The sequence below is a fragment of the Phyllobates terribilis genome, unplaced genomic scaffold (assembly GCF_046119375.1).
Source record: "Phyllobates terribilis strain yellow unplaced genomic scaffold, ASM4611937v1 Scaffold_5__5_contigs__length_657084704, whole genome shotgun sequence".
Taxonomy (NCBI): Eukaryota; Metazoa; Chordata; class Amphibia; order Anura; family Dendrobatidae; genus Phyllobates; species Phyllobates terribilis.
The window spans coordinates 297,340,314-297,475,778 of record NW_027362765.1 but is presented as its reverse complement, the minus strand read 5'-3'; the positions used below and the strand labels follow the sequence as shown (position 1 = coordinate 297,475,778).

Here is a 135,465-nt window from a genome sequence, read left to right as displayed (position 1 = left end):
AAATTAGGTTACTTGCATATTTTTTACTGCGTTTTTTTACATGCGTTTTTATCACGCTTTGGATCCTGTGGTTCTTGCCTCTTTTTGGAAGGTCATGTTTTAAATATTGCTGCTTTCTTTTTGATTACTGGTATTTGACTTTGACAAAAGTTTGATAGTCATGTGTTGATCTGGTTTTCGTGTACTTCTGCAGCAGAAACGCACTAAAAGCGCATATGCATTTTTTACCTGTGGATTTTCTGCATCTAATGCAATTCTAAAATCTGCATATAGAACTCAGCGCACTTGCAATAGAAATTGAGAGTTTGTGGAATTGAAACACGTACCGTAGATTAGTTTACACTGAGTAAAAAAAAAAAAGTACAGTGGGCATGAGATTTCTATAAATCCCAGCCACTTTACTGAGACTGTGCGCACATGAAGTATTTGCTGCAGAAATTTCTGCGCCATCTCTACATCTCTTGGCAGGAAAAATGCAGCATAAACTACGTTAGTTTTTGCTGCAGATTTTCCCCACTCATTATATGGGTGAAACCCGCAGCAAAAATGCTGAAAGAATTGATATGCTGCAAATCTTCAAGTAAAAACTAAGCAATGTGTGCATGAGACTTCAGGAATCTCAATGACTTTGCTGGTACTAGAAAATCCTTCTGGTTTTGTGACAAAACTGCGTAGAAAAAAATGAGACAAAACGACAACGTGTGCACAGACCATAAGACAAAAATATGCAGCGTCAAAACTCATAGTGAGAACCTAGCCTGAAAAACTAGGGAGGTCTGACTACCTGAAAAAGACATCATGTGCATATACTCTAAGGACTCATTCAGACATCAGTGATTTTGCACACATGCAAAAACTGGTCCGAGTTTCATCAGTGTTTGGTTCTTGTGGTTTCATGTATGAAGAAATTAATTAATTACAAAGCTTCTCCTATACTTTTCAATATTAATAGTAGACAGCACATACACACATGGTCAAAATTGTTTAATGAAAGAAAAACCCACAATGGTCACAGAAATAACTTGAATCTGACAAAAGTAATAATAAATTAAAAATCTATGAAAATGAACAAATGAAAAAATGATGGTACCCCTGAAAATAATGTGACAAAAGGGACATGTTAAATCAAGTGGTGTCCACTAATTAGCATCACAGGTGTCTACAATCTTGTAATCAGTCTGTGGGCCTGTGACATGGTGTGTACCACACTCAACAAGGACCAGAGGAAGCAAAGGAAAGAGTTGTCTCAGGAGATTAGAAAGAAAATTTATAGACAAGCATGTTAAAGGTAAAGGTTATAAGACCATCTCCAAGCAGCTTGACGTTCCTGTGACTACAGTTGAACATATTATTCAGAAATGTAAGATCCATGGGACTGTAGCCAACCTCCCTGGGCGTGGCCGCAGGAGGAAAATTGATGACAAATCAAAGAGATGGATAATACGAATGGTAACAAAAGAGCCCAGGATAACTTCTAAAGAGATTAAAAGTGAGCTTCAAGCTCAGGGAACATCAGTGTCAGATCGCACCATCCGTCGTTGTTTGATCCAAAGTGGACTTCATGGGAGTCGACCAAGGAGAACACCATTGTTGAAAAAAAATCACAAAAAAGCCATACTGGAATTTGCCATACTACATGTTGACAAGCCACAAAGCTTCTGGGAGAATGTACTATGGACAGATGAGCCAAAAATGGAAGTTTTTGGCAAGGCACATCAGCTCTATGTTCACAGATGGAAAAATGAAGCATATCAAGAAAAGAACACTGTCCCTACCGTGAAACATGGTGGAGGCTCTGTTATGTTTTGGGGCTGCTTTGCTACATCTGGCACATGGTGTCTTGAATCTGTGAAGGGTACAATGAAATCTCAAGACTATCAAGGGATTCTAGAGAGAAATGTGCTGCCCAGTGTCAGAAAGCTTGGTCTCAGTCGCACATCATGCGTCTTGCAACAGGATAATGACCCAAAACACACAGCTAAAAACACCCAAGAATGGCTAAGAGGAAAACATTGGACTATTCTGAAGTGGCCTTCTATGAGCCCTGACCTAAATCCTATTCAGCATCTTTGGAAAGAGCTGAAACATGCCGTCTGGAAAAGGCAACCTTCAAACACGAGACAACTGGAGCAGTTTGCTCATGAGGAGTGGGCCAAAATACGTGTCGAGAGGTGGAGAAGTCTCATTAACAGTTACAGGAATCGTTTGATTGCAGTGATTGCCTCAAAAGGTTGTTCAACAAAATATTAAGTTAAGGGTGCAATTATTTCTGTCCAGGCCTATTTCATGAGTTTAATTTTTTTTAAAATTCTGTGGACGCAGGGTTGTAAAGCAATGTCTGCCTTTCATTTGTTCATTTTCAAAGATTTTTAATTTATTACTTTTGTCAGATTCAAGTTATTTCTGTGACCATTGTGGGTTTTTCTTTCATTAAAAGAGGGGTACCAACAATTTCGACCATGTGTGTAAGTTGTACAGTGATGTCAGCCGTGTGCTCGGTGTTATATCATTCATAGTGTCATCCCACGCGATCGCTATGAGGCGCAGTACAAAGCCACACCCCACCCTTCCCTCCTTCAGTTACTACATTTTGAGCAGTATCCACATCTCCAGGATGCGGATAACGTTTAATGGAAAGGTGGACCACGGAGCTGAAAGCTCCATAAACCACTATTCAGCCATTGATGGTGCATCTGAAATTCTGTGCACTGCAGGTGCGATGACGTCTCTACATCGTGCCTGTAGTGATGAACCTAGGTACTCGCACTCCACAGACCGAAGCAGCACACTTGAGCAACAAGGCAAGATGAGTAGAGTTTTTTCTTTTTTTTTTTAAAGGTTAATAATTGTGGGGGTCATCATATCGACTGGGGGACTGGTGGTGGCCCTCATAATAAGTGAGTCATTATACTGAGTGTGGGGCTTCTGTGGACTATCATAATGAATGAGGGGCTTGGGGGGACTTTGAGGGTTCCCATATCGAGTTCGGTCAGTGGGAGCTTCCATACTGAGTGAGGGCCCTCATACTGAGTGGTGTGCTGTGGGGGGGGGGGGTCCTCATTCTATGTAGAGGGCTGTGGTGGCACTCATACTGTGTGAAGGGCTGTCGTGACCCTCAAACTGTGTGAAGGGCTGTGATGGCCATCATACTGAGTGGGGAGTTATAGCGGTCATTATACTGTGTGAGGGTCTGTGGGGGGCCCTCATACTGAGTGGTGTGCTATGGGGTCCTCATTCTATGTAGAGGGCTGTGGTGGCACTCATACTGTGTGAAGGCCTGTTGTCCTGTTGTGGATATCATGCTGAGTGGGGAGTTATAGTGCCCTTTATACTGTGTGAGGGGCTGTGGGGATTATCATACTAAGTGTTTGGGCCCTCATAGTGATTAAAGAGCTGTGGGGGCCCTCATACTGAGTAGGGGCTATTATACTGAGTGGAGGCATCATACTGTGTGGAGACCATGATACCGTGTGTGTGGTAGGGACTATGGAGATATCATTCTTTGTGGGGACATCATACTGTACTTGTAGGGTGAAACTGTGGTGGGCAGTAAAAGGGGTATTGCTGGTGAGAACACTAAGGGTATGTGCACACGTTAAAGGGAACCTGTCACCAGAAAAAAGCGCTATTTACCTGCAGATATGGGATTAATCTAAAGGGTAATAGTGTTGTCACTAACCTGCCCTGGCACCTGCACGTAGCCAATTTACTGCAGGGAAAAAATGAACTTTATTCTCCCTGACACCATTTAGTTTCAGTCATGAGGGCGGCGCCGGTTAAGTCACCGCTCTGAGAATACAGAGTGGCCACTGTAACTGCACCCCCGGCTCTGATTGACACTGGCTCAGCATTGGGGACGACTGTCAGTCAGGGCCAGAGCTGCGGTTACAGCCGCCGCTCTGTATTCTCAGAGCAGTGACTTAACAGGCACCGCCCCATGACTGAAACAGAATGATGCTGGGGAGAATAAAGTTAATTTTCTCCCCGCAGTGTTCGGCCACGTGCAGGAATCAGGCAGGTTAGTGACAATATTAAAGGGAATCTGTCACCCCTGGCACTTATCTGACCTCTAATATGGGCATACAGGTGATAGAAATGTAAATCTATACATACCTGTATGGCCCATTGTAGAGGTATTGTTGCTGTGAAATGTTTTTTTATTCCTACAAGTTTCTGATGTGTTCCAGTCCCGGGGACTGGAAGAAATCCCCGCCTCCTGTGTGAATTACAATGCTTCCCCCTCCCCTGCATGTCACAGTGCCTGGATTTGGCTGCTGCAACTGCACATCACAGGGCACTGTGACATGAAGGGGAGGGGGGAAACATGGTAATAATTCACACAGGAGGTGGGGATTTCTTCCAGGCCCGGGCTCCACAGCATCAGAAACTTGACTTGAATAAAGGCATTTTACAGCAACCAGGCCTCTATTATGGGACATATAGTGAAGTATAGATTCACATTTCTATCACCTGTATGCCCATATTAGAGGACAGATAAGTGCCAGGGGGTGACAGATTCCCTTTAACCTGCAGATTAACCCCATAGCTGCAGGTTAATAGTGTTCTTCTATGGTGACAGGTTCCCTTGTGCAGAAATTTCTACACCATTTCTGCATCTTTTAGCAGGAAAAACACTGAGTAAAAAAGGCACAATTTTTACATGCATTTTGGTGCAGATTTTCCCCACTCATTAGTATGTGTGAAATATGCAGCAAAAACACTCAAACAATTGACATGCTGCAGATTTAAATCTGCAGGTCAAAAATAAGCAATGTGTTTTCACAATTCCACCTAACGGTGTGTCTGGGAGCAGTGAGTGACAGTTCAGCTGTCCAATCTAGGACAGGTGTGTGTTGAGCTATCAGTATGGTGGACAGCTCAGCCGGCCAATCAGAGGCTGTGGGGTATGCCGAGTTGTCTATGTTCAGTGATAGTTCAGCAGTCCAATCAGGGTCCGGGGAATGCTGGGGCATCCTCCATGTGTCTGCTATTCGAGTGCTTCCCTGGCTATTTAGCTGGCTCTCCAGTTAGTGCCAGTTGTAGCGATGCTCAAATAGTGGGTGTTTGCGTCACAAGCAGATAAAAATGTTATATCATTAAGCATGGATGGCCATCAAAACAGTCTAGCAATAGCTTTCTGCATAGCTGTGACCCTTTCTGCACCTTTAAGTGAATTAGGTTACTTGCAATTTTTTTGGTCTGTCATGCTTTAAATAAAGCTGCTTTGTGTTTGATACTACTTGGTATGTGGCTTTGACAAAACTTTATTGATACAGTCACGTGTAGATTACATGAATTTTTTGACGCGTTTCCGCTGCAGTAGCGCACTTAACGCATATGCTTTTTTTTATACCTGCGGATTTTCTTCATCTAATGCAAGTCTATGGGGAAAAGCCACACATAAAACTCAGCGGAAGAGAAATTGACATGTTGTGTACTTAAAGAAAGCACTGCAAGTCAATTTACGCATAGTAAACACAGTAGACAGAGGCCATGAGATTTCTAGAAATTCCATCCACTTTGCTGGGACTGTAAGATGCTACAGATAAGTATGTTTTTGACACTACATATGTGTCGTACAGTGTCTGGAACCAGCAAAGTGGTTGGGATTTTTTTTCCTTTTACACAGCATAAGCTGACCAGCGGTGTGTTTTTTTTTTTTTTTTAAAAAAATCCATGTCAATTTCTCGTCCGGGTACACTTTTACTTGCAAATTTTTCCCGTAGAATTGCTTAGGTGAGGAAAATCCGCAGGTAAAAAAAAAGCAAGTAGCCTAATTTACCTAATAGGTGCAGAGAATCTGCAACTTCAAAAACTCAAATACTCATCGTCGGAACGTAACCTTAAAGGGAACCTGTCACGAATCGATTCATACTGCCCACAACACCTCATTACAAACAGCTATTTCTTACTATGAAATGCTGTTACATTTGAAGAAAAAAAAAAACACTTTTGAAAACGGAAACGAGGTACCAGAGGTGTACCCACGGCTGCTTAGTTAGACTGACCAGTCTCTCCCTATGTGTGTGCCCTGTTTTGAACTATATCAATCTCTGAAACACCATTACGTTTCAGAGTACATCATACACACATGAACAAAATTGTTGGTACCCTTCTGATTAAGAAAAACTCACAATGGTCACTGAAATAAATTGAAAATTACTTTTGCCAGTATCAAGTTGAATTAATAAAATAAGACATTGCTTTTGAATTTTTGGTTCAACAGAAAAATTATTAAAAAAAATGAATGAACATGGCCTGGTCAAAAATTCAACTTTTTTAAAAGTTTTTTCTTTTTTTTAGTCCTCTTAAGGGACTTGGACCTGAAATTATCTGATCGCTTATACTATACACGGCGATTCCACAATATCAAAGGATATAGTGAAAATCCCAGTTTCCTGTGGCAGGAGTATTAACACTAGAACTACTGATGGAGTCATTTTGACTCCTTTCGTTTTTTATTTCTCTTCTGTGACTACATTTTTCAGAATTCCGGCTTGAAACTCGGTGACTTTTCCTCAAATATGATGTGAAAAAAGATTTTGTGAGAATAAATAATTTTGGTGAAAAATTTGCGCGTTTTTTTCAAAATTTACCAAGAACTACTGAAGGGAGTCATTTTGACTCCCTACTATATTTTGAGGTCCTTTTGTCACTAAATGTTGCTATAAAGTTTTGTGCATAATTTTTTCACTCTGTCTTATTTACCCTGATGTTCATATAGATGTAGTTCAATTTACATGTCAACTTTTCACATTTTCCTTGTGTTTTACCTGCTTGTATTACTGTGTAATGCTGAACAAAATAGCTTGTTTACTCTAGGCTCTTATCTTATGCTAATGAAGGGTGGTGTTTTTCTAAGGTCCTAGCAGGAGACAGTATTCTGGATAGTAACTTTACTTTCAGTTCAGCTGAAGAGACAAAGAGAACAGACGCAGACATACGAGCTCTGAAGACTCATACAGGTATGAATTGTTATGAAATAGTTTAGCTGTCTGTCAACTGATTCAGCCCACCTACTTTTGAAGGTGGCAGAACAGTTATTATTTCTTTTAGTTTTCATTTCATTTCTATTTTTCAGCAGGGAACTATATAGAATTATGGAATTTGTGAGGAATATGGAGAGAAGACGTTTGATAAAGCCTCAGGATATTCTGGCTACTTTGCAATCCATACCGGAGGATGAATCGGAATCCGAATTGCAGGAACATGTATTTGATTCTGACAGTGATGAAGATTTCATTCCTCAGAACATATCAAGTGAATCTGAAGACTCAGAAGGAACAAATCCAGAAGGTAAGTAGTTATGTGTATTTATTTGTTCTTCCACACACTGAGTTAGGGCCTGTGCACACTAGCAGAATTCTGGCTGAATAGCCATCTGGATATTCTTGCCGCAATACAGGCCGTACCTGCCCGCTCATGCCTGAAGCTCCGCTCCGAACCCCGGGCTGGAGCCGCTGTCAGGGACAGAGCAGCGCTTGCTTACGCGCGAGCACGGCTCCGTCCCAGACAGCGGCTCCAGCCCGGGGTTCGGAGCGGAGCTTCAGGTATGAAACTCCGCTCTGTACCTGAGCGGGCAGGTACGGGCCGGATTGTGGTGAGAATATCCGGTTGGATATTCCGCCGCTAATCCAGCCAGTGTGCACGGACCCTTACAAAACAAAAATTCTAAATATTCATCAACTTTTTTACAGATATTCCAAGCACATCAACTGGGGATCGGGCTCATGCAGTTATGTTGCCTCGTGACCATCCTCCTGGTCGTGGACAGAAAAAATCAGCAAAACGTCCCAGAAATGAAAGAACAACAGATAACGATGGCGGCGAAGGTAATGCAACAACAAACACCAGACAAGGCGAATCTGAAGGAATACTAGTTTCAGCGGATGGTATTCAATGGAAACCTGTTGAAATTGGAGAACACTTGCCTGGTAGGTGTGACAGCCAAAATATTCTTCGAGAAGCACCTGGCCCTACAGGATACGCCAGAAGAAATATCATTATCGATAGTCCTTTGAGCGCATGGCGTTTATTTTTTGATTCATATATATTGACCCATATAAAGAACTGTACGCTTGTAGAAGCATGCAGGAACAATAATTTACCGTTTACTCTATCTGATGAGGAGCTAGATGCATTCATTGCGATATTCTATGCTCGTGGAATATCTGGCACGAACCGTCACTCGATTAGCAGTATTTGGTGTAATGACTGGGGAATACCGTTTTGCAAAGCAACAATGTCTAGGGACCGCTTTGTTGAAATTATGAGGTTTCTCAGATTTGATGAGAAATCTACTCGATCGGAGAGACTGCAAACGGACAAGTTTGCTCTATTTTCTACTGTGTGGGACAGGTTTATTGAAAATTGTATTGCGTGTTACAAACCTGGCCCATACATAACGGTGGATGAGCAACTTTTCCCAAGCAAAACTAGGTGTCCATTCACGCAGTACATGCCTTCCAAACCAGATAAATATGGCCACAAATATTGGCTAACTGTTGATAAGAGGAGCAAATATCTGGCAAATGGCTTCCCTTATCTAGGCAAAGATGACACACGCCGTGCTGAGGACCGTTTAGCTGACCATGTGGTAATGAAGTTATTGGACCCGTTTTTGAAAAAAGGTCGCAATGTTACAACCGATAATTATTTTACAAAATATGGAGTAGATGTAGTGGATCAGATGGCACGAAAATATACCACACGAACATGCACAAGGAGATGGCCTGTTCATGCATTTGAAAATGCCTTAGACTTTGCGGGTATAAATGCATGGATAATATTCAAGATTACCCACCAAAAAATGTCACGCAAGGCATTTTTGCAAACGCTTGTGAGAGAGTTGAGTGGTCCTTATGTCACAGATAGGGAAAAGGGTTTCACGTCCCAAGTTTCTACATGCTCAGAAGTGATGGTTCAAACAAAATTTTGCCAGATCAAAGAAAAGTGCAAGAAAAATAGATCTGTCGGAAATTGTAAGACTTGTGGTAAGTCTTTGTGTGGGCAATGTACTGCCATAAATCAAAGGCAATGCCTAAAATGCGAAACACCAAATGTTTAGAAGGTGAATTCTGCGCCATATTTTCATTTTTATGCTCCTCCACCTACATTTTCTCTGCTTTTTGTTCTTCAGTTGTTGTTTATATGTGTGCACTTGAATAAAAAAAAATGTTTGAAAAACGTCTATTATAATTATTGTTATTTTCTGTAGAAAAATAAGAAAAGCAGAAAAAAACCAATCAAAAGCATTACTGTTGGATCTCACAATAATAATACATTACAAAAAATATAATTATTAATAAATAACCACAAATGAAACTCTAAAAATAAACGAAAACAAGCAAGGAGTCAAAATGACTCCTTTCAGTAGTTCTAGGCGGGGTCACGAGTCCAGTAGTCCTAGTGTTAAAATGGCAATGACTGAGGCATCCAGGGTAACCCATGGGTGCCACAGCATGCGGGTGCATTCAGAACCGTTCCATTTCAAGACTACTATTAGAGACTGACCACACCACTTAAATGGTTAACAGCAGCGATCAGAGATCAGCTTAGGCTGCGTTTTTTTTTTTTTTACGTAGCGGAAACTGACCTACGGTGCATTTTGTAAATTTGCAACATGTCAATTTCTCATGGGTATGCTGCGTTTTATGTGCAGATTTTCCCTGCAGAAATGCACTAAAAAGCATGTAATCCGCACATGACCATCAATAAAGTGGTCAAAGCCAAATACCACGAAGTATAAAAAACAAACCAGCTTCATTTACAACATAATCTACCAAAAAGGACGAAAAATGCAGTCAAAAACGCAATAAAAACTTGCAAGGAAAAAAAGAGTAACCTAATAGATGAAAAATCGCCATCACCAGACATTCATCATGGGAATGTAACTTTTCCAGGCGGGTCTGCCAGAAAAGGACTCTTGAAAAATTCTAGGAAGAATGAACATCTGTACGGTATTGCTAAAATTACTTGTTCATATGTTCAGTCTTTTTCAGCTTCTTTTAACCGCTTCAGGAATCAAAAGTTACCATCATTTTCTTCTCCAAAAAAGCAGCCGGTACACCAGCATCTAACAGAAGCAGTGTGCACATAGCCTTGGTGGGAATTCCCACACTGCAGGTTTTGTTGCTAAAATCTTACTGAAAATTGGTGCACTAAATGGGTAATTGCAAATACACGTGGCAGTGGCAGAACTTTCAGCAACAAAACATGCAGCTTTAGGACCTTTTCATGTGGCATCATTACAGGCAATTTTGGAGAGGAAAGCGGAAATAGCCGCTTCAAAAATGCTCAAAAGAATGAATGTATTAATTCTTAAGTAAAAATGACTTGCTGTTCATATGTTCACGGTTTAAGCTTAAGTTATTGTTAAAAACTTGGGCTTTCAAAAGACGCTAAGGGTTCAGTAGAAGTAACGTACACTTTTTAAGGTGTATTCCTGTAAAAAGACTTTCAATACTTCACAATAGCAGTAAATGGGAAAGCTAAAAAGATGTCCAGAAGACATCTGTGGGCTATTTTTTTTGAGCCCTTTGACAAAGAATTGTCCAGAAAACTGCCATAAAAAGACAGCCCCCCCCAAAAAAAAACCACTAAAACAAAAAAAAGAGGCTTATGGTTTTCCAAACTCCAGAGAAAAGCTGCGATTCCTGAAACGTCTTCTGGTTTAATAAAAAAATAAAAAAAAAACAATGAACATATACGTAGGGTGTACTCTCAATCGTACATTATAGTCTATGTTATGGCCGCAGTGTCCAGCCCAACTATGGGTCTCCTGACCTCAATTAACATTCATATATATGGCTATACAGCAATTAGCGGAAGATGATGGGATCTCTGTCAAACACCTTTACAATGTTTTATGGCAGAATTTATATCACAAATTTAAGCCAGCGTACAGCCAGACAGCAGCATTAAGAGGCATGTGCCTCTTAATAAATTAAATGTATCAAACTGCAGTGGTCTTACAGAAAATACTAGTGTTAATAAATTCCGCCCAATGTTTTTTAAAGGGAATTGTCACCAGGTTTTGCTACCCCATCTGAGAGCACCATGATGTAGAGATCGAGACTCCGATCCCAGCTATTCCCCTTACTGTGCACATCAATGATTGACAGCTTTTTGTCCATGTAGAGGCCAATCAGTGGTGAGGGTGGTTATACAGAGGTCATGAATATGGAGGATTACATGGCTTCAAAGTTTACTAGTCCTCTAGTTATAATCTGCTAATAAAACGGTGATTTTATCGAGACTACAATAAGCAGCCCAGTAAGTGACACATTGCTGGAAACAGGGTCTATGCCTCTACATTATTATAAAAACGTGGTAATAGAGTTTTAAGAATTTACAAAAGGAATTATACATATAACATGAAGCTAATCAGACAAGAGACACAGTAAATTTAGCTGGCCACGTATACTTCATGAACACTATGCTGTAACTAGGACTGGACTTTAAGAGTCACAGGAAATGTATAAAGCACTTTTATCAGAAAGTAAGAGGATCAATGTTTATTTTACTAAGATTTTTTTTTTTTAGTTTAAAATAGCAGAACTGAGAATCAAAAATTCTCTCATTCAAAACACCCTACGGCATACTGTATACTAGAGCACCAAGAATGGATTCTGATACATGTATGATAAAGAATAAAACAATGTACTCTAAATCAGTCTACTAGTCACAGATGCTACATGAGGAGGAAACAGTGAGTATTCTCAAGAGTGAAAGTTATCCCCTATTTATGGGTCCAGCTGCTAAGACCTTCACCGATCCTAAGAACCAGGGCTCTTCTGGAGCAGCGGCCGATGATGCGCACATTGCTCCATTCATTCTTATGGGAGTGCAAAACACCAACCCAATGCAACGCTCCGCTATCTTCAGCAGTCCAAATTAAAGGTAATGAAGAGGCAGAATCGACCACCGCTTCATTCACATAGGGCTAGATCCCTGGTTCTCAGGGTCTGTGGGGGTCCCAACGGTCAGATGCCCAGAGATCGGAAAGTTATCTCTCATCCTATGGGTAGGTGTTAACTTTCAAAATTGAATAATCATTTAAATTATAATTTCTCCACAGCAGGGCAAGAATATTGAAACCTCCTTCCAGGTCCTAAAGCGGTCAGCCAATAACAAAATCCCCAGGACCCGTCTTCCATTACAAGTTCTTTATTGGTGAGGAATTCCTACTAGGTAATTCTAAGCAGATGACCAGCAGCTCATTTTAAGTAGGTTCTCTGCCACTGTCCGTGTTAAAGACAGTAATACATTTAGTTTTGAAACCTGGAATCCTACTCCAACCAGTGTTAAGTTGTGTTCACATTACTACTGTGGCTTTCACTATAGGAATAACATGACAACAGATGCCATCGACTTATAATTGGGTCGGTCTGTCATGGTTTGTTGGGAAGAACAGCCGTGCATGCAGTGATTTCCATCAAATCTGCCAAGAATGCCAAAGGAGGCTTTAATGACAGCACTAAGAGCCCTAGAAGATTGTTTGGTAGTACTTAGATGAAAGAAGGGGAAGATGGAAACAGAAAAATCCTCTATTTGGAAGCATCCGTGGAGAGGAGATACCTCTGGCTGTGCGGAAAGCATTTTACCAAGTTGAATAGAATAGTATATACAGCGCCTAGTGCCAGCGTAATGGTTACTAGGGAAGTTACATGTCCGTCCGTGCTGGCAGAAGGCACGAATCAGGGGTGACTACTCTCCCTCAGGCTGTATGCACTGACTATAGAACAATAAGGCTATGTGCACAAGACGTGTTTCAGGACAGTTTTGGAGCTAACCATTGTAAATGAACACATGCACTGCAATGTCAGTGTTCACATGATCAGTCTCTTAGAGCTTCTTTTAACTGCTTCAAGCTCTAGAAGATGTGCAGCGGTTAAAAGAAGCGACCTAACCATTCTGCAGGCGGAATTCACTCACTATTGTATACATAATGAGTGGGTGAAAAACCCCACAGTCACAACAGAGGCTTCAGTAGGAGCACCGCCTGGGTCTGCCTTAAGGGTCTTCCGCTTGACGGGTTCGCCTGCGTCTAAAAGATGTCATGTGCACATACCCCAAGACTACATTAGGAGACATCCCCAAATAAAGGTGTGTTCGCACAGTCTTTTTACTGAGTTTTTGGAGTGGAAACTCCAACTGTTTGGGGAAGATTTTGGGAGCATTTCCTCTCCAATAACACCTGAAAAAATAAATCAGTGGGAACATATTCATAAAGCATTTTTTTGTCTTGGTAGCAGTAGCTCTTGTTTTGTGCCTCAGTGAAGTCGCTGAATCATTGATTATAGAGAAAGGCCCAGACTTTTCTATTTAATCAAGACAGAATCAGCATAGTTCTAGGGTATGTGCACGTGTTTTTTTATTTTTTTTTATTTAAAGGTAGTCAAAAACAAAGCGCTTCTGGCAGAAACTGCTTCTTCGATGTGGGGTTTTGTTTTTATCCAGATGCATTTTCTGTAAAACCTTTAGTTTTTTTTTTTTGTTTTTTTTTGGGGTGGATTTTCTCAAAAAAAAAAGTCCATTAAGCAAAGAATGCTCAAAACAGAAGACGCCCAGGTGTTTTGTTGCCTGCTCATTGACTCTGTTAAAGTATGGACCCTGAAGAGTGGTCAGGTCACTGCTTGGCGTTTGTGAAAACATGAAGCTCATTGAAGGGAATCGGTCAGCAGGTTTTTGCTATTCAGTCTGAGAGCAGCATGATGTAATAGCAGAGAGCCTGATTCCAGCGATATGTCACTTACTAGGCTGTGTGCTGTAGTTTATAATGTAGCGGCGGAGAGCCTGATTACAGGGATGGATGTGTGCTATAGTTCCAATATAATCAATGTTTTATCAGTAGGATATTATCACTGCAGGACTAGATATCACGTGCTGACCAGCCAGGCAAATCTGTGTAACCCCGCCCCCACCACTGGTTGGCAGCTTGCTGACAATTCATAGTGTAGACCGGAAGCTGCCAATCAGTGATGTGGACGGGGTTATACACAGCTCAGCATTATGACCACTGCCACATCTACAGCAGAATAAACAGGGATTCCATCGAAACTGCGCCAAGCATTAGCGTAAGTGATGCATTACTGCAATCAGGCTCTCAGCCCTTACATTATATGCCGCTCTTAGATTACATAACAAAAACCTGCTGATAGATTCCCTTTAAAGCGAACCAAAAAGACTAAACATATGAACTACATGTATTTTTTTCAATAGAAATTAATAGGAAGAATCTTTAAAGTGATCTTTAGATCGGACTGGCTCCAAAAGACTTTTTAAAAACTCTGCACACATAGCCTTAGAATAACTAGTCCAGAAAGTAGTTTTAGGTACTTGTAAGGCCACGGTCTACATAGACCAAATTTAGTTTCTATTATAAGAATAGATCTCAGTACAGTGACACATTGGTTCTCAATATGACATGCCCTCCCTTCTTGTTACAAAAATGCAACGGATGATCCGCAAAGTGCTGCGGTGTACATTCCTGGTGGTGTTTCTGTCCAACTGATAGCTTAATACAATTTTCTTCATCTAGAAACAGCCTCCTTTTTTTCTGTTCCTTTGGAAGGTGCACTCTTTTTCTGAGACAGCTTCTTCCCAGCTTTTGACATCATCAGCGTATCTCTCTTCTCTATGCTGCGCAATTGCTTCTTGCGGGCCCGTTTCAATTTAGCTGGATTTCGGATCTAATGGAAGAGAACATACATTTGGTTAGCAGTGAAGTGCACAATAGGAGACATTTCCATAAAAAGTGGAGACTGCAGTGAATATTCTATACGCTGGCAGATTAGAAGAATCGATTCTCAGCCATTTAGGGTCAATATTCATCATAAAGAAACAGTACATGCAGAAAATATACAAAAGTTTCACATAAAACTGCAACATAGAAGTAATTAACCCCCCCCCCCCCCCCCCACATCATTTTTCCAGGAAGGGTTAGCAGATTATTTTACTGGATGGGTTGTTAAAAGTTTGGAAATACATGTATAGTTCAGTTAAGTTCATTCAAAATGTACATTTTTACAGATACTTATGTAATGAATGTAACAGGCATTGACAGTATAAAACTGTTGTGAGACCAGGGCTGACTATAAGACAAAACCAGCCCCCTTTCTTAACATTGCAATCCACATGGACTTAGGGGGTTAAGTGGACAGAATTTGGCCCAGATTCATTAAAACTGGTGTTCAGCATGTCAGTCTTAATGAAGAGCATGCAGGAATAAGATGCACCTAATTCACCAAGAGGCACACTCCTTCCGCCTCATCAGAAAGGTTACTCCAGTAACTTCTGATGAATTTGTCAGGTTGGCATTGCGACTCCCTGCCCAGCTCCATCCACTTTGGTGGAACCGACTGAAAGTGGACTGAAAATGTCAAACAAGTCACATTTTTTTGCACAGCCATATGCTGCACAAAATTGTGCCACTTTTCAAAGTGTTTTACAGCATAAACACTTTGATAAATTGGGGCCTTAATGTTTTCTATAAACTTAGCTGTTTGGACACGACGACAGCTGCAGGTAGAAGTTATAAAAAAATTGATAGTTTTGGGAGCAATAATAAAGTAATAGACAATAAAGCAATACAGAACGCTGATCTCTATGGACAGAGGCCACTTACCACTTGTACCACCTCAGCTTTCCTCTCGTTTTCCAACCTACGTCTCAGGTTTTCTTCTCGACGTTTCCTTTTCGCCTGTAAAGAAAACAAAAAAAAAAATAAAGTTTTAATACATGAAAATTTTCTCTGCACCATATTGACAAGCTCCATCAAAGCAGCATAGGATATTAGGGTACTTTATAGCCGCATAGAGAAGAATGGGCTGGTCACTTCTAGCGCTACATGGCTTTCGAAGCCTGAAGCGTTTAAGAGACGCTCAAGAAGACAGAACATGTTGTTTTGACATAACTGGGCATGTGTGCCTTATTTTTTGATTAAGCGCTTTCTCAGGTGGGTCCCAAGTGTGCACATACCCTTACTGAACCCAGGTGTTTCAGATACAACCATTGCAAACAGATACATAAAACTGCACACAGTGAAGCAATCTCCAGATAGTACATGAGAATTTTTTTTCTCAAGTGTAGAGTGCATGAAACAATCAAAAAGCCCAAGCCCCATGAACATAAAGTATGCCGTTTCACTGCAGACTGCTATTTCCTGGTGGCCAGTGTCATACTGAAGAGCTGAGTGACAACTATTGTCATTCAATACCACTTTTTCCACCAGTTTGTGAAATTTCTGATCTGCTTTCATATCCCTTGGTTATCGGTGGGAAGGTGTTCTCTGGAGTGATGAATAGCAATTCATTTTTCGGTGTTCTGATAGACAGAACTGTTTGGGAGAACGCTTTCTGACCAAATTTTACTGCCTAAAGTAAAACTTGGGGGAGAAGTGACAATGGTGTGGGATGGCTTGTCAGGCTTTGAGCTAGGCCATTTCTCAGACAGTTGTGATGGTCAGGCACCTACATACATCTCAGTGTTCTCCTGATGCCTTCTGTTAGGGCAGAAAGGACACAATGAGTCCTGGCTCCTGCTACTGATCTAGTCCGATATTACACAGATGTTCTCACCTCTTTCTCTTGCTGCTTCTCATCCTTCAGTTGTTGGGCTAAACTTTTGAGTAACTTTTTCTCCTGCCTTTGTTTCATCTTCACCTCCCAGGAGGTGCACAATGGGCGATCTCTTACCATGTTGGAGAACCTAGTAGGGAAGAAAAACAAAGATTAACACAAACATTTTAGCGCAGAATAACCACATCTACAATGTATTATGTTGCACATCGGCTTATACTTATATTATCTCAAGGTCTGGATTCCCACAGCCATTCCCTTCCTAGACTTTTAAAAAAGTGTGAGTTGGCCATACATTACAAGCAGGCCTAAGCCACAGGAAGCGTGAATCAGACACTGGCTGTGTTACTGCAGCATCGGATTGCAGTGTTTCAGACTATACACACACCTTTAAAAAAAGATTCCAGGGGTCCATGTGTGTTGAATGACTAGGCCCCAGTGGCTTCTCCCAGCCCTCCTACCGATGACACACACACACAGGTAGAGACCTGTGAGTCAATGGGGGCAGGGAGAGGAGAAGCTGCTATGGTCCCCAAACAGCTTGTAAAAGTATGTTTTCTCTGGAACGCCATAGTTTTCTAGAGTAAAAAAAATACCTGTTTGCAATAACACAGTTGGTCACCAATTCATGGACACCATATATTTGCTGTCATGTTTAGGGATGAGCAGACTTGTGGAAATTCGGGTTCTGGCAGTGAAAACAATGGAGACCCGAACTTTGGATCTGGGAAAAAAAAAATCTCTCTCTCTCTCTCTCCATTGTAACGCACCTCCTAGATGTAGTGCTACTCACCCTCATTGATCCTTTGGAGCTCCCATTTTGAGGCTTACCCCGTCCTACTGGTCTGTGCTTCTTGGTCTCATCCTTGACCACCAGAAATGCCCACAGAGTTTGGCTGAGTGGGCATCTCCGGCACTATATTCATCAATGTAACCCACTGGGGAGACTGACACAACTATAATAGCCGAAAACATTTAGGCAAAAATAAAAATGCTGCACTTTACAGAACCAGCAAAGAAAATGATATTTAAAAAAATGTGTATTTTACACAGCTTTATTCATGCGGAAAAAATCTGCTGCAAATACTCGAATGTTGGCAGGAAAGCCGCTACAAATACACGGATTTTTGAATGGGTGAAAACAATACAAGACATCTGAAAGAATTGACATGCTGCGAATATGAAAAACGCTTTGATGGTTCAAACCTGTCAAGCAATAATAAAAGAAAAAAGCAAAGTGCATGAAACGTTAGAAATCTCAGTCACTTTGCTGGTACTGTAAAATGCTACGTTTTTCTGCAGAAAACCTCGGCAAAAATGCAGCGTGTGAACAAGCCCTAAGTGTATTCAATCTCCATCCACCCAGCCAGACTGACATCAGGTCAAAGATCCATTTAACTGGTTCCCGACCGCCCACTGTACATAGACGTCGGCGCTGCCTGGGCTCTGTGCAGCGCCGACGTTTAAAAACGGTGGGTGGTCCCGCAGCGCTCAGGACCCCCAGGGTCCTGCTACCGCTGCGGTACCGGTTCAGAGCGATAGTTCTGACATGTGGCATCATGGGGACCTGATTGGATCAGGTCCCCATGATGTTAACCTGTTCCTATCTTCTAGATGCCGCGATCCATAGCGATCGCGGCATTTAAAAGATAGTGACAGCCGGTGGTCGGCGATCGGGACCCCCCACATACCTGCCAGCGGCGGGGATCCCGGTGCTGTGACCTCTGACATCATCGAGACCTGATTGGCTCAGGTCTCGATGATGTCAGCGTCACACCAGCCAATCAGAGAGATCACCAGGGAAGTTTGTTTTAGCAACAAACTTTCCGGGCGATCTGCCTGATAAATACACTGTTTCTCCTCGGATCTCAGTGAGAGAGCAGAGGAGAAACAGTGTGACAAGAGCTGTCAGCCTTGCCACAGTAAAAGTGAAAAAAATAAAATAAAAAAGAAAGTAAGAGTTAGGGTCAGACAGTCCGATCAGACAGTCCAGTCCGATCGGTCAGTCCGTCCGGTCCGTCCGATCGGTCAGTCAGTCCGTCCGATCCGTCAGTCAGTCCGTCCGGTCCGTCCGATCGGTCAGTCAGTCCGATCGGACGGACTGACTGACGGACCGGACGGACTGACTGACGGACCGGACGGACTGACTGACGGACCGGACGGACTGACTGACGGACCGGACGGACTGACTGACGGACCGGACGGACTGACTGACGGACCGGACGGACTGACTGACGGACCGGACGGACTGACTGACGGACGGACCGGACGGACTGACGGACGGACCGGACGGACTGACTGACGGACCGGACGGACTGACTGACGGACCGGACGGACTGACTGACGGACCGGACGGACTGACTGACGGACCGGACGGACTGACTGACGGACCGGACGGACTGACTGACGGACCGGACGGACTGACTGACGGACCGGACGGACTGACTGACGGACCGGACGGACTGACTGACGGACCGGACGGACTGACTGACGGACCGGACGGACTGACTGACGGACCGGACGGTCAGTCAGTCCGTCCGGTCCGTCAGTCAGTCCGTCCGGTCCGACTGACTGACGGACCGGACTGACTGACTGACGGACCGGACTGACTGACGGACCGGACGGACTGACCGACGGACCTGACTGACTGACGGACCGGACTGACTGACTGACGGACCGGACGGACTGACTGACGGACCGGACGGACTGACTGACGGACCGGACGGACTGACTGACGGACCGGACGGACTGACTGACGGACCGGACGGACTGACTGACGGACCGGACGGACTGACGGACCGGACTGACTGACTGACGGACCGGACGGACTGACTGACCGTCCGGTCCGTCAGTCAGTCCGTCCGGTCCGTCAGTCAGTCCGTCCGGTCCGTCCGATCGGACTGACTGACGGACCGGACGGACTGACTGACGGACCGGACTGACTGACTGACGGACCGGACTGACTGACTGACGGACCGGACTGACTGACTGACGGACCGGACGGTCAGTCAGTCCGTCCGGTCCGTCAGTCAGTCCGTCCGGTCCGACTGACTGACGGACCGGACGGACTGACTGACGGACCGGACGGACTGACTGACGGACCGGACGGACTGACTGACGGACCGGACGGACTGACTGACGGACCGGACGGACTGACTGACGGACCGGACGGACTGACTGACGGACCGGACGGACTGACTGACGGACGGACTGACTGACGGACCGGACGGACTGACTGACGGACCGGACGGACTGACTGACGGACCGGACGGACTGACTGACGGACCGGACGGACTGACGGACCGGACGGACTGACTGACGGACCGGACGGACTGACTGACGGACCGGACTGACTGACTGACGGACCGGACTGACTGACTGACGGACCGGACGGACTGACTGACGGACCGGACTGACTGACGGACCGGACGGACTGACTGACGGACCGGACGGACTGACTGACGGACCGGACGGACTGACTGACGGACCGGACTGACTGACGGACCGGACTGACTGACGGACCGGACTGACTGACGGACCGGACGGACTGACTGACGGACCGGACGGACTGACTGACGGACCGGACGGACTGACTGACGGACCGGACGGACTGACTGACGGACCGGACTGACTGACTGACGGACCGGACGGACTGACTGACGGACCGGACTGACTGACTGACGGACCGGACGGACTGACTGACGGACCGGACGGACTGACTGACGGACCGGACTGACTGACGGACCGGACGGACTGACTGACGGACCGGACGGACTGACTGACGGACCGCACTGACTGACTGACTGACGGACCGGACTGACTGACTGACGGACCGGACTGACTGACTGACGGACCGGACTGACTGACTGACTGACGGACCGGACTGACTGACTGACGGACCGGACTGACTGACTGTCCGGTCCGTCAGTCAGTCCGTCCGGTCCGTCAGTCAGTCCGTCCGGTCCGTCCGATCGGACTGACTGACGGACCGGACGGACTGACTGACGGACCGGACTGACTGACTGACGGACCGGACTGACTGACTGACGGACCGGACGGACTGACTGACGGACCGGACGGACTGACTGACGGACCGGACGGACTGACTGACGGACCGGACGGACTGACTGACGGACCGGACTGACTGACTGACTGACCGGACTGACTGACTGACTGACCGTCCGGTCCGTCAGTCAGTCCGTCCGGTCCGTCAGTCAGTCCGTCCGGTCCGTCCGATCGGACTGACTGACGGACCGGACGGACTGACTGACGGACCGGACTGACTGACTGACGGACCGGACTGACTGACTGACGGACCGGACGGACTGACTGACGGACCGGACTGACTGACTGACTGACCGGTCCGTCAGTCAGTCCGTCCGGTCAGTCAGTCAGTCAGTCCGGTCCGTCAGTCAGTCCGTCCGGTCCGTCCGATCGGACTGACTGACGGACCGGACGGACTGACTGACGGACCGGACTGACTGACTGACTGACCGGACGGACTGACTGACGGACCGGACTGACTGACTGACGGACCGGACTGACTGACTGACGGACCGGACTGACTGACTGACGGACCGGACGGTCAGTCAGTCAGTCCGGTCCGTCAGTCAGTCAGTCCGGTCCGTCAGTCAGTCAGTCCGGTCCGTCAGTCAGTCCGTCCGGTCCGTCAGTCAGTCCGTCCGGTCCGTCAGTCAGTCCGTCCGGTCCGTCAGTCAGTCCGTCCGGTCCGTCCGATCGGACTGACTGACCGTCCGGTCCGTCAGTCAGTCGGACCGGACTGACTGACTGACGGACCGGACTGACTGACTGACGGACCGGACGGTCAGTCAGTCAGTCCGGTCCGTCAGTCAGTCGGACCGGACTGACTGACTGACGGACCGGACTGACTGACTGACGGACCGTCCGGTCCGTCAGTCAGTCAGTCCGGTCCGTCAGTCAGTCAGTCCGGTCCGACTGACTGACGGACCGGACTGACTGACTGACTGACGGACCGGACTGACTGACTGACAGTCAGTCAGTCCGGTCCGTCAGTCAGTCGGACCGGACTGACTGACTGACGGACCGGACTGACTGACTGACGGACCGGACTGACTGACTGACGGACCGGACTGACTGACTGACGGACCGGACTGACTGACTGACTGACTGACGGACCGGACTGACTGACTGACTGACGGACCGGACTGACTGACTGACGGACCGGACGGTCAGTCAGTCCGTCCGGTCCGTCCGTCCGATCCGTCCGTCCGTCCGGTCCGTCCGATCGGTCAGTCCGTCCGATCCGTCCGGTCCGATCCGTCCGGTCCGATCCGTCCGGTCCGTCCGGTCCGGTCCGTCCGGTCCGATCCGTCCGGTCCGTCCGTCCGTCCGGTCCGTCCGTCCGTCCGGTCCGTCCGTCCGATCGGTCCGTCCGTCCGGTCCGTCCGGTCCGTCCGGTCCGTCCGGTCCGTCCGATCGGTCAGTCCGTCCGGTCAGTCCGTCCGGTCCGTCCGTCCGGTCGGTCCGTCCGGTCCGTCCGGTCAGTCCGGTCCGTCCGTCCGGTCCGTCCGTCCGGTCCGTCCGTCCGGTCCGTCCGGTCAGTCCGTCCGTCCGTCCGTCCGATCGGTCCGTCCGTCCGGTCCGTCCGGTCGGTCCGTCCGTCCGTCCGTCCGTCCGTCCGTCCGGTCAGTCCGTCCGGTCCGTCCGTCCGGTCAGTCCGTCCGGTCCGTCCGTCCGGTCAGTCCGTCCGGTCCGTCCGGTCAGTCCGTCCGGTCCGTCCGTCCGGTCAGTCCGTCCGGTCCGTCAGTCCGTCCGGTCCGTCAGTCCGTCCGGTCCGTCAGTCCGTCCGGTCCGTCAGTCCGTCCGGTCCGTCAGTCCGTCCGGTCCGTCAGTCCGTCCGGTCCGTCAGTCCGTCCGGTCCGTCAGTCCGTCCGGTCCGTCAGTCCGTCCGTCCGGTCCGTCCGGTCCGTCAGTCCGTCCGTCCGGTCCGTCCGGTCGGTCCGTCCGTCCGGTCCGTCCGTCCGGTCCGTCCGTCCGGTCCGTCCGATCGGTCCGTCCGGTCCGTCCGATCGGTCCGTCCGGTCCGTCCGTCCGGTCCGTCCGATCGGTCCGTCCGGTCCGTCCGATCGGTCAGTCCGTCCGGTCCGTCCGTCCGGTCCGTCCGTCCGTCCGGTCAGTCCGTCCGGTCAGTCCGTCCGTCCGTCCGTCCGGTCAGTCCGTCCGGTCCGTCCGTCCGTCCGGTCCGTCCGGTCCGTCCGTCCGGTCCGTCCGTCCGGTCCGTCCGGTCCGTCCGATCGGTCAGTCCGTCCGGTCCGTCCGATCGGTCAGTCCGTCCGGTCCGTCCGATCGGTCAGTCCGTCCGGTCCGTCCGATCGGTCAGTCCGTCCGGTCCGTCCGATCGGTCAGTCCGTCCGGTCCGTCCGATCGGTCAGTCCGTCCGGTCCGTCCGATCGGTCAGTCCGTCCGGTCCGTCCGTCCGTCCGTCCGGTCAGTCCGTCCGGTCCGTCCGTCCGTCCGTCCGGTCCGTCCGTCCGGTCCGTCCGGTCAGTCCGTCCGGTCAGTCCGTCCGATCCGTCCGGTCCGGTCCGTCCGGTCCGATCCGTCCGGTCCGATCCGTCCGGTCCGTCCGATCGGTCAGTCCGTCCGGTCCGTCCGTCCGGTCCGTCCGTCCGGTCCGATCCGTCCGGTCCGTCCGATCGGTCCGTCCGTCCGGTCCGTCCGTCCGGTCCGTCCGTCCGGTCCGATCCGTCCGGTCCGATCGGTCAGTCCGATCGGTCAGTCCGTCCGGTCCGTCCGTCCGGTCCGTCCGTCCGGTCCGATCCGTCCGGTCCGTCCGATCGGTCAGTCCGTCCGGTCCGTCCGTCCGGTCGGTCAGTCCGTCCGGTCCGTCCGATCGGTCAGTCCGTCCGGTCCGTCAGTCAGTCCGTCCGGTCAGTCAGTCAGTCAGTCAGTCCGGTCCGTCAGTCAGTCCGTCCGGTCCGTCAGTCAGTCCGTCCGGTCCGTCAGTCAGTCCGATCGGACGGACCGGACGGACTGACTGACGGACCGGACTGACTGACTGACTGACCGGACTGACTGACTGACGGACCGGACGGACTGACTGACGGACCGGACGGTCAGTCAGTCAGTCCGGTCCGTCAGTCAGTCAGTCCGGTCCGTCAGTCAGTCAGTCCGGTCCGTCAGTCAGTCAGTCCGGTCCGTCAGTCAGTCAGTCCGGTCCGTCAGTCAGTCAGTCCGGTCCGTCAGTCAGTCAGTCCGGTCCGTCAGTCAGTCAGTCCGGTCCGTCAGTCAGTCAGTCCGTCCGGTCCGTCAGTCAGTCCGTCCGGTCCGTCCGATCGGACTGACTGACCGTCCGGTCCGTCAGTCAGTCGGACCGGACTGACTGACTGACGGACCGGACGGTCAGTCAGTCCGTCCGGTCCGTCCGTCCGATCCGTCCGTCCGTCCGGTCCGTCCGTCCGGTCCGTCCGATCGGTCAGTCCGTCCGATCCGTCCGGTCCGATCCGTCCGGTCCGATCCGTCCGGTCCGATCCGTCCGGTCCGATCCGTCCGGTCCGTCCGGTCCGTCCCGTCCGGTCCGTCCGTCCGGTCCGTCCGTCCGGTCCGTCCGTCCGTCCGGTCCGTCCGTCCGATCGGTCCGTCCGATCGGTCCGTCCGTCCGGTCCGTCCGATCGGTCAGTCCGTCCGGTCCGTCCGTCCGTCCGGTCGGTCCGTCCGTCCGTCCGTCCGTCCGGTCAGTCCGTCCGGTCCGGTCCGTCCGGTCAGTCCGTCCGGTCCGTCCGGTCAGTCCGTCCGGTCCGTCCGATCGGTCCGTCCGTCCGGTCAGTCCGTCCGGTCCGGTCCGTCCGGTCAGTCCGTCCGGTCCGTCCGGTCAGTCCGTCCGGTCCGTCCGATCGGTCCGTCCGTCCGGTCAGTCCGTCCGGTCAGTCCGTCCGATCCGTCCGTCCGTCCGGTCCGTCCGTCCGGTCCGTCCGATCGGTCAGTCCGTCCGATCCGTCCGGTCCGATCCGTCCGGTCCGATCCGTCCGGTCCGATCCGTCCGGTCCGATCCGTCCGGTCCGTCCGGTCCGTCCCGTCCGGTCCGTCCGTCCGGTCCGTCCGTCCGTCCGGTCCGTCCGTCCGATCGGTCCGTCCGGTCCGTCCGATCGGTCAGTCCGTCCGGTCCGTCCGTCCGTCCGGTCGGTCCGTCCGTCCGTCCGTCCGTCCGGTCAGTCCGTCCGGTCCGGTCCGTCCGGTCAGTCCGTCCGGTCCGTCCGGTCAGTCCGTCCGGTCCGTCCGATCGGTCCGTCCGTCCGGTCAGTCCGTCCGGTCCGTCCGATCGGTCAGTCCGTCCGGTCCGTCCGATCGGTCAGTCCGTCCGGTCCGTCCGATCGGTCAGTCCGTCCGGTCCGTCCGATCGGTCAGTCCGTCCGGTCCGTCCGTCCGGTCAGTCCGTCCGGTCCGTCCGTCCGGTCGGTCAGTCCGTCCGATCCGTCCGTCCGTCCGGTCCGTCCGTCCGGTCCGTCCGGTCAGTCCGTCCGATCCGTCCGTCCGGTCGGTCAGTCCGTCCGATCCGTCCGTCCGTCCGGTCCGTCCGTCCGGTCAGTCCGTCCGATCCGTCCGGTCCGATCCGTCCGGTCCGATCCGTCCGGTCCGTCCGGTCCGATCCGTCCGGTCCGATCCGTCCGGTCCGATCCGTCCGGTCCGTCCGATCGGTCAGTCCGACCGGACGGACGGACCGGTCGGTCAGTCCGTCCGGTCCGATCCGTCCGGTCCGTCCGATCGGTCAGTCCGTCCGGTCCGTCCGTCCGGTCCGTCCGGTCGGTCAGTCCGTCCGGTCCGTCCGATCGGTCAGTCCGTCCGGTCCGTCCGATCGGTCAGTCCGTCCGGTCCGTCCGTCCGGTCCGTCCGGTCGGTCCGTCCGTCCGGTCCGTCCGTCCGGTCCGTCCGTCCGGTCCGTCCGTCCGGTCGGTCCGTCCGTCCGGTCCGTCCGTCCGGTCCGTCCGTCCGGTCCGTCCGTCCGGTCCGTCCGTCCGGTCCGTCCGTCCGGTCCGTCCGTCCGGTCCGTCCGGTCCGTCCGATCGGTCAGTCCGTCCGTCCGGTCCGTCCGTCCGGTCCGATCCGTCCGGTCCGATCCGTCCGGTCCGATCCGTCCGGTCCGATCCGTCCGGTCCGATCCGTCCGGTCCGATCCGTCCGGTCCGTCCGTCCGGTCCGTCCGTCCGGTCCGTCCGTCCGTCCGGTCCGTCCGTCCGGTCCGTCCGTCCGGTCCGTCCGTCCGTCCGGTCCGTCCGTCCGATCGGTCCGTCCGTCCGGTCCGTCCGATCGGTCCGTCCGTCCGGTCCGTCCGATCGGTCAGTCCGTCCGGTCCGTCCGTCCGTCCGGTCGGTCCGTCCGGTCAGTCCGTCCGGTCCGTCCGTCCGTCCGGTCAGTCCGTCCGGTCCGTCCGGTCCGTCCGATCGGTCCGTCCGTCCGGTCAGTCCGTCCGGTCCGTCCGATCGGTCAGTCCGTCCGGTCCGTCCGATCGGTCAGTCCGTCCGGTCCGTCCGTCCGGTCGGTCAGTCCGTCCGATCCGTCCGTCCGGTCCGTCCGTCCGGTCCGTCCGGTCAGTCCGTCCGATCCGTCCGGTCCGATCCGTCCGGTCCGATCCGTCCGGTCCGATCCGTCCGGTCCGATCCGTCCGGTCCGTCCGATCGGTCAGTCCGTCCGGTCCGTCCGTCCGGTCCGTCCGATCGGTCAGTCCGTCCGGTCAGTCCGTCCGGTCCGTCCGTCCGGTCCGTCCGATCGGTCAGTCCGTCCGGTCCGTCCGATCGGTCAGTCCGTCCGGTCCGTCCGTCCGGTCCGTCCGTCCGTCCGGTCCGTCCGTCCGGTCCGTCCGTCCGGTCCGTCCGATCGGTCCGTCCGTCCGGTCCGTCCGTCCGGTCCGTCCGTCCGGTCCGTCCGATCGGTCCGTCCGTCCGGTCCGTCCGGTCCGTCCGATCGGTCAGTCCGTCCGGTCCGTCCGTCCGTCCGTCCGTCCGTCCGTCCGTCCGTCCGGTCAGTCCGTCCGGTCCGATCCGTCCGGTCAGTCCGTCCGGTCCGATCCGTCCGGTCCGATCCGTCCGGTCCGATCCGTCCGGTCCGATCCGTCCGGTCCGATCCGTCCGGTCCGATCCGTCCGGTCCGATCCGTCCGGTCCGTCCGTCCGGTCGGTCAGTCCGTCCGATCGGTCCGTCCGTCCGGTCCGTCCGTCCGGTCCGTCCGTCCGGTCCGTCCGATCCGTCCGGTCCGATCCGTCCGGTCCGATCCGTCCGGTCCGTCCGGTCCGATCCGTCCGGTCCGTCCGGTCCGATCCGTCCGGTCCGTCCCGTCCGGTCCGTCCGTCCGTCCGGTCCGTCCGTCCGATCGGTCCGTCCGTCCGGTCCGTCCGATCGGTCCGTCCGTCCGGTCCGTCCGATCGGTCCGTCCGTCCGGTCAGTCCGATCGGTCCGTCCGTCCGGTCAGTCCGTCCGGTCAGTCCGTCCGGTCCGTCCGTCCGGTCAGTCCGTCCGGTCCGTCCGATCGGTCAGTCCGTCCGGTCCGTCCGATCGGTCAGTCCGTCCGGTCCGTCCGATCGGTCAGTCCGTCCGGTCCGTCCGATCGGTCAGTCCGTCCGGTCCGTCCGGTCGGTCAGTCCGTCCGGTCCGTCCGGTCCGATCGGTCCGGTCCGATCGGTCCGTCCGTCCGGTCCGGTCCGATCGGTCCGTCCGGTCCGGTCCGATCGGTCCGTCCGGTCCGGTCCGATCGGTCCGTCCGGTCCGATCGGTCCGTCCGGTCCGTCCGGTCCGATCGGTCCGTCCGGTCCGTCCGGTCCGATCGGTCCGTCCGGTCCGATCGGTCCGTCCGGTCCGTCCGGTCCGATCGGTCCGTCCGGTCCGTCCGGTCCGTCCGGTCCGATCGGTCCGTCCCGTCCAGTCCCGTCCAGTCCCGTCCAGTCCCGTCCAGTCCAGTCCCGTCCCGTCCCGTCCCGTCCCGTCCAGTCCGTCCCGTCCAGTCCGTCCAGTCCGTCCCGTCCGTCCCGTCCGTCCCGTCCAGTCCCGTCCAGTCCCGTCCAGTCCCGTCCGTCCCGTCCCGTCCAGTCCCGTCCGTCCCGTCCAGTCCCGTCCAGTCCCGTCCAGTCCAGTCCCGTCCAGTCCGTCCCGTCCCGTCCAGTCCGTCCCGTCCGTCCCGTCCCGTCCAGTCCGTCCCGTCCGTCCCGTCCAGTCCAGTCCGTCCAGTCCGTCCCGTCCGTCCAGTCCAGTCCGTCCAGTCCAGTCAGTCCAGTCCAGTCAGTCCAGTCCAGTCAGTCCAGTCCAGTCCAGTCCAGTCAGTCCAAAAAATATAAAAATAAAATGGCCCGTCAGACTTATACCGCAGAAGAGGTGTATGCCCTGCTATGTTCTGACACTGATGACAGTGCAATCTCAGATGGAGATGTGGATTTTGAGGGCTTTAGTAGCGGCGACACAGAGCTCAGAAATGAGCAGTGATTCTGTTCCATCCTCAAGCCCAAGGACCAGTACAGCAATAGGGGCAAATAGCACTACTGGAGAAATGTCTCCAAATCAGGGAACACTGCCCAGTACAAGCGCTGTCCCTGCTACTAGTGAATTGGCGCAAGCCAGTGTACAAGGTGCGGTGCCACATGATCTAGCATTTCCCAGATGGGAGGCTTCGGATTCGGCTGCTCCATTCAGCCCTGATTTCAACGCCATTCCTGGTATAAATGTGGAGGTGGAAGATTTTGGACCAATTCATTTTTTTAATTTGTTTTTTACAGACAGCTTGCTAGAGCATATTGTCGTGCAAACAAATTTATATGCATCCCAATTCATAAGCCAGAATCCCCGATCTTACTATGCTAGGGCAAATTTATGGACACCAACTAATGTCCCGGAAATTAAAAAATTTTTAGGACTTACATTTGCCATGGGGCTTGTTAAAAAACCGAGCATTCGATCCTACTGGTCCAACCACCCTGTTCAAGCCACCCCTATGTTTTCAGTCGTTCTGCCTAGGACCCGTTATGAAATGCTCATGCGGTTTTGGCATTTTAACGACAATAGTCAATGCCTGCCCAGAAATGCCCCAGAACATGACAGGTTATATAAAATTAGACCCATTGAAAATTTGTCAGAAAAATTCTTAAGGCTCTACACCCCAACACAAAATATTTCTATAGATGAGTCCCTTGTAAAATTCAAAGGAAGACTGCACCTCAGTCAATCTATCCCATCTAAAAGGGCAAGGTTTGGAATAAAGATCTATAAAATGTGCGAAAGTTCAACCGGATACACATCCGCTTTCCGCATATATGACGGGAAAGATGGCCAACTAAACCCACCAAGATGCCCTACTTATCTGGGGACATCTGGAAAAATTGTTTGGGAGCTGATAAGTCCATTTTTTCAAAAAGGCTACAATCTATATGTGGACAATTATTACACCAGTATACCCCTATTTAAAAGTCTGGTTGAACACAACATCGGGGCTTGTGGGACCATCCGTAAAAACAGTCAGGGGTTTCCACAACCATTGGTCAACCAAAAGTTGCAAAAGGGGCAGTCAGGGGCTGTACGCAACGGAGAGCTGCTTGCCCTGAAATATAGGGATAAGAGGGATATTTTTGTCCTCAGCTCGATCCACACAGATGCCACAAGGGCCACTGTAGAACTAGGATCCACCACTCCGAAGCAAAAACCTGTGTCAGTCATTGACTACAACAAACACATGGGGGGTGTGGACCTTGCAGACCAGGTTCTACAGCCATACCAGGTATCAAGAAAGTCCTATACCTGGTATAAAAAGTTGGTTATTTATTTGTTTCAGGTGGCCACATACAATTCTTTTGTGTTGTACAAAAAGCAGGAAATTCAGATCCTTTTCTTAATTATCAAGAAAAGGTAATTGAAAATCTTGTTTTTCAAAGTGTTAGCCCCGCTCATCCATTAGAATCTGAGGATGTGAAAAGACTCACTGAGCGACATTTTGTTGCACTTATTCCAGCAACGGAAACAAGAAGGAACCCCCAGAAAAGATGTCGTGTATGTACTAAGAGAGGAATGAGGCGTGATACCCGCTACTATTGCCCACAATGCCCATCATTGCCAGCCTTATGCGTCACTGACTGCTTTAAAATCTTCCACACAGAACCACGTTTTTAAACTGTAAAAATGTATCCCAATTTGTCATTCAAACATTTGGTTCATTTAGTGAATGACACATTCGAGTCGAGCTCACTTAATTTCCAGGGGTGGGGGGGGGGGTTCTCCAGAATCTAAACCTTCCATTGCGTGCTTGTATCTGGAAATCATCCATTGAGTTAAAATGGTCACTAAACCCATAGATGAATTCCCAGAGGGGTGTCATTTCCAAAATGGGGTCACTTCAGGGGGGATTCTTTAGCTCTGGTACTCTGAAAAGTGCCAGAACAGCATAATCCCCCCTGAAGTGACCCCATTATGGAAGTGACACCTCTGTGGGAATTCATCTATGGGTTTAGTGACCATTTACCCATCTACTTATTTTCCCACCACTAGATTAATTTATACAGAGGAGTAGATTGTAAAATTCGGTCACTTGTTGTGGGTTTCCTCTGTTTACGCACCTCAGGGGCTCTCCAAATGCAACATGGCATCCGCTATCGATTCCAGCCAAATTTCCATTCCAAAAGTCAAATGGCGCTCCTTACCTTCCGAGCCATGCCGTGCGCCCAAACAGTGGCTTTGCACCACATATGGGGTATCAGCGTGCTCAGGAGAAATTGCACAACACATTTTGGGGTCCATTTTTTCTGCCTGCCCTTGTGAAAATTAAAAATTTGAGGCTAAAGTAGCAGTTTTGTGAAAAAAAGTTAAATGTTCATTGTTTTCTTCCACATTCCAAAAATTCCTGTGAAGCACCTGAAGGGTTAATAAACTTCTTGAATGTGGTTTTGAGCACCTTGAGGGGTGCAGTTTTTAGAATGGTATCACTTTTGGGTATTTTCTGTCATAAAGGCTCCTCAAAGTCACTTCAAATAAGATGTGGTCCCTAAAAAAATGTTTTTGTAAATTTTGTTGTAAAAATTTTCGCCAAATTTCAGATTTTTTCACAAATAAACGCAAGTGATAGCGAAGAAATTTTACCACTATCATGAAGTACAATATGTCACGAAAAAACAATCTCAGAATCAGGGGGATCCGTTGAAGCGTTCCAGAGTAATTACCTCATAAAGTGACAGTGGTCAGAATTGTAAAAATTGGCCCGGTCACGAAGGCAAAAACAGGCTCTGGTGCGAAGTGGTTAATAATGTACACAGTTTGTATTGTAAAATAAAAAAAATAAAAAAAAGTATGTGAGAAGTATATGAAAGTACGCAGAGCACCATTCTCCTACAGGTGGGTGACATCTGTAAGGGTATGTTCACATGAAGCTGTGAATTTTTCAGCATAAAAAAAAACAAAGTGCTGGCAGTAAAACCACTGAGTACAATACACAAGTTTTTGATGCTTTGTTGCGTGCTTTCTTCATTTGAATGGGTGAAAAATGCTGCATAAAACATTGAAAGAATTTACTTACTTGCCCAGCAGCTAAAAAAAATAATAAAAAAAAATAAATAAAAACGCTGCAAAAATGCCACATGTTAACATGCCCTAAGGCTATGTTCACATGTTACGTTTTTGCAGCTTTTTTTTCTACAGGCAAAACCTGCTTTCTTGGCAGTAAAAGCAGGTTTAGATGAGTTTTTGCTGCGTTTTTATCAGGGTACATTTGTCTCTTCAGCATGCTGATAAAGATCAGCGCATAAAAAAATAACCTGGATTCAACTGCCTCAGGTTTTTGCACCAAAGACGTTTTTTCTTTCAATGGGTGAAAAACATTGCAATAATGCTAAAACATGCTGCATTTTGCAGACACGCAGCTCTGACAAAACAGGGAAAAAAAAATGGTGTGCATGAGATTTCTGAAATCTCAGACTTTGCTAGTACTGTAAAACGCAGCTGAAATTTTGCATAGAAAAATGCATAACAAAAACGCAATGTGTGAACACATCTTGGCACAAGGAAATTGTGCTAGCTAGCCCATTTGAAATGTGACGTCAGCGCACCTCACTTGCATTTAACAGAAGCTCCTACATGAGCCTGCAAAGATTATAAGGCTACGTTCCCCCCATCCGGAGCCTGCTGCAGCCCCGACGCTGCGGAGAAGCCGGCGGCGGCTTCTGCTCAATATGCAAATGAGTGGCACCATTTTTTTTTCCCACATGCGGACTTGCCTTATAGAGGTTAGGTCTATGGGGAAAGCCCGCATGCAGACCTGCCGGAGAAATTGACATACTGCGGTCTGGAAAGACGCGCCGCATGTCAGTTTCCACGGGTGAGCCACAAACACATAATGGACATGGGATTTCTACAAATACCATCCACTATGCTGTAACATCTGGCCCCTGCGGTTTGCACACCGCACAAGTGCGCTGCGTCCAATCCACAGCAATTACTGATTATGTGCACATACCCTAAAAGAACCAAAAACCCTCAATAGGATAATTGTGGGTCTAGTGTGTCACACCTGGATAAAAGCCAGCAACTTCATTAAAAAGGTTATAGGGGATTTAAATATTGATGGTCTGCTGCCAAGTCAGAGATCGCTGATACATTCATAGCCATTTCTAAGAATAAGACTTCAATGAATAATCCTGGGGGGAAAAAAAAAGTTTTTAAAAAGGTTTATTCAGCCATTAAAACTGATGTCCTATCCTTAAGATTTGCCTTCAGTATTAAATCAGAGACAGTTTGACTCGGCACCCCTGCAAGCCCCGCAGCCCTTCTCAACGTCTATCAGATTGTAAACTGGCTAGTATTTTCCCAAGCGCCAGTGAAGAGACAACGCTGCAATACACTGCACCATAGTCCCAGGACACCGCAGACAGTGTGCAACCCAATGTGAACAGTGAAAAGACTTCAGCACATGTAGAAGTATTGCAGCCTCGAACAGCTGTCGGACCCCTGCGCGATTACTTATTTTAAACTGGTGGGTAACACCATCAGGCTTATTCACACAGGTTAGATAGTTTATGTGGACTTTATAAGAAGGTGGTGCTCACAGGATTCCCTGGGTGCGTTTTTAGGCTGCTCTCTATCAGCACCCTGCTCTACTAATATCAGCACTAAATAAAAGTGCCTGGATCTCTAGAACTGTATGGTGGAGAATAAATAATAATTAAACAACCCCCTCTTCCTCCCAATAGGTGGTATAAGATAAGAGCAGAGATCAGACACCTCACATGGTGCCAGGCCGTCCCATGTTCTCCACTGCTTCATCTGCTCACCTCTTCTTGTTCTCCTTCCAGACTCTTCCTGATTTTGGCCTCCCCTGTGGGATCTTAGGAGCCTCCCTTTTCGTCTTCAGATCTGGCTGCTCCTTTCCTCGCCCTCCCTTCTTCTCTTCCTGGAATCCATGACCCTCTTCTTCCATCATCACTGCCTCTTCCTCCCCTCCCCCCTGCAGCACGGGCTCTGTGGGCTCCTCCAGTGTATGTGCAGCCTCCTGAGAGCTCCTCAGCACTGGGGCTCCGGCAGGGCCTGACTTCTCCCCCCCTTCCATGATTTCCCTCAGTAATCACTACCTGTCGGCTCTCGCTGACACTGACGATTTCCGCCTACTCTAAGCTTCCAGCCTACACGTGCAGCGTTCTGGTGGACGCGTGGAGATGACGTCACCGGCGCTTCCGGAAGCCTGTTACCATGGAGACTGTCGAGCCCGCCCTATAGAAGATGGCGCCTGACGTCCTGGGATCGTCAGGTGTAACGTCTTCTACTGCAGTCAGCCGCTCATACGGCTGCTCTTGTAACGTTGGCTTGTTCCTTCTGATTACCGTCAGTGATCAGTGGGAGCCCCCCTTTATGAGAGAAAGACAACCGAGAGAGGCAGTAACAGGCAGTGACCCGTCAGGGCGCCCTTGGTCACAGACAGTAGCATAACTCCATACCAACTTTACCAAACTAAAGAGAGCTGTGCTGTGAGCGGAACGCGCCGGATTTCCACAACGCACCGTGTCGCTTACGTTTTTGTGATGTCGGAGGGGCGTTCAGCCCGAGACTGCAGGGCGCAATTTACATTTTTGACGCTGCGTTTTTTGTCTTTGTTTGGTGTCATGCTTTATAAATAAAGCTGCTTTGTTTTTGATACTTAGTTTTTTTTTGCTTTAACAAAACTTTATTGACATACTTGATTGCGGATTTCATGCATCTCGGAAACGCACTAAAAACGACTGTGCGGTTTTTTGCTGCATATTTTCTGCATCTAATGTAAATCATGGAGAAAATCCACACAGAAAACTCGGCGTACCCGCAAGAGAAATTGACATTCTGCGGATTTGAAAAACGCACCGCAGTTGAGTTTACGCAGCGTAAAGCTCAGTAGGCAGGAGATTTCTATAAATCCCATCCACTTTGCTGAAACTGAAAGATGCTGAGTTTTTGATGCATCAAAAAATAGATAAAAGCTAATCATAGGATCATCGTGGCATCGTAGGATCATAGTGGCATCGTAGCCTAAAAGGGAAAACAAAAAAACACAGCAAACACGCAATAGAGAACTTTGTTATTGTGTCGTGTGGTTCAAACACCGGCTGAAAACATGGAAGATAAAAAACACAACAGCTATGCTACTTGTGAACACGGCCTCAGCATTACATTTTTGTTACTTTTTTATTGGTTTAATGGATAATAAGAATCAATCATGACATTTTTTTTTATACCATTTACCAATCAGCGTAAATCTGATCACAAGTTGTTATGATTAGAGGGACGTCAAATATTTCCATTGTGAGACAGTGAGGGGAATCCTATGCGATGGACAGTATGTATCCCCCAGGATGCGAATAGAGGCTTATTGAATCCGCTGGAGTGCATTGAATGGGCCCCATATAATACTCTATACAAAATGGGCTCCATATAATACTCCATACAAAATGGGCCCCATATAATGCGCCATACAAAATGGGCCCCATATAACGCTCCATACAAAATGGGCCCAATATAATGCTCCATACAGAATGGTCCCCATATAATGCTCCATACAGAATGGTCCCCATATAACGCTCCATACAGAATGGTCCCCATATAGTGCTCCATACAGAATGGTCCCCATATAATGTACCATACAGAATAGTCCCCATATAATGCTCCATACAGAATGGTCCCCATATAACGCTCCATACAGAATGGTCCCCATATAACGCTCCATACAGAATGGTCCCCATATAGTGCTCCATACAGAATGGTCCCCATATAATGTAGCATACAGAATAGTCCCCATATAATGCTCCATACAGAATGGTCCCCATATAACGCTCCATACAGAATGGTCCCCATATCTTGCTCCATACAGAATGGGCCCCATATAATGCTCCATACGGAATGGGCCCCATATAATGCTCCATACAGAATGAGCCCAGTATAATGCTCCATACATAAAAAATAAATAATCAAATACTCACCTCTCCTCCTGTCCCGGTGGCCGGTGCAACAATCTCTTTAGTGTCTTCTGGCTCTCTCCACTGCTCAGCACAGAGGGCGCGCTGTAGTGACATCATCGCGCCCTCTGCCCAGAGAGTCAGAAGATGTGAAAGAGACTGGAGCAGCGTGGAATGGGGAGATTTAAGTATTTCAAACAGTTTAAAGTAATATGGGGGGGTCCAGTGCCAGCACCCGCACTGCCACCGGCTCCCCCAACTCACGGGTCCCATAGCGTGCTGGTGTCCCTGATGGCGAGTGGGCCCCTCGCTTGATCAGGGTCCCGGCCCTTGCCCGGGTGGTGACACCAACCCTGTCGAGAACATCTAGAATCCTATTCCAGTATACATTCAAATGTGGAAAATTCCAAATTAGCAGGTTCTATAAGACATTTTGGGTATTTGGAGTGGAGACCTATTTAGAATGACCGGTTTTATAAATGCTGTAGAATATAGTTGGCAAAGCATAGTATGCTCCTCTAGAAATACACCCTGGACCAATTCCAAAATTGCCATGGGGTTACTGCGACAGAGAGGTTCCAGAGAACTGCAGCGTTCTGGGCATAGTACACACACTGGGCCGAAGCTCCTCTACAGTTTATTAACTTACTGCTTTTTGCCAGCAGCGGGAGTCAATCTGGGTTGCTGGGTTTTCCTGAGATTCTGGTCTCTCAAGGCGGTTCTGGAGTGGGATCGTCCAGAGGACCTTAAGGCCTTACAGAGGTTTTTAGATTTTGCTATCTACTATCGTAAATTTATTAAAGACTTTTCTGTAGTAGCCAAACCTTTGACAGACATGACCAAGAGGGGTACGGACTTTGTATGGTCCACTGCGCCCTGCAAAGATTTTGAAACTTTGAAAAAATGTTTTGCCACAGCTCCCATACTAATTCATCCTGACATCACACAGCTATTTGTGGTAGAGGTGGATACCTTTTGAGATGGGGAACGGGGCTATTTTGTCACAGGGGACTTCTCCAAGTAAGTGGCGCCCATGTGCGTTCTACTCAAAGAAATTGTCTCCTACCGAAAGGAATTATGATATTGGTAACAGAGAGCTGTTAGCAATTAAATGGGCCTTTGAAGAGTGGCAAAATTTTTTGGAGGGGACACTTCACCCTGTCATGGTGATCACGGATCACAAGAACTTGTTAGAATCTACGAAGTGTCTTACACCTAGCCAGGCAAAGTGGTCTCTGTTTTTCGCCAGGTTCAATTTCTTCATAAAGTATAGGCCAGTACGCAAGAATGTCAAGGCTGATGCATTATCCCATTGTTTTCTAGGGGGTGGGAATAATTGTAAACCAGGTCCTATACTTCAGAAAGGAGTAGTTGTTGCTATGGTAACTTCTGACCTCGAGAAAGAGGTGGTGGAGGCACAGGGGAACGCCCCAACAGCCTTACCTTGGGGAAAACTTTTTGTTCCTTCGAATCTTTCGGCTCAGCGTCATCAATGAGCATCATGACTCGGTTTTGGCCGGAAACCCTAGAAGTAAGGTTACCGCGGACCTTCTCACTCGACATTTTTGGTGGTCTGGGGTACATCAGGATATACAGGAATATGTTGCTGTGTGTGTGCGCGTTCCAAGACCCCTCATACTCGCCCGTCGGGCTCTCTCCAAACTTTGGAGATTCCCAATAGACCTTGGACCCATTTGTCAATTGATTTCATCACTGATTTACCTGTTTTTGAGGGACACACCCCGGAAGAAGCGACATAGCGAAACGGCGTCCGTCGGGTGTGGGAGGAGGACACATCAGGTCCGCAGCACGTCAGGATCCACCTCTATACCAGGTATTAATTTTTTCCTCCTCAGGCAATACTCCTATTAGTGTATTTTGCTTTAGGCTTCAGTTTGCATCTATTATAGCTGCCCTTGCCTTGCTGCACTTCAGCTTTACTCTTATTTGGTATACATTCTGTGGATATTCTTCCCTTGTCGCATGTTTTCCACCGTTCCTTACTCAAAAGATTTGTGGCCTCTCTCAATCCATCACCTCCACCTCCCTCTCTGGTTCTTGTTGATGGGAATCTTGAGTTCCAGATTTCTAGGGTCATAGATTCTCGATTTGTTCATCGGTCCCTTCAGTATTTGGTAAACTGGAGAGGTTACGGTCCTGAGGAGAGGATGTGGGTACCAGCGGCCAACGTCCATGCTGTCAGGTTGGTGCGAACCTTTCATGCGGCCCATCCTGAGAAACCTGGCCCTGAGGTTCTGGAGGTCCCTTGTAGAAGGGGGGGGTACTGTCACGGGGTTACTGCGACAGGTTCCAGAGAAATGCAGCGTTCTGGGCATAGTTCACACACACACACATTGGGCCAAAGCTCCTCTCCAGTTTATTAACTTACTGTTTTTGCCAGTAGTGCGGGAGTTGATCGGGGTTGCTGGGTTTTCCTGAGATTCTGGTCTCTCCGCTGATTTGGGTTAACTACTCTTCCCTTCTATATAGACTCAGCTCTTACTTCCAGGAGTGTCAGTGATCAGTTCTTCTGCCTGACTTGGAGAGTGAAGGAGGAGCGTTGTGTATAGGAGCTTGGAGGTTTACTTAGCTATCGTGGTTGCCGTTTCCTTTTTGGTTTCCCCTCCTTAACGCCCTTGTGTTTCCTCTGTGGCTGAGTGAGCATTTCATGTGACTATTTCTGTTTACCTTGTCTGTATTTCCCTGTTTTGCCACAGTGTCATTATTTTGTACTGTCTTCCTTCCTGGGGGGAGAGGGGGTCACTGTCAGGGCCTGCGCAGGAGATAAGGAGACGCTGGTGGCTCAGGCCTCCTCACCATCAGAGGTACCCATAAGGGAAAGTCAGGGTCCCCCTAGTGTGGCAGGGACAGGTGCGGGTCCCATTTCCCGGTTTCGCTGTTTACGGCGTGACAAAAATACTCTCCCATTGCTCATTTGTCATGTTTCCAACATTTCTTTCCCATTAGAAAAAATGATCAAATGCTCACAGGTCCAAGTCTCTAAAGGGAATAAAAAATGTCAATTTCACTTGCGGATATGCTGAGTTTTCTGTGCAGAATTTCTCCATAGACTTGCATTAGATGCCGAAAATCTGCAGGTAAAAAATGCATATGCGGTTTTAGTGCATATCCACTGCAGAAATGCATCAAAACCGCATTTAATACACACTTGACTATATCAATAGCATTTTGTTCAAGCCAAATGCCAGAAAATATCAAAAACAAAGCAGCTTTATTTAAAACATGACATCCCAACAAGAGATAAAAACGAGATGAAAACCCTTGTAAAAAATGCACCAAAAAACGGAATGAAAAACCGCAAGTAACCCAGTTTACTTAATAGGTGCAGAACTGGCGCAGAAAGTCTGCAACTTCAAAAAGTCATTGTTGGAACGTAGCCTAAGGCCAACAACTCTTTGGCGGCATGTGTGTCCATTTATGAAATTCTTGGTTCTATTGAAGCAGACTAAGGCACCACCTAAGTGTACTGAAATAAATATGGTCTCTGTGTGTAGCAGCTTTAGTCAGAAATATGTCAGAAATGTACCACAACTGTCTCCACCACTTTAGTTACCAACTAATACTTCAACCATTCTTACTTACAGTTATATGAAAAAGTTTGGGCACCCCTATTAATCTTAAGCTTAATGTTTTATAAAAATTGGCGTATTTGCAACAGCTATTTCAGTTTGATATATGTAATAACTGTTGGACACAGTAATGTTTCTGCCTTGAAATGAGGTTTATTGTACTAACAGAAAATGTGCAATCTGCATTCAAACAAAATTTGACAGGTGCATAAGTATGGGCACCCTTATCATTTTCTTGTTTTAAATACTCCTACCTACTTTTTACTGACTTACTAAAGCATTTTTTTGGTTTTGTAACCTCATTGAGCTTTGAACTTCATAGCCAGGTGTATGCAATCATGAGAAAAGCTACTTAAAGTGGCCACTTGCAAGTTGCTCTCCTGTTTGAATCTCTTCTGAAGAGTGGCATCATGGGCTCCTCAAAACAACTGTCAAATGATCTGAAAACAAAGATTATTCAACATAGTTGTTCAGGGGAAGGATACAAAAAGCTGTCTCAGAGATTTAACCTGTCAGTTTCCACTGTGAGGAACATAGTAAGGAAATGGAAGAACACAGGGACAGTTCTTGTTAAGGCCAGAAGTGGCAGGCCAAGAAAAACATCAGAAAGGCAGAGAAGAAGAATGGTGAGATCAGTCAAGGACAATCCTCAGACCACCTCCAGAGAGCTGCAGCATCAACTTGTCACTGTGCATCGGTCAACTATACAACGCACTTTGCACAAGGAGAAGCTGTATGGGATAGTGATGCGAAAGAAGCCGTTTCTGCTAGCACGCCACAAACAGAGTCGGCTGAGGTATGCAAAAGCACATTTGGAGAAACCAATTTCTTTTTGGAAGAAGGTCCTGTGGAGTTGTTTGGTCATACAAAAAGGCGTTATGCATGGCGGCAAAAAAACACAGCATTCCAAGAAAAACACTTGCTACCCACAGTAAAATTTGGTGGAGGTTCCATCATGCTTTGGGGCTGTGTGGCCATTGCCGGCACCGGGAATCTTGTTAAAGTTGAGGGACGCATGGATTCCACTCAGTATCAGCAGATTCTTGACAATAATGTTCAAGAATCAGTGATAAAGTTGAAGTTACGCAGGGGATGGATCTTTCAGCAAGACAATGATCCAAAACACTGCTCCAAATCTACTCAGGCATTCATGCAGAGGAACAATTACAATGTTCTGGAATGGCCATCCCAGTCCCCAGACCTGAATATCATTGAACATCTGTGGGATCATTTGAAGAGGGCTGTCCATGCTCGGCGACCATCAAACTTAACTGAACTGGAATTGTTTTGTAAAGAGGAATGGTCAAAAATACCTTCATCCAGGAACTCATTAAAAGCTACAGGAAGCGACTAGAGGCTGTTATTTTTGCAAAAGGAGGATCTACTAAATATTAATGTCACTTTTCTGGTGAGGTGCCCATACTTATGCACCTGTCAAATTTTGTTTGAATGCAGATTGCACATTTTCTGTTAGTACAATAAACCTCATTTCAAGGCAGAAACATTACTGTGTCCAACAGTTAATACATATATCAAACTGAAATAGCTGTTGCAAAAACACCAATTTTTATAAAACAATAAGCTTAAGATTAATAGGGGTGCCCAAACTTTTTCATATAACTGTATGTCCTAAAAGTTATTGCTCCACTAATCCGTAACCTCCTTCCTTAGCTATCCCCAAACTTGCTCACTCTCCAAACAAATATTTATCTCCCCGTCCCTCTTACCCTCCCACCTGACCTCATCTGCTGACTTGCTCCTCAATCTCACATCTCTTCTACATAAACACAAAACAAGCCGGCCACACTCCTTCTTCCATTTGCTTGCTCTCTCCTTGCTTCTCCTCACAGCTGGTGACATATCTCCACAACTAATAACCCGCATTATTTCTTGCTCATATCACTGCTCACACGCTAGAAACTACCGCAATCTCTCAAATATAAACCCATTCCCCTGACCCACACTTCCCTCTCTCCAGAGCGCTTTGGAATGCCCGTTCCATCTGCAATAAGCTCCGCGTCATTCATGATCTTGTCACCTCTGGTAACCTATCCTTCCTTGGCCTCACTAAAACATAGCCAACACCCTCCAACATGCCCTTCTCTGCTGCACTGTGCTACGGTGGCTTTCACTTCACCCATACTCCTCGCTCTGGCAACAGACATGGTGGAGGAGTGGGTCTTCTCCTTTCTAACACCTGCACCTTCAACCAATTCCCCACTCCACCCTTCCTTACTCTCCCATCTTTTGAAGTGCATTCTTTCTGTATTTACTATCCCTCCAAGTGGCTGTCATATACCGACCCCCGGGCCCAGCCACTACCTTTATTGACCATTTCTCCATTTGGCTTCTGTACTTTCTCTCTGACACTCCCACCATCATCACGGACGCCATGTTGCGTTTGGGGAGCCCCTGATGTGCCTAAACAGTGGAAACCCCCCACAAGTGACACCATTTTGGAAACTAAACCCCTCAGGGAACTTATCTAGGGGTGACTCCTGGTTGGGTCTCCTTCATGTGTGTTGAAGTAGGCCTTCCAGACCGGCAGGTCTCCACTTACTTTTCAGTCAACCCGTGTTACTCTCTTTAAATTTTGGTACCAATACTAATCTATGAAATTTGATTTTTCTGCCATCTGAGTGTGGCTGAGCATAAAAGCACGTTGAGCTGTTGCATGTGGTATCAGGGCTCTCAGTACAGCAGACCTACACCGATCCCTCACCCACCTCATCTTAATTTGAAGTTCAATTCAAAGCAGTAAATGCTGGCCCAGACCCTGATACCTCATGCATGGCCCATGGCTGATTGCTGCTGTGCCATTATAAAATTTAAGGCCACTTTCCTAGTGCCCCTAATTTGATCTGTTTTGGCAACTTTTGGGCCTTTTTGAAGGTGTTGTGTATGCGTTTGGTTTTGCCTCCCCTTGAATCCGATGGGGTTCGACGAATGTTCGACGAATTAATCTGCAATATTGCAAATTCGACAATCGTAAACCGAACCGAATATTTAAATGTTCTCTCTTCTCCAGTCTGGACCACACTATTAGCACAAAGGATTTAGATTTTGAAATGTGGACTGGTGTCTGGACCACACTATTGGATTGATATGCTGGAAGGTCGATTTCACACAGGATCCTATCTTTCCGAACTAGCTGACAATAAGTCGCCTAGATAACTATCCGACTACTTGCAACAGCAGGAGCATCCTCTCTGCGCTGTTAGACTGACAAAATGGCGCCAAAACAACATGTCCACTATTGATGAGTGAGCGTGCTTGGTACTCACCCAAGCATCTCACTGCTTGAGATGTTCGGCGAGTACTTCCGGGATGCTCGGGTCCCCGCCCCACATGTTTGGCGCTCTTTAGGCAGCCAATTAACATGCAGGGATTGCCTGCCACTCACTGTAATTCCATAGCCATGTTGGTTGTGGCATTACAGTGATTGGCTGGCTGCATAGCGTCATCGGGTCTATATAAAACCTGGTGACCCTATGCTCGTCACAGTCTACCCCGGAAACAGGCAGAGTAGGGAGAGGTGCTGCTGAGTGAGGGACCGAATTGGCGGTTTATTAATTAGGTATAAGTATTCCACAGCAAGATATACAGTATATCCATCTGAACTAACAGTCCTTCTAAGGACTAATCCAGCTGCATGAGTTTGTGGACAGTGTATACAGCAGAATGCACGTTCTGTCTGCTGCTGCTGTTACTCTGGAGTATAATATTTGGGCCGCTCCACAAAATGTCTATTACCGCAGTATTATTGGAATATCGGATCACGTCTGATGATGGACAAGTTTCCCTGCTTCCACAATACAGCAATCCGAATAAAATCAACCAAATCTGGCTGTATTCTGCGAACAAGCAAATGGAGCAGTTAAAATTGTGTATTATATTGCTTTTTAAGCAAATAATCAGGATTAAGAGCAAAAAAAAAATTAGCCCCAGTATCTAGAGCTATGGATATCTGTAACAGCAGTAGACAGAACATGCAATGGACTGCTCTATACACTGTCCACAAACTCCTGCCATCAATTCCTCAGTAATAATATATGCAGCTGGAGTAGTCCTTAGAAGCAGGGCTGTGGAGTCGGAGTCGGTGTTCATTTTGGTGGAGTCTGAATCAGAGTCGGTATAAAATGGATCAACTCCAACTCCTAAAATATATAATAAATTAGGTTCAGTAGTTCAGTGCAGTTTGTGGGGAATATTTTTTTTATAAGAATTTAGGAAAGTTATGAAATGTCCTATAAATGTCTGTCCTATTCCTGATCTAAGGGTCTGGACTTTTAGCTGAGATGAATCTGTGCTACAGTAAATTTATCACTTAAACATGAGCCGTGTATGATGTATGAGGGAGTCGTGGAGTCAGAGTTGGAGTCGGAGTTGGAGTCGGTGTTATAGAAATTGAGGAGTTGGAGGTTTGGCTTACCGACTCCACAGCCCTGCCGGTTATTAGGCAAGTATACAAAAAACTGAGACAGGACAAAGGGACATTTGTATATGGGAAAGATGGGGTGATGGCCACTAAATATATACCAAGGTTATAAAATTAAAGGGGTTGTCCAGGATTCCCAGGAACCTCCTTATCAGATGTAATTCTCAGATTTTTCTCTGTCGCTCTTAAAATGACTTTTCAGTGTTAATTTTTTAATCTGTCATACTGTGCTCAGGTCCAGTGAAATCGTTTCTCACAGGCTCATTTCTTATGGTGTGCCTGTGTAAATTCATCGTTTGTATTTTTTGTTTAGTTTCCCAATATAGGTTCCTCCAGGGCCACCTTGTACACTGTATCATGTATACCAAATTGGATGAGCAACTACCCCGCAGTAAATAAATAGAAATAGTGCATGAAAACAACATAGGGTACTTGGTTAACATTGTTTTGATCAAAAAATATAAACGTAGAACGTGTGCCTACACGCTGCATGCATACCAACTTATATTCCAGTTCATTTGTTTCGGTTTTTGCTTTAAATGGATTTTCCCACAACTAAAACATTTTTTTAATCAATAGACCTTGGAATAATAATAATTTCCACAATTTGGATGTGTTTAAATAAAATGTTCCTTGGTAGCACATTTAGGCCACTCAGCATGAGGAATATGCAGCTGTAACGTTGTGCGGGGCAGCAGTCATCGCCAAGGGGTGCATCATCCATGCCCCGCCACGCTACATGAAAAAAAGGGGTGCTGGCTCAGTGTATGCTGATGTTATCTTGGCGATATCCCTCTGCAGACCGCATACTGCTGTTTGACTTGGCAGGCCAGGACCAAATGAGGTAGTGATGAATGAGGGAGACTAACGTTCAAAAATAAACTTTTTACTGAACAACAACTTGATGAGAAGTATATTTGCTGTGGCACTGCATCTTCATCTTTCCGTAGCAGAACTCAAGTCCCATTATGGCGACACTCTGGCTTTCTCTCTAGTGTAGATAATTGTTTGCTTCAGTCCCATTTATCTGATTATCTAAGATAATGAATCCTTCCTTCAGCTTACTCCCTTTTAACTGGGCCTCCTGGCCTTCTGCTCCCCATGGGCAAAGTTCTGTACAGTTAAAGTAGGCCTCCTAGGCCCCAGCTAAGGACCTCATCCCGCTGTTCTCCTCAGCGATGTCTCTGTTCTATTAATTAGGCTCCCTGCCTAAGATCTGGTTATTTTGAAGGCAAAAGGTGGTCACATCAAATATTAACTTGATTTAATTTCTCTTCTGTTTACTGACATTTTGTTAATGATGAAAATAAATTATGAAAATTTCCATTTTTGAAAACATTCTTATTTTGCTAAGTTTTTTACACAATTGGCTAAAACATTTAAGCAGTACTATGTTTATATATAGTTTTTTTAATATTTTCAGATATTTTTTAACATTGTTTTTCTTAATCATGAGAACAAATGTGAAACTCATGGCACTCAATCCTGAATTATAATACCAGGTACTGAGTCGAATCCAAAGATATCCGAGGCACCATAGAGATCCTTGTAAAAATCCAATTATTATTCCAGAATATTTAAAACATCACAGCAGTGAGGAAATAAAAATAGAGCAACATTTCAGCCAAATAGCCTTTCTCAAGCCTAAAATACAGTGACATTACACAGGCATACAAACACAACTTTATATCCCACAGGATTAATGGGGTCCACCTCAGGGCCCATCCCAGTAGCCATAGTAACCATCTAGTGTATCAAATAAACAATTATGTTAAAATCACTTTAAAAATAAATATATATACGTATATAGAAACATTTTTACTTTATGGATAAAAAAAAGAATCCATAGGGGTATGACACACAGGAAACATCTCCATTTTAATATGAGAAAATGTAGCCACATTTCATCAAATCCATCAAAGACTCTCAAATGTCATTTCCATTTATTAGGGTCAGGTATGCATTGTTCCACATGATATTGAAAGGTGCCTGAGCGAGGTAGTTGTGGGCAAGTTGCTGCTCTTGTACGCTCTGGCACCCTACAGGAATATTGTGTCCCAGTCCTGGTATGCCGCTATGTGGGGGGGTGCATCACACTTACTTGAGGCCCATAGGCCTCCACTGATTTCAAGCTTCCATCTTCCAGAACCACAGCACACAATCCAAGGGATACCAAATGCTTTATAACAGTCAAACCTTTACTGAGCAGTTTACAGTCATTACAATGAAGCGTGTAGGATAGGTCACAACAGGTTACAGTCTTTCCCACATGTACCGGACATAACTTCAACCACCTGATGAAGGTGGCTGTGTCCTCCGAAACGCGTTGTGTGTATTAATAAATCAGTCCTTTTAATATTTTTGCCCTGTTATTGGCGCTCTGGTACCGCTATTCATATTCACTGATTATAACTTCAACCATAGCTCTCGATCTGGGTAGAACATCCTTTTTCCTGTAAACTCCACTAACACTGGTAATTCTTCTCCACTGAAGGCAGTGCACCCAGATTCCATTACCTTCCGCCTCAGCAAGTCTGTGTCCATCTTTTCTTGCAGTACCACAGACTTGATGTGCCCAAAAGCCCTGATGTCAGTCTTAAGGTTCCAAAACGGGTCCACACGCAATGTTGATATTGCAATCCACTGCCTCGAGTAATAGGCTCATGTTGTCCCTAGCAGCCTACGGCACTTGACCTCTGCAATCACTTCACAACTCTCTAACACTGAACTGAACTTCCTGTTCTTGACCCTAACTCTCAGCTCTCCTCCCCAATCTGGGCCAGCCATTACAGTTAAGCCTGTCTAGGCTATGCTGCAGCCCCAGGAGATTTGCATTCAGATAACATACATTACTATAATATACATTTCACCACTTGGGGTGTTAGAGAGCAGAACACTATCTCCACCACTCCCACAATATAACCGACAACAATATAGGCTTATTCAAGTACTTGGATCAAACTTACACTGTAATCAACCAGTGAGGAGATCGGAAACCTGGGTAGATAGTGATGTGTATAAGAAAAGCTAAGTGGAAAGTGCATTATTATTATTATTATACATTTATTCCATAACGCTTTACATGTGAAGAGGGGTATACATAATAAAAACAAGTACAATAATCTTAGACAATACAAGTCGCTGACTGGTACAGGAGGAGAGAGGACCATCACCATCTACCTAGCTTTCTCCATATTTATCGCTATCCACCCAGCTTTTCCCATACACATCACCGTCCTCCCAGCTTTACCCATACACATCACCGTCCTCTCAGCTTTTCCCATACACATCACCGTCCTCTCAGCTTTTCCCATACACAACACCGTCCTCTCAGCTTTTCCCATACACATCACCGTCCTCTCAGCTTTTCCCATACACAACACCGTCCTCTCAGCTTTTCCCATACACATCACCGTCCTCTCAGCTTTTCCCATACACATCACCGTCCTCTCAGCTTTTCCCATACACATCACCGTCCTCTCAGCTTTTCCCATACACATCACCGTCCTCTCAGCTTTTCCCATACACATCACCGTCCTCTCAGCTTTTCCCATACACATCACCGTCCTCTCAGCTTTTCCCATACACATCACCGTCCTCTCAGCTTTTCCCATACACATCACCGTCCTCTCAGCTTTTCCCATACACATCACCGTCCTCTCAGCTTTTCCCATACTCATCACCGAACTCTCAGCTTTTCCCATACACATCACCGTCCTCTCAGCTTTTCCCATACACATCACCGTCCTCTCAGCTTTTCCCATACACATCACCGTCCTCTCAGCTTTTCCCATACACATCACCGTCCTCTCAGCTTTTCCCATACACATCACCGTCCTCTCAGCTTTTCCCATACACATCACCGTCCTCTCAGCTTTTCCCATACACATCACCGTCCTCTCAGCTTTTCCCATACACATCACCGTCCTCTCAGCTTTTCCCATACACATCACCGTCCTCCCAGCTTTTCCCATACACATCACCGTCCTCCCAGCTTTTCCCATACACATCACCGTCCTCCCAGCTTTTCCCATACACATCACCGTCCTCTCAGCTTTTCCCATACACATCACCGTCCTCCCAGCTTTTCCCATACACATCACCGTCCTCCCAGCTTTTCCCATACACATCACCGTCCTCTCAGCTTTTCCCATACACATCACCGTCCTCTCAGCTTTTCCCATACACATCACCGTCCTCCCAGCTTTTCCCATACACATCACAGTCCTCCCAGCTTTTCCCATACACATCACCGTCCTCCCAGCTTTTCCCATACACATCACCGTCCTCCCAGCTTTTCCCATACACATCACTGTCCTCCCAGCTTTCCTATCTTCTTGCTGGTGGATTATAGTGTAAGTTTGATCCAAGTACGCGAACAGACCTATATTTTTGCCAGTTGTATCATGTGGAACAACCCTAATAAATGGAAATCACATTTGAGAGTCTTTGATGGATTTGATGAAATGTGACTACATTTTCTCATATTGAAATGGTGATGTTCCCTGTATGTTTTACCCCAATGTATTTTTTTTTTTATCTGCACAGTAAAAATGTTTGTATATATTTCTTATTAAATTGATTTTAACATTATTATTTATCTGATACACTAGATGTAGACATAGTAGACTATGGCTACTGGGATGGGCCCTGAGGAAATGGAAAAGATGGAGCCAGTTAGTCCTGTGGGAGATAAAGCTGTGTTTGTATGTCTGTGTACTGTGACTGTATTTTAGCTTTGAGAAAGACTATTTGGCTGAAAAGGTGCTCTATTTCTGTCTCCTCACTGCTGTGATGTTTTAAATATTTTGGAATAAAGATTGGATTTTTACAAGGATCTCTATGGTGCCTCGGCCGGAGATCTTCGGATTAGCTGCTGCTTTTGGACCTGGTGGGAGGCCCTGCCGAGTAGCACATACTCATCAATGGTGCATGGGAATTCTATAATGGACTGAGTAGGTACTGAGTCGAAATTACGATCAACAATTGAAAGATAGTCCTAAGACGGCTGAAACGTCCATTGCTGCCATCTACCTACAGGAAAGAATCCGGCTGCCAAACAGGCTGACTGACTCCTTGTGTTGTCAGCAGCTATATGACAGTAGATTGGGACTCCTCTTGAAGTCATTATAGCAATCACTCTTGTAACTATATCATGGAATACACCTTGTGCTCTGTAGGTGCCCTCAGTGTACCCCATACGAATTTCTGCAGACTGCTCAGTTAACACCCAGGCAATAGGTTGTTGTGTGCCCTCTTTTCTAGCACACAGATTTGGAAACATCTGAATACATCGTGTGATATAGTTCTTGCTCTTTTCATTACCGCCAAAGCCCCATTCTGCATTAACAAGGTAGGCCTCCTCCGGGTTTAGTTCACTGAAGTGCATGTTAATAGACCTGTATAATGGAGACAATACAAAGGTCTGTGACAAAGGGACAAGAATAGATGAGAAGAAGCACATTTAGGTTAAAGAATAATTGCAAGTGATCTAAAGATTTTTGACCTGGCACCAAATCAATACCTACATTTTGGAACTTTTGGGCCATGTTTGCTCTCTTCTATTTTGGCAGACACATAAAATACCCTCTGACTAAAGAATATATCTTTGACCAATGGTGCAGGTGACCCTTCTGCCTAAGGTACAGGACATCACAAATCTCACCCTAGCTTATCAACCAGAGAGCCTCCACAATGCGGTCATACAGGAGGATGCATCCAGAGTGCCATCTACTTACTCATTGTTTTTCTCATTTCTGCAGGAGCAGAATGTTATAAGTGGCTTGAACTTATTTGGGCATTGAAGCATGGCAGTGACAATGGAACTGTAGTGAGTACTCTTTGAGGAAACATAACTGGAACTCATGAGAAACATGAAGCTCCATTAAGAATTTGGAGCTCATGGGAAATACTGGAATACTATGTTTAGCCCATGCTGGAATGGGGTAGTAAGAAAAAGTAATCTGATATACCATTATTATGGGATACTTGCCACTGCACTGTTTAAAGGCTTTCTGTCACTAGGTTTTTGCCAGATAATCTGAGAGCAGCCCTTTTGTAGAGACAGAGACCCTGATTCCAGCAATGTGTCACTAAGGCCATGGCCCCACTATCAGTATTTGGTCAGTATTTTTTCTCAGGAGTGGGAGCCAAAACCAGGTGAGGAACAATCAGAGAAAAGGTGTAATAGAAACAAATGCACCAATTCAGCATTTATCACCCACTCCTGAGAAAAAATACTGACCAAATACTGATAGTGGGGTCGTGGCCTTACTGGAGTGTTTGCTGTAGGTTTATCTGCTGTTGATCTACCAGTTCTCTGATTATTGAGCTCTGTATAACTCCACCCATACCACTGATTGACAGCTTTCTGTATACACTGTGTATGAGCAGAAATCTGCCAATCAACAGCGTGGGCAGGGATTTACAGAGCATATGAATATGGAGGACTATGGCAGTAGGTTTACTAGTTCTCTAGTGATACTCTGTTGCCGATAAAACAGTGTTTTATGGAAACTAAATCAAGCAGCCCAGCAACTGACACATAACTGGAATCAGGGTCTCTTCCATAATACTGCTCTCAGTTAATTCACAGACATATACTTAAAATCTTAATCTTTATTAAAAAAAATATTAAAAACACCAAATGATGTTCACATAATACAAAAAACTAAAACCATAAGACCATGTGTCCCAAAAAGGATACACTAGCATAGATACTACATAGACAAACAATACCGGTGACCGGGTTACTCATTCAGTATCGCAGGACTCAGGCCAATATAAACATGCATGCATTAAAGGGACCTATTTATCTATGTTCCCCTATGTATGATTGGTCAACATAACTGCCCCTGCCTAGCTGCAGAGGTTGGCATCTTCTTGAACACAAATGGCTTCCCCGTGGCTGCCCCTAACCTCCTATGTTACACTATCAATAAATAGTAATAATATAATTGCAAATCTAGAATTGGTAGAACATCCGATGAATAGATATTACATTTATAGACCATACCCCAGATGTCAATAATTGTATATATATATATATATATATATATATATATATATATACAGTGGGTACGGAAAGTATTCAGACCCCTTTAAATTTTTCACTCTTCGTTTCATTGCAGCCATTTGGTAAATTCTAAAAAGTTCATTTTTTTCTCATTAAAGTACTCTCTGCACCCCATCTTGACTGAAAAAAACAGAAATGTAGAAATTTTTGCAAATTTATAAAAAAGAAAAACTAAAATATCACATGATCATAAGTATTCAGACCCTTTGCTCAGACACTCATATTTAAGTCACATGCTGTCCATTTCCTTGTGATCCTCCTTGAGATGGTTCTACTCCTTCATTGGAGTCCAGCTGTGTTTAATTAAACTGATAGGACTTGATTTGGAAAGGCCCATACCTGTCTATATAAGACCTCACAGCTTACAGTGCATGTCAGACCAAACGAGAATCATGAGCTCAAAGGACCTGCCCAAGTAGCTCAGAGACAGAATTGTGGCAAGGCACAGATCTGGCGAAGGTTACAAAAGAATTTCTGCATTACTTAAGGTTCCTAAGAGCACAGTGGCCTCCATAATCCTTAAATGGAAGAAGTTTGGGACCAGGGTCCAGCTAAACTGAGCAATCGTGGGAGAAGAGCCTTGGTGAGAGAGGTAAAGAAGAACCCCAAGATCACTATGGCTGAGCTCCAGAGATGCAGTAGGGAGATGGGAGAAAGTTCCACAAAGTTAACTATCACTGCAGCCCTCCACCAGTCGGGCCTTTATGGCAGAGTGGCTCGACGGAAGCCTCTCCTCAGTGCAAGACATATGAAAGCCTGCATAGAGTTTGCTCAAAAACACATGAAGGACTCCCAGACTATGAGAAATAGGATTCTCTGGTCTGCTGAGATAGAACTTTTTGGTGAGATTTCTAAGCGGTATGTGTGAAGAAAACTAGGCACTTCTCATCACGTGCCCAATACAATCCCAACAGTGAAACATGGTAGTGGCAGCATCATGCTATGGGGTGTTTTTCAGCTGCAGGGACAGGACGACTGGTTGCAATTGAAGGAAACATGAATGCGGCCAAGTACAGAGATATCCTGGATGAAAACCTCTTCCAGAGTGCTCTGGACCTCAGACTTGGCTGAAGGTTCACCTTCCAACAAGACAATGAACCTAAGCACACAGCTAAAATAACAAAGGAGTGGCTTCAGAACAACTCTGTGACCATTCTTGACTGGCCCAGCCAGAGCCCTGACCTAAACCCAATTGAGCATCTCTGGAGAGACCTGAAAATGGCTGTCCACCATCCAACCTGACGGAACTGGAGAGGATCTGCAAGGAACAATGGCAGAGGATCCCCAAATCCAGGTGTGAAAAACTTGTTGCATCATTCCCAAGAAGACTCATGGCTGTACTAGCTCAAAAGGGGGCTTCTACTCAATACTGAGCAAAGGGTCTGAATACTTATGACCATGTGATATTTCAGTTTTTCTTTTTTAATAAATTTGCAAAAATTTCTACATTTCTGGTTTTTTTCAGTCAAGATGGGGTGCAGAGTGTACTTTAATGAGAAGAAAATGAACTTTTTAGAATTTACCAAATGGCTGCAATGAAACAAAGAGTCAAAAATGTAAAGGGGTCTGAATATTTTCCGTACCCACTGTATATAGAATGGGTGTCCCTAAAATACATAGATATCTCTGGTTATTTCACTAAATTCACTTATCTTAGATTCGTGTATCCTAGTTCAACGCGATTTCCCCTCTTCAAGAAAGGTTCCTCAGGAGTTGTTTGTGGGTTCTTGCAAAAAGAAGGGGAGCCAGTGGGCACTTCAGACAGATATTACATGGTACATCAATTGTAATATCAGGTCAGCCCCATATACTGTACATTTGTATCGCACAAACCTACAACACCAAGTATGTTCTTAAAGGGAACCTGTCACCTGAAAAACGCTATTAACCTGCAGATATGGGATTAATCTGCAGGTTAATAGCATTGTGAACCTGCCAAGCCCCGGCACTGAGACCCAGGCTGCTGGGAAGAAATTAACTTTATTCCCCCCAGCAGCTTTCCAATTTCAGTCATGGGGGGCACCTCCGGCATGGGTTCAATCACCACTCTGTGTATAGAGAGCAGCAACTGTAACTGCACCCCCTAAACTGACTGACAGCCGGACCTAATGCTGAGCTGCTGTCAGTTAGTGTGGGGTGCGTGGTTATAGCCACCGCTCTCTATACACAGAGCGGTGACTGAACCCGCTCCGGTGCCGCACTCATAACTGAAACCGAAACGCCGTTGGGGGAAATAAAGTTAATTTCTTTCTGGGTCTAAGTGCCAGCGCTGTCTCCCTTAATACAAGTGAATTGAGCGAGGCCGTTACACGTCAAGTCAGAATGTAGCCAGAAGTATGCAAATCGCATAAGTACACTCACATGACTGTCCACTTTGCTGCCAGCATGGGAGAATCCTGACAATGTGCATTGCATGTGCTGTGAGAACTCAAAAGTCTGTAGTCACATAATGATTGCAGACATTCATCACAAACCTGGACAACCCCTTTAATTGTAACATTAAGCACAGCATCGTGCCAATCCTAACAGCGTGTAATATACTCACTGTCAGGATTCGGCTCGACATGCTGGTTCCAGTAATCATCATATGACCACTCATGCAATTTTCATACTTAGGGTCACATGACAATTGGCTTTTCTCCTTGCTTCTGTCAGTGAAACAGGGGCAGGAGTATTTCACTAAACATTGAAAAAATTAGTAAATGCAGCTCATTGGCACGTGACTGTAAGTAAGCAAGTCGCATATGAGCGGTCAAATGACAACTAATGAAACTGCCTCAGCGGTGGGGTGGGGGCCCAAACTGAATTCTTGCCCGAGTGCCAGAAAACCTAGATCCACCCATGTCTTATGGTTTTTGCATTATGTTCACATCATCCTGTGTTTTTTACATTTTCAATAAAGTTTAACCTTTTCGGTATATTTCTGGGAACTGATCATATTATATCTTTGCATTATCTGAAACACTGTGAATTACCATTCTCAGATTAGGTAGCAAAAACCTTTTGACAGATTCTCTTTAAAAATGGAATCTACCACGAGCCATTGTCTGAACTATCTGTAGGGTCATCTATAAATTCCTCTTGTTGTAAAGAAAAAAGGTAAAACAAAAATATGGTGAAGATAATATATAAAAGAGTTGAGCATCGTTGAATCACCTTCTACTGTTCCGGTTGTCCAATTCATTTGCATTTTTTATACCATGCCTCATGTATAATATATTACTGCTGGTCTGCATACAGCTTCCATGATTGGAACTTATCTTATGGAGCACATTCCCAAGTCCTGGCTGACATCCTGTATGCAAAACATAAAAATACTCAGAGAAAATATAGAAAACAATATAGTTGCCAACCATTTAAATTTTTTTCTAGGGCCACTTTAGCTTTGACAGGTCAGACCTCATAATTCACACTAACCCATAGTGCAGATCAAAGATCCAATATTTATACCACAGTCAAAATCCCATAATTCAAACTTCTTTTTAGTTCCCGCACATTACTCACTTGTCCTCAGTCCCTCCCATTTCTGTAGATATGGTATCTCTTTGGCTCCAGGCATTACCTGAGCCAAGATGTTCTGTGCCTTTAATGGGTTTTCTGGGCTTTTTTCCCATTCTGTGTGTGTACCTAGGCTGCAGAATGCTGATAGTTTGTAATATACTCACTGTCAGCATTCTGCATCATTAGCTAGATACCACATTTAGGCATGTGACCAGCTTCTCTCCAGATTCTGGAGAAGCTGTTCACACCCAATTTCTGTTCAGAGACTAGATGTAATGCCGCAAGTGAGGCCACGGCCAGTCTCAGCTAGACCCTCCTCTATTTCCTGTTTCAGCCTCCCCGTGCAACGCACACAGTGAAAGGAAGCAGTGGAATCACTCAACTGATTGGACTAACCAGATAACTAACCAGTCCAATCAACTGTTAGATATTGGATAGATTAGCTTTATTGCTCTACTATTTATGTATCTATCTATCAATCCCATATCTATCTACACTGACGAGCAAAAGGGTAACAATGTTTTGAACTTTTGACTTTCAGGCTCCATATCTCACCATCCATTATCTCACTATCCACTACGGCTTCAAACGTGAGACTACCATCATTTTATAGACAATTATCTATATCATACATAAATTTGACTTGCAACAATTTTGCATATGATTAGTTATGCAGATTCTTATCATGTCACCGCATTGTTACTGTTTTGCTCCTGGTGGTGGAAAAAATATTTTTTTTCCTGTACACTACAATTTACAACCTGTTTGCACATTCCCTAATAGTTCAGTGTGTTATTAGGTTGATTCCCAAGTGAAAGGTCACTGGTTTGAATCAAGGAGCAGCCATGGACAAGTTTTCCAAAGAAAAAAGAAACAGCAACATCCAGCTCATGGATAGAGGTCTCTTGGCCAAGAAAATTGCCAAACTGCATCATGTGAGTGCCATGATAGTTGAAATGAAGTCCGTCCATTCATTAAAAAGCCAAGAGTTGAACTCCAGGCAAAATATCGGAGTCAACAAGTTGGCTCATCACAAGGTCTATCAGTTCTGGTGTGACAAACACGGCAGTGAAGGTGGCTCATATGCTTTGTAATAGGGAGATCACAGAAATCTATGCAAGCACTGTTCAATGCACATTACACATGTTTGGAATGGTGGCCCGAAAAAAGGTGAAGAAGCCTCGACTTCAATATTGTCATAAGAAGCATCCAGTTTGCAAAAAAAGTACGAAAAGTGGACAGTAGAAAATTGGAAACAGGTGATTTGGAGAGATGAGACAAAAGTCAATAGACTAGGCTTTGATGGGTGCAAATGGGTCTGGAATTACCAAGGAGAAAAGGGGCTAACAAATTAAAAAATTGAAGAAACTGCCAAGTTTGGAGGAGGATCGATGGTGGTCTCAAAGAGCAATATGTGAGTATCCTACAAGATGAGTTACTTCATACACTCGAGTACTATGGGCATGAAAAGAACGACATAGTGTTCCTTCAGGACAACGACGAGATTGGTGAAGAAATGGTTCAATGACAATGAAGTAGTGCTGGATTGGTCCCCAGACCTCAACCCAACGAACATTTTTGGGTAGATTTCAAGAGACAGCTGTATACATACCCAAATGAGTCAACCAGGATGCACCCACTTTGGAAACGTGTAGAAGAGACCCGGGATCAGATTTAGATTGAGAGATGCTTGAATCTGATCAAGAGCATACCCAGAAGTATTCAGTCAGTGTTGAAAGCCAAAGGTGGATTTACAAAATACTAATAAAATAATTAAAATGTAGATTTTTAGGAGCAAAACAGTGAAAATGCAGTGACATGACTAGAATCTGCATTAATCTGCAACTAATAATATGCAGAACCGTGTCAATGTCAAATTTATGTATGACATAGCCAAAATGATTGTTTATAAAATGATGGTAGTCTCATTTTCGAAGCAGTAGAGGAAAGCTACTGTAAAATCGGACTATAAGACGCGCCACCATTTTATTTAAAAATATTTTTTTTTTCCTATTTTCCTCCCCAAAATTTGTGGTGTGTCTTCTGGTCCAGGTTCATGGAAATGAAATCCAGGAAAAGATTGCTGAGTTTTGGAGTAGTGTAACAGTAAGTGGGTCTCATCCTTCACAGCCTCCAAGACACAGCGTGGGCACAGTCTGTCTTCCTTGGGCTTATAGCTCTGTCTGTGTTAGCCGGATTAGATGGCCAGACTGTGGGCACAGGACTCTGGGGTCCGGGAGTTTCTCAAGTTATGGAGCTAGTCTGTAGTTTCTCTGTAGACTGTGGTACATGGTCAATTTCAGGTGATGATTTTGTTCCTCCGCAAAAAATAAAACAAAAAATTGGGCCCGCACACCTTTAGTATTAAATGAATGTACAGGTACACACATGCGCTATGTGGCAAATATACTAACATATACAGTACAGACCAAAAGTTTGGACACACCTTCTCATTTAAAGATTTTTCGGTATTTTCATGACTTTGAAAATTGTACATTCACACTGAAGGCATCAAAACTATGAATTAACACATGTGGAATTATATACTTAACAAAAAAGTGTGAAACAACTGAAAATATGTCTTATATTCTAGGTTCTTCAAAGTAGCCACCTTTTGCTTTGATGACTGCTTTGCACAATTTTGGCATTCTCTTGATGACCTTCAAGAGGTAGTCACCAGAAAAGGTTTTCACTTCACAGGTGTGCCCTGTCAGGTTTAATAAGTGGGATTTCTTGCCTTATAAATGGGGTTGGGACCATCAGTTGTGTTGTGCAGAAGTCAGGTGAATACACAGCTGATAGTCCTACTGAATAGGCTGCTAGAATTTGTATTATGGCAAGAAAAAAGCAGCTAAGTAAAGAAAAACGAGTGGCCATCATTACTTTAAGAAATGAAGGTCAGTCAGTCCGAAAAATTGGGCAGACTTTGAAAGTGTCCCCAAGTGCAGTTGCAAAAACCATCAAGTGCTACAAAGAAACTGGCTCACATGAGGACCGCCCCAGGAAAGGAAGACCAAGAGTCACCTCTGCTTCTGAGGATAAGTTTATCCGAGTCACCAGCCTCAGAAATCGCAGGTTAACAGCAGATCAGATTAGAGACCAGGTCAATGCCACACAGAGTTCTAGCAGCAGACACATCTCTACAACAACTGTTAAGAGGAGACTTTGTGCAGCCGGCCTTCATGGTAAAATAGCTGCTAGGAAACCACTGCTAAGGACAGGCAACAAGCAGAAGAGACTTGTTTGGGCTAAAAAACACAAGGAATGGACATTAGACCAGTGGAAATCTGTGCTTTGGTCTGATGAGTCCAAATTTCAGATCTTTGGTTCCAACCACCGTGTCTTTGTGCGACGCAGAAAAGGTGAACGGATGGACTCTACATGCCTGGTTCCCACTGTGAAGCAAGGAAGAGGAGGTGTGATGGTGTGGGGGTGCTTTTGCTGGTGACACTGTTGGGGATTTATTCAAAATTTAAGGCATACTGAACCAGCATGGCTACCACAGCATCTTGCAGCGGCATGCTATTCCATCCGGTTTGCGTTTAGGTGGACCATCATTTATTTTTCAACAGGACAATGACCCCAAACACACCTCCAGGAGAGTGATGGGGTGCTACGCCAGATGACCTGGCCTCCACAGTCACCAGACCTGAACCCAATCGAGATGGTTTGGGGTGAGCTGGACCTTAGAGTGAAGGCAAAAGGGCCAACAAGTGCTAAGCATCTCTGGGAACTCCTTCAAGATTGTTGGAAGACCATTTCCGGTGACTACCTCTTGAAGCTCATCAAGAGAATGCCAAGAGTGTGCAAAGCAGTCATCAAAGCAAAAGGTGGCTACTTTGAAGAACCTAGAATATAAGACATATTTTCAGTTGTTTCACACTTTTTTGTTAAGTATATAATTCCACATGTGTTAATTCATAGTTTTGATGCCTTCAGTGTGAATGTACAATTTTCATAGTCATGAAAATACAGAAAAATCTTTAAATGAGAAGGTGTGTCCAAACTTTTGGTCTGTACTGTACATACAAGATGCGTCAGCACACTGCAGCTAATGAATGCATGAACTTCAATATTGCTGCAAAACATTAAAAACACAGCAGTAGGTTATCTACATACAGCAGGATTTTCACCTGGGCGTCATGGAGTGTGAGACCTGGTGCAGGAAGGATTCCAGAGTGGTGGCCAGCTCTACTGGAAGCAAGCCGTTCTTCTCCCATTCACCCTCACACTGCAGCGGATCTTGGTGTAGGAGGTTTTGATTACATTGTAAGTCTTTCCTCCTATTCCACTCTCCAGCAACTTCATGAACAGGCCCGGGTGCCACACTGATTCGAAGGCCTTTTTAAAGTCCACAAATTAGGCATATATCATCCCGTGCTTTGTGTTGTGGACGTGGCTCTGAATGAGGCTGTGCAAGGTGTAGATGTGGCCGGTGGTGTGGTGGTTTGGCATGAACCCTGCTTGGCTTTTGCTGAGAATGTTGTGCTCGGTGATGCTGTTGAATAGTTTTCCCAGGTTGCTGCTGACACATATGCCTCTATAGTTGGCAGGGTCATACCAGTCCCCACTCTTGTGGATGAGTGTGACGAGGCCTTGGTTCCAGGTATGAGGGAAGTAGCTGACACTCAGCACAATATTAAACAATTTATCCATTGCAGCCTGTATTTCTAGTGAGCTTTATTTCAGCATTTCTAGTGGGATTCCATCCAGGCCACTGGCTTTTCTACACCTTATGGAAGAGATTCTCTCTGTAACTTCCTGTAGTGTGGTTGGTGTATCCTGAGGGTTTTGGAAGTTTTTGCGTTTTTCCTACATTGCCTTTAGTTTTGCCGTTATGTTTTTGTTCTTGCCTTATTCCTTACTTCGCGATCTCTTTTTAGAGGTCTCTGAAGTACTGGAGCCAGATGTTGCTGTTTTGGATATGGATGTTGCTTTTCTTGCTTTTTGTGCTCATGTGATTCCAAAGTTCCCAGAAGGAGCAGAAGGGCTTCCTGAAGTTGATTAAATTTGGTGGAGATGTAACTCTCCTTATTCCTCCTGAAGATGGTTTTGTATTGCCTTTGTATGGTGTTGTAGGTATCCCTCGTGACCCAGGTGATTGTGTTCTCTGTTTTTCTTGTTTGAGGCTGTTCTCAAAGCCTTCCATACAGATTTACATTCTCTGTCAAACCAACCATAGATCTGTTTTTCTTTTGGCCTCTTGCAGTTCACTTTTTTAAGGTCGGACAATTTGGCCATGCTGTAGAGTATATCCTTGAGGTCTTTTGCAGCTTGACTCAATCCTTCTGGGTTAGATTTTTACTCGTAATTGTGGACGTAGTGGAGAATCTCCTGTTTTTCGGGTCTGACGGGAACCTCTTTTATGTTTTATTGCCGATGTCTTGGTCCATTTATAAGATAAAGGCAGGTTGAAGAGGCTGTTCTGCTGAGGTTTTTCTGTGAATGATTTCTTTGTAGATTTCATGTACAAAAAAAGTTGGTTGTGGTCTGACAGATGCGTTTGTGGGGTGACTATGAAGACGGCAATAGTTGCTGGGTCCAAATCTATAATGACATAGTCTACTACATTCCTTCCTACATGGGAGTTTCATGTATACTTTCCTAGAGAGTCTCCTTTGGTGAAGCCATTAAGTATATGAAGTCCTAAACGTCTACATAAGTTCAGGAGCTTTTTGTTGACTGTACTGTCATAGTTGTTTTTCTCCATGTGTACTGAGTGAGTCTCTGCTTCAGATATGTAAATGTTTCCATCCCTGAAACATTTCCAATTCAGAAAGTATTATTCTCTCCCTGTTTTTGCTTTGAGGTCTCCAAAAATGAGAACTTTTCCCAGAGCCTGATAATGGCAGCTTCTCCTTGTAAGATCTGTCTGAATTGAAGTAGGGTGACTCTGGCGGGGGTATGTAGGTAGCACAGAGGTAGACATCAGAATGAGAGATGAGGGTGGAGCTGCTGATTCTGATCCATATGTGGCTGTCTCCTCTCTTCACCGGTTTGATGAGCTGATGGAGCTCCCTTTTATATCAGGCTAATAATCCTCATGAGCAGCGGCCCTGTTTGATGTTTTTATTTTTCATGGCAGTGACTGAGATTTCCCATGTATCCAATGGGCAAATGTATCTATCTATCTATCTATCTATCTATCTATCTATCTATCTATCTATCTATCTATCTATCTATCTATCTATCTATCTTTCCCACAATGCACAATGAAAAGTAGACAGTGGATGCAAAGCCTTCCAAACAAATGTCCAGTTGTAAGGTAAATATTAAAAATAAAAAGTAGGCAGCACTCCATATTATGCAAAGAAATACGTGGACTTTTATTACCCTATGTGGCGTGGTGACTTTTCAGTTACAAAGAACCTTTTTCAAGCTGCTTGAAAAAATGTGGAACTTGTCACAGCACAGCAAGGGTGGCAATGTGACCCTACTCACTAGTATTACGCTACCATGTAGTAGTGGCATAGAACCATGTTTGGCAGCGTCACCGAAACATCTGTTAGCTACAGCCCGTGTGTGTGAGCTAACACATATATATATGCTGTAGATATATACACACACATTAATATAGACTCTTGACAGCATTCCTATGTCAGGGGTAATGTGGGGCACATGTGACAGCTCTATCACCACTGTGGATGTGATGTGAGGTATTGGAGTTGCCCTGCCAGAGATGAGGGTACAAAATCACTGCTCTGTCACTTCCAATCCTGGAATGAATGACAGAGGTCAGTGCTGGGGCAGATACTAACAGGCAAGGAGTGTGCAGTGGGTGGCCAGAGGGAACGGGCTGGACACTGAGGTGTAGGGTGGGTCTAGCTCTTGCTGTAAGCTTAGAAGAAATAGCACAGAGGATGTAAACAAATGTAAACAGGGAATGAAGAGAAATTCAGGAGGAATGAAAGGTAGAAGCCAAAAACAAAAGCTATAGGGGTGTTGTATATTACAATACAGAACAGATTAGCTTAAATAAAATATTTGAATTTTGGGGTTGGACAACCTCTTTAACTTACAAAGTGACTCAGTCCTAAAGGGGTTAAAGAGCTAATCCTAAAAAAAAAAAAAGAAAAAGTTATTCCCTAGTGCAAAACTAGGGAATAACTTTCTGATCGCTGAGACCCCCATCAATCCAGGCTCTGTACTCCTGAGAGTCGGGCTCTGTACCACATTTTGAATGTAGTAGAAATGGGCACATTCAGCGTTAGATTCATTCATTCTTAATGGGACTACCATAAATATAGTAGCCAAGTACTCAGAACTGTTGGTGATCACAGTGGTTGGACCCGTAGCAATCATGGATAGGGGATAGCATTTTTTGGTGAATACACCTTTGAGATCAACATCATTACCTTGTATCTGTAGCTTCTGCTTCCAGTTTATAGTGCTTGGTTCTTGAAGCATTTGGATAAGGTTCTGTGGATCTTTGCTGAAGAGAAAATAAGTGTTCATGTAAGGGTCCATGGCATCTGTCATTTCCTAGAAAAGTAAAAAAATATAAGTAATACTAAAAGATTTATTATGAAACAGTAAAGGAAGAACAATGCTGCAAAATGCTGATACAATCGACATGCTACAGATTTGAAAAACGCATTGATGGTTTTAAAATGCAAAGGAAAAAATGTAGCATGTGGATGACATTTTGATATTCATTATGTTGGCACTGTAAAATGTTTTTTTGAGCACGAAAAATGCTGCAAATACTCAACTCAGGCCACAATTGCTGTTTTGATGGGTCATGGGTGTACCCACTCACCTCCAGTGGAGGGCGACATATTACAGAAGTAAATTCTGGCCATTTGTCCACAAGCACTTGAAGTCGGAAGGGGTTATTGCAGATGATATGATGTAACGCACCATGTACCTGCATAATGGATATAAACAGGACTGGATCAGAAAAAGTGGATTAGTCCAAGCTAGATATAGAAGCCATACCATATCTTTTTCTTACCTTTAGTGATTCTGGGAAACTATTTTGCAGTAGTTTTGTCAGTGTGGCTAGCTTCGCAGAACAGGTGAGAAAAAGCATTTTACACCAATCACTGGCCAATTGACAAAAATTTGGTTTCCATTGGTTTCCAAATGTGAATAACTTTTTAGATCCAAGTAGATGTCCGCACTGACGTTCTCTTCTCCACTACTTAGTGGTTGCCCTTTCACTATGAAGTGCTGCTTCCAATATTAAGGTTCAGGTTGAAATCTGGGGGTAGAGGGTAGAAAACACAAAACAATGGTACCACACAAACTAAAACCTACGTAAGTAGAAAGAATTTGGACAGGGGAGTGATAAGACCCCATAGGAGATTTGAAAATTAAAGTTGGCCTTTGATCAGATCCCAAAGTAAAACAGACCAGTATTTTTATATTGATGGCCTATCCTTTGAATAGGCCATCAATGTCAGATCAGTGTAGGTGTGACACCCAGCACCCCTCCAATCAGCTGTTCCCAATGCTGGCAGCGGCCGGATGTGATCAGTTGTGGAGCTGCACAGCACAGTTCCCCCAAATGTATAGTGGCCATAGTTGGGTATTGCACATCCGACCCAATTCAAATGAATAGGAGTGGATTTCAGTACCTCACTGTGGTCACTATAAAGTCGACAGAGCTGTGCTCCGCAACTGATCACATCGGGCCGCTGCTGGCACTGGGAACAGCTGATCAGTGGTGGTGTGGGTTGACGCACACCCAACAAATCTGATACTTATGACCTATCCTAAGGCTAAGCCATCAATACAAAAGAAATGGACAGCCCCTTTAATTGACAACTCGGAAGAGACCCTAAAATAATTGAAAACACGAGATCAGACACTGACCTCAAAATAAATATAAACCCTAGCTCAGACTCCCTAAAGGCTATGTGCACACAGTGTGTTTTTTATGCGTTTTTTTCCGCGCAGAATTGGCCCCCAAAACGCATGTTAATCCTTATGCCAGCCTTGCCTATGAGAATTTTAAAGATCTGTGCACATGATCAGGAATTTTCCTGACAGGATGTCATATGCGTTTTAATCTGCAGCATGTCAATTCTTTGTGCGTTTTTGCCTGCGTTTTCCCTATGTAATGCACTGGCAAAAAGGCATGGTAAAAACGCAGGCAAAAACACATCAAAACACACCAAAGACGCTGCGGAATTTCTGCAGCGATTTTGCTGCCAAGAGGTGCAGTAACGCTGCAGAAATTTCTGCACAAAATACTGATCGTGCGCACATACCCTAATCAATTCAGACCTCAGACGAGATCCTCTTAAATTAAATTTAATTATACAAAGTCACAAAAATAGTTAAAACATCAAGTCAGACCTCTAAACAAATACAGACCAGATAAAATCCCAGACTAGAAACCCAAATTAACAGACACCCCAGACCAAAAGTATATGACTTTCATCTGAGTCCACAGGATGTTTATTTATGTTTGCTTCATATCAATCAAGCAATCTCCCACCCAAAAAAAACATCCTGCCTTTGTTGCCCATCAAATTTACATAATGGGTTACCATTAAGGTGGTGATTGAGACATAATAAATGGTCTATGGGGAGGGGTTAGCAGCACTTATGTGCTTTAGAAAATAACATCACAGCTGTCACCACTGAATTACATAGACTTTAGTTACTTGTATTCACAAAAGGACCATACTACCCTATCTCAAAGCCAAACTGCAATGTTTTTTGGACTCAAAGGAGATTATTCTGTCCCCTTATTGTGCTATCCTATTTAAAGGGAATCTGTCAGCAGGTTCTTGTTATGGAATGTGAGAGAAGAATGATGTAGGGGAAGAGACCCTGACTCCAGCGATGTGTCACTTACTGGACTGTTTCGTGCAGTTTTGATAGAATCCCTGTTTTCTCTGCTGTAAGTGTAACAGTAGTCAGAATGCTAGCTATATACAACCCCGCCCACACCACTGATTGGCAGCTTACTGTGTACACTGTACATTGTCAGCAAGTTGCCTATAAGTCGTGAGGGCAGAGTTAAACAGATTAGCTGGACTGCTTTGCACACAACACCTAGTCCAGTTGTGATACTCTTCTGTTGATAAAACACTGATTGTATTGAAACTGCAACACACAGCCTAATAAGTGACTCATCTCTGGAATCAGACTCTTGACCTATATTATGCTGCTCTCAGATGAAATTCTTCATGACGTTATACATATCCATACATCCAAGGTCGGGAAGTACTTCTCAACTTGGACGCATGGATACGTCGAGGCGATTTTGCGCGCACAGCAGCTGTGCGTGCGCTATCGCCGCTGGGAGTTAAGCTGACCGCACTACTCTCGGCAGTTTTAATCGCAGCATTTTGAAGGCAGGCTAGAGGGAGGGGGCTCCCTCTGCCCTCCGATCAGCGCCCCGCGACGTAATCGCGAGAGGTGGATCATTGCCATGGTGAGCCGATATCATCAGAAATATGCAAAAATGATACATCTCAAAATATGGCGATGCAAAAACAAGTTTTTGCCAGAAAAAATCATGTTTTAGTGTGTAACAGCAGCCGAACATAAAAAACTATATAAATATGGTATCGCTGTAATCCCGAAGAATAAAGTAGTCTAATCACTTATACTGCAAGAGGAACGGCGTTAAAAATAAATAAAACCAATTCTTCATCTGATGTTGATTTGTTCATTCTGCCTCCCAAAGATCGCAGTATGGCTCGCCTCACATTTATCCTGCGCTCTACGCTGAGCTCTTACACCAGAGTTTCCGTTTAAATCTCTGAAATATGTGATTGAGACGGAAACCCCAGCGGAAGATTCCCTATAATGAGGCAGATGGAGGCACTGTGGACGACGTCTGGCCTATGATCCAGCGGTGTCCGTCTTTTTAGGCGTGCATAAAAGTGCCATCAACCACAGTTTTGTGCATCTCTGAAAAGAAGGACATAGCTGAATGGATCCCTCAAGGGTTTCATCTGAATCATGTCATTTGGAGATTTAGATGGAAACCCCAATGTAAGTGCTCAGGGTAGAGCGCAGGATAAACGTGATCCAAAATGTTCTGTAAAATGTTCCAAATAAAAGCTTCAACTCAAAACACAAAAGAAAACAAAAAAAAGTAAGTACCCACTTAGGTTCGTCATCTGTTAACAGAAATATAGGGGGCTTCCACATTACTGCTAGTACAAAGGCACTGGAAAAGTGCTATGGCTCCTCGCTCCCCAAAAGAAATCCAGAAAATTCTACACTCCCAAATCCAAATGCTCCCTCCCTTCTGAGCCCCACAGTGTGCCTAAGCCACATTTAGCGTCCACATGTTTGGCATTTCTGTAGCGATGAGAGCCCGCTTAATTTACGGTGCATGTCTCCAGAAGCACGAGCTGGGCATAACGTACTAGATAAATTCTCAAACTATTCTAGGAAAATCTATGCTCCAAGAGGCAAATAGCGCTCTGTCCCTCCCAAGTCCAGCTGTGTGGCTAAGCAGTACTGTACAGCCACATATGGAGTATTTCCATGTTCAGCAGAAATTTTGTGATGAATTTTGATGCCATTTTTACCTATTTTCCCCATGTAAAAATGTACAAAATTTTTGTAGTAAAAATGTAATTATTTTTTCTTCATTGCCCAATGGTATAGAATTCTGTGACACACCTGTGGTGTTAATATGATTACTACACCCTTAGATGAATTCATTGAGAGGTGTAGTTTGTAAAATGGGGTCACTTGTAGAGAGTTCTGCTGTTCTGGCACCTCAGGGACTCTGACAATGTGACATGGCATCCAAAAACCATTCCAGCAAAATCTGGACTCGAATATGTCGCTTCTTCCCTTCTGAGCTTTACACTGTGCCTCAAAAGTAGTTTTCAACCACATATGGTGTATGTTGGAGTTCTCCCAGTGGGGCATGGCACCCGCATACCATAACAGTAAAATCTGCACTAAATTATGGTACTCCTTCCCTTCTGACCTTTGCACTGTGCCTCAAAAGTAGTTCCCGATTACATGTAAGGTATTGGCACACTCAGGAGAAATTGCACAACAAACTGAGAGGTACATTTTTTCCTATTAGCCCTTATAAAAATTAAAGATTTGGGGCTAAAACACAATTTTAGCGGTAGAAATGTAATTATTCTTTCTACACCGCCCAATGGTATAAATTTCTATGAGGTACATGTGGTGTCAACATTCTCACTGCATCCCTAAATTAATTCATTAAGAGGTGTAGTTTGTAAAATGATGTCATTTATGTTAGGTTTCTGCTGTACTGGCACCTCAGGGACTCTGCCAATATGACATGGCATCCACAAACCATTCCAGCAAAATCTGAACTCGAATATGGCGCTTCTTCCCTTCTGAGCTTTGCACTGTGCCTCAAAAGTAGTTTTCAACCACATATGGTGTATTGGTATACTCAGGAAAAATTGCACAACAATTTGCATGGTGCAATTTCTCCTGTGATCTTTGTGATAATAAAAAATTGGGGCTAATAGAAATTTTTTATGGAAAAAATTTGATTGTTTATTTTCACAGCTCAACGTTATAAATTCCTGTGAAGCACCTGGGGGTTCAAGGTGCTCACCACACATCTAAGTAAGTTTCTTGAGGGGTCCAGTTTCTAAAATAGGGTCACTTGTTTAGTCACATCAAGGGCTCTCCAAATGCGACATGGCGTCCGCTAATGATTCAAGACAATTTTGCATTCAAAAAGTCAAGCAGAGCTCCTTCCCTGCTGAGCCCTACCATGCGCCCAAACAGTAATTTTCCCCCACATACGGGGTATCGGTGTGCTTAGGAGAAATTACACAACATATTTTGGTGTCCATTTTCTCCTGCTACCCTTGTGAAAATAAAAAAATTTGGGTCTAATGTAAAATTTTTGTGAATAAAAAGTAATTGTTCATTTTTTCCTTCCACATTGCTTCAGTTCCAGTGAAGCACCTGAAGGGTTAATAAACTTCTTAAATTTGGTTTTGAGTTCCTTGAGGGGTGCAGTTTTTAGAATGGTGTTACTTTTGGGTATTTTCTGTCATATAGGCTCCTCAAAATCACTTCAAATGTAATGTGGTCGCTAAAAAAACTGGTTTTGTACATTTTGTTGGAAAAATGAGAAATCTCTAGTCAACTTTTAAATCCTTCTAACTTCCTAACAAAAAAAATTATGTTTCATAGAGATGTGAGAAATGGTATTTATTAATTATTTTGTGAGACATAGCTCTCGGTTTTAAAGGCATAAAAATTAAAAGTTTGAAAATTGTGAAATTTTTAAAATTTTTGCAAAATTTCTGATTTTTTCACAAATAAACGCAAGTCATATTGAAGAAATTTTACCACTACCATGAAGTACAATATGTCAACAACAATCTCAGAATCAGGGGGATCCATTGAAACGTTCCAGAGTTATTACCTCATAAAGTGACACTGGTCAGATTTAAAAAATGAGGCCTGGTCACTAACCTACAAAGTGGCTCAGTCCTTAAGGGGTTAAGCATATCCAATTGTAAATTATTATTATTCTATTAATTAAAATATACTTTGTTCGTGGGGAAACCTCTTTAAATTGAATACTACCTTATTTACATGTCCAGCCCTATAAATGTCAGTAGTGTCAGCATACCTCCCAACTTTTGAAGAACAGAAAGAGGGACAGATGTTGCTACGCGCTCCACGGCAAATTTTGGCCATGCCCTTGGCCACACCCCAATCCACGCCCATTTCTTTTTCTCTTGGCAGGAGATGTCAGAGGGATGGTGGCAGTGAGGGACATTCAGCATATACCCGAGACTGCAGGGGGTAGACCCAAATCCAGGACTGTCCACTGTACCCGGGACAGTTGGGACTAGAGATAAGTTGACCAATTCACGAGACTCCAGTCCAGCGTCCAGGTCAGTGATACCTGGCAGCTTGAAGGAGACTGCGAATCTCTTACCATCCAGCATCCCTGGCGCAGCTTCTGAATAGCAAGGGCTGGAGCAACGTCATCTGTGCGTCCTGCTCATCTCTAGTTGGGACCTGTGGATTTATTTTTTGTTCCTTCCTTCACAGTCAGAGCCGCCAAAACTTTCTCTCTTTGTTTTCTGCAGGTGTCTGCACCAAACAATCTTCTCTAATTATTGCTGCATTTTTAGACCCTTTTCCCCCTTATTTGATGCATTTCTGGTGAAGATGTGAAGCTGCATTTATTAAGTGCTTTTTATAGTGCAGTAAAGCTTTGATTCTTAATAAAGTAACTGCAGTTTTGAACATGCCTTTTTTTAGGTTCCAAATAGAAGGGAAGAAAAAAAAGCACCAAAACCGCACAGTTCAGTAGTGTCTTTAGACCACAGGGGGCGCAGTTCTCATGAAATCACATCCACTTTGATTGGACAGTTAAACGCAGCAGAATTTCAGTGCAAAAAGCAGCAGAAAAAACGCAGCATTTACGCTACATGTGAACACGGTCTAAATGTTCATGCAAAGTGGATGTGATTCCATGAAATCTCCGCCCCCTGTGGTCTGCTGAACTTTGCGGTTTTGGTGCATTTTTCTCTATGGGCTTCTGAAAAAAACGCATGAAAGAAAAAAAATCTGTTGCATTTTTAAGCTCAGAATCAAAGCTTTTCTGTACAATTAAAAAAGCATTAAAAACTTAGCTTCACATCTGACGCGCCCCCTGGGCCATAGGGTACTCAGCAGCCGGGCCTATGGATGCCAGTATGGGGAATATCACGGTGGCTGGCCCGGTCCGTAACCCAGGGCGGTCAGTAAAAGGGGGTATACTTATAAGGGATTTAAGGTGTTCGTGACGCCACCTGTGGAATGCGGCTAAGGGGAGCCGCCGCTGCGGAGCAGTAATCTGGAGCTGGTGTTACGGCAGCAGGGATGGTGTGGCTCTCCACAGGTAGAGCTAGCTCCAGGGCAGCGTGGGGTGTAATGGATGGTGGTGCAGGGGAGATGGGACCCAGTCGCCTCAGAGGAAGAACAGACACACACACCGGGGCTAGTTTCAGTACCTTTACTGCAGATGGTAGCCAGGTACGGTCCGGGGCACTTGTAGGTGGTGTGCACTTCTGGTCTTGCTCCCCAGTGAGCGGGTGTAAGGGTATGTGCACACGATGCAGAAATGCTCAGGATTTTTTCCTGAGCGTTTCTGCATCTCTCTGGCAGGAAAAAACGCATGCGGATTGTACATGCGGTTTCCTGCCAGGGACATGCGGAAATGAAGCGGTCTTCACTTTCATTTCCGCATGCGGGTTGACAAGCGCTTCCCAAGCGATTTTAGCATCACTTGGAAAGTGCTTGTCAACTTTACACTATATAAATCCATGCAACCGGCATGGATTTATATAGTGTGTGAATGTCAAAAAATAAAAAATAAATCTATACTTTACCCTCTGATGGCCCCCGGTGTCCTGCTTCATCGGTCCCGGCTGCCGGCAGTGAAGACTTTAGGACCTTCCGACGTCAGCGTCACGTGACCCGTCACATGACTCTGACGTCAGCGGAGGTCCTTCATTCAACCGCGAAGTGCCCGGGAAGCCAGCAGGACGCAGCGCGGGCCGTCAGAAGGTGAGAATATATATATTTTTTATTTTATTCTTTTTTTTTTAATGGTACCTGGGTCTGGATGAGAGTCCTCTCCTCCACACCCGGGTACCATCCGCACATTAGACCGCATGAAAAGCGCATCAACATATACAGTGATGCGGATTCCATGCGGTCTAATGCAAGTCAATGGCGGCAAAAGAGCAGCGTTTCCGCAAAATTAATTGACATGCTGCGGATTTTTGACCGCATCATGGGCACAGCACATGCGGATTTCCATTGGGGAACATTGCTGCCCTTCTACCATGCGTTTTTCATGCGTTTCCGCTGCGTTTACGCAACTGCAAAACCGCCGCGGAAACGCATGAAAAACGCATCGTGTGAACTCAGCCTAAGGCCTCCTTCCTGTATCTTCCTGTCTCTCTCCCTGGAGCTTCTGACCTGCCTGGAACAGGGTCTAGCTCCCTTCATGTTTCTCTCACCCGTCTTGCTTGGCGGCGAGGACTTTCCCACTGGTTACCACGATCCCTGGACGCTGGGGCCTTCGTGGTACCTAGCCCTCTGAGTGTGCGCTATTCACAGGTGGACTGAGGGATATGAAGTCCTCCTCAGTATGCCGGATTCCCTACTGGGCATAGTGATCCCAATAGGCTTGGGCCCGGTGCCCAGCTTACATCAGGGGACGAACCCTCTGTGGTTCCTCTGTCCCTCATGGCTCTTCTCTTCCTTCTTGCCTTCTAGCCCATTCTAGGCCCTCACTGGCCAAGCTAGCCCGCAGCTTGGGCCGAGCCTGGCTTTCAGCCACACAGACTTCAGCTTGTCTGGTGCTGCAGCATCGTGTTACACTCTCTGCTTCCCACTGACTTGACTCCTGAACTCCACCCCCCAGTGTACATATACCTGACAGGACTCCATCTAGTGGACTTGGGTGGAGGTGTCTGCATGTATTGAGGCCACTGGGGAGAATCCCATCTGTGTAACACCAAGGAGTTCTGTGACAGCCTGCAGCTGCAGGGCGTCACATTCCCCCCTAGTGAAAGTCAGTACTCCCGGACTGAAACAAATTTTTGCATAACAGGTAACACAAGGATAACATATTTTTAAACATTACAATTTTCTTCCCTTTATGGGAGGCACGTAGCTTGAACGTTGCAATAACAGGTTTAATAAACATTATTTATGCTTCACTGTAGCAACCAGTCTTGATGAGATCCCTCCTCGGGTGTGTCCCTCTCATCCGGGTAAGCTGGCTTGTGGGGGACCTGCTCCAAACCCCCAACAAAGGTCCTGGGCGGGCTGCAGGACTGATGTAGGACCACTGGTTCGGCCACGCCAAGCAGGTTTTAGTGGTGGTGGTCTTGTGAAAACCACCAGGGGGCACCTCAGGAGGTGCAGACTATGTACAATGCGGGTTGTTCACAGTTCACGGACTCCAAGTTCAGTTTAACTTATACTTAACATGAGAGCTATCGGGGAACTAGTAGCTCAAGGGCGCCCCCTCCAGGTATGCGCCTGGGGATGGGAGGTAGGTGACCCGTCCTGGTCATCCTCCCGTTCAGTCAGGGGGTCCTGTTCCAACAGTTCCCTCACCCTCTGAACATTGAGGGCATGCTGTAGAGCCATGGGCATGATCCGTGCCACAGCTCCTGCTGGTGCGGCGACTGCTCCTACCTGTGCAGCGCTGGGCGCAGGTTGGGCATCTGGAGCGTTAACCGGTGCCCCGGCAGCTTGCTGGTCATCGGCCATTGTTACGGCCCCCTAGTGAACCGAAGCCTACCTTCTTCACTTCTTTTTCAGGTAGGCCGCAGGTCCGCGGGCGACGGTCTTCTTCCAGGACCTTGCGTCGCTCGCGTCTGACGTCAGAGCGTCCTCTGGACTCCTTCCAGGACCTGACGCTTCCTGGTTCGACGTCAGGGGCGGGGCGTGTCCCAGGCTTCACGCGCTTCCAGCGGTTACGCCTCTCCGATTCCCGCGGTTACGCCCCTCTTCTTCCCTCGTGGCGACAGGAAAAATGGCGGACAATGGCGGGAAATCTCGGGAATGGCGGGAAAACTTCACCACAGTGAGTATTACAGTCTCTTAAGGCGCACAGTACCCGGTGGCAACGGGCACGGAATCCTGTTAGTGACGCCAAAACTGACGCGCCCCTTGGGCCGTGGGGTACTCGGCAGCTGGGCCTATGGATGCCGGTATGGGGAATATCACGGTGGCTGGCCTGGTCCGTGACCCAGGGCGGTCAGTAAAAGGGGGTATACCTATAAGGGATTTAAAGTGTTCGTGACGCCACCTGTGGAATGCGGCTAAGGGGTGCCGCCGCTGCGGAGCAGTCCTCTGGAGCTGTTGTTACGGCAGCAGGGATGGTGTGGCTCTCCACAGGTAGAGCTAGCTGCAGGGCAGCGTGGGGTGTAATGGATGGTGGTGCAGGGGAGATGGGACCCAGCCGGGTCAGAGGAAGAACAGACACACACACCGGGGCTAGTTTCAGTACCTTTACTGCAGATGGTAGTCAGGTATGGTCCGGGGTACGTCTAGGTGGTGTGCAGTTCTGGACTTGCTCCCCAGTGAGCGGGTGTAAGGCCTCCTTGCCTGTATCTTCCTGTCTCTCTCCCAGGAGCTTCTGATCTGCCTGGAACAGGGTCTAGCTCCCTTGATGTTTCTCTCACCCATCTTGCTTGGCGGCGAGGACTTTCCCACTGGTTACCACGATCCCTAGACGCTGGGGCCTTCATGGTACCTAGTCCTCTGAGTGTGCGCTATTCACGGGTGGACTGAGGGATATGAAATCCTCCTCAGTATGCCGGATTCCCTACTGGGCATAGAGACCCCAATAGGCTCGGGCCCGGTGCCGTCTTGCATCAGGGGAGGAACCCTCTGTGGTTCCTCTGTCCCTCATGGCTCTTCTCTTCCTTCTTGCCTTCTAGCCCACTCTAGGCCCTCACTGGCCAGGCTAGCCCACAGCTTGGGCCTAGCCTGGCTTTCAGCCACACAGACTTCAGCTTGTCTGGCGCTGCAGCATCTTGTTACACTCTCTGCTTCCCACTGACTGACTTCCTGAACTCCACCCCCCAGTATACATATACCTGACAGGGCTCCATCTAGTGGACTTGGGTGGAGGTGTCTGCATGTATTGAGGCCACTGGGGAGAATCCCATCTGTGCAACACCCAGGTGCAGCTGCAGGACGTCACACATCTGCATCAAAAACACATCAAATAAGGTGGAACACGCATAAAAGAAACGCAGCAAACACAATAATCAGAGAAGATTGTTATAGTGTCATCAGTAGCGGACACCTGCAGAAAATGTGCAGGAAAAAAAGCAGTAGAAAAAATGCACAATTTACACTACGTGTGAACACAGCCTCAGTGTTATGTTTTTAATAAATTTTTAATACATTTTTATGGGTTTAAAAGAGAAAAAATATCAATCACGCCATTTTTTTACGCCATTTACTGATCCCCGTAAATAATCTTATCGCTGTGTTGTGTGGGTCGTTATGATTACAAGAACACTAAATATGTCCATGCTATGTGCTGATTTGTGATTATTATTTTTTAAAAAACGCTTTTTCCCACATGTCTACTTTACATCAGCACAATTTTGGAACCAACATTTTTTTTGCTAGGAAGTTATAAGGGTTAAAAGTTGACCAGCGATTTCTCATTTTTCCAACAAAACTTACAAAACCATTTTTTTAGGGATCACATCACATTTGAAGTGTCTTTGAGGGGCCTTTATGACAGAAAATACCCAAAAGTGACACCATTCTAAAAACTGCACCCCTCAAGGTGCTCAAAACCACATTCAAGAAGTTTATTAACTTTTCAGGTGCTTCACAGGAATTTTTGGAATGTGGAAGAAAAAAATTAACATTTATTTTTTTTCACAAAAATGTTACTTTAGACCCAATTTTTTTTAATTTTGCAATGGTAACAGGAAAAAATGGACCCCAAAATGTGTTGTGCAATTTCTCCTGAGCATGCAGATACCCCATACGTGGGGAAAAACAACTGTTTGGGCACACGGCAGGGTTCAAAAGGGAAGGAGCGCCATTTGACTTTTTGAATGTAAAATTTGTTTGAATAATTAGCGGACGCCATGTTGCGTTTGGGAAGCCCCTGATGTACCTAAACAGTGGAAAACCCCCACAAGTGACACCACTTTGGAAACTAGACCCCTCAGGGAACTTATCTAGATGTATGGTGAACACCTTGAACCCTCATTATTTCTTGCTCCTATCACTGCTCACAAGCTAGAAACTACCGCAATCTCTTAAATATAAATCCATTCCCCTGACCCACACATCCCTCTCTCCAGAGTGCTTTCATTCATGACCTTGTCACCTCTGGTAACCTATCCTTCCTTGGCCTCACCAAAACATAGCTAACACCCTCCAACACGCCCTTCCCTGCTGCACTGTGCTAAGGTGGCTTTCACTTTACCCATACTCCTCGCTCTGGCAACAGACATGGTGGAGGAGTGGGTCTTCTCCTTTCTAACACCTGCACCTTCAACCAATTCCCCACCCCACCCTTCCTTATTCTCACATATTTTGAAGTGCATTCTATTTGTATCTACTCTCCCTCCAAGTGGCTGTCATATACCAACCCCCGGGCCCGGCCACTACCTTTATTTACCATTTTTCCATTTGGCTTCTATACTTTCTCTCTGACATTCCCACCATCATCACGGACACCCTGTTGTGTTTGGGAAGCCCCTGATGTGCCTAAACAGTGGAAACCCACCACAAGTGACACCATTTTGGAAACTAGACCCCTCAGGGAACTTATCTAGATGTGTAGTGAGCACCTTGAACCCCCCAGGTGCTTTACAGAAGTTTATAACATTAAGCCGTAAAACTAAAATTTTCACATTTTTTCCACAAAAATGTTTTTCAGCCCCCAATTTTGCATTTCATAAGGGTAAAAGGAGAAACTGCACCATTCAATTTGTTGTGCAATTTCTCCTGAGTATGCCAATACCCCATATGTGAGTTAAAAACACTGTCTGGGCGCACGGAAGGGTTCAGAAGGGAAGGAGCGCCATTTGACTTTTTGAATGTAAAATTTGCTTGAATAATTAGCAGATACCATGTTGCGTTTGGGGAGCCCCTGATGTGCCTAAACAGTGGAAACCCCCACAAGTGACACCATTTTGGAAACTAGACCCCTCAGGGAACTTCTCTAGATATGTGGTGAGCACTCTGAACCCCCAGGTGCTTCACAGAAGTTTATAACGTATAGCCATGAAAATAAAAGAATCAAACTTTCCACAAAAATGATCTTTTAGCCCCAAATTTTTTATTTTCACAAGGGTAAGAAGAGAAAATGGACCCCAAAAACTGTTGTGCAATTTCTCCTGAGTATGCCGATACCCAATATGTGGGGAAAATGCACTGTTTGGGCACTTGGCAGGGTTCAGAAGGGAAGGAGCACTGTGTGACTTTTTGAACGCAAAATTGTCTGGAATCGAGAGCGGACGCCATGTCACGTTTGGAGAGCCCCTGATGCTCCTAAACAGTGGAAACCACCCACAAGTGACCCCATTTTGGAAACTAGACCCCTCAAGGATTTTATCAAGGGGTATAGTGAACATTTTGAACTCAAAGGTACGACACAGAATTTGATAATATTAGGTCATCATACAGAATAAGTTGTCATTAGTCTTGAGAGCAAGTGCTCGCTACTTGAGGTTGCATCGGGTACGCACCATATATGCTCGAGTCCCCGCCCAACATGATTCACGGTTATTAGACACCCAAAAAAAAACCATGCGGGGATCGCTCGTGCATGGCTGGCAATCCTTGTGAGGTTTTTTTGGCTGTATAACAGCCGCGAAACATATGGGGCGGAGACTCGAGCATGTCACTCGAGCTCCCACGATGCAAACTCATGTAGCAAGCACTTGGGCTCAACACTAGTCGCCATATCGTCATCATTTTTTTTCTTCACTTTTGAAAAAATCCCAACCCCAACACAACTCTAACCCTAACCCTAACCCTTGCACAACCCTAACCCTAGCATAAGCCTAACCCTAGCACAACCCTAACTCTAGCACAACCCTAACCCTAACACTAGCACAACCCTAACCCTAGCACTACCCTAATCCTAGAGTTTATTTTTTACGCCTTTCCTCATGCGGTATAAGTGATTAGACGACTTTATTCTTTGGGTCGGTGTGATTACAGCGATACCAGATTCATATCGGGTTTTTATGACTGACAGCTGTCACACACTAAAACCCCTTTTTTTGCAAAGACTAGTTTTTGCATCACCATATTTTGATAGCTATAATTTTTCCACACTTTGGCCGACAGAGTCACGTCGGGCTTCATTTTTGCGGGACAAGTTGACGTTTTTATTGGTACCATCGTGACATTTTTTGATCGCTTTCTATTCCGATTTTTAGGAGGCAGAATAAACAAAAAACAACAATTCAGGAATTGTTTTTTTTTTTATGTCGTTCCGTGTGTGGTGAAATTGATAAGGCAGCTTTATTCTTCGGGTCAGTAGGTTTACAGCGGTACCACATTTATAACTTTTTTTATGTTTTGGCGCTTTTACACAATAAAAACTATTTTATAGAAAAAATAATTTTTTGGTATCGCTTTATTCTGAGACTATAACTATTTTATTTTTCGGCTGATGGAGCTGTACGGTGGATTGTTTTTTGCTGGACAAGATGACGTTTTCAGTGGTACCATTTTGATTTACATTCGTCTTTTTGATCGCATTTTATTCCATTTTTTGTTTGGCGGTATGATGATAAAGCATTGTTTTTTGCTTCGTTTTTTATTTCTTTTTTTTACTGTGTTCACTAAAGGGGTTAACTAGTGGGACAGTTTTATAGGTCAGGTCGTTACGGACGCGGCAAAACCAAATATGTATACTTTTAGTGTTTTTTTTTTTCATAATAATATTTATTTATGGGTACCGTATATTTTTATTTTTTGGGGATTATTTTTTCATTTTTTTTAAATATTTTTACAATTATTTTTTTACCTTTACACTTTTTCCCACTATGGGACTTTCACTTTTTGCAGGCTGATTGCTTGTATAGCATAGAGATGCAGCAGCAGCATTTCTATGCTATACAGACTCTCAGCCTGCATGCAGACGTTACTTTCATCGTGCACTGCGCATGATCAAAGTAAGTTCCTGATGTCTGGTGAACCGGTTGTCGTCATGATGACATCGGGTCGCCATGTCAACTACTGGGTCCCGGCACAGACAGCGCGGGATGCCAGAGACAAGGTAAGTAAGCCGCGCTTACCTCTCCTTGCTCCCAGAATGCTGCGATCGACTTCGATCACAGCATTTCGGGGGTTAATGTGCCGGGAGCGGTGCGGCACCGCTCCTGGCACATCACACTGGGTGTCAGCTGTGAGAATCAGCTGACACCCGGTGGCGATTGCCCAGCACAGCTTGTGTGCGGGCACGATGGCGTGATGCGTAATAGACTAATAGTATGTACCTGGTCCAATAGGTCCAGGGCGGTGAGACGTACTATTACTGATCACGTCAGAAAGGGGTTAAGTGTGTTTCATTATTTTTTAGTAATTTTATAGGAAGAAAAAAATTCTTTTATTCTCAATCTAGAATACAATACATAGAAATCCACTGCTGTGTGTAATGTATCAGTGAAATCTGTGTAATCAGAGCCTGCTATAACTGATCAAGTACAGAAAATTCTCCCCATGACATCATTAGAGTTTGTGGTTCAGTATGTTCTGCTCCTGCCTGGGATGTTGAGGGTTGTGTGTTCTAGACCATGTGGAGGGACTCACAAAAAAGATAAAAATACACTTTTGTAATTGCTTATAATAAAAATATTAGTTTTATAAGAACAGAAAACTGACCTTTTTTCACCTCAGAATACAGGTACAAAGAAATACGCTGCTGTATGCAATGTATTTGTATTCTTTGTGTCTGGATTCACTGCCTGATATAGAGGTCAAGATTATAAAAATCTCCTATGTGTCCCATTATGAGCTGTGGCTCATTGGTAGAGCTGCTGACTGTGAACAAAGGACAAGTAAGCTTGAGTTCTGGGTGACCCCCATGGTGAGGGAAGTGAAAATGTCAGAGAGGTGAGTATAGAGCAGGACAAAAGCAATGACTGTGATGGGACAGTCTGCCCACTCAGGCATGGCTGGGAGCTATGGTGTAAGGACTAGGTCATGGCTGGGAGCTATGGTGTAAGGACTAGGTCATGGCTGGGAGCTATGGTGTAAGGACTAGGTCATGGCTGGGAGCTATGGTGTAAGGACTAGGTCATGGCTGGGAGCTATGGTGTAAGGACTAGGTCATGGCTGGGAGCTATGGTGTAAGGACTAGGTCATGGCTGGGAGCTATGGTGTAAGGACTAGGTCATGTATAGGATTCCACCTGCTGGGATTGTAATGGACAAGGCAGCAGAAAGCCAGAGACAGCACACTACCCACCTACACAGCCATGTGAATTGGAAGCAGACCCAGGGTTATTTCAGTTTATGGTATATAACTTTTTGGATGATACACCATTTCACTACTGTATGTAATAGCACAATCTGTGATATTCTATACAGGAGTATCCATCTAGTACTAAAATGAATATGTGCAAAATTGTGGCAAAAAAATCACAAACAAAAGAACATGCAAAACACCCTGAATTTAGGCAATATTTTTAGGAAGAATTGGTGGCAGCACAATATTTAACATGTCTTGACAATAAATCTATAGAACTGTAAACTCGCACTCCATGATAAGCCATGCCCCACAAAACCATGTCCCTTTTTAACACTTGATGAAGAAGGTGGCAACTCTCGGTGTGAGAACAAATCTAATTTACACAACTTCCTCATACTGTATAAGTTCAGGTTCCCCTTTAACTTACAGTAGAGGGTATGTAGTAAACACATCAGTTATTATGTACCTGTCCTCAGATCTGTGTAGTTTTTCTTAGATCGCCTTGTTGACGACTGCAATCTGATCTTCAACACTGGACCCTGAGAGCTGCAGGGCCAAAGAGATGGAATTTCTGGCACTCTTTAAAAGTGGGATGTGCTGCAGAGTTAGGTTACATGACTATAAGCTCTAATGCTGAAAGCATGTGCATACTCTCCCTCACAGACCCCCACTCCTAGAGTCAATCATTTACTTTATAGGCTCTCACACATAGGCAAAGGATTTGCTCTCCTCCCTTCTGCAGCTACATGATTAACTATTAGTTTTCATTTACTTTAACCCCTTAAAAGAGCTGACTATTTGGGACGTTAGGACACAGCCCCATTTTTCAAATCTGGCATGTGTCAATTTACGTAACAATACCTCTGGAATGCTTTTACACATCCAAATGAATCTGAGACTGTTTATTCGTGATACTTGTTTATTTTATGTTAATCATGAGAAAAAAATTAAAAATCTGCACTGTTCAAATATTTAGTGTCTGCCCTGAAAACTCGGATTAGGCTAAGTGCACACGATGCGTATTTGAAGCGGAAATTTCCGCTTCATTTCCGCATGTCCTTTTTCCTGGAAAACGCATGCGGAATTTGACATGCGTTTTTCGCGCGTAATTCGCGCGTTTTGCACATGCGGAATTGCCTTGCGTTTTCTACTGCATTGTAGATGGCAATTCCGCATGCGTAAACGCACAAAGAATTGACATGCTGCGGAATTTTCCGCACAACAAAACGCTGCGGAAAATTCCGCATCGTGGGCATTACAATTGCGGAATGCCATAGGGGACCATGGCAGAAGGCTAACATGCGTAATTCATGCGTTTACGCTGCGGAATTTTCCGCACAAAATACGCATGAAATACGCATCGTGTGCACATAGCCTAAGTCCTGTCTGCAAGCTGCAGACATGTCTTGCTCCGTGTGCACAGTGAATGATTGCAAGTGGTAGGTGTAACTTACATACACTAGTCTGGTCTTTAAATAGGACCAAGGTAGTGCATGATGCGATATTTTTCTACACAGACTGTTGGTCCATATGGAAAATAATCCATGTGCCCTGACACATTAGCTGTAATGGGTGCGTGTATGCTCCGTGAACGGTCCGTGGCTCACATTAACTGTACACACCTAAAGTAGATAATCATTAACTAAGTTGTGAAGTATGACTAAAGGCCCCATCACACATAACGAGATCGCTAGCGAGATCGTTGATACGTCACGGTTTTTGTGACACAATAGCGATCTCGCTAGCAATCTCGTTATGTCTGACAGGTAGCAACGATCAGGCCCCTGCTGTGAGATAGCTGATCGTTACAAAGCTTCCTGGACCATTCCTGGGTCGTTGCGCTCCCGCTGGGCAGTGTGCATCGCTGTATTTGACACCTTATCAACGACCTCGTTAGCGATTCAGAACTTAGACACGTAGGCGTGCATAAATTGGACTTTTCCGTTCCCCTCGTCCCCGATTGGTGGTCGCTACTGCGTCCTTGTTTTTCGGATCCCACCAGCGTTCTCCGGCTGTGACTCCACTTTGAAGAAATCAGACATCTTTAGCGAGGTAGGTATTGTTTGGGGTCTCAAATGAGTTTCCATTTTTAATTCATTTATAGGACATCTACCAATTATCTATCATTGCTCTTCAGGGAGGGAGGGCTTGGCTTTGGTTTGTATATATATATATGCTTTTGCATGGCAGATATTTTAGGGGTCTCGTGCACACACACCCACACAGCACGTTTTCTGACACGCTGTCCTGGCCAACCGATTCACAGTTTTTCACACGCCAATTAACATGAAGCTTAAATCAATAGACTCTGTTCTTTTGGCCTGTTGCACGCTTCACAACTTTCTTCGTCGACGTGATGCAATTGCGTACTGTCCGCCTGGCTTCGTGGACTCTGTGGACCTAGCCGATGGGGAAGTGGAGCTCGGTGAATAGCGTGCAAACGATCCTGCAGGCCTTCAACCAGTGGGACATGGCAGAAACACCCATGATGCGAAGACCTGCCGCGACAACTACTGCCAGTATTTTAACGGTCCTGGTGCTGTTCCTTGGCAGCATCAGAACCTATAGTGGGCAACCATTCATGTTTCTACACTACTGACATTTCTGTACTGATGTGTCTAATAAACTGCGTGTTCTACTATGCAAAAGCTTTGTTTGTCATTCTTTCAGTAGTAGCGGTAGTCACCGCAGTAAGCAGTCCATATATATATATACATATGTATACACATGCGTATACAGATACATACATACATACAGTACATACATACACACATACATACACGCATATACGTTCGTGTACTCGTATGTAAACAGATTCATCCATGTACTCATACATATTTTTAAGTACATAAATATATACACACACACTCATATACACATACGTATACAGATAACTATATATACACATACATACTCTCAAACATACATATATGCATACACATAAATGGCCATTTACATCTCTATATATATATTCATATAAATATATGGACATCCATACATCTGTACAGGAACAATGCACACACCAGTGTTCCCGTCTGACCAGAGACGCAGTAGCGATCCCATCTGACCGGAGACGCAGTAGCGATGTTAAACCAAGGCCGCCCAATCAGAACGCAGTAGCGTCCACCAATCGGAGATGAGGGGGGGGCGCGGAAAAGTAATTTTATGCACGCCTTTGTGACACAGTACAGTCCCTATCAAGGTGTGGATCGTTGAAATAGCTGCTGTGTGAAAGCGCCCCAACAACCGCCGAGATCGTTAGTTAAATCGCTGGGGCGGCCGAAATCGTTGGGAAGTTCTGCATGTTTGACAGCTCCCCAGCGATCACGAAACGACTCTCCAGCGATTCCAAAACCGTGACGCACTAATGATCTCGCTAGCGATTTCGTTATGTGGGATGGGGCCTTAACATTTCCCATATGTGTACTTTAGGTTGGAATCATAAACATTGTGAGGAATGCTGCTCTTTCAGCTGCTCGTAAAACCCAGCCCTATAATCCAGGCCCATTAAATACCTTTCAGCACTATGTGTGCTGGAGCCTGCTTTTCCGAGCCCTACATCACCAAAGCCTGGCACCTTGGGGACACATACCTCCCGTCCACGACCTGTCCAGCTACAACCTTACAACATATACATCCGTTTATTTTTCTGGAACATTAGACTGCTTATAAGTTTACCAGCAATTTTTGACATTTTCAAGGGACTTTCAGAAACGTATTATTTGGGTACTGATCCGATTCTCTGCCTTTGAGGAGCCTATATATTACCCCTCTCAAAATTCCCAATTTGAAAAAGTACAACCTCTGAAGTATTTAAAATAGTATATAAAGAGCTTGCTAACTTCTTCCTGCAAATGGATGTGTAATTCATGTCCTGGGAAGAAGTCCTCACGTGTGGAGTGGGGTAAGGAGCTGAGCTCCCTCCACACGTGGCAGATACCGGCTATATTACAGAGCCAGTATCTGCCTCTAAGGGCAGAGTCAGACTGCCATATAACTCGTCCAATGATTGCATTGCACTGCACGGACTGGCCCGACACCTCTCCTGACCTGAGCATGACTGCATGAGGTATTTCTATGCAGCTGTCAAGCTCAGGTCAGGAGAGGTGCCGGCCAGTACGAGGTTTATGATGCGATCCTCGCACGAGAAATACGGCAGTCTGTCTCTGCCCTAAGGGCTTGCTCACACCATATGTGGTCATATCTTCTGTTTGGATGCACAGAGGGTGCTTTTGTTGAATTGTTTTGCTGAACACCTGAGGTACTAGAACAGTGGAAGCCCTCAGATGTGAATCCCTTTTAGATACTATACCCTTCAAGGACTACATGTAGGGATATAGTGAATATTTTTTACTTCAGAGGTGTTTTAAAGATTTCTTTATCATTGACCTGTGTAAATGAAAAATTACATTTTTACAAGAGTTAAGGTATGGAAATATCCTGTATGGAATGGTACATTACTGTATGAGCACATGGTAAGGCTCAGAAATGGAAAAAGCTCATTTGTCTTTTGGAACACACATTTTTCTGGAATTGAGTTGCAGAGCCCCTGAAGTATTAGTACAATGGAAACCCTACAGAAGTGACTCCATTTGTAAACTATACCCCTCAAGACATTGGTGGTGTAGTGAACATTTTTACATAAAAGTTTCTTCAAGAAATTAATGCGTGGTAAATGGCAATAAGGGAAAATAGTTTTCTTTCCCCATTTAGGCTGTGTGCATATAGAGTTTTTTTAGATGGTTTTTGCAGAAGAAACTGAGAGGAAACTCCCCAAATCCATACCTCCCAACTTTTTAAGAACAGAAAGAGGAACAAAAAATATGTCAGATGGGCGGTGGCAGCAAGAGAAATTTAGCCGACGCCCGAAACTGCAGGGCCTAGACCCAAATCCAGGACTGTCCACTGTATCCGGGACAGTTGGGATTAGAGATGAGTGGATTGATTCATGGGAACCCGATGCTGCACCTTGGTAAGTGGTACCTGGTGGCTGGACTTGAGGCCTGTGAATCTATTACCTTACCGATGCAGCTTTTGGTTAACCAGTGTTGATGCAACGTCATTTCTGCATCATACTCATCTCTAGTTGGGACCTGTGGATTATTTTTTGTTCCTTCATTCACAGTTGGAGCCACCAGAACTTTCTCATCTTTATGTAATCTTCACCATATGACATTTGGCTTTTTTGTGTCTCTAAGGCCGTGCAGAAATACTGTGGTTTTTTTTTCTGCAAGTGTCTGCACCAAACTATGCAATTACAATCTTCTTTGATTATTGCATCTCTGCTGCATTTTTTATGCCTTTTCCCATTTATTTCATGCAGAGCTGAATCCTGACAGTGAGTATATTATATGCTGTTAGGATTGACATGCTAAAGGCTTCATTTTATAATTAAAGGGCTCGTCCAGGTTTGAGATGAAAGTCTGCAGTCACTCTAGATGACTGCAGGCTTCTGAATTCTCACAGTACATTCACTGCACACTTTTAGGATTCTCCCTTGCAAAAGTATACAATTTGTATGCTTCTGGCCACATTCCGACTAGACTTGTCCGGCCTTGCTCAATTAATTTTTATTGAGCGAGGCTATGTATGTCTAGTTGGCATGTGACTGCATGTATGCAAATCGCCGACACAAGAGAATCCTGACAGCGTGCAGTGCGTACTGTGAAAATTCAGAAGCTTGCAGTCACATAGAATGACTGCAGACTCATTACAAACTTAGACAACCCTTTTAATGCTCCTATCATGAATAAAAATATGAGAATTAGTTAGCATCACAAAACACATTTACATCCAGGTACCTTATAGATGACGCTGTCTCTGGAGTCGTCTCTTTCTTTTCGTCTTCATCTTGTCCAGATGCCATGATGACTTTTCTCAGACACAGCTTGTCTTTGCAGACCTCCATCTTCTCCGATCTTCTGAAGCACATCCCCACAAGATGTCCTTAAAGATAGCAATGTCATTATAATTATCTTGAATAAAAACATCTGCCCTATGCCGAGCCTCGGAATAAATGATTGTTCCTCACTATTAGTGATGCGCGAATATGTTCGAAAACCAATCGCAAATGTTAAATTCAACACGAATATGGCACATTCGGATTCGTGATCAGAAACACGAGCATTATTTCTTAAAATCGGCAAAAATGGGTGAAAAAGTGCAAGAAAATTAGTGCGGTGCAACTAAAGTGTTTTTAACAGTTTGGCTAGCATACTGCTTGTGTATCCGCCCTCTCTCAGCACTGCAGCCAGCCCTCGGTCCCGCAGTTGTGGTCACGTAAAAGATTGTTTCATCCTACAGATGAGAAAGCTAAGAGTTTGAACTCCACCATCTCCATTTACATTTAATCTTTTAATTCTTTGGTGGTGATATTGTTCTCCATGCAGGGGTACACATTATAATGAGCGAGCACTAAATGTGCTCAACTTAGTGGCTCAGCGGTTTCTCAAAACCTATCCAGATCTTCCAGAGCTGCTTGTGAAAGTATGCCACATGTGTGCCCATTGCAGAAAGTGAGCTACAGCTTTCACCACCCTGGCAGTGCTTCAGCAGCGTTTGCAGCTTCTAGCTCACCGACTGGTGTGCGATGTGACCACACATTGGAAATCAATGTTGCAGATGTTGGGAGTGATTTGTGAGCAACAGAGGGCAGTTGTTGAGTGCCAGCTTCAACGCGCCCATTGGAATTCAGGTCAACCTTCGCACATAAGAGCTGATGAGTGGGCATGGATGTCTGACATCTGTGCCGTCCTCCAAAACTTTGAGGGCTCCACCAAGATGGTGAGGGGTGATGATGCTATAATTAGCGTCACTATCCCACTTCTCTGTCTACTGAAATGCTCGCTACTCACAATTAAAGAGGATGCATTGCAGGCGGAGGAAGAGACTATACAGGGTGATGCTACAGAGCCCAGCCTCATCTCATCTCTATGCAGATTGGGTGATAATGTGGAGGAGGATGAGAACAGGGACAGACGTCCTCTTGGTGAGGACAGGGAAGTCTTGGCTGTCTTGGAAGTCTTGATACCCCTTTTTCAGTCTGTGGGAAAGCTGTATGAGTTTTGCTTAATGATGACCTTCAGTAGCCTAACCCGTGGCTTTGCTTATGCACGTTATTTCTCAAAACACATTGCAGATCAGGCCATTTCCCAACTCTGTAGTCATGAAATTCAAGGCGTAAAGAGAGATCTTTGTGTGTGACTAAGCACCACCAAGAAGTGTGAGATTATGTTGGATTGGCTTCCCATTGCTTATTGAACAAGCTGCATTAGAGGACTTCCTGGGAGAAATGACAGCCAGAGTAGATACGGTTTCCCTCTATGCCAGTCCTGGTGAAATACAACTCTCACCGAGAAGCAGTGTTAGACTGAAGAACATTGGGCCCACCAGAGGATTTGATTCTGAGGGCCCACCTTTCTTTCCCACTCCAGAGCCCCATAGCAGCTGTCAGGTTTGCGCTATGAACTCTCCAGAAGCAGAAGTCAGTGCCCACTAGAGAATTCTCCAGTTCCCTGGTGGGCCCGTCCAACCCTGCTGAGAAGCAGCCCTGGCTAATAAAAGTCTGTGTGAAGGTTCCCGGACTCTCTATGGCTGCTTTTTTACTGTAGACTGGCTCCAGCCATCTATAAGACTTAAGATTTGCAATCTGGCACCTTGGCAAAGCCCAATTCTGTTCTCCCTCTGATATCTAACAAACAGGTCATGCTTGAGAAACTTGCACTTACTGCCACTCAGTGTCTTCAGCTCCTATGTGAGAAACTAATGTTTGGGCAGTCAGTCTACCAAATAAAATTCCTGAGATTGAAATTGTGGATGGCTTCGCTTCTGGTACTGGGTGCTAATACCAAACCATGGTGTTACATAATTCACTGGATATTCCTGGCTGGTTGGAGACAAGCTCATTCCCACAGAAAATACCAGTGTCACAGAACGACAAGAGAATGACCGGCGGATGGCACAACATATGGATGCAATGGGAGATAGAGTGGGAAGGAGGGCCCTAGAGGTAGGGAACAAGGGAAGGGACGCCTCCTGACACCAACCTGTGTCTGTCCCTAAGCTCCCCTATCGTCCCTAGATGGGTCCTTCCCCCCCGTGTGTGATCACGTGCCTAAGCCCTCGCTGGCCCTGGACTTAACCTGGCTAGTCTGCAGGCCAGCGAGACTCTAGTCTCACCACTACAATAAGACAGCACAAGGAAGGGAAGGCAAACAATGGGAGGATAGCAACATAAAATACACTTATCTCTACAACAGAAAACTTCACCGCTGCAATAGCAACGAATACCACAGCTTTTCCAGAGACTGGCTCCTTCAAAGAGGTCAGCATAGAATGGACTATAACCAGCAGTCAGCTGATGTATCATGTGGCTACTTAAAGGGAGGTGGGAGTGGCACCAACCAACATCAGCTGACCGCTAATAAAGGGCTGTCAGCAAGAGATTAACATTAACCCTTGCTGACTAAAAGGAAAAAACTACATTTAAATTACAGCATAACCAGAGCTGCCACAAATCTCCAAATTATTTGTGACAACCAGCAAGCTAAGGAGATGGTGGCCTCTATCATAATGAAGGAGTTTGCTCATTTTCTAGGAGACCAACCACCGCTGCTGTCAACCTTGTGAACATTGTGTTGAAGCTTGATTGACCCAGGGCCCACAATCCTCTGCGTCGGGAGGACGTGTTCCATCCCACGGTCCGACTGGGTCCTGCTTCCACAATATTAACCCAGTGTTCCGTTAGTGAGATGTACCATCCCTGGCCACAAGCACTTGTCCACGTGTCTGTGGTTAAGTGGTCCTTCCCAGTAACTGCTTTGGTGAGGGTACAGGTAATGTTCTGGGACCCGTGCTTGTATAAGTCGGGGACGGCACACTGGGAGAATTAGTGGAGGCTGGGGACCGAGTTCCAAAGGACAGCCGCTACCATGAGGTTGCGGAAAGCTTCTGCCTCCACGAGCCTAAAAGGCAAAATTTCTAGTGCAAGCAGTCGAGAAATGTGGCAGTTAAGTATTGTGGCCTGTAGGTGGCTGCGTATCTGCACTTGCGCTTGGAGGGATATGCAGACTCCAAGTAAAAAAAATCTCCCAGATCCACACATTCCTCAAACAAGAATCTGCAAAAACAATTATGCATGCCCTCATCATCTTCCTCCTTGACTACTGCAAACTCCTGCTCTGTGGCCTCCCTTCTACCATTCTCGCACCCCTCCAATCTATCCTAAACTGTGCTGGCCGACTAATAAACCTGTCACCCCGCTATTCCCCAGCTTCTCCCCTCTGTCAATCCCTGTGCTGGCTCCCCTTTGCCCAGAGACTCCAGTTGAAAAGCCTAACTTTGGCATACCAAGCCATCGAAAACCTGTCACCACTGTGAGGCAGTGACCGGGATCGTATACGAGGGACGTTATATATCCCCCAGAATGTGTACAGAGACCTATTAAATCCATTGGAGTGCATTGCTGTCACAAACTCACCTGCGGCTGCAATGCAGTAATGAAGGTGAGCATTGACCTGGTCAGACTACCTGGCTAAGGCAGATTAGTAAAAGCCGGCAGGGCCTTCATTTCTTGGAGGAGGTCACAGGAGGCAGTGGGGCGGCCTCCTCCCTCCAACCCTGGTTTTCCAGTGACTCTTGCCACAGGTCCTTTAAACCCCCTGCACTAAGGATTAGTGTTGTTCTATGTTGGAACCTGCTAGGAGCACAGCAGGGGAGCTCAGCAGGATTGAGTGTGGCTGAACCCACTCCTGGGAAGCCTCTGTACCTGTCAGGCTCTGAGCGACCCGGCGCGGCCATTGCCCACGGCAACCATTGTTTAAAGACTTGTGTTAACCCGGCTGCGAACCGGAGGACTGTCCTGTTTACCCGTGAGTTGCTTAATAAAGCTGTTTATGTTGGACTTGCTTGGGTCACTGCCTCAGTTACTGCACGGTGTGAACACCGCCGCCTTACACCACCATACATCTGTGACCTAGTCTCCATGTACTTACCTGCGCGCAACCTCCCATCCTCACAAGATCTCCTTCTCTACTTCCCTATTATCTCTTCTTGCCACAATCCAATACAAGATTTGTCCCGTGCATCTCCTCTACTGTGGAACTCTGTACCGCTGCATGACCAACTGTGCTCACTCACGGGCAGGGTCCTCTCTCCTCTTGTACCAGTCGGTGACCTCTATTCACATGTAAAGCGCCATGGAATAAATGGCGCTATAATAACAAATAATAATAATTATACTACGTGTACTCTGGGTCAATTGATGGCACTTTCCTGGTGTCTGTCCCTAATTTGATGTGTTTTGGCTGCTTTTGGGCCCTTTGAAGGTGTTGTGCATGTGTTTGGTTTTGACCTCCATTGAATCCAATGGCGTTCGGCTATGTTTAGCGAATATTTGACGATTAAATCAGCGAATATTGGAAATTCGGCGATCGTAATCTGAACCGAATATTGAAATATTCGCTCATCTCTAGTCACGTACACATTTCTCAGCACGTGACGTGGCCGTGCACCTGCACTGGTTAATTTATTTCCTCTCACTCCATCCAGCTCTTAGGCTATAAAGTGAGCATAAATCACACCCCCACACATTCAGCACGCACACCCCGATTACTTAACGCTGCCACCACTCATCAAACACACGGGGTGATGAGTCCCCGAAATCTATGTCACTGTCAGACAATCAAAAGGTCACACACTCTCTATATAGGCTATAGGTTCTTTGAAGCGAACAAGGGTCAACTTAAAGTTTTTAAGCTTTAATATAAAAAGATAAAAATAAAACGACACACAAATATGCAAAACAGTTATAAAATAAAAGGGGAGAAACAAGAGAAATACCTATAACATTCCCGCCTGCAGTTATCCTGTTTCCCAGAGGGAGGAAGAAAGGAATTTTGGAGGCCATCATCCTTCCAGGCTGCCCGCACATGAACACTTCTCTTTGTGTAACTAAGCTTTTTATAGTACAGACCATTGGCTCATATTTCCAGGATGACCTGGACTGGTGTATTTAAACTATGCTGCCTTTAAACGGCCAATAAGTCAAATTGTGGCATTTAAAATACCTGTGTCTTCCTATACAGACAATAGGAAATATTCTGCTTAGTACAGACCATATGCTAACCCCTTTGAAGCTCATGGTCTAGGAGCTAAGAGGTCTGATTTGACACTTCCAGCAAAATCCCCTTAATGCATACAATGCTGGTATATCCTGTTTCACTCTTTTGTCAACTATATGTGTGGCGCCCCTGAGGGTTCGATCGCCACAGGAATGCTGCACTTCTGCAATGGAGTGTGGTGTTCCTCCTCTGAGGTAAGGCCGGTGTGATGGTAGTGACCTAGCCTTTTGCATCCAACACCACATTTCCACCAGAGGGAGCTAGTATGCACTAGTGCTGCTCCCCTGGTTACAGGGAGACTGGGGAACACAAAGGAGTAGGAACCAGTTAGTGGGTGTGGGTGGAGGAACAGTTAGTTAGTTACACTTCTAATTTCATATTTAATAGAATGCCATCTTTGATCTTGGTCTCTGGCAGTCTGTCTGTCAAGTGGTTCGTCCTTAGTCTAGCCTTTGCTAGTCTGTCGGCTGTCTTGGTTGCTGTCAAAACTACTGTGTGTTAATGTGACTTCCCTCCGGGAGCGCAGATCCTGTGTGGGCCTGCACCGGCATGGGACACAGCCCTCGTACCCTGATATTGGGACGAGTGGTAGGTTGCAGACAAAGAATGTCTCAACCCGGCCGAGGACCAGGATCAAGAAGGCCCGGGAACTTTAGAGTGTGGCTCCCTAGCAAATGGGTCCCGGGGAGGATGAAGACGGAGCGGAGCACGCCGCCTGTCCTCGCCTACCTGATCTATTCAGAGGGATTCAGCTGCAAGAGGGGCACCGGCCCCCGACACCCAACCTTGTACTCTACGTCCAGGACGGGAAAGCCCGGTTAGGCCCTGAGGATCCTGCCAGGCCTCGGATAGAGAGGAATTGCCACCCAAGCCATACACCTGAGAGGAGCTCAGAGGGAGACCTGGCCTATCTACTACACACGCACAGACGGGAAAGGGTAAAGTCTGTAGTGCATTAACACTCTGGTGTAGGGATGCTACCTCACACTGGACTTTCTCGGAGGTAGTCGGACCCCCGTCCCTGGTGGCCGCAGGACTCCGCGAGGAGCAGGGAGAAGCCTTGTGCTGCTTAAGAGAACTGTGAGTAAAGCCTTGGAAATTCATCCCTATGGCCTCCGGACTGTTCTTTACGCGCCATACCACGCGACGCGGTGCCCGTACTCCCACACTACTACTCCCCTTCCATCCTGTTTTGCCTGCCCTGAGGCCACGTTCCGCCTGTGGGGAGCAGCGAGAACTTTAGCCGCCATGACACCGGTCCTCAGCCGACTGTAGCGGCGCTGGTGGCCCTTCACCAGACACCACAGGTGGCGTAGTAGACAAATTACCACTCAACCCGGAAAGCCCTAACATCATTTTTAATGTGACAGCCCTGGGCACGGAACGGGTCCAGGCCACGGCTGCATCCCCCTCAACATCTGACCCGGCTCCGAGTATCCCCCATCTTCCCAGGGCAGGGCTTGCGAGTGTCACATATGTAACTCTACTGCTGTTATCTTTTTCCCTTATTGATTATAAATTTTCCTTCACACCTCCCCCCTTTTGAACGTGCATGGGAGTTTAACTTACTTGTCAGCTCCCTAGCACGTATCCAATGAAGGCCCCCCTTGGCCGGATAAACCATCAGCATTGCCATGATCAATTTCCTTCTTATGTTGAATTGTAAAATCATATTGCTGCAAGATCAGGCTCCATCTGAGCAATTTCCCATTATCCCCTACTACTCTGTTGAGCCAACTCAGTGGGTTATGATCTGTGATCATGATGAAGTTGCACCCATAGAGGTATGGCTGCAGTTTCTGCAGAGCCCACACAATTGCTAAACACTCTTTTTCAATTATGCAGGAGTTTCCTGGTTAGAGAATTGGGTGCTCTTCACCTTGAGAATCCTCTAGAATTCTCACCTGGCTGAGAATCGCACCCAGTCCATAAGTGCTGGCATCATTCTGCACCACAAACCAGAGAGTGAGATCTGGGGCCTGAAGCACGGTCGAACTAGCCAATGCTGAGGCCACAGCAATGGGTCAGGCCACACAAAGGGGACTGGTCCCTCAACTAGAGGAAGACTGTATGTCTCAACTAGAAACTGGAGCCTGCAGTATTTCAAGTCCTGCAGCCAACAGTCCATATCAGTCTCACCAAGAAGGTAGCTATAGAGGACCCAGGGGACGGAAAAGACGTCGCCCGACAAGGCCCGCGGGTACCAGATTGGGACACTTGGTATGAGGTGCAGGGAGACGGACAGAGAGAGAACACACAGAAGGGGGTCCCGCTAAGTACTCCCGAGATATCTGAGGGTGGACTGAACCCCTCCCTGAGTAAGCGCAACACGACGAGGGAAGTTACACTGGTACCTGTAACTTGGACTGCAACAACCGTGAGTAAAGACCCTGAGGACTGCACCCTCCTGTCTCTGTGATTATTATTTGCGCCATCACCCCTGCACTACAACGCCCAGCATCATTTACTTCACCTACAACATCTACACTGCCCTGGAGCTAAGCTCTGCCTGTGGAGAGCTGAACCAACCCTGCTGCACTAACATCAGCTCCAGAGGTTCTGCACAGCAGCGGCGGCTCCACATAGCCGCATACCACAGGTGGCGTCACGAACTATAAATATAAAACTTTATTAATTCCCCTGTAAATAACCCCCTTTTTGATTGAACGCCCTGGGTCACGGACCTGGTCACCGCCACTGTGACATCTCCCCTAGCGACGACCGGCCCGCCACCGGGTGCCCCACGGCCCACGGGGCGCGTCACGAACAAATACAGTGAGCCCTCAAAAATTGTTCAGTAGGGATAGAGCTCTTGAGTTTAGGAGGGTAACATGACATAAAATGTAAAAATGCATTTGTAGCGGTCTCTGTCTGGAAAATATCCGTACTAATGGTGCCGTCGGGTGATTTAGAAATCAGAAGATCTAAGAAGTCAATTTATACCTGGCTATATTTCCAGGTAAGCCTGATGATCTTGTCGCTGGTATTAAGGTGGCTAAGAAATCTCTCCCACATCTCCAGGAAAAGGTTGACATTAGTGTTGAGCGAACATGCTCGACACTGCTCGGTACTCGCCCGAGCATCACGCTACTCGGGATGTTAGGCGAGCACCGAGCATTTCCGGGTTACTCGGGCGGGAGCTCGGGTCTCCGCCCTGCAAGTTTGGCGCTCTTTACAGAACCAATGAACATGCAGGGATTGCCAGCCAGTCACTGTAATGCCGCAGCCATGTTGTTTGTGGGCATTACAATGATTGGCTGGCCGCACAGCGTCAACTCGAGTATTTGCAACCGGGCGCCGCCATCTTGGACACAGTCGCTCCGGATCAGACAGTGTAGGGACAGCGCTGCTGATTTAGGGAGAGATATATCCTGCAAAATAGTTAGTGTAGGGTCTGTAAAGGCTGCCAGATCAAACAAACAGTCCTTCTCAGGACTAATATCCATCCCAGGTATATCAGGCAGGCAGGCTGGCAGGCTGTATAGGAGACGCAGTGGTTATACCAGCAAACGCTGCACTACAGTCCTGTGTGCTGCTCCTGTTGCTGAAATTGCAGGACTTAGCTCCAGGTCCCGGGGGCCAGGAAAAATCCTTTTTTTTTATCTAAATCCTCTTTTTTTTTTTTTTTCCTCTTTCACAATGTACAAATACCCATCTTATTAACCTTTTGGTGCCCCACCCCCCCCCAAAAAAAAAGTGTGCCTCTGATTTTTCAGACACAAATATATCTGTTGAAAATAGTCTGGTGTAGGCCAGAGAAATAGAAGTGTGCTTTTGCAGTTCTATGGGCCATATGTATCTAAAAAAAACAGTTTGAGTGTGTCGCTCACTGTTCAGCCGCAAATATATATATATTTTAAAAAGCCTGGTATACACCAGTAAATTATTACTGTGGTTTTGATGTTCCACGGTAAAACATCTCTATTATCCTGTTTTTGGCATTTTTTGCTGTATAAAAATAATAAGTGTCTCCCTGATTTTTCAGACACAAATATATCTGTTGAAAATAGTCTGGTGTAGGCCAGAGAGACTGAAGTGTGCTTTTGCTGTTCCACGGTAAAAAATCTCTATTATCCTGCTTTTTGCATTTTTTGCTGTAAAAAAAAAAAAAATAGTGTCTCCCTGATTTTTCAGACACAAATATATCTGTTGAAAATAGTCTGGTGTAGGCCCGAGAAATACAAGTGTGGTTTTGCAGTTCCACGGTACAAACCTCTGTATTATCCACTTTTGGGCCATTTGTATCTAAAAAAAAACAGTTTGAGTGTGTCGCTCACTGTTCAGCCGCAAATATATATATATTTTAAAAAGCCTGGCATACACCAGTAAATTATTACTGTGGTTTTGATGTTCCACGGTAAAACATCTCTATTATCCTGTTTTTGGCATTTTTTGCTGTATAAAAATAATAATAGTGTCTCCCTGATTTTTCAGACACAAATATATCTGTTGAAAATAGTCTGGTGTAGGCCAGAGAGACAGAAGTGTGCTTTTGCTGTTCCACGGTAAAAAATCTCTATTATCCTGCTTTTTGCATTTTTTGCTGTAAAAAAAAAAAATAGTGTCTCCCTGATTTTTCAGACACAAATATATCTGTTGAAAATAGTCTGGTGTAGGCCCGAGAAATACAAGTGTGGTTTTGCAGTTCCACGGTACAAACCTCTGTATTATCCACTTTTGGGCCATTTGTATCTAAAAAAAACAGTTTGAGTGTGTCGCTCACTGTTCAGCCGCAAATATATATATATTTTAAAAAGCCTGGTATACACCAGTAAATTATTACTGTGGTTTTGATGTTCCACGGTAAAACATCTCTATATTATCCTGTTTTTGGCATTTTTTGCTGTATAAAAATATTAATAGTGTCTCCCTGATTTTTCAGACACAAATATATCTGTTGAAAATAGTCTGGTGTAGGCCAGAGAGACAGAAGTGTGCTTTTGCTGTTCCACGGTAAAAAATCTCTATTATCCTGCTTTTTGCATTTTTTGCTGTAAAAAACAAAAAAATAGTGTCTCCCTGATTTTTCAGACACAAATATATCTGTTGAAAATAGTCTGGTGTAGGCCCGAGAAATACAAGTGTGGTTTTGCAGTTCCACGGCACAAACCTCTGTATTATCCACTTTTGGGCCATTTGTATCTAAAAAAAACAGTTTGAGTGTGTCGCTCACTGTTCAGCCGCAAATATATATATATTTTAAAAAGCCTGGTATACACCAGTAAATTATTACTGTGGTTTTGATGTTCCACGGTAAAACATCTCTATTATCCTGTTTTTGTCATTTTTGATGTATAAAAATAATAATAGTGTCTCCCTGATTTTTCAGACACAAATATATCTGTTGAAAATAGTCTGGTGTAGGCCAAAGAGACAAAAGTGTGCTTTTGCTGTTCCACGGTAAAAAATCTCTATTATCCTGCTTTTTGCATTTTTTGCTGTAAAAAAAAAAAAAAAATAGTGTCTCCCTGATTTTTCAGACACAAATATATCTGTTGAAAATAGTCTGGTGTAGGCCAGAGAGACTGAAGTGTGCTTTTGCTGTTCCATGGTAAAAAATCTCTATTATCCTGCTTTTTGCATTTTTTGCTGTAAAAAAAAAAAAAATAAATAGTGTCTCCCTGATTTTTCAGACACAAATATATCTGTTGAAAATAGTCTGGTGTAGGTCCGAGAAATACAAGTGTGGTTTTGCTGTTCCACGGTACAAACCTCTGTATTATCCACTTTTGGGCCATTTGTATCTAAAAAAAACAGTTTGAGTGTGTCGCTCACTGTTCAGCCGCAAATATATATATATTTTAAAAAGCCTGGTATACACCAGTAAATTATTACTGTGGTTTTGATGTTCCACGGTAAAACATCTCTATTATCCTGTTTTTGGCATTTTTTGCTGTATAAAAATAATAATAGTGTCTCACTGATTTTTAAGACACAAATATATCTGTTGAAAATAGTCTGGTGTAGGCCAGAGAGACAGAAGTGTGCTTTTGCTGTTCCACGGTAAAAAATCTCTATTATCCTGCTTTTTGCATTTTTTGCTGTAAAAAAAAAAAAAAAAATAGTGTCTCCCTGATTTTTCAGACACAAATATGTCTGTTGAAAATAGTCTGGTGTAGGTCCGAGAAATACAAGTGTGGTTTTGCAGTTCCACGGTACAAACCTCTGTATTATCCACTTTTGGGCCATTTGTATCTAAAAAAAACAGTTTGAGTGTGTCGCTCACTATTCAGCCGCAAATATATATATATTTTTAAAAGCCTGGTATACACCAGCAAATTATTACTGTGGTTTTGATGTTCCACGGTAAAACATCTCTATTATCCTGTTTTTGGCATTTTTTGCTGTATAAAAATAATAATAGTGTCTCCCTGATTTTTCAGACACAAATATATCTGTTGAAAATAGTCCGGTGTAGGCCAGAGAGACAGAAGTGTGCTTTTGCTGTTCCACGGTAAAAAATCTCTATTATCCTGCTTTTTGCATTTTTTGCTGTAAAAAAAAAAAAAAAATAGTGTCTCCCTGATTTTTCAGGCACAAATATATCTGTTGAAAATAGTCTGGTGTAGGCCCGAGAAATACTAGTGTGGTTTTGCAGTTCCACGGTACAAACCTCTGTATTATCCACTTTTGGGCCATTTGTATCTAAAAAAAACAGTTTGAGTGTGTCGCTCACTGTTCAGCCGCAAATATATATATATTTTAAAAAGCCTGATATACACCAGTAAATTATAACTGTGGTTTTGCTGTAAAAAATCTCTATTATTCAGGTTTTGGTAGTTTTTTCCGTAAAGAAAAACAGTAGTGTCTCCTGACTGTTGTGACACAAAAATATATCTGTTGAAAATAGTCTTCTGTAGGCCCTACATCCCAGTGTGGTTTCGCAGTTCCACGGGTCAAATCGCTGTACTATCCAGTTTTGGGCCTTTGGTATGTAAAAAAAAGCAGTTTGAGTGTGTCGCTCACTGTTCAGCCGCAAATATCTCTATTTAAAAAAGTGTGGTATACCCCAGTAAACAATAACTGTGGTTTTCCTCTTCCACGGTTCTAATCTACTCTTTATTACCCTTTTTCCATTGATAGTGCAAGTGTAAGCTATTTTACTTCATTTACAATGGGCAAGGCGCGTGGCAAGGGAAGTGGAAGTGGACGTTCTGGTGATGGTTCGTGCAGAGGACGGGGCCATGGCCAAGGTGAAAATGTGCCACAACCAACAGCCACATCTTCTCGCTCCCACTTCTTGACCGAATTACTAGGGAAGCACAGAACAACACCAGTATTGAGAACTGATCAGTGTGAACAGGTTATTAATTGGATAGCAGACAATACTTCCAGTTACCTGGGCGCCACCACCACCGGTCTGTCTTCCACATGGTCAACTCTTAGCAGCCGTGAGTCTCGACCGCATACTCCTCCTCACCCTGATGCTCCTTCCTCCCACCATGCCGAGTGTCGTCAGACAGCAAGTGATCCCACACTTGGACACTCTGAAGAGCTGTTCACTGGTCCATTTCCATATTTGGGCCCCTCGCCTGATACGCTTGAAGTGGTGGAAGAGGAGATCCCATGTTGCGATGCCCAAATATTTGAACAGCCACGGCCACAGGAAGTCGACGTTGGCAATCTGTCACAAGAGGTGGACGATGATGAGACACAATTGCCAGGAAGTGAGGAGGAGGATCGTGGTGCGCAAGTGGAAGAGGAGGAGGTGGTGGATGATCTAGTAACTGACCCAACGTGGAAGGAGGACATGCAGAGTGAGGCCAGCAGCACACAGGGGGAGGGAAGAAGCAGTGTGGTGGCCGCAGACAGAAGGCAGGCAACCGTTCCCCGTAACACCAACACGAGGGATGTTGCCAGTACAAGCGGTAGGTCTTCCAGAGTCTGGAATTTTTTTAAAGACTCTGCTGATAACTCCAAAAAGGCCATATGTTCCACCTGCCATGCCAGCATCAGCAGGGGTGACAAAACTACCAGCCTGACCACCACCAGCATGATCAGGCACATGGCAGCAAAGCACCCGACTTTGTGGGGCGAAACGCAGGGTCCACGACCAGTGTCAGCGGGTGTCAACACTGCTTCTTCCACTGTTGTGCGTGCAATAGAACCCCCTGTTGTGTGTGCAAGGCAATCCCCTGTCCATACTGCATGTAAAGATGCCCCCTCCTCTCAGTCTTCACTTGTTATGGCAGTTTCTCAAGAAGTAGCATCAACGTCCACGTCCCACCGCAGCGTTCAATTGTCCATATCCCAGACCTTTGAACGAAAGCGGAAATTCGCAGCTAACGCCCCACAGGCCGCAGTCCTAAATTCGCACATTTCACGACTGCTTGCATTGGAAATGCTGCCTTTTAGGCTGGTGGAGACGGAATCCTTCCGCAATCTTATGGCGGTGGCCATCCCTCGGTACTCGGTCCCCAGCCGACACTATTTTGCCCGGTGTGCCATCCCCGCACTACACAAGCACGTGTCCCAAAGCATCTGCCGTGCCCTCAACAACGCAGTTACTGGGAGAGTCCACCTGACAACGGACACGTGGACAAGTGCTTGTGGCCAGGGACGGTACATCTCTCTGACGGCACACTGGGTAAACATAGTGGAAGCCGGGACCCAGTCGGACCTTGGGACGGAACACATCCTCCCCACACCGAGGATTGCGAGCCCTATGTCAGTCAGAGTTGCCCCCACAGTGTACAGCTCCTGCGCATCCTCCTCCTCCTCCTCCTCCTCATGTTCAGCCTCCATCTCAGATATCACCACATCAGTTACAAGCTTGAAGCATTGCAGTACTGCCTCCGCCAAGCGGCAACAGGCTGTGCTGAAACTCATAAGCTTAGGTGATAAACCTCACACTGCTTGTGAGTTGTGGACAGCTGTGAAAGAGCAGGCAGATCTGTGGCTGAGACCGCTGAACCTACATCCCGGCATGGTCGTGTGTGACAATGGCCGTAACCTGGTGGCGGCTCTGAGGCGAGGTGAGATCACACACGTACCATGCCTGGCTCATGTGCTTAACCTCGTGGTTCAGCGCTTTCTTAAATCGTACCCCGAGTTGCCAGATCTGCTCGTGAAAGTACGCCGCCTGTCAGCTCATTTTCGCAAGTCGGCTACAGCTTCCGCCGCCCTTGCTGTGTTGCAGCAGCGTTTGCAGCTTCCGGCACACCGACTGGTGTGTGATGTCCCCACACGTTGGAACTCCACCCTCCACATGTTGCAAAGGATTTGTGAGCAGAAGAGAGCAGTTGTGGAGTACCAGCTGCAACAAGGCCGTCGATATTCAGGTCAGACTCCACACATAAGACCTCAGGAGTGGACCTGGATGTCTGAGATATGTACCATCCTGACAAACTTTGAGGAGGCCACCAAGATGGTGAGTGGCGATGACGCCATCATTAGTGTCAGCATCCCACTTGTCTGTCTTTTGCAACGCTCTCTGCAGAGAATTAAAGAGGAGGCATTGCAGCCAGAGTATGATGAGATGGATCAAGAAGCCGTAGCGGGCGATTACACACAGCCCAGCCTCATCTCATCCCAACGTGCATTGGGGGACAATGAGGGAGAGGAGGAGGAGGAGGAGGAAGAACAGGAGCTGCTATCATGCGTTGTAGACGGTAGTACCTGTACAAGTGTCATACCGTCGGTTCAGCGTGGGTGGCCTGAGGACAGGAAGGAGGAGGAAGAGGAGGAGGAGGAGAGCATGGTCAGTCGTCATCTTGGTGAGGACACGGAAATCTTGCCCGTTACCAGTCTGGCACGCATGGCTGACTTTATGTTACGCTGCCTTAACCGTGACCCTCGCGTTGTCAAAATGTTGGGTGACAGTCATTACTGGTTGGTGACACTTATAGACCCCCGCTACAAGGAGAACTTTCACTCTCTTATTCCTGAGGTGGAGAGGTCTACAAAAATGGGGCAATACCAGAAGGCCCTTGCTGCAGAACTCTTAAAAAATTCCCATCTGAACACGCTAGCGGCAGAGGTCACAGTTCGTTGCCCAACCAAGGCGTACAGGCGAGAGAGATGCAACTCCAATCCAGCAGAGGCAGGGGAACACTGTCAACGTTCTGGGACAGTTTTCTGACACCCGCCCAGCTTACAGGCCCTGAGGCGCGGGGTACTCTCACAAGGAGTGGAAAGTTTCAAAAGATGGTGAGGGAGTACCTTGCCGATCGTACCAGCGTCCTCCGTGATTCCTCTGTGCCTTTTAATTATTGGGTATCCAAGCTGGACACTTGGAATGAACTCGCTCTGTACGCCTTGGAGGTCCTGGCCTGCCCTGCCGCTAGCGTGTTATCGGAGCGTGTTTTTAGTGCCGCTGGGGGAATTATAACTGATAAGCGCACTCGCCTGTCAACTGACAATGCTGACAAGCTGACCCTTATCAAAATGAACAAGGGCTGGATTGGGCCAGACTTCTCATCACCACCAAATGACAGCAGAGTAACATAAAGTCAAATCCACTGTGTTATTTCGGGAGGTGTATTCACATGCACCGCTTCACACCCACACATGGGTATATGCTTCCTCGTTTCGGCTGTTTAATCTTCTTCTCCTTATCCTCAGCCTCCACCACCACTATACCACCAGGGTGCCAGCATTGCAAGTTCCTCCGTCCTAATTTTTGGCAGCTTTTGCTGGGAAAGCATAAGCAAATACCATGGGACACCCACTCCCCAATAATGGGACTTATGTTTGTAATATGCTGTACTGCATGGCTCTTGTAAGGGGCATTGCAAGTTGCTCCGTCCTAATTTTTGGCAGCTTTTGCTGGGAAAGCATAAGCAAATACTATGGGAGACCCACTCCCCAATAATGGGACTTATGTTTGTAATATGCTGTACTGCATGGCTCTTGTAAGGGGCATTGCAAGTTGCTCCGTCCTAATTTTTGGCAGCTTTTGCTGGGAAAGCATAAGCAAATACTATGGGAGACCCACTCCCCAATAATGGGACTTATGTTTGTAATATGCTGTGCTGCATGGCTCTTGTAAGGGGCATTGCAAGTTGCTCTGTCCTAATTTTTGGCAGCTTTTGCTGGGAAAGCATAAGCAAATACTATGGGAGACCCACTCCCAATAATGGGACTTATGTTTGTAATATGCTGTACTGCATGGCTCTTGTAAGGGGCATTGCAAGTTGCTCCGTCCTAATTTTTGGCAGCTTTTGCTGGGAAAGCATAAGCAAATACTATGGGACACCCACTCCCCAATAATGGGACTTATGTTTGTAATATGCTGTGCTGCATGGCTCTTGTAAGGGGCATTGCAAGTTGCTCCGTCCTAATTTTTGGCAGCTTTTGCTGGGAAAGCATAAGCAAATACTATGGGAGACCCACTCCCCAATAATGGGACTTATGTTTGTAATATGCTGTGCTGCATGGCTCTTGTAAGGGGCATTGCAAGTTGCTCCGTCCTAATTTTTGGCAGCTTTTGCTGGGAAAGCATAAGCAAATACTATGGGAGACCCACTCCCCAATAATGGGACTTATGTTTGTAATATGCTGTACTGCATGGCTCTTGTAAGGGGCATTGCAAGTTGCTCCTTCCTAATTTTTGGCAGCTTTTGCTGGGAAAGCATAAGCAAATACTATGGGAGACCCACTCCCCAATAATGGGACTTATGTTTGTAATATGCTGTACTGCATGGCTCTTGTAAGGGGCATTGCAAGTTGCTCCGTCCTAATTTTTGGCAGCTTTTGCTTGCAAGGCATAAGCAAATACTATGGGACACCCACTCCCCAATAATGGGACTTATGTTTGTAATATGCTGTACTGCATGTGACGCGCCCCCTGGGCCGTGTGTACACGTGTGTGGGATACCCGGTGCCGGGTCTCTGGGGTCTGTAGTCTCCGTGGCGGTGACCCGATCCCGTGGCTCAGGCTGGTCAAACCAGTGGCAATCTTTATTAGGTTTTGAGGTTAATTGTCCGACTGCTCCACCCGTGGATTGCGGTCAGGGAGTACCACCGCTGCGAGGCAGACCGCTGAGGCTGGTGTTGTGTGCGCAGCATAAAATGGGATAACTCCCCTCGGGAGGAGTATAGCCTCAGGGCAGTGAGTGTGGATAATGGGGGTGATGGTGCACGAGCGCAGCAGGAATGACTCAGAGTCTTTGCAGTGCAGTTCAGGGTCTTTACTGATGATTATAAGGTAGACCCTCCCGGGGGTACTGGCTAGCATAAGAGGCCTGGTCAGTCTGTGAGCAAGCAGGAGTTCCCCTGGCCAGGTGGAGTTGTAGGCCTCCCCGTCTGTCTGCACTCTTCCTGGCTACCTTGCTGTAAGCGGGTAGAAGTAGCCCACGTCCCTGAGTGTACCGTGTAGTGCTCACCCGTATGGCTGGTGACTTGGGGCCTTCTGTTAGCCTCCGCTCCACGACGGCGGTGCTGGTCCCTTGCTTGTGACTGAGCCTCCTGGCTTCTATGGCCAGAGGACCTGAAATCCCCTGGCGGCTGGTTTCTGCTGCTGGATATATAAGTCCTCACAGCTTCGGACTCCTGTGTCCGGTTCCTATTGTCTTCTGCCAGGGCGAGCTCTGCTCAGCTTCCAGCCCCTCGTCTTTAGCTCCTAGCTCCTACAGAGCTCCTTGCTGTTACTTTCCCTTGCTCTCACTCTGACTCTGACTGTTCTCTGTTCTCTGACTCACTCAACCCCACCCCAGATCCAGTTTATAAGGGCAGAATTCTCCCCTCCCAGGACTGGGGCAGGAGGATGTTGCATGTTTAAGGGATCCTGACCAGGAAACCTCCCACTTGCTCTCCGACGTAATCTCTATTACTGTGGTGACCAGACCCCTGGGGTGCCACACATGGCTCTTGTAAGGGGCATTGCAGTACCTCATAATTTTTGGAAAGCATTCCATTCACTGCTTAGGCCAACAGTGCACAGGAGACCCAGTTGCTATAAATGGAAAAAAAGGTTTAGTTAACGCCCTCTGACCTCCATGTCATTTCCAAGGGGCATTGGAGTGCCTCGAAATTTTTGGTAGGCATTGCACTCACTGTATGCCCTATAACTGTGTAGCCGAACCGCTCCTTTTGTTACAGAAACATATCCTACAAGACATATCTGGTTGACTGGCCTGATATTGATGTGAATGGTCCCTGTTCCTCCTGCTCTTTCTCCTTTGCCACTACTTCATCCATCATTTATCACCTGAAGCTTTGTTTTAACGGGAGTCATAGAACTTGGATAGTGGCAGGAAAACATCCAGCAATCCTGGGAGGAGGTAGGATATGCGCCAAAACGCTGACCTCCTCAGGCCTAGCCGCTACTACATACATGCGCTTGCATTACAACAAAACAAAGCAGATGCTAACTTCTATCATCCTCATCATGCTCCTCACCTTGGCACTCTCAACTCCCCTGATGGAGAAGCCAGGGCCCACCGGAGGAGTCTGATAGTCCGGTGGGCTCGGCCAATGCTGCCCTAAAGCAGGCCAGGCTAAGAAAAGTGTGGGAAAGGTTACCGGTACAAATAGGGGTGGCTGGGGACCGAGTATGGACACCCGGCCACCCCCTGGAGGCGGGGGAGCAAGCGGGGACACCCGGCCACCAGGCGGCTGGGGACTGAGTATGGATACCAGGCCGCCGACACAGCCATGGCGTGGTGGCCAGATTCTGCCTCCACATGCCTAAAAGGCCCAATTTAAAGTGCAAGCAAGCAAGCAGTATGGTATTGCAGCCTGGGGGTGGGTGGGTGGCAGGCTGCATACTTGCGCTTGCATTGCAAGGAATGGGAGAGGTACAATTGAACACTGCCCTGGGACAAGGACTTGAATGGGGATAGTTGCAAGTCTGCAATGACAGGTGCAAGGTGGGAGGCATCTTCGCATGTACCATGAACAGGGGTTTGGCATGCACACACTACAGCGGAATAGGCTCTCCTTCCCACTAAATGCACTGGGGAGGGCACAGGTGATGTTTTGGTATACGCGCTTAATCTTATGTATAAGGCACACCAGGACAAATAGGGGCGGCTGGGGACTGATTATGGATACCTCGCTGCCGAAGCAGCCATGAGGTAGTGGCCAGCTTTGGCCTCCTCTAAACTAAAAGGCCCCATTTCAAGTGCAAGCTAGCAGTATGAATTGCAGTCTGGGGGTGGGTGGGTGGCAGGCTGCACACTTACACTTGCATTAAAAGAAAACATAGCAGATGCTAACTTCTGTCATCATCATCATGCTCCTCACCTTGGCACTCTCAACTCCACCGATGGAGAAGTCAGGGCCCACCGGAGGAGTCTGGTTCTCTGGTGGGCTCGTCCAATGCTGCCTAAAGCAGGCCGGGCTAAGAAAAGTGTGTGGGGGGATGTTCCAAGGAGAAATGGGGGCGGCTGGGGACCATTTATGGACACCCGACTGCCCCCAGGCGGCTGGGGACCGTGTGGACACTCGGCCGCGGGGCGGCTGGGGACTGAGTATGGACACCCGGCCGCCGGGCGGCTGGGGACTGAGTATGGATTCCAGGCCACCAACACAGCCATGACGTGGTGGCCAGATTCCGCCTCCACATGCCTAAAAGGCCCAATTTCAAGTTCAAGCAAGCAAGCAGTATGGTATTGCAGCCTGGGGGTGGGTGGGTGGCAGGCTGCATACTTGCGCTTGTATTGCAAGGAATGGGGGAGGTACAATTGAACACTGCCCTGGGACTAGAACTTGCATGGGGATAGTTGCAAGTCTGCATCTTCTGATGCGGCAAGGATCACTTATGATGGGCACACTTTTAGACAGTGACCTGGGAGTCAGAGATGCTTCCAGGGGTCTTCCCCATGCTGTTCCCATGTCTTTTCAGCACTTTATGCATGTGTCACACAGCACATGGCCAGATAAGGTTGTAAAATGTTAAAATGACATTTCCCGGTGAATGCATTTGTCATAGTTGAAAGCAATACAAAAGTGCAAAAACGCATACAAAATGCTACTTGTGAACATAGCCGAAGGTGTGGAGGAGTATTTTTGTTTTTGGTCATTTATTTTAACTTATACACAAGTCTTTTCCCTGGAAAGGATGTTCCTTAACATATTTCACAGGAAAAAAGTTTCACTTTCGTTTTATTGTGAGCCTGTAAAAGTGGCTTAATACCTCTGACCACGTTGTTGACAGCAGTGACCTGGGGGTCAGAAATGCTTCCTGGGGCGATCCCCATGCTGTCCCCATGTCATTTGAGCACTGTCACTATCGTTTTGGGCACTTGTTAGGCTTTTAAAAGACTGCCGGGGGTGCCACCGCAAAAATGCTCGAGTCTCCCATAGACTAACATTGGGCTCGTTGCTCGGGTCGAGCACCCGAGTATCACGGCGAGCTCGGCCCGAGCTTCGAGCACCCGAGCATTTTAGTGCTCGCTCAACACTAGTTGACATGTGAAAGCGCACAAGAGACCCCCATTGCCATTCCCTGGAACTGTAGGAAGGGGTGGTCGTTGAACACAAAAAATGTATGAGATAGTATAAACTGTAGTAATGCCAAAATAAATTCTACCAACCTCTACCAATATTGAGGAAAAACTTGGCTGCTTGGCTCCCATGGTCATGACATATCGATGTGTACCGGGACTCCACGTCGCAGGAGACAAGCCACATATCATTGTCAAAAATTATATTGTTGAGTATAAGGACATCTGTAACATCCTTCACAAATGGAAGGAAGTGTCTCGACTCATTTCTGCAAATAGAAGTCAACGAGTTTGCAGGCAGGCTCACAAAGATCCAAAATACCCAAGACTATGGGTCTGCCTGGTGGGCATAGGGGGTCGTTGTGAACCTTAGGCAGTAAATAAAAAGTGGGGACTATAGGATGTTCTGGCAGGAGAGCTTCCCTCATTTTCTGGGGGATAGCATATAGCAGGATTAAGCTGTTTAAATGCTTTCGCCTCATACACCCTTGTCTCTCTTTTGATCACTACATCTTTCATATTTTTAAGTTCATTAATGGCCTGTCTAAATGGGCGAGAAAGATTATCATGGTTGAAAACTGCATTTAATTTCTCAAGGTCTTCACGAACCAACTTGACAAATATCTCTACTTGTGGGCAGGCAGACAAGGGTGGAAATGCCTGTGAGCGTTAGTACAGGTGCACTGGCAAGGAGGTTGCATCTGATGACGAATGTTCTGCGGCCAGGGACTCCACATCCCTTAATGCCTGTAATTTGATTGCTGTTGTAAATGGAACGGATTTAGGGCTTAAGTGTTTTTTGAAAATTAATTTACGAGCAAAGAGTTCTAAATCTTTGAATGTAGTGAAATAATCAAAACCCTCCACATGTGAAAAAGAGAGGCCTCTAGATAGGACTTAAATTTGTGGTCTAGATAGAGCATGCTGGGATAAATGTATTACCTTTAGGGTTTCTTTGTTTTCTTGTCTCTGAAATTGTAAGGATGAGTCCTCCTTTTTATGACCAGGCTCCTGGAATGTTTTAACGAGTTTGTGGGGATAAACTTCGGCTGGCATAAACTGTTTGTCTAAAAAACGTCCACCACATTCTTCCTCAGAAGTGGTAAAAATATTAGAGGCAGACTGAGATCGGGATCTATGTTTAGTTTTCTTTTGACGCCAATGATAAATCTGCTTAGATTAGTAGTCTCCAAAGATCAAATATTTTTGATCGTAAATATTTTTTAGTTTTAATGCTTTGTATTTCGGATTCCCACTGAGAAAGATCTTCCTCTAAGGATTGATTGAATGTTTTACATTCGTCAGTTGTGAGCGCCTATTTGATTTTATCTCATACAGTTACAATCTCCTTCTCTAGTGACTCTAGTAGTGTACGGGAGCACTTTGTAAGCGCCTCCTCCCACTTGTTAATAAATGATGAATCTTCCAGATATAAAGTAGGGAATAATTGGATACATAGCCCTCTTGGTATAATGTCTTTCTGTAAATAATTTTCTAAGGCGGCCTAATGCCACCAAGTTTCTGTTCTTTTTTTAAAAGTAGCTCTCTGATTCTCAGTTTCAAGTCTTTGATATCATGAGTCTCTTTATCAGTAATCGACTTCTCACCAAATACAACCCCGAGCTGAGTACCCAGGTTTACTCCCAAATGTTTGATCTGCTGTTCCTTGTCCAAACGTGGTTGCAGCTGGAGTACTCTAGCGCAGCGCAGATGGTAGAGCAAGTTGTAATGGACTGGTTTGTGCACTCCCTTCTGAACCCTATGCAGACTTGGGTTGCCCAGGGAGATCCCCAGAACACCAATGACTTGGTCAAACAGGTCGAAAGGTATCAGGGGGTCGACGATTCCTTTGAGAGGCAACCCACTCCCTCATGGGACCCCCAGTATGGAGTAGAGGCTAAAAGGGGGGTGGGGCATCCAAAGTCCAAGGGGGCGGTAGAGGTCATGCTGAGGGTCTCATCGGGGGATGTAATTTGCTGGAGATGTCACAGCCCAGGTCATATAGCTGCCCATTGTCACCTGACCACTGAGCAAATGGACTGTAGCATGGGACGCCGGTATTCATTCCACACATACTTGGCCTGCAGTGTGGACTGTCTGACACGCCCCCTGGGCCTGTGTTGTGCAGGGGAACCCGGAACCGGGCCTGTTGTAGAATGTTGGAGGGTTGTAGTCTCCGTGTGGCGGTGACCCGGTCCGTGCCCAGGGTGGTCAAACCAGTGGCAGTCTTAATGTATAGCAAATGTCCGACTACGCCACCCGTGGATTGCGGTCAGTGGGGACCGCTGCCGCGCTGCAGACCGCTGAGGCTGATGTTGTTTGCGCAGCTGAGTATGGGATAACTCCCCACGGGAGAAGTATTGCCTCAGGGCAGCTAATGTGAGAGATGATGGGAGTGATGGTGTGAGCGTCCCAGTGCTAATGGTGCTGGTGCGGCGAGGAACCACAGAGACGTGCGGTTGCAGTTTTCAATGCTTTACTCACAGTTGTTGTTCATGTCAATGCTGCAGGCGATGACCGCCCGAGCCGTGCTGCGTCCACCAGGCAAGGGACTCTGTCAACTCCCAGGTAATTCCAGAGTGTGGTTCAGAGCTCCCTTCTCTACCTTTCTCTGTCCGTCCCCACCAGTGACCCACCTTTGTCCAGCTTCCTCGGGCCTTCTGTTGGCGAAACCTCTCCTGGTTTCCCTGACCCTATACGGTATGCCTTTCTGGTGGATGTAGTGAGGGGTCGCACCAAGATGTGGTAACAACCTCCGGTCTTTGGCTGAGGAATCTGTTGCCTCCACCAATTTGGGTTCCGGTACCCTGTTCTGCCAACCCTTCACCCTGTATCTCCTCTGGGCATATGGGGTTCCTTCGGTCCTCGTGTCTCTGGGTCTTTCTCTGTGTTCCTTGCTTCCTTTCTCCTCTGTTCCAGTTCCTTTCTTACTTTCCTTTCCGTTCCTTCTCCTCTCTCTCTTTCTGCTGTTTCTGGCCTCCACTCCAGGCCTGCCTCTGGAGCTGGGCCCAGACTGAGCCACAGCTCCCTGTCAGCCCTCTCTTGCTGAACTCCTGTCTTCTTCTCCTCCTCTCTGAACTGAACTGGACTGAACTCTGTCCTAAGATGGTGCCCACCTTATATACCTCCTTCTAACACCCGAGCCCAGATGACTAGCAACCAATGGGCTCCTACCTATGTCCAGAGACCCACCCCTATCTGCTCCTACACCACTGGGTATTCCTCCCCCCGCCCCACTCCAGCCAGGGACAGATGCTGTCGTGCCTGCACTTCTGTCTAGTGGGAGCACCGTTGAGCTGTCCCTCGGAAATGGGGTGTGTGTGGTGCATGCAGCTTACTGAGTCCTGGTCCACACTCCATCCTTACCCGGGAGTGGAATATCACACCTCTGGTTTGAGGTGCAATACCCCTGTAGCAGCCGAGCCCTCGGGGTGCTACATGTCCACCTGGCGAGGGGCCCCAAGCTTGTCCTGTAAAAGTGAATGGTTTGCAAATGATTAGACTACTAGACTCGGGGAGTGACCCTCGTGAAGGCCAAAATGCCTCTCCAATTGATCCCTGGGAAGAAGGTTGGCGTCCGCTGCATTCACAGGAATGCTAAAGACTATCGGGAGGCCAGAGAGTTCATTAAGACGGCCCTAGGTACTGAGTCACATGAGGTCCGTGTGGTCCAGGATTTATTGCACCCAATTATTATACGCGGAGGGGAGAAGACCTTGATTGCTAGGGTAAGAAATGGGTTGGCCCTAAAGAAGTCTCACTAACCCCAAAGTCTGACAGGTTTCAATTCTGTTTAATGATGGCCGATGAGAAGGTAGGATTCCCTGATGACGACATTTCTGAGATAGAGGTGACCAGAGAAAATTTTGGGTTCGCCCAACATAGGGACCTAACTCTCAAAAAAGCGTTCAATAATGTAACTTATAAACGGCATAGCACAGGAGCTGGGGAACGACACCAGATTTTCTTATTTTATGATGAGTGGGGAGTTATTGTACCGGGTTACCAAGGTGAGAGAGGAAATAGTGGATCAATTATTGGTACTATGACCCTATAGAGTCTATAGTATAGACAGAGGGTGATGGACATAGCCCATTCACATTTCTTGGGTGGCCAACTGGGTGTCGACAAAACCCAAGAACGGGTCAGACGGAGGTTCTATTGGTTCGGATGTCACCGGGAAATCCTGAGGTATCGCAAGTCCTGTCCCACCTGCCAGTTAACAGCTCCTACCTCTCACTTCCGATATCCCCTCGTGCCGCTACCCATTAAAGCATGGCAAGAAAGGGACCCCATTGAAACTCTATGTTTGCTGGATAAGCCAGAAAGAACATTGAAGATGTGACAATAGCCAAGACGCTGTTGAACGCCAAAAAATAGCAATGTCAGAAATTGCTGCAGCAGAAGCAGGACCTGTTCTCAGATTTGCCGGGATGTACAGATGGCATAGAACATGAGGTTCTGACGGAACCTCATGTGCGTGTGAATTTGAAGTCTAACAGAATTCCAGAGGCCCGCCGAAAACTGTTCTCCAAGAAAGTGAAGTGTATGCTGATTCTCAGAGTCACTGAGAAATCCAAGAGCAGGTGGTCTAACCCAATTGCAATTGTTCCAAAACCTGATGGATAATGGAGATTCTGTACTTATTATCGGAACAAATAATGAAGTTGTCCAGTTGAACGCATATCCGATGCCGCATGTCGCTGAGCTGATCGAGAGACATGGGCCAGCAATGTACCTAACCACTTTGGATCTAACAAGGGATATTTACAAATCCCCATGTCACAAGAAGCCAAGGAGAAAGCGGCTTTCTCTATGCCCGAAGGTTGCTTCCAATATGTCTGGATGCCGTTCGGACTGCAGTGAGCTCTGGCCACCTTCCAGAGGGCCATGGACAGAATCCTCGCACCCCATAAGAATTACGCTGCGGCATACAGTCATGGCCAAAAGTTTTGAGAATGACACCAAAATTATATTTTCACATGATCTGCTGGCCTCTGGTTTTTATTAGTGTTTGTCTGATGTTTATATCACATACAGAAATATAATTGCAATCATATTATGAGTACCAATAGGTTATATTGACAGTTAGAATGAGTTAATGCAGCAAGTCAATATTTGCAGTGTTGCCCCTTCTTCTTCAAGACCTCTGTAATTCTCCCTGGCATGCTCTCAATCAACTTTTGGACCAAATCCTGACTGATAGCAGTCCATTCTTGCATAATCAATGCTTGCATTTTGCCAGAATTTGTTGGTTTTTGTTTGTCCACCCGTCTCTTGATGATTGACCACAAGTTCTCAATGGGATTAAGATCTGGGGAGTTTCCAGGCCATGGACCCAAAATCTCTATGTTTTGTTCCATGAGCCATTTAGTTAACACCTTTGCTTTATGGCAAGGTGCTCCATCATGCTGGAAAAGGCATTGTTGGGCGCCAAACTGCTCTTGGACGGTTGGGAGAAGTTGCTCTTGGAGGACATTCTGGTACCATTCTTTATTCATGGCTGTGTTTTTAGGCAAGACTGTGAGTGAGCCGATTCCCTTGGCTGAGAAGCAACCCCACACATGAATGGTTTCAGGATGCTTTACAGTTGGCATGAGACAAGACTGGTGGTAGCACTCACCTCTTCTTCTCCGAATAAGCTGTTTTCCAGATGTCCCAAACAATCGAAAAGGGGATTCATCAGAGAAAATGACTTTGCCCCAGTCCTCAGCAGTCCACTCCCTGTACCTTTTGCAGAATATCAGTTAGTCCCTGATGTTTTTTCTGGAGAGAAGTGGCTTCTTTGCTGCCCTCCTTGAAACCAGCCCTTGCTCAAAAAGTCTCCGCCTCACAGTGCGTGCAGAAGCACTCACACCAGCCTCCTGCCATTCCTGAGCAAGCTCGGCACTGCTGGTAGTCCGATCCCGCAGCTGAAACAGTTTTAAGATACGGTCCTGGCGCTTGCTGGTCTTTCTTGGGCGCCCTGGAGCCTTTTTGACAACAATGGAAGCTCCCTCCTTGAAGTTCTTGATGATGCGATAGATTGTTGACTGAGGTGCAATCTTTGTAGCTGCGATACTCTTCCCTGTTAGGCCATTTTTGTGCAGTGCAATGATGGCTGCACGTGTTTCTTTAGAGATAACCATGGTTAACTGAAGAGAAACAATGATACCAAGAACCAGCCTCCTTTTAAAGTGTCCAGTGATGTCATTCTTACTAATCATGACTGATTGATCGCCAGTCCTGTCCTCATCAACACCCACACCTGTGTTAATGGATCAATCACTAAAACGATGTTAGCTGCTCCTTTAAAGGCAGGACTGCAATGATGTTGAAATGTGTTTTGGGGGTTAAAGTTCATTTTCTGGGCAAATATTGACTTTGCAAGTACAGTAATTGCTGTTCAGCTGATCACTCTTTGACATTCAGGAGTATATGCAAATTGCCATTACAAAAAATGAAGCAGTAAACTTTGGAAAAATTACTATTTGTCTCATTCTCAATACTTTTGGCCATGACTGTACATAACTAGCCAGGTGTCAGCTATGATGTCAGCTGAACACCTGGCGGAGACCGCACTCACACAGCTGCTGTGAGCACAAAATCTCCATGACGCACCCCGTAAATCCAAGGTCAGGAAGTTATTCCCCTCCATGAGGTACGGGGTACGTCCAATGTCGAGAAGGGCTTAAAATACGTTCAGATGATCAAAGTTCCAAATTGACAGTCAATGGTAGCAGACATTGAGAACCAGATGCATAGGAAGAGTGAAATGCAGCGAGTCCCTCCAGTATCTAAGGCTGTTGTCAATGCTGATGCCATGAAATGTTCTTCCATCCCTCTAGTTGGCCTCTATGTTCCAGTCTCACTAATCTTCATTATGTGTGGTCAGCAGGTATTCTATAGGTACTATGGGTGACTTACTTCTGGCTGAGTACTCCTCCTGTGTCTGTGGCACACTTGCAATTAGACCGTGTATTCTAGAGGACAAGGTATCCCTTCACTTTCAGTTGTAGAAGTGTTTCATGCTTCCCTCACTTTCCTCTGACTAACTTCTCCATAATGGCTGCTCCATAACGACCTGCTGGAAAAGGAAAGATATTTCTCTCACATGTTTCCTGAGCTGTCCTTTTGCTAATTCTTCCTCAGCTCTTAACTGTACTCTGAAGCAATATTAGTGCAAATGACGCACCCCGAGGGCCGTGGGGCACTCGGCAGCCAGGCCTCTGGTTGCTGGGCGATATCACGGTGGCTGACCCGGTCCGTGGCCCAGGGCGGTCAACCCAAAAGGGGAATTATTTATAGCGGATTTGTAAAGTGTTCGCGACGCCACCTGTGGAATGCGGCTAAAGGGAGCCGCCGCTGCGGAGCAGTCCTCTGAGGCAGATGTTAGGGCAGCTTATGATGGAACGGCTCCCCACAGGTGGAGCGGGCCTCAGGGCAGTGTAGGAGTTGTTGGTTGCGCTGGGCGTATTAGTGCAGGGGGAAAGATGACGCAGGTGAAATAATGGACGGAGGCAGTGCGGTGCAATCATCCGAGTCTTTACTCACAGTTGTTAAGTTCCTCAGGTTGCACTGTCCAGCTTACAGCCTCCCACGTTGCGCTGCGTTCACCAGAACGAGGGTCCAGCTCTTCCAGTTTGGGAGTGGCTGACAGAACCCCACTTTCTTGTGTTCCTCTCTAGACTGTCTGTAGTGTAGTGTTGAATTTGAATGTTGGGGTTCCGGGCAGCACTCCCTCCTTACCTGAGAGAAGGAGACACCACATCTCTGGGTGAGGTGCAGTACCTCTGTGGCGACTGAACCCTCAGGGGCGCCACACTCCCCCCTGGTAAAACACAGCATGTCCGCGGGCTGGAACTGAGTAAAACAGGGTATATTACAGACATGCAAATTTTTAGATGCATCACATATAAGATCATAAAACATAACATTTCTTCCCTTTTTGGGAGGCACTTTTTCTTGAACGTTACAGGTTATTGTTACACTATAAAAACATTTTTAATAACATTCTGTAGCAGGATGTCCTTTTTACTTTTTAAACAGGTGCAAAGGTAGCAGCATGAGGGACCCATCCGCAAACCCTCAACGTAGGCCCTGGGCGTGGCTGCAGGGCATAGGTGATCCTCATGCTGGACCACGTCTTCCGCCACGCCAAACGGGTTTTTCTTCTGAGATCACTTGATTGCACTTATAAAACCAATAGGAAGCACTTTAAGAAGTGCAAAACTATATACAAAATAAGTTTTTGGCTGTTCACAGTCCCCAGCCTGGAGTCTGTATACCCGGACGGGTAATTATGAAAACACACACTATTAGAAAAATATTATTCTTTAAATTACTATACCCTTACGGGTGACTATATACAGTTTTTAGTCCCACCTACTGGACTAGTAGTGGGGTCCCCGCCTGGGGTACTTCTGGTTCTTGCTGGACCCAGCCGGGTCATAAGCTATGTCCTGCGGGGGGGTGTCCTCGATCACGCGGTACACTTTTAGGGCGTACCACCCACGTTTCCCGTGGTGCCGAGTGTAGATGACACGGTCACCGGGGTACAGATTCCGGTCGGGATGGCCCTGCTCTAGCTCGGGCTCCACTTCCCGCCGGTTCACAAAAATGTCCCTTGCGAAGTCGGGATCTCGAATGAAGCCCCACCCAGCCTTCAGGTCAGACTTCACCACGAGTCCTTCTTCACGGGGGCTGGGGTGCGCAGACTCCACCTGACGGGCTTGAGCCTTTGCGGCCTTGTTCCGGGCCTCCAGTCGCTCACAACGTGCCCGCCGGGCGCGCCACTCCTTCTCCAGCTGCTGGAGCTCCCGCCTGCAGAACTCCTTCCTCTGCAGGGCTTACAGCCTCCCACGTTGCGCTGCGTTCACCAGAACGAGAGTCCAGCTCTTCCTCAGGGAGTTTGGGAGTGCCTGACAGAACCCCACTTTCTTGTGTTCCTCTCTAGACTGTCTTCACACTGGGTCTTTCTCCCTCCTGCCCTGTGCTTCCCCACTCTCAATCCCGCTCGGGTGCTCTGAAGTCTCTCCTGTCTCACTGGAGTTCCCGGACCTGCTTGACCCTCACGGGGATTAGAATGAGGCTTTGGCAACTGAACTATATAAGCCAGAAGCCTCCGGTTTTTCCAGCCGAGACTTGAAGTTACACGACTGGTCCAGGGGCCGGTCCCCTTCTTGCGGCCTACGATCCCTCTGTCTTCTGACAGATTTGGGGCGTACGGGTGCTTTCCTGCACTCGCCGTACCCCCTGGGATCCCTTCTGTAAATCGGAGCCTACTCCTCTGCTCCCCTCCTGGGCCTCTAGGAATCGGCCCTTCTTGTGGAGCAGAGCTCCTAAAGAGACTCTGCTACCAGACTGTCTTCTCCCACTGACTAACCATTCTCCTCCCACCCTAAAATGGCTTCGCTTTATATACCTACTATCAAAGTGCTCCCCTTAACTGCTTCCTCCACCCACACCCACTACTGGTTCCCCCTACCTTTGGGTTCCCCTCACTCCAGCCAGGGACAGGGCTCAGCAGGAAACACATTGCATCTTGCCCTTCCAGCCGGCTTGGAGTAGTGTAGTGTTGAATGTGAGTGTTGGGGTTCCGGGCAGCACTCCCTCCTTACCTGAGAGAAGGAGACACCACACCTCTGGGTGAGGTGCAGTACCTCTGTGGCGACTGAACCCTCAGGGGCGCCACACAAACATGAGTCTCTTTTACTTAACAATATAAAGACATTTGTGCTAACAGACAGGGGTGGATTAAGAGTAGAAAGGGCCCCGGGCAGTTTAGAAGGCGCCCCCCCCACACACAGACACACCTGATGTATCATGTAACACGTCACATGATCCCCTGTGATAGATCATGTGATAGTTCACGTGAAATTAATTTGGCACAATATTAATATATTAATTATAATATTTTTTACATTAATTGTATGACTTAATATTGAGCACAATTAAGTATGCTGACATCCTCTATATACAGTTTGAGACCCTACACACAATATGAGCTGCCACAATCCTCCTATACACAGCTGGAGGCCGCACGTTGCCATCTATACGCAGCTGGAGGCCGCACGTAGCCATCTGTACACAGTGGGAGGCCGCACGTAGCCATCTATACACAGCATGACGCCGCACGTAGCCATCTATACACAGCAGGAGGCCGCATGTAGCCATCTATACACAGCAGGAGGCTGCACGTAGCCATCTATACACAGCGGAAGGCCGCACGTAGCCATCTATACACAGCGGGAGGCCGCACGGTGCCATCTATAAACAGCAGGAGGCTGCACGGTGCCATCTATACACAGCAGGAGGCCGCATGTAGCCATCTATAATCAGCGGGAGGCCACTCGTAGCCATCTATACACAGCAGGAGTCCGCACAGTGCCATCTATACACAGCGGGAGGCCGCACGTAGCCATCTATACACAGCGGGAGGCCGCAAGTAGCCATCTATACACAGCAGGAGGCAGCACGTAGCCATCTATACACAGCGGGAGGCCTCACGGCGCCACCCCCAGAGACAGCGGGAGGCCGCACGGCGCCCCCCCAGAGACAGCGGGAGGCCGCACGGCGTCCCCCCCAGAGACAGAGGGAGGCCACATGGCACCGCCCCAGAGACAGCGGGAGGCCGCACGCAGTCACGCACACACACAAACATATACAGACATATACATACACGCATAAACACATTTGAAACACAAAAATACATATAAACAGACATCACACAATGATATCTGCCTGCACACATACACACTCACACACACTCACTCACTCACCATCCCCCGGCTCCCGTCGTTCAGCTCCTCTCTGGTGGTAAGTAGCAGTGCAGGGCGCGCACTGCGTGACGTCACACAAGCAGACACGGCCGCGCACAGGGCCGTGTCTCCTAGCTGTGACGCGGCCGGGCCAGCACACAGGGAAGTTATTAGGTGCAGTGCTGGTGCGGCCGAAGAAGAAGCAGCGGCAGTGCGCCGCTGCTGGGGGAGCGGTCCGGGGGCCCCTCGCCTCTGACTGCCGGTATGTGCTGCAGCGCCGCACATATTATAATGAGGGCAATCTGGCCATAGACGCCCCGGGCCCCCCAGAGCCCCGGGCGGTAGCCCAGATTGCCCTCATTATAATCCGCCTATGCTAACAGATAACAGTAAACATTCTGTTGTACCCTGCTTTGGGGTACTAAATATACTATAGCAGTGATGGCAAACCTTTTAGAGACCGAGTGCGCAAACTGCAATCCCAAACCCACCTATTTATCGCAAAGTGCCAACCCGGCAATTTAACCTGAATACTGTGTTTCTAAACAACTCATACATTAGCTTTTACATCTTATACATCTTTTGTAAGGAGCTTCTAAGCCTAAAGCCCCCGTCTCACATAGCGAGATCGCTAGCGAGATCGCTGCTGTGTCACGGTTTTGGTGACGCAACAGCGACCTCACCAGCGATGTCACTTTGCAGTGATCAGGCCCCTGCTGTGAGGTCGCTGATCGCTGCAAAGTGTCCTGGACCATTTTTTTGTCGTTGCCCTCCCGCTGGTCAGCACACATCGCTGTGTGTGACCAGCGGGAGCAGCGATCAGGCTGGTAACCATGATAAACATCGTGTTACTAGGGGCACACGCGCACCTAGTAACCTAGTAACCCGTTGTTTATCATGGTTACGAGCCTGCTAAAGTGAGCGGTAACCTCCCGCTCACCGTAGCAGAGTGGTAACCATGATAAACAACGGGTTACTAGGTGCGCGTGTGCCCCTAGTAACCCGATGTTTATCATGGTTACCAGTCTGCTCCTGCTTCATTCTTTCCACGATGTCGCTGCTCCCCTGATCGTTGGTGAGCCTGCCTGTTTGACAGCTCACCAGCGACCACATAGCGACGCAGCAACGATCCCTGACAGGTCGTATCGTTGTCGGGATCGTTGCAGCGTCGCTAAGTGTGACGGGGCCTTAAGATACTCAATTGCAGAGGAGGTCTATTCTTGAGAAAGGAGAGGATTTTTAATCAAAAGTAAAATTGCAAAGTTGTTTGTTTTTACATCCTCTTTACAATTGTAACTCTTTATCATGTTGAGAAAACCTTTAAGCCAGGGATGTCAAACTCCTATACAAAGAACACCAAAGTTAAAAGCTTGGACCAAGTCGCGGGCCAACCTTGATATTTGTTAAAAAAATTGTCTACAACTGAGCAAGTTTTTCCTTATCAAATAAAACGATTAACTTTTGGAATTATAGTGGAATAAAATAATATGTAAGAGCAGTAAAAAGCATATGGCCCAATGGCCTAATTTAAATATGTAATAGCAAAGGATAAAAAACCTTGAATAAAACAGATAAAGTATGATGGAAACAAAAGTGCCACAAAACACAGTATGATATCCCCACAGAGAATTCCTCCACAAACATCAGTATGATGACCCTACTGTACCCCCCTCTCCCTCAATCCCCCCAAAAAGAATGGTGATCCCATCACAGTATGATTCTCCACCTGTAATCGCCACACTGCCCTCTGTAAAGAATAATAGGCACAAAAATACCTCCATACAGTGTAATGGGCCCCACATAGTCCTCCATACAGTATAATGGGCCTCACATATTCCTCCATACAGTGTAATCGGCCCCGCATAGTCCTCCATACAGTACAATGGCCCCACATAGTGATCCATACTGTATAATGGTCCCACATAGTGTTCCATGCTGTATAATGGTCCCACATGATGCTCCATACTGTATAATGGCCCGACATGATACTCCATACTGTATAATGGCCCCACATAGTGCTCCACACTATATAATGGCCCCACATGATACTCCATACTGTATAATGGCCCCACATAGTGCTCCATACTATATAATGGCCCCACATAGTCCTCCATACAGTATAATGGTACTGCATTTAAAAAAAAAATAATAATAATACTTAACTCTGCCCATTCCAATGCTGATCTGGTCTCTTCATATATCACAATCCTATCTGTGGGCATGCACGCCATCTCCTCAGCCCACGCGCCATTCCCTCACCCTCCTCAGCTCGTGCGTAGACTAATAAGAGGGAGCATGGCCTGATGGGAGGGCACGTGTGCAGAAGACAGTGACCGCGGCGCTAGTGCTGAGGGGGATGGCGCAGCGGCTGAGTAGAGTGGTGGCGCCAGCACTGAGGAGATGGCATGCGTGTGTAGCGCCCCGAGGGCTCGGCCGCTACAGGGGTATTGCACCTCTGCCAGAGGTGTGGTATTCCACTCCCGGGTAAGGATGGAGTATGGACCAGGGCTCAGTTAGCTGCATACAGCACACACACCCCATTTCCGAGGGACAGCTCAACGGTGCTCCCACTAGACAGAAGTGCAGGCACGACCGACTATGTCCCTGTCTGGAGTGGGGAGGGGGGTGGAACACCCAGTGCTGTAGGGGCAGATAGGGGTTGGTTCCTGAGCGTAGGTAGGAGCCCATTGGTTGCCGGTCACCTGGGCTCATGTTTCTAGAGGGAGGTATAAAAGGTGGGCACCATCTTAGTTCTGAGTCAGTTCAAGCAGGAGGAGAAGAGAGAGGAGTTCGGCCGGAGAGGGCTGACAGGGAGCAGTGGCTCAGTCTGGGCCCAGCTCCATGAGGCAGGCCTGAGGAGTGGGCCAGGAACAGAAAGGAACAGAAACAGAAAGGAACAGCAAATAAAGAGAGGAAGAAACAGAAGGACTCAGGAACAAGAAGGTGGAAGGGACCCTAAGAACCCACGAGAATCCAGGGTGCAGGGTCAGGCAGATTAAGGGTACCGGATCCCAAGTTGGTGGAGGAGAAACAACCCTCAGCCAAAGACCGGAGGTCGTGATCATTTATTGGTGCGACACCTCATCAAACCTGCTAGGAAGGCACCATATAGGACAGCGGAGGACGGGGCCCACGTTTAACCGCACAAGTCCGCGGTAGCTGGACAAAAGTGGGTCACTGGTGAGGCAGGCCAGAGAAAGGACAAAATGGGGTCTTGAGCCATACTCCTGAGCTGTCTGGGAGTTGACCGAGCCCCTTACCTGGTGGACGCAGCACATCTCGGGCGGTCATTCCCTGCAGAAGTGACTTGGATATTAACCGTGAGTAAAGACCCTGGACTGCAGTACGTTGTCTGTGTGCTTTTTCGCTCCTCCGGCATTACCGGTACTGGGACTCTCACCACCATCGCTCCCACCATCCACTACACTGCCCTGGGGCCGCACTCTTCCCGTGGGGAGTCACACCATCCGAGCTGCTTACATCATCGGCCCCAGCGGTCTGCCCTGCAGCGGCGGTTCCTAATAACCGCAATCCACGGGTGGCGTAGTCGGACATCTCTTAAAACAACTAAAAGACTGCCACTGGTCTGACCACCCTGAGCCACGGGACCGGGTCGCCACTACTACCCCCATCGTCTCCCTATTGCCCGGTTCCGAGTGCCCCACGGCCCACGGGGCGAGTCACGTGCCCACCGGGAGGGCTCTGCGTGCCCCCTCTGGCACGCGTGCCATAGGTTCGCCGCCACTGTGCTATAGCATGCTTTAACATAATTGTAATGTTAAAGGTATTACAAATATTATGTTAACAATAGTGATAGTGCTTTTAAGAGTGATCATATAGCACCCAATGTTTGCATGATGCTTACTTTGTTTCAGTTCATGGATTTTCTTGAGCATGTGACGTTCATTTTGTTTCTGGTTGATAAGCATTTTAAGCTGCAGTAACACCTAAAGTTCTGATCATTTTTAGTGATGATGAGTGAACACTAACATGCTTGAGCTCTCAGTACTCGAATCAAGCAGTTCAGATGCTTGGACAGGTTCGATTTGAGTAACGAGTGTAATGGAAGTTAATGGGAAAGGAGAGCATTTTTTCCAGCAGACCATAACAGAAGGGCAGTGCGGCCAGGAAAATCACTGAAATAGATGGAAACAGCACTCAAATGGAATGGGAACAGCATGGAGAAGATGCCTGGACACATCTTTGAGTAGCAGGTCGCTGCTGGGGACAATGTTATCAGAGTATTATTCAGGGGTGTACATAGGAATCATGGGGCCCCATAGCAGAAGCTCTAATTGGGCCCCCACCCCAAAAAAATGTAAATAATTGTCGGGGTCACCAAAGATCAGATCTCACAACTTTCCATCCTTTACATAGTAATTTTCCTCCTGCTGAAGTCCTAGATCTCTCTTTCATTGCCCCATAAAGTGTGTTGCCAATAAAAGGGCCCCCCAAACACAGTATGATACCACCATGGTGAATTCCTCGACATGCGCAGCATAATGACCCTACTGTACCCCACCTCAACTCCCAGGGCAAAGTATGCTGACCCCAACACAATATGATCCCCCAACTGTGAGCCCCTAGAGCTAGAGAGGATGGTCTTCAAAATCGGATCAGATCTGGACATTCTCTGACCCTCACAGATCTCATTCTCAGATCCATGATTTTCATGGATGTATGAATGGATCTATAAAACTCTACGAGTCCGTAGACCATCCGATAAAAAAATCTGGCAGCACACGGACATTTCACACAAATTTTAGAATGTGACCTAAGGGATTTTACAGATAACATTATCACTCCAAGTCACACAGTGCAGATATAGAATAATATTTACATCCAGACACTTACCGCTGATGTCTCATCTTATCAGAGTCGGTTTCTGCAGCTTCTTCTCCATCTGGTCAGACCTTCATGTCAACATCTCCCAGCCATGACTCGTCTTGTCACGATGATCTCCAGCCTAGAAAATAACAAGGTCACATATTGTATGCATACATGTGTCTCCCCCGCTCTGCTCCCTTGAATACAGATATGTACCCCCTCATTAATATATTAGCCACTTAGTAATCTAAATAAAAACTGATAAGCAACACTGTGCCCCCCATTAACTATAATCTCCACCAGCCAATAATATAAATTATTCAGTCTCTGTGACTCTCCTCAATTAACTGTAAGGCTATGTGCACACGGAAAACATACAAGGCTTCACAGTACAAGCAAAGTGAAACCCTCATAATTGCTCTCTCCTAGCACCCCTATCATTGCTCTCTCCCACCACCTCCATCATTGCTCTCTCTCAGCACCCCCATCATTGCTCTCTCTCAGCACCCCCATCATTGCTCTCTCCCAGCACCCCTGTCATTGCTCTGTCCCAGCACCCCCCGTCATTGCTCTGTCCCAGCACCCACGTCATTGCTCTGTCCCAGCACCCCCATCATTGCTCTCTCCCAGCACCTCCATCATTGCTCTCTCCCAGCACCCCCATCATTGCTCTCTCTCAGCACCCCCATCATTGCTCTGTCCCAGCACCCCCATCATTGCTCTGTCCCAGCACCTCCATCATTGCTCTCTACAAGCCCCCATCATTGCTCTGTCCCAGCACCCCCATCATTGCTCTGTGCCAGCACCTCCATCATTTCTCTCTCCCAGCCCCCCCATCATTGCTCTGTCCCAGCACCTCCATCATTGCTCTCTCCCAGCACCCCCATCATTGCTCTCTCTCAGCACCCCCATCATTGCTCTCTCCCAGCACCCCATCATTGCTCTCTCCCAGCCCCCCCATCATTGCTCTGTCCAAGCACCTCCATCATTGCTTTCTCCAAGCACCCCCATCAGTGCTCTCTCCCAGCACCTCTATCATTGCTCTCTCCCAGCACCCCCATTATTGCTCTCTCCTAGCACCCCCATCATTGCTCTCTCCCAGCAACCCCATCATTGCTCTGTCCCAGCACCTCCATTATTGCTCTCTCCCACCACCCCATCATTGCTCTCTCACAGCACCCCTTCATTGTTCTCTCCCAGCAACACGTCATTGCTCTCCCCTTCCCCATCATCCCCATCATTGCTCTCCCCAGCCCTATCAGCCCCATTATTGCTCTTCCCAGCCCCATTATTGCTCTCCCCAGCCCCATCAGCCACATCATTCTTCTCCCCAGCCCCATCATTTCTCTCCCCAGCCCCATCATCCCCATTATTGCTCTTCCTAGCCCCATTATTGCTCTTCCTAGCCCCATCAGCCCCATTATTGTTCTCCCCAGCCCCATCAGCCCCATTATTGCTCTCCCCAGCCCCATCCGCCCCGTCATTCCTCTTCCTGGCCCTATCAGCCCCATCTTTCCTCTCCCCAGCCCCATCATTCCTGTCCCCAGCCCCATCAGTCCCATTATTGCTCTCCCCAGCCCCATTATTCCTCTCCCCAGCCCCATTATTGCTGTTCCCAGACCCATCATCCCCATCATTCTTATCCCCAGCCCCATCATTCCTCTCCCCAGCCCCATCAACTCCATTATTACTCTCCCCAGCCCCATCAGCCCCATTATTGCTCTCCCCAGCGCCAGTCCCATTATTGCTCTTCCCAGCCCCATTATTGCTCTCCTCAGCCCCATCAACCCCATTATTGCTCTCCACAGCCCCATCATCCCATAATTCCTCTCCCCAGCCCAATCAACTCCATTATTCCTCTCCACAGCCCCATCAGCCCCATTATTGCTCACCCCAGCCCCACCATCCCATCATTGCTCTCCCCAGCACCACCATCCCCATCATTGCTCTCCCCAGCCCCATCATTCCTCTCCCTAGCCCCATCATTGCTCTGCCTAGCCCCACCATCCCATTATTCCTCTCCCTAGCCCATCATTCCTCTCCCCAGCCCCATTATTGCTCTTCCCAGCCCCATCATTCCTCTCCCCAGCCCCATCATTCCTCTCCCCAGCCCCATCATTGCTCTCCCCAGCCCCATCAACCCCATTATTCCTCTCCCCAGCCCCATCATTCCTCTCCCCAGCCCCATCAGCCCTCTCCCCAGCCCCATTATTGCTCTCTCCAGCCCTATCATTGCTCTCCCCAGTTCCATCAGCCCCATTATTGCTCTTCGCAGCCCCATCACTCCTCTCCCCAGCCCCATCAGCCCCATTATTGCTCTTCCCAGCCCCATCATTCCTCTCCCTAGCCCCATCAGCCCCATTATTGCTCTCCCCAGCCCCATCATCCCACCATTGCTCTCCCCTCACCTCCCCTCCCCAGCATTTCAGTAAAAAAAACAACTTACCTCAGCTCGCTCCCCTGCAGCATCCTTCTGGTTGCAGGGAGATTTCTTCCTGACCCAGGCGCGCGCTGCATGATGACGTCAAGCAGAGGACGAACCCTCCAGCTCCGCTGCTATTCTCCTCCTGACAGCAGGGATCGCCACGGGCAGTGAGCAGCTGCACCTTGTGGGCCCCTTGGTGCAGCTGCATGGTGGGGACCCGGCGCAGCTGCACCGGTGGCGGTATGTCCACCCCTGGACTGCTATGGGGCCCCCCCGACTCACGGGCCCCATAGCAGTCGCGTGGTCTGCCGCAATTGGCGGTACGCCACTGGTATTACTCCACTTTACGTAGTAACAATAAAACATACCAAACCGAAGATCAAATGGATTTTACAGGAAAAAATGTTAGGAAACATTCTTTCCTGTATAATGACTGTGGTGGACCTAGTGTGTGTCTCCCTCGTCTCTCCTCCTTGGTTGCCCAAGTATCTATGACCTCTGCTGCCATCATTGTCAGATGTGAATTTTTGTATTAAATGTTCGAATAGGACCTTATGATATTGCACCATTTTACTAGCACTCTCCGCCGCAGGAAGGAGAGATGGAAAGTTCTCCTTGTAGCATGGGTTGAGAAGGGTGAACAACCTGTAATCATTGTTCGCCAAAATGCGTATAACACAAAGGAAGCGGACATAAAGTCAGCCATTTGTGCCAGACGCCCAACAGGCAAAACTTCCCTGTCCCTGCCAGAAGGACTCTTCATCTCTTCTTCTTCTCTCTCCTCCTCCTCTTCAGCCCATCCACACTAAACTCAACAGACGAGATGAACCTGGTGTGGGTAGTATCACCCTGTGTACTTTCTTCCTCCATCTCCACCTGGTCCACTTGCAACGCTTCCTCTTTAATTGTGAGCAGAGAGAAGACACACAAGTGGGATGGATACACTGATTATGGTGGCATCGCCGCTCACCATCTTGGTTGATTCCTCAAAGTTTTGTAGAACCTCACAGATGTCAAGACATCCATGCCCACTCATCCGCTGTTATGTAAGGAGGCTGACTGGAATACCGATGGGCATGTTGTAGCTGGTATTCAACTGCTGCCCTCTGCTGCTCACAAAGCCTTGCCAACATGTACAATGTGAAGTTCAAGCGAATGGTCACGTCGCACACCAGTCGGTGAGCTGGCACTTACAGCTGTATTTGACTTGCAGAAATTGTCGCACACGCAATGTACCTTTACAAATAGCTCCGGCAAATCTTGATAGGTTTCAGAAACCACTAAACCACATTGAGCACGTGGGCCAGGCATGGTACATGTGCTTGCTTGTCAAGCTTCAGAGCTGCCACCGGGTTATGGTCATTATCACACACAACCATGCCTGGTTGTAGGTTCAGCGGCGAGAGCCACAGATTTCTCTGGTCTGTTACATCTTTACACAACTTGGCGACAGTGTGCTGTTTGTCATCTAAACAAATTAGTTTCAGCAGAGCCTGTTGACACTTCACCGAGGCAGAGCTTCCAGCTTTCGACTGATATTGACAAAGTGCTCCGCGATAACAATTCAGATATGGAGGATGGGGAAGAGGAGGGGGTGCAGGAACTGGTGTAAGAGGTGGAGGAATCCTTGATGGAACTAGGGCCCGCAATCCTTGGTGTCGGCAGCATGTGTGACATCCCAGGGTCCGACTCGGTTCCGGTCTCCACATGGTTCATCCAGTGTGCAGTCAGGGAAATGTAGCGTCCCTGGCCACAAGCACTTGTCCATGAATCAATCGTTAAGTGGACCTTCCGAGTAACTGCATTGTCAGGGTATGGGTGATATTATGGGACACATGCTGGTGTAAGGCGGGATGGCCAACCGGGAAAAATAGTGGCAGCTGGGGACTGAGTACTGAGGGGCGCCAGAAAACCTAAGTGTCCACAAGCTTTAACGGCAACACTTCCAGGGCAAGAAGTCAGGAAATGTGATTCGGCCTTCGGCTGGGTGGGTGTTAGGGTAATTTCTTTTCTGTTCCAAGGCCTGGGGTAGGGACAGCTGAACGCTGTGTTGGGACAAGAAATTTGACGTGGTTGAGGATTGTGCTTGTGAATGTACAATGACTGGTGCAGGGCAGGACGCACCTGCTTCCTGGACAGGGGGTTGGCAAGTACATAGCAAAGGGAAAGAGGCAATGGTATCACCCGCAGGCACCAACTGTGGACCAAGGTGTACAGCCCACCTAGTCAGGTGCTTTGTAGACATGTGCCTGAGCATGCTGGTGGTAGTCAGGCTGGTTGTGATCAGGCGCCTTGGTACAGCACAGGTTGCAAATGACCATTCTTTAATCGTCTGCACTTTCTTTGAAAAATTGCCAGACTGGAAAACACCTAACCTTTGGCTTGGGAACTTGCTATGGATGGGTGCTCTGGGCAACAGTTGCCTGCCTTCTCCCACTGGCCACCCCACTGCCAGTTGCGGTGCTATGGATCCCTCACTCTCTGCGCTGCAGCCTGGCACCTTCCCAGCTTGCGTCAGTGACTTCTTCGTCCATCACCTTGTCTTTCCACTTCAGTACTCTAGTCCTCCTGACTTGTTCACTTACCAACATGACTTGGCAATTGTGTCTTATCATCATCTACCTCTTGAGACACTAATTGCTGTTCCCCACCATTATCTTCTTCTGAACGTGGCTGTTCAAATATTTGGGCATCACTACATATGAGTTCCTCATGTCTCTCTTGAAACGTGGCAAGAGACCAGAAATGGAAATGTAAAGAGCTCCTCTGAGTGTCTGAATGTGGGATCGCTTGTCTCCTGGGACTCGGCATGGTGGGAGGATCAGGGTGAGGATTATGTGGTCCAGACTCTTTCCCAGTGAGACTGGACAGGGTGGTGCTAGGAAACATACTGGAAGCATTATGTAGCGCTGGCGTCCCTGCCCTCTGCTAGGCAGGGACGCTGCTCCCCTCACCGCTCTGCTCCGTGCCCGGCGTCCTTTCCCCGCTCTGCTGTCAGCGCGCGCTCCTGCCCGGCGTCCTCTCCCCGCTCTGCTGTCAGCGCGCGCTCCGTCCCGGCGTCCTCCTCCTGCTCTGCTCTCGGCGCGCGCTCCTTCCCGGCCCCTGTGCTTAGGGCGCGCGCGCGCGCGCTCCCCTCCTCTTAAAGGGGCCGCGCGCGCCGCCCTAAAGAGTCCCCGGCCAATGGCCGGAGGACTTCATCATATAAAAGGCACCTCCTCCAAAATGGAGGTGCCCGAGCAATGTTGTTTGCACCTGTGTCTCACCTGTGCTTCAGCCCTCAGGTCCCGTTGCCAGTTACCTGCCAGTTACCTGCCAGTTACCTGCCAGTTTCCTGCTAGTTACCTGCCTGATTCCTGCCTGAATACTTGTTACCTGCCTGCCTGCCTGAGGTCCGACGGTCTGCCTTACAACTCCGGTCAGTCTGTCTAAGGACCAACTTGTCCGCTCACCTGGGAGCGCACATCAGCTACCTGCCTGCTTGCCTGAGGTCCGACGGTCTGCCTTACAACTCCGGTCAGTCTGTCTATGGACCAGCTTGCCCGCTCACCTGGGAGCGCTTCTCCGCTACCTGCCTGCTTGCCAGCCCGGAGGCTCCGTTGTCACGTGCTGTGACCACCAGCTATCTCAGAGACTCTTGCCCGCTCACCTGGGAGCGCATCTCCGTTACCTGCCTGCTTGCCAGCCCGGAGGTCCCGTTGTCACGTGCGGTGACCACCAGCTATTCCAGAGACTCTTGCCCGCTCACCTGGGAGCGCTTCTCCGTTACCTACCTGCCTGCCAGCCCGGAGGTTCCGCCGTCACGTGCCGTGACCACCTGCTATTCCAGAGACTCTCGCTTGCTCACCTGGGAGCACACATCTACCATCTGCCTGCTAGCCTACCCGGAGGCTCTGCCATCACAGGTCGTACCTACCCCTTACCCAGAGACTGCCCTGATCACTTGCCGTAACTCCCTGTCCGTTCACCCAGAGACTGCCACCCGCTCCCTTACAAGGGCCGCTCCCTTGTATAGTAGCTCAGAGGTTCCGCCTCCCGGACCCGTTACAGTTTGCTCGGGCCATGGAACCCGGTGGCACCCAAGCTCCCTCGCTCACGGACCTGTGTCATGAACTATCCCGTCAAAGGTCCCAACAGGAGACCATCCTGGGTCACCTGCGGAATGTTAATTCTCGCCTGAACACTCTGTCTGATCCACCAACAACCTCCGCCAGTACCATGGTATCCTTTTCCGGACCCCGGCTCTCTGCACCTCCTCGCTTCGGAGGCGACTCCGTCCTGGCTCGGGGCTTCATAAATCAGTGCACCCTGCATTTTGAACTATTATCCCACCAGTTTAACTCCGACCGAGCCAAAATTGCCTTTATCATGTCCCATCTCACCGGGGAGGCCCTGGCCTGGCTAAATCCTCTATGGGAGAGAGGAGATCCCCTGGTGTCCGACTTGCCTGCCTTTCTCATGGCTTTCCGGAAAGCCTTCGACGAACCCGGACGGAGGACCTCATCCGCATCTTCTCTGCTTCGCCTCCGTCAGGGAAGCCTCACCGTGGGCCAATATGCCATACGGTTCCGTACCCTTGCCTCGGAGCTGGCCTGGGATAACGAAGCCCTGGTATCCGTCTTCTGGGAGGGTCTGTCCGGCCGTATTAAAGATGAACTTGCTGGTCGGGACATTCCTACCACTCTCGATGATCTAATAACCCTTGCCACCCGGATTGACCTACGGTTCCAGGAGCGTGCCAAAGAGGTCACCCGTGAGAGAAGGATTCCACGTCTTGCTCCTACTTTCCAGGAACCCGTCATTCCTTCCGTTTCTCCACAGGTACACTCTCCTGAGCCTATGCAGGTCGACCAGACCAAGATGGTCAAATCCCGTCAGGATTTCCGCCGTGCCGAGGGGAGCTGCTTCTACTGTGGCAGTAAGGAGCATCTGATCCGTGCCTGCCCGGAGAGGTCGGGAGAACACCTGTATCTAGGTTCACTCAGAGGGGTCGATCTAGACAAAAATAAATCCTCTCCATCCCTGCTGTTGTCAGTCTCAATCATCTGCGGGGAGAATCGTTATTCCGAACTAGCCCAACTTGACTCTGGAGCAGCCGGAAATCTTATTTCACAGTCCCTGGTGGAGAAATTCCGCATCCCCACCAAACCTCTGGCTGTACCCTTGTCTGTTGTTGCCGTGGATGGGGGCCTCTTACCTCGCCCCATCCAATTCATCACCGAATCCATTACTCTGCAGGTGGGAATGCTGCATTCAGAGAGTATCTCCTTTCACGTTCTGCCTGGTCTCCCTCACGCCCTCTTGCTAGGTCTGCCTTGGCTCCAGAGACATGCACCCGTGCTTGACTGGCAAACCGGAGAAGTCCTTCACTGGGGACAGGCCTGTCATAAAACCTGCCTGGTTCCCGTCCATTCCGTCCGTCCCTCTCCTATCCCAGCTAATCTACCTGGACTTCCGATTCCTTATTGGTCTAGTGCTGATGTCTTTGTTAAGGAGGAGGCAGAGACATCACCACCTCATAGACCATGTGACTGCCCCATCGATCCCGCCAGAGTAATGCAGGTGGCTCCCGTGAGTCTAAATTGTCTCCCTCCTGGTAAGACGTTCGTATCGGTACCTGATCGGGAGAGAATCCTACACTGGGGTCATTCGTCTAAACTAGCTGACCACGCCGGTCGGAAAAAGACCCTCCAGCTTATTACCCGACACTACTGGTGGCCTAACCTGCACAAGGATGTTATGGACTTTGTTTCTGCCTGTGTGTCCTGCGCCCGCAACAAAGTTCCGAGACACCTGTCGGCCGGCCGCCTTCTTCCTCTGCCAGTACCTGCTGCCCCCTGGCAGCATTTAGCGATGGACCCTCCTCAATTCCGTCCTGGGGATAAAGTCTGGCTCTCGTCCAAATATGTCCGACTCAAGATCCCTTCCTATAAGTTAGGGTCTCGGTTCATCGGCCCACTGGTGGTCATCGGTCAGATCAACCCGGTAGCCTATAAATTGAAACTCCCGGCCAACTTACGGATCCCTAACTCCTTCCATGTATCTCTCCTCAAACCTGTGGTACTTAACTCTATTTCTAAGTCTACAGGTACGCCTCCTGCTCTGGTTTCTGCTGAGGACAAGTTTGAGGTAGAGAACATTCTTGCCAGCAAAAGGGTAAGAGGAAAGACCTTTTTTCTGGTAGATTGGAGGGGGTTTGGTCCTGAGGAGAGAACGTGGGAGCCCCGGGAGAACATCCATGCCCCTCTCATCCTAGCTAAATTTCTGTCTGGCCTAAAAAAGGGGGGGCCTAAAGGGGGGGGTACTGTAGCGCTGGCGTCCCTGCCCTCTGCTAGGCAGGGACGCTGCTCCCCTCACCGCTCTGCTCCGTGCCCGGCGTCCTTTCCCCGCTCTGCTGTCAGCGCGCGCTCCTGCCCGGCGTCCTCTCCCCGCTCTGCTGTCAGCGCGCGCTCCGTCCCGGCGTCCTCCTCCTGCTCTGCTCTCGGCGCGCGCTCCTTCCCGGCCCCTGTGCTTAGGGCGCGCGCGCGCGCGCTCCCCTCCTCTTAAAGGGGCCGCGCGCGCCGCCCTAAAGAGTCCCCGGCCAATGGCCGGAGGACTTCATCATATAAAAGGCACCTCCTCCAAAATGGAGGTGCCCGAGCAATGTTGTTTGCACCTGTGTCTCACCTGTGCTTCAGCCCTCAGGTCCCGTTGCCAGTTACCTGCCAGTTACCTGCCAGTTACCTGCCAGTTTCCTGCTAGTTACCTGCCTGATTCCTGCCTGAATACTTGTTACCTGCCTGCCTGCCTGAGGTCCGACGGTCTGCCTTACAACTCCGGTCAGTCTGTCTAAGGACCAACTTGTCCGCTCACCTGGGAGCGCACATCAGCTACCTGCCTGCTTGCCTGAGGTCCGACGGTCTGCCTTACAACTCCGGTCAGTCTGTCTATGGACCAGCTTGCCCGCTCACCTGGGAGCGCTTCTCCGCTACCTGCCTGCTTGCCAGCCCGGAGGCTCCGTTGTCACGTGCTGTGACCACCAGCTATCTCAGAGACTCTTGCCCGCTCACCTGGGAGCGCATCTCCGTTACCTGCCTGCTTGCCAGCCCGGAGGTCCCGTTGTCACGTGCGGTGACCACCAGCTATTCCAGAGACTCTTGCCCGCTCACCTGGGAGCGCTTCTCCGTTACCTACCTGCCTGCCAGCCCGGAGGTTCCGCCGTCACGTGCCGTGACCACCTGCTATTCCAGAGACTCTCGCTTGCTCACCTGGGAGCACACATCTACCATCTGCCTGCTAGCCTACCCGGAGGCTCTGCCATCACAGGTCGTACCTACCCCTTACCCAGAGACTGCCCTGATCACTTGCCGTAACTCCCTGTCCGTTCACCCAGAGACTGCCACCCGCTCCCTTACAAGGGCCGCTCCCTTGTATAGTAGCTCAGAGGTTCCGCCTCCCGGACCCGTTACACATTATCTGCTATCCAACCGACCACCTGTTTGCAATGTTCTGGCTTCAAGAGTAGTGTCCCACGCCCCCCTTCAAAGTATGGCAGGAAGATAGGTCTCGAGGATGAGCATGGTTGTTTTGCTCTTACAGCAGGCACAGTTTCACCTGGCCCACGGACTCAGCCTCTGTGTGCACCATCAGCAGCACGTCCACTTCCCTATCACTTACGGCACGCCTTGCGCATTTTAAATTAGGTAGGTAGGTTCAGCTCTGAGAAGGACTGTTGTTTTAACGGTGCAGCAGCGGTAGACAAGTACTGCAATAGCAATATTAAGCCCTGCCTAGATTCCTGTAGTCAAAAACTATTCCCCCACTGAATACAAGACACAGCAGTTTTGCTGGAGAAAGGAAAATATTTAGCCCTGAAAAGGACTGTTATATTGAATGGTGCAGCTTTGGTATACAAGTACTGGAATAGCAATATTAAACCCTGCCTAGATGGCCTGCTCTCCCTCCTATTGCAACTCTCCTTAAACTGCTCCCTGATGACAGTGTGCTGAGCATTGCATCACTCTCTATAATATAAGACCGCATGTCACGGCATTACCGTGCATGGCGGGCATTCCCCACATGTTTATTGGTTGTCTTACAGGCGGAGCGGGAACTCGTGCACCCGCGATACTCGATCGAGTACCAAGAGTGCCCAAGCACCTCATTGCCCAATCAAGTATCGAGCAGTGAAGAGCACACTCGCCCATTACTAGTCATTTTCATTAACCACTAACAAATGGATGAAAGTTCTTAGCAGTTTGAGGACCAATCAAAAGCCACCATGTCCATAATGCTTTGATGTATTACACTTTTCTGTAGTTTAATAGCAAAACTCATGGGAAAAACAATTGCACTAGGCAAATTCCAGGGCCACTGACAGGGCACAGACCTATATTGCTTTAGGTGGTAGAGTGGCATTAAAGTGCTATCAATTAAAGACCATTGATTTGACTGACACAAAGCTTATCTTAGGGAACTGATGTAACAAAAAAAAAGGAATACTGATGAGATTTTCGCTGATCAAAGTGAACTTTCAAGCTCTTCTGAAATGTCAAATATGAAGGAAGGAAATTTGGATGCCAATTTCAGTGATGGAGGTTTTCCTTGAAAGTAGCTCCCAGATGAGCTTTCAACCACAATCACAGAATCCTTCCCAGGAACAAGTGAGCCTTCCAGAGCAAGAGGTTATGTGATGACTTGGATGTAGTAAAATCTTCTAGCATCTCATTACTGCTGTCTTCATCAAGTTCTATTGCAGAAAAACATTGCAATTGTTGACCAACATCCTTATCAACCAAATATCTTGGATTGTGACAACCTTCCATTTAAGGAGGCAGGTTTCTATTATTGGAAGAAATAAAATGGAGACCACATTAGGTGCTCTTGGCTAACCTTGAAAGTGCTAAAAAAAATGGAAGAATTTTTTTGCAGCATCTGATTTGCCTTTTCAAATGCTGTTTCCCCCTTAGTGGCTGTACAAATTTCAGACAATGCCATCAAGCTGTTGCAAAACATGATTTATCAGTCATTTTGATGCTGCTAATGCATACCTCATTGCAAAGAAACACCAAAGCATTGACTTATTAATAAGCAAAGATCAAGCTTCAAAATGAAAGAAGGAGGTACTTCAGAATATCAAAGTCATGAAATGAGAGTTCAAGTCCTTTCAAGGGCCCGTAGGCCAACAACAATAGCCCAGACAGTCCAGGGGCACGACCCAACTCTTTCAACCTGGTAACAGTCATTCTGGGTCAACACTGCCCCTGCTCCGTCAGAGCCCACAAGCCATCCACACCAAGACTTCAAACCAGTTGGGACTTCAGGTCATCAACCCGGTTGGGACCTCTCCCCCCAAACATGGGTTCTTGAGACAAGGACACAGTCATCTTGAGGCAAAGTCCTCATGAGACACAATCCGTTGTCCCCCAGCAGCCCGTAGGATGAGGATACAGTCCTGTTTTGTGTTATCTCCCATTTGATGGAATTCAGTCCTTTGCTGATGGTTGTAGGAACCTCCAGTGGCTGCAGTGGCTCTGCAATTCAGCAGGGGGATGTGCAACGAGCACAACAGACCTGGGAAGGGGGAAAACTCAACTCTATCGCCATCCACAGCCATCACTACAAAAAAGCCTTGACTATGCAGGCTCTCAGGAACCTTCTACTGCTCCAGATGCTAGGTGCAACGGGCACCACACGGCTTCCTCTGTTTCCGTCTCCTCAGACCTATGTCTCCCTTCTGGATCCGGTATCCTGTACACAAACAGCCAAATTTGCAGTCTGTGCCACATGCACTATGGCAGAGTAAGAAGTCACCTCTGACGGTCCCAAAGATACCATGCTTTCAACCCCCATTTATTCCGTGGAGCTGTAGGAGCTTGGTACCACTGCCTTGGTCCCTCACTCTATATGAGTTTATACATGCGGCCATCAGGGCCCCCAGGAAGGGCACTTCCGCCCAAGGTGGTGCAACTGAACCGCCTCGGGGAAGAGATCTCCATCTTCACCCTGGAGACACCCACTACATACCACCCCTGCGAACTGTCCTCCTTCAGAAACTGCACCCACTCCCCAGGCTGCAGACTTTGACCATGGGGTCCAAGGGTGTTGCGCCGGACAGAGGGGCATTGACATACACTGTATGCCTTGTTCACTCTTCCTCAAGGAACCAGTGTCCCTGGTGGCGATCAAAGCACAGCACCATCACCTTTGTCATCTTTTGGGCCAGTCAGCTGGCCGTGCAACTGTTTTTCCCTCCGCTTCTTGGTTTGGACTGCAGACACAATCCACTTTGCCTAAATGATGAGGGGGATACTCCCCGGGTTGGGGTCCACCTCTGGGCTAGGTGGCGGGATCTTCAGTACTGGAGGAGGACTTTGTTATCCAGTCCCGCAGGGTATCTAATCTCTTGGCCTGACTGTGAGCCACAAACCAGGTATCTGTCCACAGAGACTGTTCTTGCTCGGCCCCAATCTTTCTCAGCAGACCGCCTGATCTCACTACCTCATCCACCATTTCCATAAGCTGACGCAGCCATCGACAAGCCACCTCTTTCCTCAGTCACCTCGCGCAGCAATAGCATAAGATGCCACTCAGCCATCTTTATAAAGCCACTGTTCAGAAGAATCAGTGTAGGGTATTTAATCCACTATTTACAAATTGCCATAAGGCAAGAAAAAGCCCTAGCTAAAGATTCATAAATATAAAAATTAACCTTTATTTATTCTATTAATATAGGGCTAATGTACAAAAATAAAATCACAAAGGTTTGTGGTGGTCAGTATTTAAGATTCTTGTAGATTGTGAGCCCTCGCGGGCAGGGTCCTCGCTCCTCCTGTACCAGTCGCTGTCACACTGTGTTCAAGATTATTGTAATTGTTCTTGTATTATACCCGTCTTTCACATGTAAAGCCCCATGGAATAAATGGCGCTATAATAATAATAAATAATAATAATAATAATAATTTTTCATTTGGTCCTAGAGATAAATGGCTAATATCGATCATTGTTTTTGCTGATAATTCAGACAATTATTTAATGAAAAACGATTCATAGGCTGACTTATAGTATGGCTAATCAGAGAGTCAAAAGAATAGTTTGTTCCTTTAGGGGTAGAATTATTTATGTGGCATTTATTTATTTATCTCTTTATTATTGTTAGTCCCTTATGGGATCTCATTAGAGAGATTACAACTGTTTTCTGGTATAATGTCTATCCCTTTCAATCGTAGGGTACAAGGGCAACTGAAAATTCACTAATATCACTATAATAATTCCCGGTGGGGATGCAATTAGAAGTGATACCTGATGATCTCACTATTCAACTGTCTTTTAAAAGTTAAAGTTGTATTGACAACTACAAAAAAATCGCTGAAATATGGCGTCATTATAGTGATGTGTCCCCTCTGGAATATAAACACACTAGCTCTCTAAAATCCTCAAAGTATTTGACTCTCTGACAATTCTTTCTGCTGCAGTGCCGTCCACTGTACTAGAGAATTGCTATTCTAATTGACCCCACTATTCTATATGAATTTCTCACTAGAACGAGACTAGGGAAGCTCCATAGTGTATATGAGGATCATAGATAACTGTCAGTGCATAGTGTGGCAGCGGAACAACACTTTGTTGCTTGATAATGACCAAGTAACAAATTAATGCTTCTCAAAAAAAAGAATCAGCTGCCTCCCCAACATGTTTCACCATTACTGGGGCCATCAGAGGAAATGGCCACTGGATGGAACCCATGAGCTTTTAAAAGGTAGGTTATGATGTCATGGGGGTTATCTGCTAGTCAGAGGTAATACATCTGCCAATCCCAAACTTTTGTTGGCAGAAAAAACAACTGATTTGTAAAAAGACATGTCACTCATCAAAGGTTAAAGTCATAGGTACATATTTATTTAGAGAAAGCTCACCTGTCCAATTGTAGTTTTGGCGCCGCGAGAGGACCAACAGAAAGATTCTTCCAGGTCAACATCAATCACTCCGGCGCCTGCGCAGAGAAGACAAAAAGAATGAGGACATTCGAAGCCACATGATGACCATCGGCGCTTGCGCAGTCCGCTCTACAGATGAATAATATGAAGGACCTATCAGCGCAGTATAAATGTCACAGCGCATGTCCTTTAGGGTAATTACAAACAATCGACGCTTGCGCAGTAGAAGTCCAAAGGTACATATTAGGGAGGACCTTTTGCTTTACCTCTTGCGTCATCAGGCATAGTGAAAGTCCAAACGAGAGGTATCAACTGCACATGTGAAAGGTTCCAAACAGAGTTTTGGTATGTACATATGGATTACGCATGTCTGATAGATGTCAACAGATTATCTTCTCCATAGAAACCTTAATGTTTTTCAATAAATCTGCATCCACATAAAATTCATTATAAAGGTTCTACATTAGAATCTTATAATGCGACTATCATATCAAATGCTATATAAACAGAACAGGATTAGCTTTACCACAAACTAAGAGCTTAGAGTAAATACTCCTTATGGAATTATCCCTAGAAGTGTCACCTCGTATGATCAAAATTTAGAATAGTTCACTAGTGGATCAATGAATAATGGGAGATATGTGCCCCGTGGAGAGCACAGTTCTCAACCTCTACTCATTTCCAGGACATGTCTGCCACATTCTCACCCTATAGCATATGAGACTGTGGCAGACAAGTGACATGCAAGTCCTGGAAATGAATAGAGGTTGAGAACTGTGCTCTCCATGGGGCACATATCTCCCATTGTTCATATTAGGCATTTGGGTTGCCATCTCCAGCTAATGGGGGGCGTTCCCTTGCCTCCTAGACTGGGTCCATAGCCCTACTACCCATGTTTAGCTGAATACAAGTTTTAAATTTAATTGCCTCTCTATGGTTACAACCATCCCTTCTTTTTTTGCTCAGTCCACGTTAGTATATGTGGATTGGAGAATGGGATATGGGCAAGATTCCCCTTTTCAAAGATGGTGGTTGTCACCACAGTTGCTGCTCTGCACATGGGCAAAGTTACCTCATCACTAGCGTTATGTAACGAGGGAAAGTATAAAAAACACTGCTGTGGTCTTCACAATCCTCTTGCAATAGGACAAGCTGGATGCAAAACAAGTGCTAGGAATAGCCCGAAAGTAATTTGAATGAAAAAATAATTTTTAACCATGCCAAAGGAGTTGAAAAGAAAAGTCTTGAGTAAGGAAAAGAAGGGCTCAATTCTGGCTTTACTAGCAGAGGGATACAGTGAGCGTCATGTTGCCTCCATCCTTAAAATTTCGAAGACGGCAGTCCATTACAACAAGGTCAAGCAGCAGACAATGGGGACAACAAAGTTACAGACCGGCAGAGGGCGAAAGCGACTCTCCACTGACCGGGATGACCGTCATCTTATTCGAATGTCACTCAGCAACTGCAGGATGACATCAAGTGACCTACAAAAGGAATGGCAAATGGCACCTGGGGTGAAGTGCACAGCAAGAACAGTTCGTAACA

General features: G+C 47.1%; 3 protein-coding genes across 5 annotated transcripts; 1 reads left to right on the top strand and 2 right to left on the bottom strand.

Moving 5' to 3' along the window:
• The first annotated feature begins 7,085 nt into the window (after positions 1-7,085).
• Positions 7,086-11,899, top strand: LOC141271549 (uncharacterized). The gene is made up of 4 exons (XM_073681603.1): positions 7,086-7,296; positions 7,698-8,839; positions 10,021-10,063; positions 11,757-11,899. The coding sequence occupies exons 1-4, from the start codon at positions 7,101-7,103 to the stop codon at positions 11,897-11,899; spliced, it is 1,524 nt and encodes a 507-aa protein (XP_073537704.1). The 5' UTR covers positions 7,086-7,100.
• A 2,551-nt stretch (positions 11,900-14,450) lies between these two features.
• Positions 14,451-33,249, bottom strand: CCDC86 (coiled-coil domain containing 86). Its single transcript, XM_073684370.1, has 4 exons — positions 32,847-33,249; positions 16,581-16,710; positions 15,629-15,703; positions 14,451-14,693 (listed from the first exon to the last, which is right to left on the bottom strand). The coding sequence occupies exons 1-4, from the start codon at positions 33,119-33,121 to the stop codon at positions 14,535-14,537; spliced, it is 639 nt and encodes a 212-aa protein (XP_073540471.1). The 5' UTR covers positions 33,122-33,249; the 3' UTR covers positions 14,451-14,534.
• A 14,561-nt stretch (positions 33,250-47,810) lies between these two features.
• Positions 47,811-133,927, bottom strand: LOC141273041 (glycine N-acyltransferase-like). 3 transcript variants are annotated; one of them, XM_073684368.1, is made up of 9 exons: positions 133,900-133,927; positions 111,746-111,859; positions 110,924-111,083; positions 83,310-83,454; positions 61,553-61,801; positions 61,358-61,465; positions 60,954-61,080; positions 53,254-53,392; positions 47,811-48,421 (listed from the first exon to the last, which is right to left on the bottom strand). In XM_073684368.1, the coding sequence occupies exons 5-9, from the start codon at positions 61,628-61,630 to the stop codon at positions 48,022-48,024; spliced, it is 852 nt and encodes a 283-aa protein (XP_073540469.1). In that variant the 5' UTR covers positions 61,631-61,801; positions 83,310-83,454; positions 110,924-111,083; positions 111,746-111,859; positions 133,900-133,927; the 3' UTR covers positions 47,811-48,021. The 3 variants fall into 3 exon arrangements, with proteins under 3 accessions (XP_073540469.1, XP_073540470.1, XP_073540468.1); XM_073684369.1 differs by lacking the exons at positions 111,746-111,859; positions 133,900-133,927 and having other exon boundaries at positions 110,924-111,105; XM_073684367.1 differs by lacking the exons at positions 83,310-83,454; positions 110,924-111,083; positions 111,746-111,859; positions 133,900-133,927 and adding an exon at positions 77,975-78,162.
• Positions 133,928-135,465: the final 1,538 nt, after the last annotated feature.

Coding starts and splice junctions, on each gene's coding strand:
- CCDC86 (XM_073684370.1), bottom strand. CDS start 33,121: ATGGAAGGGGGGGAGAAGTCAGGCCCTGCCGGAGCCCCAGTGCTGAGG. Junction 15,704..16,580: donor AGAAGCAGCAAGAGAAAGAG/GTGAGAACATCT, acceptor TTTTCTTTACAG/GCGAAAAGGAAACGTCGAGA. Junction 14,694..15,628: donor AAGCTGAGGTGGTACAAGTG/GTAAGTGGCCTC, acceptor CTCTTCCATTAG/ATCCGAAATCCAGCTAAATT.
- LOC141273041 (XM_073684368.1), bottom strand. CDS start 61,630: ATGCTTTTTCTCACCTGTTCTGCGAAGCTAGCCACACTGACAAAACTA. Junction 53,393..60,953: donor GCAGAAGCTACAGATACAAG/GTAATGATGTTG, acceptor TTTTGCATACAG/GATGTCAGCCAGGACTTGGG. Junction 48,422..53,253: donor GACAACCGGAACAGTAGAAG/GTGATTCAACGA, acceptor TCCATTATACAG/GTCTATTAACATGCACTTCA.
- LOC141271549 (XM_073681603.1), top strand. CDS start 7,101: ATGGAATTTGTGAGGAATATGGAGAGAAGACGTTTGATAAAGCCTCAG. Junction 7,297..7,697: donor AGAAGGAACAAATCCAGAAG/GTAAGTAGTTAT, acceptor ACTTTTTTACAG/ATATTCCAAGCACATCAACT. Junction 10,064..11,756: donor CTTCTCCAAAAAAGCAGCCG/GTACACCAGCAT, acceptor TTATGGGTCCAG/CTGCTAAGACCTTCACCGAT.